This window comes from Poecilia mexicana, unplaced genomic scaffold (genome assembly GCF_051168715.1).
Source record: "Poecilia mexicana isolate PSO_F unplaced genomic scaffold, ASM5116871v1 scaffold_10, whole genome shotgun sequence".
NCBI classification, from domain to species: domain Eukaryota; kingdom Metazoa; phylum Chordata; class Actinopteri; order Cyprinodontiformes; family Poeciliidae; genus Poecilia; species Poecilia mexicana.
The window spans coordinates 29,730,455-29,874,633 of record NW_028263379.1 but is presented as its reverse complement, the minus strand read 5'-3'; the positions used below and the strand labels follow the sequence as shown (position 1 = coordinate 29,874,633).

Sequence of the window (144,179 nt, the reverse complement as noted above, 5' to 3'; positions counted from 1 at the left end):
AAATATTTTAGTACATCTGAAATAAAAAAATAAAAAACCCTCACTTACAAGTAACTTTTCAGCTTGATACGAGAGCTTGTTTTTGGTAAATAATTCCTTAATATTGATGAAAAAGTAACAGTTCGATTGTCAGATTATTTCCCTAATAAGACATTTTTCCCATGTTACAGGTGAAACAATCTGCATGTGGAACTAGTGCTTTTTCATCAATATTAAGGTGTTATTTACCAAACACAAGCTCCATCATGCTGAAAAGTGACTTTTGGCAATTATAGCTTTGCACTAGAAACTCGACTAAAACACTTTGTAGGATTTTGTATTTTTGCAGTGCAGTTATGGTAAAGGTTCGCACTGGATTTAAATTTCGGGAATGAAAAATTCAGAACACAAATTCACACCGCAGTATTCAGATTTTTATTGGTAAAGGATCATCATTTACATTCCGCTTCACAACTTTGCAACATTTTCTGTCATTGGAGGGGAATTTAAAAATTTGGCAATCTCCATGAAGTAAATACTGACTAGATATTACTCATTTTTGTATATTTTTGAAAAAGTGGTTAAATATTTTTACTTTCCTTTTCACCGGTAAAGCCAGTGTTAGCCAGTAAATCCTCAGAAGTCCTTTAAAGATTTTTTTTTTTTTAATAAAAAAAGGAGCTTTTGCTTTGAAAACCTCGGGCAGCAACCATTTAAATTGGCAACTGAAAAGCGACCAGAGGCGTCCGCGTTTGAAGCGGCCAAATTAGAGCCGTGAGCCGCGTGTTCGGCTTCGCGGTCCGTCCTTGAAGCCAGTCGATTCATTCTGTACTCGGCCAGATCTGCCTCTGAAAGTTTCTGCTCGGGAATCATTTAATTCCTGGGCGTCTTTTTTTGACGCGTTCTGTGAGGCAGATTTTTAAAATTTATTTATTTATTTTTCCCCCTCGTTGCTCACCTCACAGTAGCGAGAGGCTCCACGTCACGTTTTAGCTCTTCGGTCCTTAACGGTTTTAAATCTGACTGCGTCTGTCCCCAGCAGCGCTGATTCCCTCTTCCTGGGTGTATTCATGTCCTCGCCACCGGCCCGCCTGCTTCTCGCTTCCCCGTCTCTTCCCGGCCATTATCGTCTCCATCGCGCTCGCTATCGCTCTCTCTCCATCTGTCCGAAATGAAATATGAATCCATTATTCATCCATTCAAACATATCTATCATTGCCCCTTACATAGTGCAGATTTTTTTTTCCCCTCTCTTCCTACTCCTCCTCAATGTGCTTCAGTTTTTTTTATTTTTTTTATTTTTTAGCGTTTCAGGTACTGACAAGAGCGGTTCGTCAGGCAGTAAAAATCCCTTCAGGGGATTCTCCTGTCATAACAATAGCAGCGCCAGCTCAAAATAAAAGGAGCCGGTGTGTGGGTGTTGAGTGGGGGGCGTGTGTGTGAAATGCTGCAGCAACTCGCTGGTCCACATACACACCTGAACCTGTGAGCTAACAAGCAGATGAGGCTAATAGTGAGGGTGTGTTGTGTTTTTTCCTTTCTGAGAGATTAAAACACAAAAAAATAATAATATCAGAAGTAGTGTTGGGACTCGATTCAAATTGTTAATCGAGCTAATTGTAAGATCGCTAATTAATCGCATTTTAATCAAAAACTTTGACGACAAAAGAAGCAATGTTTTAAATTTTAAAAGCCTTTTGTGCTGCCAAATTATTGAATAAATAGACATGTTTATATGGCTTTAAATCTGTTTGGGTAAACAACAGACTGGACTGTCAGCAACTTTAGCAACGTCATTATATTTATTGAATTTTTGTAACACAAAGCAAGTGATACATTTGACGTCAGATTTACATTAAACAACTTAATCCACAAGGTAAACTAATCTAAATAATAACGGAACAACAAAAAGATAACAAAAAAAACAATAAAAGGAAGTCTTAGCCATCTGTTTTGCTCTCTTAGTTCATAGTGTTTCAGAAACTTTGTGAACTTGGTGACCATGTTTCTTCAAAATGTTAGTTACTTTAGTGATGTTAGCAACATTAGCCATGTGGGCCAGGTTAGCATTGGGGACATCTCAATGCTACATGGTTAGCATTGGGATGCTATTTTAGAGCTGAATAGTTTCAGGCATAAACTAACTCCTTGTAGCACATCTTGAACATAACAGGAGCCTTTTCCAACGTACAATCAGATCATGTTTTTGAAGTAAAAATGAACCCCCTGTGGGCTAAGAAAAGCAGCTTTGTCATCCATCACTGTTGTCTGCTGACACTCTGTGCATCAGATTTACGGGCGTACCAGAAACGCGCAAATACAAAGGTTCCGGCTCTGGATTTTTGCGTAAAATAAAAGACAATCACATTAATTGCGTTAAAATGTTCGACACGTAAAAACCTATGTACTTAGTTGAAATGAACGCATTAAAGTCTCAGCCCTAAGTAGAAGTAAATGGGGCGTCCAGATGAAAAACAATCCTCTTTGTGTCTGTTCACTAAAACCTGAACATCTGGTAGGATTTTCCTTCATCCTTCTTCCCCAACATGAGTCACCAGCACCGTTTCAGCAGTGTAATCCATCCGTTAACTGGAAAGAGTCTTCAAAGGGAACAACAGGCAACAAGAGGTGAGACAGACGGTCATGGCTGCGGTAACCCATCTGCCCCTGTGTGTGTGTGTGTGTGTGTGTGTGTGTGTGTGTGTGTGTGCGTGTGTGTGTGTGTGTGTGTGTGTGTGTGTGTGTGTGCAGGATGCTGGAGGATGACCTGAAGATCAGCAGTGATGAAGAAGAAGCTGAACAACAGGTGAGGTCGCTCTGCAGTTTATCTTCAAGTTTTGTCGCTATTATTCACATTACTATTGTGATAACAATAAAAATGACAATAACATTTATTTACAACTTCTCTATTTGTAACTGTGTGACTGTGGCTGTGTGTCACGGCGATAACAGCCCCACAAACACAAATGCTGCTTTTGATAAACATTCCCTTTTGTAATATTCTTCTATAGGACGCCAGTCACATGAAGAAGTGTGATTTGTATCACTACACATATTAGCTATATTTAATCGTATTTTCAAATGTATTGATGTTTATTGATTTTTTTCATCGAACAAACCGTGGAGAAAACATTAAAAATAACAATACGGACAGTTTTGTAGGTCGCGGTTTGCTTATGTAAAGTGATACATCAGCGCACGCTGAACAGCAACGCATGATATACTTTAAAAATAATACACATTAAAAACCACTTACCACTTTCCTTCTGCCTCAGAATTCTGCATTACAGAAACATCTGTCATTAGTTTGCTTTAGTCGAGCTCTGATTCATTTGCCTAGAAGGTTTCAGTTTGTTTGAGGAGGTGTGACCAAAAAACTGAACTCTGGTGCGGTTCAAATGCATATGTGAACACCAAGCGGACCAGAAGTCGCTTTAAAAGCAGGAAGCAGACCACAGCGCAGGGCATTCTGGGTAAATACAACCAATATAAACGTGTGTATCTAGCACTTGTGGGGAGAAATGGATCATGATGCTTTTCCAAAGACAAAAGAGAAATCCTACAACCACTAAAATCTGACGCCGCTCCATCTTTGTTTTCATTTCGTGAAGGAGGAAGTTGCGCTCAGCAGCGTCTTCACATGTTTTCATGTTGTTTCCTTCAATGGTTCTTGATGCAGCGCCACCACAGGCGAGGAGGGGAACAGGTTTTTAGAAGGGTTTGGTCGGTTTGACACAGGTCAGTGTGAGAGAGACACACAGCAGCTGAAAGTGGAACAAATATTGCAACTTTTGTTCCCAACTGAACCGAATCTCCCGGAATACCAGGCGTTAAAACGCCTTTAAAACCCCAACAAGATCCACTGAAGCTTGTGTTTGTACAAGTTCAAGAGACACTAACGCCGTATTCAACGAATCATCAGGTAAATATCTTTTAAAGATGGCAATAAATACACTTTCATAATTATTTACTTATTTTTTTCTGACAAATCGAAATTTGGACTTTTCAAATCAGCCCCGTTCACAACTTAAAGGGTACAGGGTCAAACGGCTGCTCTGCTTCTAACTAAAGTCAACATATAGAGCTGGAGGAAGCGGCCCTGATGCCATCTGAACACGTGACCTCTCTGCTCCGGAGTCGGACGCATTACTGCAGCGCCACGAGGTCGGCCAGGCAGCCTGGCAGGGGAGACGCTCAGATCCTTTACTCAGCTCCCAGTAAAGCCTGGAATCCATCGGAGACCTTTTCTTCTTTTTATTTTTTTAATGAGATCAAACTAGCTGCTGCTGCTGCTGCTGAGATCTCCGCGCACGGCAATCTTCAAATGTCATGTTTGTTTATTGCGTCTCTGCTCTCCAGATCGAATTATAGAAGCATTTCAAGGATCATCGATAAAAGTGCGACTAACAGAAGACTAATTAGGAGTGTCACAGAAAAGTCTGGATTCCTAAATGAATGGGAAGTCTGGAGGACGGCTGTCATGGTGGCAGGCACAAACTCTCCAAGGAGTTTTTTTTTCCTTTTCTTTTTTTGTTCCTTTTTGTGGTTGTTTAGCAACAGCATCATGAGAATGCAAGTGGTAGTCTGTTATACACCAGCTCCAGTAAGGAAACATAGAAAGCGCTCATTACTGTCCAACATGCATGAAGTCATCTGACAATAACTGAGTCACAATTTTCCATACTTTTGATCAGGTGATTAATTGTACATTTCAAATCACGCAAATGAAAATTATTGCTGTCGTTTTAATTCATTTTGTGATTAATTGATTCATTGCTTATGGCGACAGGCCTACTATTACTGAGGCAGGCATCATTTCTGCTCCACTTCTGACCAGCATAGTTAGCCGGATGCACACAGACATCCAGCAGCTTGTTCTTGTGGAAAACAAAGCAGGAGTGAATGGAAGTAGCTAAAAGTCTCACTTTTTCACACTCTATCAGTCACCTTTATTTGTGTCGTAACTTCAGTGCCGTTTTAGTTTAGTTTTGTAAAAAGGCCCCAGCTTTAACGTGTTTGAATCTGGAAGAGTGTGTCCCTGTCCGCTTAGCACTTTGTCGCGTTTTATTTTATTTTTCCCCGTAGAAGCTGTGACGTAATCGTGTTCGGTCCGTGTCTGCTGACTAAAGAATTCAGATTTGTCACTGCGGGGCACGTTGAACATGGACGTTGAACATTGAACGTTGAACGATGTCCTCTTTATTATTATTTTTTTGTCTTTTTTTCTTTCCCATATGAAAATTGGCAGTGTGGCCTTCTCTTTGCTAATCACTGTCATCACACGCTAATGATGCCAGAGATGAGTTCAAAGCAGTCAGTGGGGTCCGTGCTTCGGTTCCCTCCCCCACTGTGCAGACGGATATCAGCGCTCATCAAAGAGTCCGCCAGATATTCTCCGTTAATGAAAAGATACGGATTCCTCTCATCCCCTTTTAACTCCCCGTTTGATTATATAATTACAACCGGGGTAAGACATAATAATTATAAACGATGGCAGGTCATTTATAGTGGTTTTAGTTGTTGTAATTATGCCGAAATGAGATCTTTTAATCACAGATATTTAGTGTGCGTTCAGAAGCACGCCCCGGCGTTGAATTACTCCTGGCGTGGCGAGGAGCCGGGATGAGAAAGGAAGCGCGTTATTAATTTATTGTCTCCATACATATATTCATTTATTTTTGCCGTCTTTAAAGGCACTGCGAGTTCTTCGCCAGTTAAACATGTACTTTATTTAAGTAATACTAAATGTCAGTGTTAATAATGTAAACTTCACGTTGCCGCTTCCAATCAGGCACTTTTTGTCCCCGACGCCAATCTGGGTCATTTCAGAACAGGAAGTTAGAGACGCTAACAAAGTCCATGCCTGATACTTGGACACAGTGCTCTGAATTCACTCACTAAATTTCACCAGTCTATATTAATACTGTGATTCTATTCTATTTACCTCAATTACCAGTTATGTTGCTTAGGCGCTAAAGCATCTATTTAAATCACCCAGAGCATTATTTATCATTTCTTTGGAAAGAAATATGATAAAAACCACATTATATATCCAAAATAATAGTTGTTTAGTTGTTTCCTGTTTTAGGTCAATCAGGATTAACAAAGTTATTTATCTTTTCTAGATGCCATAATAATGTACAAGGTTCATATTTTTGTTCTTTTAGCTGAAATCACAGCTGTTTGTTGGTCACACTATATTGATTTTAGTTGAAAAGTAAAAATCAAAACACTGACAGTGGTGTTTGGTGGTTTTTCAGAGGAAGATTTTCTATTGCTTTATAACAAGATTCTTAGGGAGAAAAGCTTTTTAGCGATTGCATATTTCTTAAAACTTCCACCATGTTGTGACAGTCTGTGAACAGGTCGATCTCCTCCTCCATCTCCTCAACGTGCTAATGAAGGAGAAACAACTCACCGTTACAGGAAAACTGTTTGTCCGGCGTCATCTGTAGCTATGCTAAGGCTACGCTAACTAGCGTTGGCATTCAGTCTCTGAAGAGAGTGACGTCACATCAGAACCTGTTGATTTTCCTTAAAAGATTTTAACATAAAAACACATTTCTTTGTTTTATTTCTAAAATATACATATAGACAGAGAAATGAAAGACTTTACTTCATTATATCTTTTTCAGAAAGTTGAACTTTTTCTTTTTATTTCTCAACTAGAAATAAAGTAGTTTTACCTTTTTTCTTTTTTTTTTTTACCATTGATCTCTGATGAAGACAGGCACAGGGAACGATTTTGGGAAAAGCAGCACAACGTGTGGAAGAAAAAAGAATTATGGGAGCGACAGAGATCTCGAGATAAAGACAGACGAAAGAAAAGCAGCAGGCTGAACGACGGCGATGATGAAAAGCGCCAGGCCCCGAGATGAATTCAGCGCCATTTATCTGTGGACGCCGCTAACAGGCTTATAGCAAATGAGTGCATGGCGTATTATCAAGCCTTTATAGCCCCAAGTAAAAACACAAAAAACACATTCGTAATCAAACACATGGACGGCCATGTATTACACACATGCACCCACAGAGAAGCGCATGCAGCCGTGTAAGGCTCCACTCCCAAGAATTTATGGCAACAAACACATAAACACACTCTGACAGTGTGTCCCTCACACACACACACACACAGATGCACACTATCATTAGTATGCTGTGGCAGAGCGCGGTGAGGGCAGCAGAGGAGGATGATGAATATGTTTTTGGCAAAGAGCAAAAGAGACGGAGGAGAGGAGGGAATTGGAAGACGGCGCGCAGGAAGGAGAGATGGAGGAGAGAGGGAAAAGGCGCGGCGACGGAAAGTGGAAAGCGGCGCCTAATGACTACAGAAACTGACAGGAAACAACAAGCCAATTTACCGGTGCGGCTCTGTCCTTTGTCCCCGACCGATCCCCGTGGTCCGAGCTAAGTCGAGCTCAAAAGGTTCCATCTTCATATGAAAACGTCCAACTCACCCAAATTTGAGCGAGGTTGAGTTTGTCAAGTAAAAACGACAAAAAAATAAAAGGACGTATTCTGAGGTGTTCTCATATTTCTTTTTTTTCTTTTGCAGCGTGTGTGCTGTTTGCCTGACATGTAACATTCAGCAGGAGAGCTAGTCGGGGGAGAGTTTGCTTTGGGAAAGTGTCAGATGAAGGAAGGGTGGTAGAAACATCCGTGGTCTGGTCAGCTTATCTCAGGCTATTTACAAAATACTACATTAAGAGTCACCTGGAGGCCCTTTGCAGAGGGCCGTCTAATTCAGTCAAATCTATTCAGTTTTGGTCCAGTGTGGAATGAGTGATACGACAGGAAGTGAGGACAGCTGCAGACGCAGCAGGGAGTACGCAGCTGGAGCACGGGGGCTTCCAGAGACCGTCTGATCGGAGAAACTCCTCACTCAGCAGAATCTGATCCTGGTAACATTCACAACCGCTTATATTTGAAGCACTGAACGGATGTGAAGTGCCTGCATCAGGATGATGAGCGGATGACATCTACACGTCAGAAACGTTGCTCTGGGGAATACCGGGACTTGTAAGCCACGCCCCTTTTGGTTCCACAGTCAGCTGCATGCTCTGAATGCACACAGGACCCGTCTTTGGAAGTATGGGCCACACAAAGACCACATGGGAACATTTTAAACGTTTGGGCCTCTTATCCAACGATGGATGGATGGATGGATGGATGGATGGATGGATGGATGGATGGATGGATGGATGGATGGATGGATGGATGGATGGATGGATGGATGGATGAGATGTGAAATAACTCTTATAACTTTGTTAGCTAGTTTTTGTTATCCTCACAGTGCTTAGAGATAATCTATATCTTGTCTGTGACCTTTTTCCCTAAATTATATATGAAACATTGCCACAAAAGAAGGAGCATGTAACTTTTATAAAGAAAAAAAAATTGATATATTTGTTAAAATGCCCTGATGGATAAGCCAAGAAAAGATCAGTCTCCTGCGTCTCCTCCCCTACTATAGCCATCTGAAGAAATGTTTCACTTTGGACCAGAAATAACCACTGAGAACCAGGGGGAGGGCCTTAGCCCTGCCAATCAACACAACAGTCATGCTGCTAAACGTGCTTATGGTGGAGAAACAACTTGGCATTCCAGGAAAACCGTTTATCCTCTGTCATCTTTTAGATATGTTCCTTGTCCTACACACCTGAATTAAATGGCTAACCTGCCTCACTAGCAAACAGTCGTACTCTACAGAGCTCTGCTAATGAGCTAACATTGGAGCCAGGTGTGCTGAAGCAGAGAGACATCTAAAAGTTGCAGGACTCCTAACCTTGAGGAATGGAGTTTGAGGCCTCCGACTTAAAGGATCTGCTGCTACCATCTTGGTACCTGATGCCAAGAGTCCAAGCCGCAACCGGTCAGTAATGTTTGGCATCAAAACTGCAAGCAACACACCACCGGCGACGTTCAGTCCAACAAATCACATCGAATCCGGATCGCTGCCACTGAAAATTTCCCTAAATTGTGGCAATATACTAAAGCGAAGATTTGGTCGCTGTTGTACTTTCAGCCAGGGAGCAAGAGTTGCATCAGGAGAACAGATTTCATACTCGGTGTTCAGGTGTTAGCGCCGCTTTATGGAGTCTCTCATGCTGAAACAAACCGTGAGGACAAGCACCGAATTTATTGTCTGGTTTCTGTTTAAGACGTCGTGGGCGTCTTGTTAAGTCTTCACCGCCAGGCCTGCTGTGAAACACCGGGACGTCTGGCACCCACATAAAAATAGGGAATCGTATGGGTCTCATAGCTCTTTAGGCTCTCTTTTAGCTTTTGTTTTTTTTTTTGTTTTTTTCTCCTCTTCATTTTTGTCGGGAACGACACTTCCAGCCGCTCTCCGACGGCAGAGACTCCACGTCTGAACACCGGCTGGGTTGTGCTTTATTTAAATCCAAGCCAAGCCACCAGCCGGGTTAATATATTCACACATAGATCTTCTCTGTGAGCTTCCCTCAAGCCTCCAAAAGCCAAAGATCTGAGGAGGTTTGTTGTTGTAGCCTGCAGCTCTGCATCGATCTCCCAGAAACTTCACTGGTTCAGTTAATCACCTTATTCCTAGAGAGGGCAGGAAACAACAAGACGGAAAGAAGAAAATGTCCTTTTTTTTTTTCTTTTTCTTTTTGGTGTTCAGTAATTCATTTTAATTGCTGAGCAATAGTCCTGGAAGAGAAAACACCGGCTTGACATTTGGAGAAATTGGGTTTTCTCTCGTTCATTTGTTCGTTCGGTTCTGTTTTGTTTGTTTTTTTTTCTTTTGTAATTGATGTACAGAACTGAAGAATGATGAGGAAAAGGAGGAGGGGCTTTCCTGCCAAACACAATCACCCGATTCGTTTCCTGAAAGGGACAAAAGTTGAAAAGGGAGGAATGGAGAGTAAATTAGTTTAATATCTGCAGACTATGCTGAGTCGTCTTAGTTTTATTTGTCTGTATGTTTTTAAATCTGTTTTTATACACATTTCCACAGCACCAAATAAACACAGGTTAGTGTCACTGCATTGCAAGTCATACCAAAATCTTTTGTCAAAATGTCTGTTTTAAACCAGTAATACCCAAATCAACACTATTTGACAGATTCCCTGAGTTTTCTGTACTATGCTACTGCTGTTAGTCTAGCAAGTAGCATCACACAAATGTATAGTTTTAATTACTATAAGCACCAATAACCTCATAGAACAAATAAATATAATTTTACGCATAACTGAAAAGCATACATACATGTTATGTAATAAATAAATTATGAAGTGCACAAATAGATTGAAAATCACATGGTTTAAATGCATCAGTCAGACATATAAACAAAGCCTGAGTGTCTAAATGTCTCTTTCCGTGTCTGTGTCCTTACAGGTGTCTGACAAGACCAAAGCCAGAAGCGCAGCGCTGAGGTAAGACGAGCAGTTCCGCTCCGTGACGGGGGTTGTTTTTCTTTCACCCCTTTAAATGTGTTGCGTTGTGTTTGTTGGCTGAGAGAAATGTTAGTGAAAACCACATTTGGTCTGAATGAGGACAAGCTGTTTCAGCCAAGAAAAGAGGCTATAAATAAATGTTCTCTGGCCCGAAACGCACAGTTGCAGCAGTCGGATCGGTTCTGGATGAATCCCTGGACGTTTCTTTAACGTAGTTGTTTTCCGAAAGCGCCGTTAAGGTCAGAGACGTCACAGTGACCGTAGAGCATCCGACAAGCCGGTCGCAGCGGCGCACGCAGACGTTGAGTTAAATCAGAAAGATGGAGCGGGGTAAGAGTGGTTCATTTTTTAGCGTTTGGAATATTTCAAGGTTATCGCAGCCGCGGTTAAAGCGCCCGAGTTTTAATTGACTGAAGCATCTGTGATGACAGGTGACCACACGATGACCCCAGTCGGCTGCCTGCACTCACTCCTCAGCTCCGCAACGTTCGATTTTTAAGGCTGCACACGTCTGACACGCTCAGTATTTGTGATACCTTTTAATGTTTTTTTTTGGTTTTTTTTTTTTTTTTAAGGTTTTCTGCATGCAGAGATTGTAACTCAAAGGAAAAATTCTTCACACATATACGCTCTGTTTTCTTCTGCTACAACATGGAGTCATTACTTAAATCTAAATCTGAGTTGCTGCAGAAAAGTAATGCAGTCTTAATACTGATGAGAAGACGCCATGTTTATGATATTAAAATCCAACAATCATTGTCATTAAAAAGAAGAAAAAAAACACCTATGTGCTTTACAAGGACAGCTCTAGATCTCCTAATAAAAAATAACTGGGACTTAAAATGTATGTCGATGGAGGAACATGCAGATGCATCCTCTGAGGTTATGAAGGTGAAGACAACACCGCGTTTTGTTTCAGGAAGGGAGCAGGTGTCACAGAAATCAGTGTTTGACAGAGAGAGGGCTATTCTCATGGAGCCAACATGCTATGAATGTAGCTAAGCAGCTTGATTTCCCTCGAGAACTTTCTCCATGACTCTCCAAACTAATTTTTAAGAATTGGAAACAGATTCCCAAGGAGAGATTTTTTTAAAAATAAATCATGGGTTTACTTGTGTTTTGTTGTTTTTTTTTTTTGTTTATTTTTTTTTTTACATCAATGACAAATAGACCCAATAAGCCCAAGCCCACTCTGGGTGTCTGCTTATGGACTACTTCATATCTGTCTGACTTTGTTTCTATTGACTTGATTGGCACACAGCTCAGCTGTTAAAGCATTTTTGATTGAAATTTAACAGAATAGCTGAAGCAGAATCTTATTTCCTGTTTGTAGGAACAATCAAAGTAAATGTGATAGATAGATAGATAGATAGATAGATAGATAGATAGATAGATAGATAGATAGATAGATAGATAGATAGATAGATAGATAGATAGATAGATAGATAGATAGCCTTGTTGTTAGCTAGCTAAACAGACATATAGCCTTATAGATAGCTAGCTGGTTAGATAACCAGATAAATAGATACTTTTGTTCTGACTTTAACTGTTCAGGGTAAAAGTCACCGTATTGGTGGAAGAACGTTGACGATGATCTGACTGGGTCTATTTGTGTTGGACTTTTAGGAGCCGCTGTGCAAAAGTCAATGCGTTGTGTGTGTTACAAGTGGTAACCAGAAGTGACTGCAGCTCACAGGCGACAGCAGAAGTTACAGTGTCATCATTAACGACTTCTCTGCTGGTGCTGAAAGCCTTCATGTTAAGCATTCAGCTCTGTGTGGGCAGCTCATGATTATCTGCTGGTTAGGTGTTAATATCTGGAAGGAAACATCGCCCGCTTTATCATCGCCCAGGATCTCACTTTTAAATAAAACAACAACTGTGGATGAATTCTGCAGATGACTTGGTTGAGTTTTTTTATTGTCTCTTTTTCCTTAGACATTTTCTAAAGCCCTGACTGATTAAAGTATCCAGATTTTTATTTATTTATTTTTTTTAAATAAACGAGGCGATCTGTGTTTACGGTCTGAATGCATTAGTATGCCAGTCTGGAGTGTGTCTGAATGTGAGTATTGGGGAAAAGAGGGAGTTTGGGGGGGTTATAGGGAGAAAGTGAGTGTGCTCTGTGTCTGTGTGTGCCCCGGGCCATGTGTTACTCTGCTACCGCTAATGAGCCCATTCACTCTGCAGCCCAATCTACTGAGCAGCACACACACACACACACACACACACACACACAGACTGCAGGGACTCTGGGACTGGAGACGCTGCGAGCGATCCACTGGCTTTATCCCCCACGGACGGCAGCGCTCGCTGTTTAACCCACAATTCTCACACCGCCCTTACAAACACACATCCTTATTTTAACCCGGCGCTGACAGCCAGCCTCATCCATATACCAACAGACTCACACATACATGTTATCACACCGCCATGATCTTTTGTCGAGGGAAAGTGCCCGCATTGACGGGGATTTGTCTCTTTTAGACTTCTTGTTACTACGCTGAGAGCTCCGCCTAGCTCCCGGGGTTTCTTTGGATTTTCATAGCTGACGTAAGCGGTGACGCAAACCTGCTCAGACATGAGCGGATCGATGCGCTCCGACGAAGTAAAGCTCATCAAAGATGAATGCGCTCGCGTTCGGGATGGATCAGACGTGGAAACAGGTTGCCGAGGAAGGGCCGTCAGGTCTGCACTCTGTGGTCGCAGAGGGGGAATCCACGGATAGTTAGGGGGGGAAAAGATGCATTTTTTCCCCCACTGCTAATAACTACTCTGCTCTCTTTCTCAACTCTGACGCTCTCATATAAGATTCACTCTGCGGTCAGAGCAAATCCTTCATGGTTGAACAGAAGGCAGCTATATTTCTTTTCTCTTTTTTTTGGCTTTTTGAAAGTATGTCAATACACTGAAAGGCATTTCTCAGAGCGAATCGTTTCTGACTGGCCGAGGTAAACCAGACGGCCTGAGTGGATTTACAGAGCCTCGCAAAAGTATTCAGAACTCTTCAGCATTTCTTTTTTTCATTTCATGCCCAACACAATTTTATATTGATCTTTTTAAACAATAAAGACAAAGTAGTGCATTGAAGACAAGTGGAATAAAAGGTGTTGTAGTAACAAAGCCAGACGGGAAGTTTTTCATCTGAGAATAGTGTGAGACTTTTTAGTAAATTTATTGAATTTGGACTAAACTCTCAAAATGGGAATTAAGATTGTTATCTTTAAGAGCCTCCTTTCTAAGAATGTGGAAATTGTGTGTGGGAATTGTCATGAAATTCTTGCTCTAGAAATATTTTGGGAATTTTTGTAGAAACTTTAGATTTTTATATGAATTTTTAAATGCGTATTTTATGGTGTCATGCAGCCGTAACTCATATAAGCTCCTGCAAGCAAGTTAAAATCAGAAAAATGATTTAACATTAAACGGTGCTAACCCATCATCATTACATGTTGGGTCTGTGGGGGGCCTGAAGTGGCATATTGGGAGGGCTTGGAACCTTTTTATAACTTTTATGACCTTTTTATAGTACAGTGAATATAACTGTAAGTAGACAATTTAAGAATTTTAAGTAAAAACTATTTATTTCATTAAGTTTGTGTGGTGCAATTCCTTGGGCAGAAATATATGTCAATTAAAGCCCAGGAGTTCCCACTGGGTAGAAATGATTGGTTATTCAGTATGATTACTGGTAAAAAGAATTACATTCTACTTTATCATTTTGAGTTGACAGTATACAGAAATAAGTCTAATACAATTGAAAAATAATTGAAATGTTCTAAAAATAAAAAAAAATCAACATACTAATATGCAAAACTACACAGTCTTTTTTTTTAGTGTGTGTTTTGACGTGTGTGTGTCACTTCATGTTTACACTGAGAGACAACAGAAACGTACGGACAACCAAAGTTCCTACAAAACTCCAACTTTTAAAGAGTATAGTAAGGTTTACATCACAAAATATGTGTGTGGGAGGTTTAGCAATTCAATAAGTGTCACTGATGTAGTTTTAAGAAAAGCTGACTGTGAACACAAAAATACAATCACTTCAGTTTTCAGATCACAGCAGATGAAAGAAGCCTTCCTGTTCCGTCAGACTGAACTAAATCATTTCTTAAATCCAGATGCCGCTCCATTGAGGCTATCCACATGTAGCGACCGTGACGATGCTACAACATGGCACATGTCATGAGGAATTCTCTTTAAGTCATACATCTTTGGTCTGCTGAAGTGAAAACCAACCCAGCCAGTCAGAATGTAACCGTATTCCCACTTCTGCCGTTCCTTGAATTAGGAATCCTCTGGATCCAGTCGTACTCTAATCTGGCTTGTTATGAATTCCCTGTCTGCCGGAAGGGAAAACAAACAGTTTCGATAGCAGGATCTAGTTTTCCTCACAGCTATTTAAAGTAGATGTGGCAAAAACATCCAGTTCTGTCTGTTCTGGGAGCTGAGTCAGAGACGGGAAAGAAGATGACACACCAAACAAGAACCGAGCCCAGCTGGGCTAACCAAACCCAGACCCAAATTCATTTGGCATATTCTTTGATCTCAGATCCACAGTCACTTTAATTTGGTAAATCAACATCACAAAAAAACAAAAACAGAACAAAATACATCTTTACAGACCAATAATTTACCAAAAACAAGTCTGAAGCCGTCCTGGACTCAGCAGCCAGCAGGAATGAAAGATATCTACTGTTCATGAACAGATTTATATGTAAATATGCATCTACATATATATAATGACATTCACAAATGGCTGCGCAATACACATATATCTACATACCAGTAGCTTTTGTAATTTTAAAGCTCACCGGAAATAAAATAACTTGCAATCATCATTCAATTATTCCACAGTTTTACACCAATAACTTAGTTTTCTCTTTCTTTCAAATATTAACAAACCTTGGAAGTTATATTTACACTCTCAGATAATTTCTGAATTGCAGAAGGAAAGCTTTTGTTCAAAGCTTAATGCACTATTGCCAGTTTTTTTATACATACAATGTCTTTGAATTTTAAAATCTTATTTTAAATAAAATGTTTACTAATGAGCCTAATAGTTATTTTCTTTTTGGTAACTTAAATAATATGTCAATAGTTGTTTTATTTGCATTTCCATCTTCACTACACTGGGATATTTTTGTTTTCTGACCAGGGGCGGAGCTAAGATAGTCGGGGGGCTGTGGCCCCTTCTGATTGACACAAATATGGGAAGAAGAAAAAGAAATGTAAATGTGACGGATGTGCATAAATAAAAGTATAAAGCAAGATTAAAATTATCTATCAATCAGTAATTTAAATCTCGTGTGTTTTGTCATTCTCATGCGCCTCCTCTTTCTCCAAAATAGTTTTGGACCCCCCCCTCCTGCCCCTCACAATAAAACTCCAGCTCCGCCAGCCATTTGATGTTTTTCCCACTCAATTCTTTAAAATTAAGGAGTCTTTTTTTTTTTTTTTGAGCAAAATTTATTTTAAGGCCTTTACATGTTTATCAGCAGTGGAAACAAACATGTAGGGTGCTGTGTTCGGCACATTATTTTTCATAAAACTGTTTCAGAAAATTAATAAATAAATAAGTTGTTTGTTTTTTTATCTCATCAGAGTCGAGCGATTTCACATCTGTGATCAGTGACAGAGGTGTGCTGGCAGCTCACTAACAGACGGGATGAGACGTGGGGAGGGGGAAGCAGCTCGGTTTCAACGTGACAGAAGTTGAAATGTGAGACGGCTCGTCAAGCCGAGTCGCTCCTGCCGACGCCAGGAAGCGTTACGGTACACATGTAGGGATGGGAACCTATTATAGCCTTCCCCATAGTCCTGCCCCAGGCAAACGCCTCAAAACAAACACGCCGCAGTCCAAAGCTCAGCCTGCTTCCACCACTTTATAAAGGCTGAGCGGTTCTTCATTAATAATCAAACTACTGTGATAACCACAGATTGACAATAAGAGATGTTTATCAGGTCTGTTTTAGGTAACTGTATGTCTGTGACTGTAAATATTGCTGCACAAACACGATCAGTTCCCATTACAAATGTGGGCAACACTTTCTTGATATTCAGCTAATGTTGATAAAACACAATAATAATCAAAAAGTCATAAAAAAAAACACGCCATGCCATCGTCCTCCTCCTACTTCCTGTCATCTTCTTCATGGTTCATTCACCAGAAACATCCGGTTGTTGATCATGTGACGCCAAAAAAAACCTTAGTAAAAATAAACTAATTTCAATTCAGCCAAAAAAAAAAAAAACAACTCAAACTAGTGCAAAAACTTTTTATTGAAAAACAAGATTTTTTTGTTTTGATTGCCGTGTTTCCATGAAGCAAATTTATTTTCTAAATGTAAAATTGCTCAGTTATGCGGTTAATGGAAATGTGGCTCGTAATCCTGCTCTTGATAAAAAAAATAGTGATTTGCTTTAGGACACCAGTCACATAATGAAGTGATTCATATCACTGTACTGCTTTATTGATATTTATTAATATCAATAAAGTAGCTAATACTAATAATGGGGAAAAATAGTACTAGTAAAAATAACAATCCAAACAATATGGACTTTTTTTGGGTGGATTTCGAACATCATGAATTAAAATGTATCAAGACAATAAATCGAAATTATTATCATGAGGAGAAATGTATCGCGATACATGATAAATGATACAATAAATGCCCACCCCTTTTTTTTATATCGTCACCTTCCTAAAATAGAAGCCCAAGTCATTTTTTTGCCATAAATGACACGTTTTTAGGACATGTGAGCAGAATTAAAGATGTAACCTCAGCTGACTGATCTGGTTTGTATAGATGTTTTTTTCCTGACTGAAAGGTGCACACCCTGTAAATAGGTGTGTAAACACGCCCGTCCACACACTGGGTGTAGTGAGGAAGTGAGGCGGGGGCCGGGGTGGGGGTGAGGGCCCAGCTGTGCAGCAGGAAGCTCTGCCAAGCGGAGAGCAGACCCAGAGAGCTGGAGGCAGACGACAGATGAACCGGGCCCAGATGGTCCTCACCCCTTTACTTCGCTGCCCGCTTTGCATATTTTCACTCCCCTCCGCGTTTGTTTCCGAGGAGGTACATTTACCTTCTTGCCTCCATCCCGCTTCTGTTTCACCTTAAACCCCGTCCACTGTTCACCCCATCTAGTCTAACAGAGGCTGATCTGTACGATTTCAGAGCCAAAGAACTATTTAAGAAATTTGTCCTGAATAAAACTTGCTTTGATATTTTGGTAAAAGGAAAAACAAAAAAGTTCCATCTGTTGAATTATGTCTGGAGGAAATGTCATCTGGAAAGAATGTGGTTCTCATCAGCAAACAAGTTGAACTGATTCAGATATTTAGATAAGTAAGACTCAGCAACCCTTCCCACAATACATTGATCCCTCTGAAGAAGGTTTGATCCACAGGAAAAGAGTCACTTTTGGGAATGTTCTTGTTCATTAATGCTGCTTTGGTTTCCTCTTTCTAATTTTTTATGGTCAAGTGAGGAAAAAGAGGACAAGACAGTGTTGTTGATGCATTGATTTTCTCCTCAATAAAACTGTTGAAATTTAACATTTTGTCATATTACAACCACAAACCTTAATAATTCTTTAGGATTTTATAAGTAGGACAAAGTAGCGTATTTTATTGAAGTTCCTTTCTTTGTGCAATCAAATTGGATGCCAGGTACATATATATATATATGCATATATATATATATATATATATATATATATATATATATATATATATATATATATATATATATATATATATATATATATATATATATTTATTTATTTATTTATATACAATTGGTTTTGTGTCTGGACTTTGACTGGACCATTCCTGTGCATCATTACATTGTGAACCTCAACCTTGATTTCAGTTTTTTTGTCTTTGTTTTTTTTTGGGGGTTTTTTACCAAAAAGAATCTATTTTGCTGTTTATCTTCATGGTCTTCCCTGTCCAACTCCTCTGCTGAAGAAAGGCTGTCCCCATATCACGATGCTGCCACTGCCATGTTTCAAAGATAAGTCAAGTCAGGGCGGTGTGCAGTGATGGATGGATGGATGTGTTTTTCTTGGTTTGCAGCCGTGCCAGCCTCTTTCCACAGCGCAGTGAACTTCCACCTAATCTATTTTTCCTCATAATGAACTGTTCATTAGATTCAGGTTTTCCGAACTAATGGAAAATACTTGGTAGGTTTCCAAGACGTAAAAACACTACAGAGCAAATTAAACCCGTTAAAGTTCCTTCTCTTATTTTGCCAAAACAAAACAAAAAACGAAGGCTTTTGGCAAAATATTTTGGACTGACGAGACAAAAGTGGAACCTTTTTGAAGGCGCGTGTTTCCATTACACACCTGGCAAAAAACTACCACAGCGTTTGGGAAAAAGAGCAGTTATCCTTCATTTCTTTAATGATTTACTCTTTGGTCTCTCTTTCCCACGTCTTCCTTGGATTAATTAAAACATGGAATGTCAAAAAAAGGAAAAACAAAAAAATCAGGAAATAACTACCAAGCAGAAGAGAAACACAATATCGTAACCCATATATGTTTAACAACTTTATTTTAGTTGTGTAGCTCAATACCTCCGTTTGATAGTCTGTACTGTTGGTTTTGTATGCACTAATCAGTGAATAGTGATATAAAAAAAGGGAAAACGAACTGTCAAAAGTGTTGGCGATGGTGTGATGGTCTGTAGTCGCCCAGGACTGGACGACTTCTTGCCGTAATTGATGGAACCATGAAGAAGAAAGTTGATCCATCGATTCACAGCTGGAATCCATGAAACATACCAGCAGTAACAGCCTGGAAAATAAAAACGACAAAAAAAATAAGGTCTTGTTTGGCTTAGTCAAAGTCCAAACTTAAATCCGATTTTTTGACCTGAAACAAGAGGTTAATGTTTGAAAGGGGAACTATTGAGTAAAATTTACTTTTTTGCACTTTACATCATGTCGTAATGTTATTCCCTCATCAGAAACATACATGGAGTGTTGCCTTGATTCTTTCATGCATGTCTGAGAAATCCTTTAATCTCCATGGCAACCATTCAGCTGTGCAAAACACCTGGTTGGACCTAGCTCCACCATCGAGGATGAAGCTCCTCGTCTGAGGAGGAGCTTCACAGGGCAACCTTCCCCTGAAACTCCCCCACTCAGCTCCTTCAGACTAGCCAGCAGCAATTAGCAAACACCTGGTGAAACTGAGCATCTGATGAGCTCATTATAGGAGCTACTTCTAAGTGAAACGCTGGTAAAAACTTTTCTAAAGTCTTAATAGAGGAGCCATGTTGTGGTGACTTCCTGAAGGCGGAGTTTCAGAAAGGGCAGGAGCTTCTTAAAGAGACGGACACCCAATTTCAAGGTGTTAAATTAGGAAATCAAATTTATTTTAAAATATTTGATATATATACTATCTATATAAAAACTGAAGGCAACATAGTTACTAATTTGTGACATAAACATGTACTATGTGCCTGACAAACACAAAATACTGCTCCTTTAAAACAAGATTCCTCTAGGGACTGAAAAAAAATTATCTGCTCTTATTGCAAACTCATTTATGTGACAATCAATCAATCAATCAACCAGTTTATTCACTCAGTTTTACAAAATTCATCATTAAATCACAATCACATTCTCTTACAACATTATCTACAAACACTACTAATTCGCCCTACTTTAAAATAAAAATGTAAATGTAATAATTTAAATGACTTCAACAGCCATCATTTCCCTCCTACAACTATAAACAACATAAAGTAGGCAGAGGATGTTAATTGATCACTGATTTGAATGTTAAAATGTTATATTACTGAAGTTGGATTCTTTACTGAGGAGTAATCTGAATACAAAACATAATAGTAAAATGTGAATCCCCTTGTGGATAGGTTCGCCGTCCATTTAAGCCGTTTAAGCTAGCAAACGGAGTCAGTGTCAGGTGGATCCTGTGAGGCCCACTGGACGTATCAAACCAAAGAATCCTCCTTCTTTCTCTTTAACGGCTTTCATTTCCCCTGTTGTTGCCTGTGATCTTATCACACTGGTAAACAGACAGAGCCTCTGCTGGAGCGTGAGGATCTGACAAAGACTGCACTGTAAGCCTTATCTGTGTTGCTCATGCTACGTTGACACCAGCACGCGCTGAAAGATAGACTGAAGCCTCTGGGGTCTCAATAAGGGCCGCCATGTTTTGGGGTTTTTTTCCCAAATTTTTTTTTAGAAAATTTCTTGGCTTAATCTCAAAATTTCTGAGACTTTTGACAGAAATGTACATCTCATTCTCATACATACATACAATAACATATTGTTATTTAATTGGCTTTATTTTGCTGAAATCAGTTATCAGTTTGACATTAAATGGTCTTTTTGCATTTCTTTTTTTTGTCACATTTTGATGATCATGACTGAACTGCAAAAGTAATAAAAGGATCAAACATAAGAGGATGGACCCTTTTCATAGTTACTCTGTGTGTCACATCTCATGTTTTAGTTTCAGTGACTGCAGCCGCAGTATTGGAAATGACAAAAACCTCCATCAAGTCTTTGCTCCCTGCTGGTCAGATATCTTAACTTGAGCCGAAGCGTCCCGTTAAGAGCCGCTCTGTCCGTCGGCGCCAGCCGGCCGTGCATCTTCATTTGGCGCCGGCTGCGGCGTCAAATCATATCTGACGGCCGATTCCTGGGAAGGGAGGAGGAGAGCGATCCGGCCAGATGTGAGGCTTTCCCTCGCGCCCCGTGCGGACGCCGTCTCCTTTTATCTCGCTCCTCTGACGCAGACTGTTTACGCTGCCAGAAGAAAACGACACTGAGACACTCAGCTGAGGATCCCTCCGAGGACGAGAGACGCTCTCGCTTTCTTTGCCTTGTCTTTTTTTTTAAATACAGAAGGAGAAGCATATCAGGGAGGGACGCATAAACTCAAACGTTAAATCGGTTTTATGTTCTGGAAGCTGATAAGTGATAAGGAAACGCATTTAATTTATGAATACTTTTCCTGCTCTTGGAGAGGGTTTTTTTTTTCTTGTCGAAAAGCAGAAACATTTCACATTTTAAATGAAACGGATAATGTATGTGAAGATAACGTTATGCAGGCGGACCTTTGGAGATGGAAGCTGTGGAGAGACTCGTTAAGTCCCGCTCCCTCAACTCCTCTCATATCCGAGTCCGACGATAAGTGAAGAAGGCCGAGGTGATATTTTATCAACAAAGAGGCGGAGCCCGCGAGAGGGGAAGCGCTTTGTTTCCCAGGCAACATCAATCCACAGCTGATAAAAAACATAAATAAAATAACAAAGGTTATCTGGAAATCTGGAGCCATTAGGCATTTTCCCCCTTCTAGATAAACGGATTACGTAAAGGAGGATCTCAGATATTGACTTTTTACTCTGCAGGATGGAGTTTGTCAGCAGCTTCCTGGGATTTCCTCTGTAATGTATCCACAGGGAAAACCAAACGAAACCAGAAGCGGCGAGCAACCAAGAGGAAAACATGAAATGAATCACAACAGCAACACAAAATCCTCTGTGACGACTTGAATACTTTCTTTGCTTGTCCTATTTTTAAAACGTTAGAACATTTGGCATTGAAGCGGTCGGTTGATGTAACGCTGAACACTGATGAAAGTCTTTTTTTTAATTATTTCTTACATTTTTTTAATGCAGCCCTTTTTCGGATACACTGTAAAAAAAAAAAAAAAATCAAGTGCAACCAATTTCCTCCAGAAATCCCCAATTAGTAAATACAACTCATTTTACCTGCATGTATAATTTAATTATATAGCTGTTCTTACCATACATGAAAAATGCCATTTGTCGCAAAAAGAGTGTAGCATGATGGTGGCAGCATCATGCTGTGGGTCAGCTTTTCTACAATTGGGCCCCTGACAGTTGAAGCAAAAAGAGATAAATACAATTCTACAAGGAGATCTGTAGATTTTAGATCAGTGGTGTTTAGCGTTAGTCTTAAAGGGCCAGCGTCCCGATGAGTTTCACAAAGAACAGGAGTTTCTTAAAGAGACAGAGACCAAATTTCAAGATGTTAAATCAGGAAGTCTAGATTCTTTTAAGTCATATTTGATATGTGCAGCATTTTTATAACAACTGAAGGTAAGATAGTTGTTGTTTGTGCTACAAAATGGCTCCATGTGCCTGGAAAACAATAATACTGCCAGTTTAAGTTAATTAGAGCATCTAAAATTCACCAAAGTAATTCTATCATTTCCAAATACAAAAAGTAAGACAGATTTCAGTTCCAGACCATCTCAAGAAAATAACTGTATAAAAAACCCTGAATGGATGGATATTATTATTCACAAAAATTCTACATAAATGGCCACAACATGTGATTTACACGTTTCCTCATCTCAACACACCTGAATTAAAAATAAAATATTCTTTAACAAACCTCAGTAAAGCCTTAGCAAAGCTGAAGGATACGTCAAACGGCTTTAATTTGAGCAGAAGGTGCTTTTACAAAATACACATGGACACTGAATATAAATGCATGCCACACTTTTCAGATTTTTTCTTCAAAAAATGCTTGAAAAAAATAACAATCAGCTTTTTTGTGTGTTAGACTGTTACATAAGATCCCAGTAAAACGCGCTGAAGTTTCTGGTTTTGAACACGGTAAAATTGTGAAAAAGTTACTTACAGCAGCATCAACTCTTTTTCAAAGGAGCCCATTTTTCCCCCTTAAAGAGTAATGGTGGATGTGCTGCACAGTCTGCTGTTTCAGGTTTGAATCAATAATCCTAATGAGTCTGCTCAGAAAGAGAGAGAGAGCTGCCCTGCTGATTTACGCACACACACACACACAACTTTAGCTTCTCTTTAGTCGCACATCAAACGATCCTTTCAAGGCAACGAGGGACGGAGACGTCCAGGATGTGTCCGCTGCCACCATCTGCCTGCCGTCTCCAGTAAATCGTTGCATAACCAAGCTGTTTGCCGTCCATAAAAATGCCATTTTTCACATATTTTAGCTCAACATTTTACTCATCGCGTCTCAGACGATAAGATAGGAATGAGCAGTCGTTGGCATTCTGACATAAATAGAAACTGTTCTTTAAAAAAAATAATAATAATGATCGTCAAGCAGAAATATAAAAAATTTGACACAGATAAAAAAAATAAGCTCATTCCTTGCTGAATGGACCTTCAGGCTCTAGTAACAATATCCTGCTACTGATATCCCATAATAAACCTGGATGATGTTCTGACGTACCTGTGAGTACTGAGGCCATTCTAAGTAAAAATAAAAAACAGTGAGATAATCGTAATATCACAAAAACAAAATAGTAATGTTATGAGAATAAAGTCATAATATTCCCAGAATAAAGTTGTAATATTCTAACTTTTTTGGCTTTCGAGTTTATTCTGGTAATTTTATATACTTTTTACTTGTTTAGAGTGACCTTAATACTCCGTCACACTTAAGACTCAGCATGTGGAGACCTGACAAAGTAATGAGTTATCAGTAAATGTGAATGTTATTAAGCCTGGAAAACCGATTTCAACGTTATCTGAACGTCTCCTGTCAGACCAACAGGTAAAATGTCTCTGAAATGCCTGCATCATGTTTAGGTTTGTAGACTGAAATCTGTTTATGTCGTCCTCCTCTGTATTATGGGATTCCTCTAAGCTCCTCTTCCAGCTCATTGTTTTGCTCTTCTGTCACTGAGTGTTTTCATAGCAGCTGCTATCATAACTTTCAGTGTTTTCCATAAAGCCAAATCCCTGCACCAAAATTTCTGGCAGAAACAGTAATCTGGTGGACAAACGCAAACATTCGTACCAAGATTCTTCCTTCCTACTCCTTCATGTGGAAGTTGTGAGATAGAACAATCGTTTGTCGTATTTCGGTTTGTGAAGAGCTCCTTATGCAGCTACCAGGTGCCTGATTAAAAAAAAATCCTCTTATATAAAGTTGAAGGCCGATATTTCCATACACTCAACAAAAAGATTCAATGCCATTTTTTCCCCCTTGTCTGTCATGAATTCAGATCAAATTTCAATTAATTTAACCACATCTCATGGATATTCGTGAGACGAAACTGTTTTCTTGTGCTACCTTATCAGAAAACCAAAAGACTAAATATCTGGAGTATTCTTGAAAGTATGAATGGGAGGAGAATGTAGAGATGTTTTGTTGTTTAGGAAAGAAACGGAGGGTTTTATCCCAACGATCAAGTGTTCATATCAGCCCCAGAATCCAAGCCAAACATCGTGTGGAAACACAAGGATCGTGTCATCATCCACAACCAAACCTGGAGTTTTGAATTCTGCCATCTTGGAAATTTCCTCAAAATCAACAAATCCCAACATTTCTTCGCTACAGCGTAAATACCTGTGTTTGCGGCTGAACAATGTCATATTTATTATCGGAGACATTCAATGTTTCGTTGTTATGATGTCATTCTTGATTTAGTACAACGCCGCAAAAGGGCCATTCAGGGAAAAGTAGAGTAAATATCCACCATTTTGAAATTAATCTCAGAAATTTTCTAGAAATAAAGGGAATTTCTGAGTTTGAAAAGTCAAAAATTTGCTTCAAGAAAAAAAAATTGAGACAGATTTGGGAAATTTTCTAGGAAAAAAAAGGACATTTCTGAGTTTTCTTTTAAGATTACTAGATTTTCTAGTAAATCTAAGATCCTCATCAAATCCTCCAACATTTTGAGATCAATCTCAATAATTTCTAATTTCTTTCTAAAAATTTCTAAATTTCAAAAGTAAAAATTTTTTCACTTTTGAAACTCAGATACTTCTTAGTTTTAAAAGTTGAAAATTTTCCACTTTTCGAACTCAGAACTCAGTGCATTAGGTGACCAAACACACACACACACACACGTTTGTACTTTTGGGTTTTGACTTGTTGCTGTTTCAATCAGAATATTAATAGAGCAAAGTGAGGAGAAAATTTAATTGGAATTGAGAGATGGAGGGAAAGGGCTTCTGCGAATAGATGAGTAATGATAGAAGAAACACAGGGCATACACTGCATTCATACAGTATCCGTCACTCTGTGCGTGCGTGTTTGCGTGCGTGTGCGTGCTTGTGTGTGTGTGTGTGCGTGTGTGTGTGTTGCCGGAGGAACAGTTGATGGATTTGCTGCTTCACTGCTCACACAGATTGGTGCCTGCTGTGATGGCAGCCTTGAACTGAAATTACGTGCGCTCTCACACAAAGAGAGCTACACATAATTGCAGGCGCGCTGCGTGCGTTCCTGCGTGTGCGTGCGTGTGTGTGTTGTCAGGGTCGGGACGAGCAGGTCGCCTCCAGGAGGCCATTTAAGGCGGCGCAGAGGGATGGATGAACACAAGGGCGGGCGAAACGCCACAGAGGGTAACGCAACCCAACAGGCTGGGAGCGCCGTGTTTATGTGTGTTAATAGAGCTTTTATTAGACCCTTTATCACTCGCTAAACATTTTGTGGATTAGCAGCAAAGACTTTGCCGTCTTTGATCACCGGCTCTTTTTGAAATGCAATAAAAACACGACTGGCCGCTGAAAAAACTGATCTTTAATCCTTTTTTTTCCCTGCTAATGGCCATGTTTAGGGTTATTTACATCTTCATCACAACACCGCTTACATCTAGCGCTCAAATCTTGGTGAAGTGATATTTAGTAAGTTTGAATTGACATCATATTGAGTCTTGTTTGTCACATTAAAGTCACCTTTTCAAAGTAACCTTTAAGCATGTATTAAACACACTTCATATTCTAGTTATAAATGCTGTGTTTCCATTGGCTGTTAGCAGAAAATCATCATAATTAACAGAAATAAAGTATTTCAAACATCCATTTGTGTGGAATTAATAGACATTATGTGTTTCATTCATTGATATAATTTCTGACTTTTTAATAATTTTCTAATTTACTGAATGTGTCTGTTGATCAAGATATAATCAGTTCAAGCAGAGACAGTCTAAATATGTGGCTCATATGGAAATCATTTAAATAAAACTATAATAAACACAGTGAGGTTATAGAGAATTTATGACAATTGTAAGTTAGACATGTATTGTTTGTCTTTCTTGTAAGAAACTGTGTTATTTTGCTGTTTTATGTATTTATCCTAAGATTCTCACTCATCTTAAAATCTCTACACAATGATTTCCAGAGCAGAGAATTCATTCTCAAATACTGATTGTTTTTAAAGCTTTAAATTATCTGGCTGCTATATTAAAGTTTAATCCAGACAAGCTTTTTAAACTCCAGTATTTATGCTCATTAAATCTCTATTCAGCTCATTTCTCTGGGCTCATTACCGTTAGTAAGGTGATGCCATGTTCATTTGTTTTAGTTTCTTTATTCTTGTACTCTGTCCTTTGAGTATTTGAATTGGTTTCTCTTTGGTCTCTTTCTCGTTAGTCTCTTCCTCTTGGTTTGTCGTTCCTTTGAGACTCTTCGTTCATGTCCCTCAGTGTTAATTAGCCCCTCCCCTTTTTTGTGGTTTCTGGAAATTAGGGTTGACAAGACAACCCCGTCGCTTCTCCGTTGTCCGACTGTGACACCTAGCTGCCTCACTGAGCTAAGAGTGCGGTTAAAGAAACTCTGGGGCGCAGCGTTGACGTTAGGCTTCCGTCCTCGAAGCGGCCGAAGCCACGGGTTCGAGTCGCTTGTCCTTGCCACTTTCTTGACAGAAACGGTCAAATAGAGGGCACTGGGGCTCATAAAACCTTTAACAAATTCTGCTCTGCCGTCTCAACCCGTCTTCTAATAAACCACAACAGGACATGACGTCATCACGGTCCTGTTTAGCTTTCGCCAGTACCTTGTTTACAACAGCTTATTTGGACTTTTTTAATCTATGTATTATTTCCTTTTAAGCATATTGAGTTGACATTCACTGTATGAACTCAACTTAACTTCCCTCCTCAGTTGAAGGTTTATTAACCCCCTGGCTTTAGTTTTAGATTTAGAAGTAACTACAGCTTGCCTTGCTTGATTTCAGATTGATTCAAACCAATATCCAGCCTTCCAGTACATCATGTTTAAGCCTATTCCCATTCTTTATTCCCCGTCCCTCTGGTACAATTGGATCACTGCACTACTCTCTTCCAGGTCTTTTCTGGCTTTTAAAAATGTTTCATAAAGTCTGAACTGATGTTGAGATTTATATAGCTGACAGGGGGAAGGTGTGTGTGTGTGCGTGTGTGTGTGGGACAAAATGCTTTCATGCTGGTAAAATCTTCTTTTTATAGCAGTCTAACAATAATATTCCTCTCTTTATGGTATAAAGAGATTATTCTGTCTTGTGTTGCCTTCCAGGACATTTTATGTTGCCAAGCACAAAATTACATTCTTTTCCTAGAAAGGTATGAGGACTTTTGATTTGGCTTCTCTTAATGTTCCTGCTATCTCTCGCTTTCTGATGGATTTGTTTTGTTTTCACAGCCTGAGGATAAAATGGCTTTACAATATGGCACAGTTAGTCATGTGGAGCTCCTAAAAAATAATGCCTCCGCACTGTAAAGTTTGGATGTAAAGTGAATGCCCCTGCAGGAAGGCTTCATCATAAAGCTGTCATGTTCGTATCTTAGATATTAGTGTTGCTGGTACATGTGATGCAGCACATATCTCACAGATGTGACTTAAGAGCCTTTGGTATACAGACTGTAATTCACTGGCAGGATGAATAAAAAAAGACAGCTGGGTTTTATTTTACAGCAGTAAAGAAAATGTGTTGGCTACATTAGTGAGATTTTCATGTTTTAAACAGACTTTTTTTTTTAGTCTAATGGAAAAGGAGCTTTACTTTGAATGGTTTGAATCAATAAACACGGACACACAAAAAAAGAACCTAGGCTGAAAAACTGAACCATTTTCCAACTTTGGATTTTTTCAAGCCGTCAAACACTTTAAAACTTTCCTACGATTCATTTTAGGAGTCTGAAACTTCATTCTGGAGCTTGTCTGACACGCACCTCGTTACCAGCGCCGGTGTCCATCATTATGCCTCATCGCCGTCTTTTTACAACGGTTTTGGTTTGTTGCCGTTGTGACATGTTGTCGTCTTTTTTTTCCTCCTTCCTTTCCTGGCCTGTAGCGGTGCGTCGGGGAGCAGCAGCGAATCAGAGAGCAGCTCCGAGTCTGACACGGATGAGTCGGAGAGCAGCTCCAGTGACAGCGACTACAACCAGGCTTCCCGTACAAACACTCCAGAGGTAAAGTCTGACGTTCACAGTGAGAGCCGAAAGGGGCCGTATCATGTGAGACTCGCTTTTTTGAGCTTTATGTCATGTTTTAATGTTATCCCCTCATCAAAAACATACATGGATTGCTGCCTTGATTCTTTGATGCATGTTTGAGGAATCCTTTCATCTCCATGGCAACCATTAAGCTGGCACCCAGCACCGCCTTTGAGACGCTGCTCTTCCTCGGAGTTGCAGTTTCTAAGCTTACGCGACTCCCCCACTCAGCTCCTGCAGACTAGCCAGCAGCAATTAGCAAACACCTGGTGGAACAGCTGAGCTCATCATACCAGCTACTTCTCAGAGCAACGCTGGTAAAAACATTGGGTTAATAGAGCAGCCATGTTGTGATGACTTCCTGAAGGCAGAGTTCCAGAAAGAGCAGGAGCTTCTTAAAGGGACAGAGGCCCAATTTCAAGGCGTTAAATCACAAAGTCATATTTCTTTTAAGTCATACTTAGTATATGTAGCGTATTTATGGCTATGTCTTAGTGCAACCAGGGTAGCATAGTTTCATAGGTTGTCCTATGAAATGGCACGATGTGCCTGGAAAATGTGTGATACTGCTCCTTTAAAGTGTGTCCTGGTATCCATGATATTTCAAATATTCAGTCAGATTTATGAAGAACTGGTCATAGTCCACTTCTGTCTGAGTTTTGGTTCTCTCTTGTGTTTACATTTTAATTATTTCAGTGTCTCTCCACATTAGTTCATTCCATGATATTGAATGTTTCGGTATCCTGCTGTGTGTATTCAGGTTTAGTCTCTGAAGTGGTTTAGCTTAGATTAGTTGGATCCTCATCGTTTCCATTCAGTTTCTCTGTTGCCCATTATTAATCTTCTCAGTTCTCTGCCCAGATTGTCCCCAGCTGCTCTTCTTTCTGTTGATTGCACCTGTTTTCCATGTTACTCATCAGGTCTCCATAGTATTTAAGCTCCTTGGTTTCTCTCTCACTGTTGCACTTCCCCTGGTTCTCATGTTGATTCTCCTCGTGTCTTTCTTTACGTTTCTGCCATTTTTAAATCCCAAACTGCATTATGTCTTTTCCATTTGGGTTCTCATAAAAAAAAAACAGCAAACATAACAGTGCAAGTGTGTACAGAGTGCATTGTTATAATATTATTGTGTGTGATTTGCACAGGAAATTTTGGATAATAAAAAAGTAAACTTACTGTTTACGCTTACTGCTGGCTACAAAAAGTGGATGGTTTCTCTGCAACTTGTTGACGAGCATTTATCAAAATGTATAGATTTGAGTCTGTATTTTATGTACTTTGTGTGGATTAGAGAAAATCCATGATAAACTAAAACTTGTGCTCTCAATGCTTATTAGTTTGTAACAAGAAAATTGTATTTATAATCATTACATTCTCAAATAAGTGTTTAGCATCTAAAATGTCATGGGGTGAATGATAAAGATTATTAAACATTCAGCATGAACGGTTTGTGTTAATATACTTACAGTAAATATAAAATGTTTAAGTAAAGTTTAATTAAAGGCTCTTAAGTGAGCAAAGAAAAGATTTTCTTATTTTCCCAAATTATTTTTTTTACGTTTTTTTGGGGGGGGGTTTCTCTTCAGCAATTAAAAAACAACAAAAAATGTTCTAAAAGATTATTGTTGGGTGTTTGGTGGGGTTGTCAGTATATATATATTTTAAAATCAATTCGCTGTAGTGCAAATTTATCAATGTTATCACTACAGCACAGCTATATGCAACAGAAAGTTAGAAAAAGGAGCAGCTGAATACCCCCATAAGCTAATAATTCAAAAATGAGGCAAAAACTTATGATTGTTCTTGTTTGTTTGCATACTGTGCAGGCTGCTGCTGTTGTTGTTTTTCATTGTGTCTGCTGCTACTCATACGCTACCAATTTAAGCTAACTGAGGCGATCTATGAGAAACTAATAGAAAATAATAAGTTACCCCTCATGTTGGCTGCTGTATTCACACAGGTAGATAAATACATGAGCTGCTCTGCAGATTCAGGTGGAAAAGTTGTGTTCCCAGATTGCCTTTTCCAACAACTTCAGCTCATGAGGCACAACTATGACTCAAAAAATAAAAATACAAGTCAAGTGTCCAAAACTTGGCTTACATTTTAAAGAGTAAGTTGGACTTTAGGGTTTTATTCTCCCTGATCCACTGGCTGTTTGCTTCGCTCCAACCCAGACCGTTGCTAAGCCGCCTCGTCCCGCGGAGCAAAAAAAGCTTTATGCTCCGAAAGCCATAAAGATCCCAACCGCAGAGGAGCGAGTCATGCCATTAGTTATCACATTATTTTAATGGCTCGATGCTGCCTGCTTTTATAGGCTTATGCGGTCTAACACACTTGGAGAAACGCAGAAACGCGGGGGGAGAAAACGACGGCAGCGCCGCAGCTTCCACATTTGCAATAAAGAGCTTCCAGCACGGCGTGATACAATAACCACAAGAAACGCAATACTTTTACATTCCTCTGTAAAGATTCTTCATCCGGAGACGGTTTCATTATTTTTAGAGGCGCGCAGAGTTTCTCACTTGTTTATGACCGAAGGAAATTTAGTTATGATTCCTCTCTGATAAAGTGCAGGAGCTGCAGAGAGCGCCTGCTGAAATATTAATAAAGTTGTGTTTTTTGTTTGTTTTGTTTTTTTTGTCCTCTCTGCAGCCGGAGCCCCCTTCCACTAACAAATGGCAACTGGACAGCTGGCTGAACAAAGTCCAGGCTCAGACCAAACCGCTGGTCCCCGCACAGCAGGAGCATCATGGTGCAGGTTAGTGGAGAGCAAAACTCAAAGCGCATTCTGGTTTGATCAAAAGAACAGAACAACTAATCCTGGGTAAATCTGTTAAGGCTCCATCAGCCAGGATCCGCAGACATTTTCTCCCCGGAATGAAGCACCAGGAGTGGGCACCGCTGCCAAGACCAAGCCCTGTGGGTCCGGCGGCACACCTGTCCCTGCTGCCCCCGCTGCGGAGCACAAAGACAGCAGGACCGGCTTCTGGTTCGTGTGTTTTCTTTATAAAGGAATGCTAGCCGGCCGCTCAGCAAAGTGTCAGTAGAGGTGAACTGTTGTTTCTGCTCCGTTCAGCCCGGGCAGGGAGAAGGCCAAAGCCAAGCTGGGCCAGAAGGCCGCCGGGGAGGGTCAGAGGTCAAAGATGAGGCTGTCGCCAGGCCTGCTGTCGGGGCAGGAGGTCCCGGCCCCGAGGAGGAACACCACCGGGAAGAAGCAGCCGCGCCGGGCTGAGAGGTCCAGCAGCGTGGAGGAGAACCAGAACCAGGCATGGAGCCGGTCCAACCAGCACAGGTAACGGAGGAGAGGACGGAGCCGGCTGCTTTACACCTCTCAGAACCAGCAGGAGTCCGGACAAAAACACGAGTCGCATGGGGAATTTTCACTGCTTGAGGCTAAAACAGTTCACACGATCCAACCAGGCAGCTAACACACAGTTAAAACAAAGACTTTTAAGGTTTTCAGGTGTTTTTAATTCCCAAAGAGAGGAAAGAAAGAACAGATGATGATCATCAACAGGAGGGTTCCTGGAATATTTTGATGAGTAGTACTGTGTTGTTCTGATATTATCAAAACACAAATCACCACATAAAGAATGTTTCACCACTAAGATCAGAGGACAAAGAGCTGTGGCTGGACATTTAACCCCGACTGCACTGCAAAAACACAAAATCCTACCAAGTGTTTTTGGTCTGGTGCAAATATCTTAGTAAATTTGAAATAAGACAAGTAAGAAGCTTGTTGTAAGACAATAACGCCTTATTGATGAAAAAGTATTTGTTTTAAGTGAAATAATCTGAGATGTCTGTGTGAGTGTGTGCGACTCAAACTTTTTGCTTGACAAAAGTTTGAGTCGCACACACTCAAATATAGAATATAGAATATTAAATAATCAAGCCACAACAAAATGTCCATTTGAGTCGCATGCAGACATCTTCTTTCCGTCCTGTGAGTGAGGCTACTGCTAACTAGCTGCTAAGTTGCGTTTGCTAGCTTTATATGTGTCTGTTGGTAAATGATCGCTGGTTGGCTGGACGATGTTTGTCTTCTCCACTTCTGTTGTACGATGCCATGTGCTTTCTGACCTCTATACAAAATGTGATTTTCTTTTGTACATTTCTGTCATGACACGGATCTTAAATTTCACTCATAACCGTCTTTTAGAAACATCTTACATTTGAGTTGGTGAAACCTGTAGAGTTAGCAGCTTCCTTTCATCTGAAACAGAAAGTTTAGTCAAAATGGTTGAAACTCGGACACAAGTGTGTGTATCAACAAGACAATAATCCCAAACACACACACATCCTCTCAAGCTACACATCCAAGCCGGTTTTGGAGTGGATAAATCAGGCTAACATTAACCTTCAGGAATGGCTCTGGCCTTTTCAGGTTTATGGGTTGTAGTAAAAGCCCAGATCAGGAAACTATTCAACCGTTATCAGTTTTACCATTTCTGACTAGAAGACGGGTCAAATATTCACCCAGAGCTGGAAGCTTTGGCTACTTAGAGCGTTTGGTCAGTGTAGATCCCCGATGGGTTTAGGGGAAAAACGTCACACGCTTCTTGTTTTTTAAACTCTGTGAAGTTTTATGTTGCATAAGCATCACAAAGCAGCTCAAATGCATTATAAAAAGCTCAAAAATCCAAGGAAATGATTGCAGATGATGAGTGTGTGTAAAGCGTGATGTAGTGGATTAATATTTAGTCTGAGGTTTTCAGGACTGTGATTTCCCACAGTGGATTTAGTGGAACCGACGTTGAACTCGTTGCTCAGCTTGACTTCAGGCCAATTAGCAGAACAAAACCACCTTCCTGTTTTCTTTCTCATTTCTCTCTCCCTCACTCACTTATTCCTCTCCTCTCTTGCATCCTAAACTCATGCTGTTTTCAATTATTTCACCCCGTTGCATTTATTTATTTATTTATCTAGTTTTCCATTTTGAACACCCATTCACCCCCCGGAGTTAGCCCAGGCAAACATTCTGCTCAGCTGTTTGGCAGCGATCAGTAACCGGGGTCGCCGCGCCTCGCTGCTGGCTTGATCTTAACTCGGAGCGCCGTGCTTCCTGTTGTTTGTGTCTCCTCTAACTAGCCCTGCGGCGAGAGAGAAGGACCTGTTGCCCCCGCCTCCCCTGGAGCACCAGAACCCCCCCAGGCCGCGGGGGAAGCCTCTCAGCGGGAAGACGGCCCCGAGGAAAGAGCCTCGCAGCGCCACCAGCTCAGCCACTCCACCAGCAGCGCTGCAGCAGAACCCCGTGCCTCTTCCTGCTGTCACCGTGAACCAGGTCAGCGTCGGCTCTCCACTCAAAACGCCTCACCGCCTCTTTCCAACATCTGGAAAACTCAGCACCGGGTCCGGCATGTGTAGCGGATTGTTCACGCATTCTGACGGAAACGCTTTGGTTTCCAGCATGAAAATGGCATTTTCAAATGAGAATCGTGGATCATAGCTTTAGTTTTGTGGCTCAACCAGGATTTATGCAGATGAAGAAACAGAAAAAATGTTTTGATGGATTGTCACCAAAAAAATTCATCATGATAAATCAGGATTCATTAGCTGCATTTCCATGACAAATTTGTACAAAACTTTGTCAATATTCCACTAAACTCAAAAACAATTTTGCAATTGCAACGTTTCCATTAAATAAGAAACATAATTAAAATCTGTGAATAAACCTGATCATGTGATAAGTCATAAACACTCTGCACCATCATCTTCCTACCACTTCCTGTTGTCTCTTCATGTTTTCCTCCAGTAGTAACATCCTGTTGTTGGTCATGCAACCTGTTTGACGCAATGAAAAGATTTTCCACTGCAGCTTTGCAAAATACTCTAATTTTGATACGGCTGAAGAACCAACTCATCCTAAAAACTCTTTATCCAAAGAGTTCTTTCTAAATTGCTGTGTTTCCATTAAGCAAATTTATTTTTGTAATACCAGCTGCGCAATTTTATGGTGAGTATAAAAGCAGCTGTGTTGAGGTTTTTGGTGATTAAACACTGACGTGTTAAACATGTTGCACCACTTTTGTTTTCAACAACTTGGATGTGTTCATAAAGAAAAATGAACACACGCCTAAATCTTCAATCATTTTAGATAAAAGTTTTTTTTTGTTTGTTTTGTTTTTTTAATAAAAAATAACTTTTTGAGGCTTCATTTCTACTATAAAAATGATGATGCAAGATTCAACTACGTACAGATAAAACTTGCATTTGAATTTCTTCAGTCAGGACAGGAAAGCTGCCAAAAAGTTAGAAAATAATTTTTGCAATACTTCACAACAACTCGTCTATGATACAAACCCCCCAATAAAATACACAGATGTTTGCGGTTCTAAAGTGACAAAACCTGCACATATCCAAAGTTTGAACACTTTTAACACATTAAAAGCAGCAAAGTTTTACATCTTTGTCAGAAAAGTACTGCTTATGTTTGCTTTGTTGCGTTCACAGGAGACAAAAATCTCAACTCAAAGCATCGAGGATTCACAAACCAGCTCTGCTTCTCAACAAAAGCAAACTCATCTATGAAGGAACTGGTAGATAAGAAACATTAGACGCATCTTTTCATTTGCATGTGCCGAGCAGACGGCCGTCCGCTCGGCTGTGTGACTCGTGCGCGCTGAACGCTGGTGACATCCGGAGTCACACAGCCAAAGCATGTTTCTTTTCACTTCACAGATTAGTAGAACAAGCTGGCAACTTGTGCCGCATAATTTGCATGATATTATCGCGTTTGGTGATCCAGTTACAGGCTTTGTTTTTGATTATAATGTTTGTCTACAGCAGATCTCTTTTGTTGGGGAGTTTAGGAGTGCATCAATTCGTGGTAAATAAGCCGGATTGTTTCAGCAGGTTGATTGCTGAGGCTGGGCTCTTTTCTAAGGCAGTCAGGATTTTTTCTTTTTCCTCTGGACTCCAGAGGGACATATAAAATACAACCGTCAAGATAACTAATATTATTGTATTGATAAAAGCTTTTTTATCTGTGAACTTCCAAATTACATCAATGGGTTTCTCATGCAAAATTAACAGATCACCTCACTTTTCCCCGCTAATGTACAGTTGTGAATTTATTGGAAATTTTCTGCAAATATAATCTAAAGCTTTACTAATGCCTGCATGCAGGTGGCAGTGTTCCTTTCTTCTGCTGTCTCAGCCCAACTTGATCACAAACTATAACTTGACATCGATATGTTGGGTTAAAAAATGTCTTGCAAATATTTCTAAATTAGCTCCACAAAACCAGTGATTTTTAATTGTAAAAAAATAAAATAAAATCTCAAGATATTCAATATTTTTTTTATTTTAAAGCCCAGTATTGTATGTTTTCCAGGTACATTGAGCCACTTATTCATTTATATTACCTTCAGTTGTTAAAATGCTGCATACATCAAATTTGACAGAGCAAGGTCCAACTAGGCGTTTTGGATGGCTGAATGGTTGCCATGGAGATTAAAGGATTTCTCAAACATGCATGAAAGACTCAATAAAACACACTTCAGGTATGTTTTTGATGACGGAATAACTTTATAATATGAAGTAAAGATAAAAAACTTTAACTTTACATGTTACTGCCCCTTTAAGAAGTGCTAAAGGCAGGTACAGCTGTTTATTAATATTTTAACAGTTTAATGAGTTTTATCAGTAAATTCTGACACAACCGTCCCTCTGAGAACATTCATGATCCTGATGTGACTCAAACCATGTGGAATTTAATATGACTGACTAAACGTCCCTCTGCTTCTTTTTTTTTGTTTGTTTTCTTTTTGCTGTTGATCCATGTAACAGGATAAGAGGAAACACAGAGGTCCCAGCACCAAAATCACACCGAAGTCCAGGGAATTCATCGAAACAGATTCCTCCTCCTCCTCGTCGGAATGCCAGTCGGATGGCGAGGAAGCCACCAAGATCCCGTCCATGCCAGCCCCGTCCATCAGCGCCCAGATGCTGGCCACCGCGCACAGCCACGCGCCTCTGCTCCCATGCCTCGGCTCTGCTGCAGGGGCGGGAAGTCTGGGCACGTTCGCCGCAACTGGACTCCGAGTCAAAGACGGCGTCGGCACAGTCGGCAGCGGAGGTGGTGGCGTCGGCAACGGCAACCTGCTGAGCATCGGCAACATAAGTGCTTCCTTTGGGAACTCGGTTCCCGATCCCGGAGGGTCCGGAGGGCAGGGGAAGGATGCGGAGCCCGCGTCACCGCCATCAAACGCGGGACACGATGTGGCTCTGTCCCCTCTGAGGGATTATCACGAGGTTCAGAGTTTGTGGGTGAAAATCGACTTGAGCTTCCTCAGCAGGGTGCCGGGGCAGACGGCGGGGGAAAGAGCCAGGATCGGAGTTGTAGAACGGGAAGGGAACGCGGGGAGGGACAGGGAGAGGCAGAAGCTGACAAAGGGGGAGAGACAAGAAGAAGAAAATGAACGTTTAGTGAAGGACAAAGAAAGGCAAGGAGAGAGGGAGAGGCAGACGGACAGAGAGGACAGGGAGAGGTTTGGATTTGGGGAAAGGGAGAGGAGTGTGGCAAGGGACAGAGAGAAGATTAGTCAGGGTATGGGGGTACTGGATAACCCCCCTGGGCAGGAGCAGGGTAATCCCAGGCTGGCTGGGCGGACGGAGAGGCTGGAGAGCGGAGGTAAACACAGAAGGCAGGCGGCCGCAAACATGGTGGCTCCCACAGAAAAACACACCAGCAAGAGCAAGAGGAAACACAAGGTGCTGATTAAACTACGGCCATGTTGATCCCCAAACCGTCCGGTCGCTCCTCAGCTAACCCACTGCCCCTGTCCTCTGTTCCCAGCTGGACCACGGAGAATCACCGGTCAAGTGTAACAAGAAGCTGCGCCTGGACAAAGACTGCCTGCTCCTCCCACCATGCATCTCTCCAATACACAACCACAAGAGCAGCTCTGCAGAGTAAGTTCTGATGTGGGAACACCAGACATGCATCAATCAATCAATCAATCAATCAATCAATCAATCAATCAATCAATCAATCAGGAGCACCTATCTACTACTGCTGGCCCTCAGGTTTGGGCCCCCAGCTTACAGACAAGCTGACATTTATTAGAGAAGATAATAACTCACACAGAAAGCAAAACTGATGTAAAGCTGTGAGGTGTGATGATTAAAAGTGCTAAAAGTTAAGAGATGCTCATGTTAACTACAATAACTATGACATTTATAAAAAAGATTGTGGCAAATTTTAATCTAACTTAAGTAGATAAAGGCAAATTCAGACACAAACAGTGGTCAAATAAACTCTGCAAATCTAAACCACACTACATCGACATTAACAATGATATCGGCCTGTTTTCTTAACATATCAGAACTGGTCTGATGAGTCAAACTGAGTCGATATTAACAAGCCATGTTTATTTCCATCTTGCTGCTGTTTGTGTTTCTGGAGGTAGATGGTCATGAGCTTTTTGTTTGGTCACCATGACAGAGAAGTAATAACGATGATGAGGTCGTTGTTTCACGGTTTAGAAAGGGCAGGAAAATGTATCCAACGCATAGAATATCTATGATATTGGTAAATATCGGTTAGCAGTCATAACAGAAATGTTAACATCGGTAGATCTGTCACGATAACAAATATTACTGCTTGATAAATTGTCCCAGAAGTTATTGCGATAAACGATAATGTAGTTATTTTGAAACCATTTTCAATTAATATAATGGAAATGGCAAAATAATTCAAGAACACATTCTCAAAGGTGAATAAACTTTAAATTGTAATGAACATTTAACACATTTAAATATCAAACGAGAGTATTATGTCGTCTTAGAAACACCAGACTGAAGACTTTTAGTAATAAGTTAGTTGGTAGAGAGAACGAAGAAAAAACAATAAATCATGCAAATTAAAATGATTGAGGTCATTTTAATTTATCATGTGATTAATTGATTTATCACTTGTTACAGGCCTAAACATCGGATATCAGCATCGCCCCAAGTCCATATCTGTGCATCTCTAGTTCTCTACTCTGTTGTTCTAATCCATTTCTTCTCAAATCAGCTTCTTAAAGTTTTTTAAAAGCCTTTTGCCACGTTCAGTTGGATGAGAATAAACAACATTCAGGGTTTTTTCTTTTTGTTTTATGTTTTTGTTCTTTTGGGCTTCACTTTTACTTCCCTCCAGAAAACAAAAAACAGCCCAAGGTTCTCATCGTACTTCAGCTCCTGTTCCCTGGTTCTGAGATCAGGTCCTCGGCTCCTTGTTTTTACTGCTCTTGTGGTGTAAAGAGGCTTCGCCACAGATGACACCTTCTGTCATAGGTGTCATCTGTGGTGTGTTAGAGATTCGTGTGAACTGGAAGACGGCGTTCCCGGTCTGTTCCCCGTACTGAGCAAGCCGTCCCCAGGGGAGGGAGAGGTTATCCGATGACTGCGATGCTGAGCGGGTCTTTTTGGCAGCGCTTCATATTTTTCACTGCACCAATGAAGCTGCCACACAAGGCGACTTTCATTCACAATGTGACACAGGAATGACAAAGCGTGAATTTCAGCTCTCCGTGTGAATTATTTAAAAACAGACTAGGCCGCCTGTCGCTGTAAATAAGCTCCTGTGTGACAGCTACAGAGGAAATATTTTTATAGCATCTGGGGCTTCTTAAAGAGGCGCGGGGGAGGAGGACGGGGTGACCGGGGGTTGAACCTGTGACACTGTGTGATTGTCACCTCGCTCTGTTTATCATCCGGGAGGCTTTTCGGCGGAAAGCTGCGAACGGGGCGATGAGATCATCAGACTCAGTCAGCAGCTTCCTGCGACGTTTGGCAGGTGTTTCCCTGGCTGGACTGATGACTCTGATGCTCAGGAAGAATTCAGATCTACCTCAGGAAAACAACGCGGCATGGTTTTACAACTGAAGATGAAATGTGAAGAAATTAAAAGCCTCCTCTTGATCACACTTAAATGGTTCAGATTATCACCTTTCCAAGTCGGGCAGAATGCACAGAGCAGTTCAGTTAAATAGTTATATACATTTTAACGTGTTAAAAGTTTTTAATGTGATTAATCGCATGTTAGTGTGTTTTTTGTTGTTTGTTTTTTTTACATGCAAATGTTCCTAGCGGAACCTTTGTATTTGCGCGTTTTTGGTACACCCGTAAATCTGGCGCACAGACGACATCCACTAACAACGATGGACGACAAGGCTGCTTCTCTCGGCCCATTAGGGGTTAATTTTTTAAGAAATCGTCTGATGAGATGCTGGATAACACTGCTGATGTGCTAAAAGGAGTTAGCCTGTTAGCAAAGTTATTCAAACCTAAGATAGCATCTCAATGCTAACCATGAAGCATCAGCTAGTGATGTAAACCACAGCCTTTTTGAGTAAGTTACATCCTGTAGCTTGTTGTAAATGGGGATATTTTTCAAGAACAATATTTGGATTTGTGGCACTGTAATTGCTTTGCCATAAAGTCACAACCATACAGTTGTCTAAAAAATGATAGATTTTTTTTTATATAATAATCTTTAGCTTTATCACAATAGTACCACAAAATATTGCGATAAAATTTTAAGTCCATCTCGCCCTGTGAGCTTTCAGTGGGTTTTCCTCTCCCATGAAGCTTCTCTTTGCCTACTTCATGTTGGGTTCAGGTCCAGTTCAAGCAGTTTCTACATTTTTAAGTCTTAAAATAGTCAGCCTGGGTGTGGTGAATAAAACTGAACTGACTAGTCACAGTTAATTATTTAACACGGGCCAGAATTATATTCTCACTGAAGGCAAAGTTGGTTTGAACCTCCCCACACTCGCCCATATATAAAAATGAAGCAGCTTTATCTCTTTTCGTATTAGATTTGTCTCAGTGTTGGGAACACAAGAGCAATAAAAGAGCTTGTTGATCATAAAGCCATATATTACTGTGAGTATATAACTCAACAAGATATACAGAGAGAAAAAAATATCCTGTTAGGGAGGAGAAAACTTAACACCTTACGCATGCAAATTAGAATATCCAAAACACACATCAGTTATGCTGCACGCAGGCACAAAGGCATACACACACCCTCAAATATCCACACACACATGCACACACACTCTCTCTCTCTCTATACTGCAAGTAATTAGTCTTTGTCTGCCTTATTTTGTATATCATCTCTAATGTCGGTGCCTGGGGCCCTGTTCTGTGAGCTCAGCAACTTTCTAGCTGCATCAAACCCCCCAGAGTTTCCAGGGAGAGGAAAAACATAAAAATATTATCACTTGTGTTGCAAACAATATGAGTCACCGGAGCTCCAACAAGGCGGCCGAGGGAATAATCACGAATGTGCAGCAAGGAGACGAAAAGTACAGTTTTAGAAGCCGTGAAATGGTTTTCCAAATGTGATATTTAAATCTCTGGACGACTCCGATTGGTCCAGTGAGGAGACGTCAGACTGATGATGAGAGAAGTTTTGTCTGGTTGTTTTAAGCTCCTCCAGGAGTTTTTCCACTCTGGGTTTTATCCTCAAGGTTCGTTTAAGCTGCTGTTGTTCCACATTATGTTCCCCCAAACAGCTTTGGCTTCCAGCTGTACAACGCCTTTACAAACCCACAGGCAAAGCTAGAAAATATGTAAAGACACATCGACTTTTAGAATGTTTTTGTTCGTTCACTATCCAATAATTGCTACATTATTTTAGCATAATTTCTATCTCATGTCTCATTATTTTCAGTTCGTTTCTTGTCAGAAACGTTTCAGTTTCGTGCTATGCTAGCTATGCTAGCTATGCTAAACTTCACAATCACATGTATTTAGTTTCTCACTCTGGGCTTGAAATGGATCTGGGGTGTAAAGTTTTTTCACACTCATAAAGCTGTTTTTTTTTTTAACATAAGTAAACCAGTAATAAGAACATATGAATTAATCTTCTCTGTCGCCCTTGTTGTTGGCGTTCAGCGGCTCTCTGAACAGGAAGCAGATCCGGCGGCGTGACGACAAGCTGCTGCCCCCACTGCTGTCGCCGCTGTCCGACGAGCCAATACGCAAGCGGGCCTGCGACGGTGGCCCCTCCCTCACCGAGGAGGCCGGTGCGATGGGGATGCTGCCCTGCTCGGCATCCTCTGCTGCTGCCGCCGCCTCGTCGCACAGACACCGGCGGGGCGAAGGGAAGGCGACGGCGCACGCTAGAAACGGCGGGGTAAGTGTTCTCCTGGAGGTCAGCGAATATGAAATGGCCTGGATTTATTCACATTCTGGTAATGCAGGACCTGTAAGTTTAATGGCACACTCAGAGAGCAGGAATGTGGCCGTTAAAACTAAGTGGAAGGACAACGGTTGCGTTTAAGTGGCCATCTAATTGTCATGCAGATTTTTATTGTCGAAACTATGAATATCAATGGCCTCTCCACGTCAGGACATGGACTCCCACTGCGATAAACCTGGCGGAGACGGTTACCATGCCAACGGCCACTCGGACTCCGAGGTGTGGTCCGAGGCGATGATGGGCCAGTCCGAACCGCGAAGGCCGAGACTGTCGTTCACCGACACGTAAGTAGACGCTCACGCAAATATGAGAGTTCAGCGACTTGCAGCTCATTAGCTGCTCTCCTATGAAGACGGTTTCATCTGGAAAACCGAGGCAGAGCGGAAAACTGTCTGCTGGACAGAAGGAAGCAGGTTTTCCATGTGCAGAGCCTCACAAAGGCAGCTGCAAAAACTCAACATGTCATGTTTCAACATCTTGGTACACTTAAAGTAAGACTAAACCCAACTTACAAGTAACTTTTCAGCAAGATCTAGGACCTTAAGTCAATAATTTAGTAATATTGATAATAAATTACTAGTTTCACTGGTAGATTATTTGATTTGTAACAGTGGAAACTAAACCAAAACCAAGATTTTGTGTTTTTTGTTGTTGTTTTTTTCAGTGTAGATCTTGGATTTTTTTTCTCATTATGTCACTTTAAAACCACAAACTACTATTTAATTTATTGGAATTTTATAAAACAAGCATAAAGCAGCACATTTCAGACCCCTGAACATTCATCCCCCCAAAATAAAACCCAGAGCAACTCAGATTTACCCTGGCTGCTAAGTGTGGCCCAATGGTGTACAGCAATGGTCCCCAACCCCCGGTCCGTGGACCGGTACCAGTCCGTGGACCAATTGGTACCATGCCGGGCAAGAAATAATTAAATATTTCCGTTTTATGTATTATTTGAGTCTGGAGGATCTTTTATTTTGAAAATCCTTTCACCGGATTCTCTCAGTTACTTGCGCACCAACACTGAGCCCACAAGCAGCAAAATGAGTAAGAAACGGATCAGATGTCTTTGGAAAGTTTCTTTTCAAAGGGGAAAAGGCCCAGAGAAGAGACAGGAGGATGGATTTATCCCGGACCGGTAGGTGAGTCAAACATTACAAGCCGCTCTGAGTAACATGTGGCGACCAGCTGCTAATGAGGCAATGAAGCTTCAAACTGCTTCGCCACGTAGAGACCAAACAGGCTGTGGATATAAGCAACACTTCGGGTGTCATTGTCTCCCATCACTCCCAGATGGGACCGTCTCCTTGCAGAGAAACAAGCTCAGGACTCCCGTTAGTCATTATCGTGAGTTAAAATTTTCACGAAAGTAAAATGTTCGTTTTTGTTGTGCATCTGTATCTTATTTTGAAGGGATATGTAAACGTTACCATAGCGACCAGAGTCAGAGAGTGTTTGGGCAGTGGTCAAGAGGAGATGAGTAGAGCTTGTGAGTCTTAAGTCTGGTTTAGACGGCAAGATTTAAGGATTGTCGGCCGATTCTCCAAACCTCTGTGACCACAGAGCTGATAAAAGTCCAACAGGTTCGATCAGTTCGTGTTTCCAGCCACAAGGCAGGAGCAACACACCACACGAACCGATTCCAGTCACAAACATCGCGAAGAAAATCCACAAAACCCCTAACATAGCATACGGGAATTTAGAATAACCAAACACGGATGACGATGTAGAAGCAATAGTGACAGTTTGTGGACTCATTTTAAGAGATAAAAGACGTAACAAAAAGAAAAGGCGGTGGTTAAAAGACGACGGGAGCAGCTGCTCTATTTGCTGCACTATGATTTGGAGGTGAATAAACATAAACATATATAATTATGACCTTTACATATAATAATAATAAACATTTCCACATATCATCTCCGATATCCACCAGACTCTCAGTTATGCGATCTGTCAGCTGTTTGGGATTCCCCTCTGTTCTTACATCACCGCGCTTTCTGATTGGCTACCTGTCATATTCAGCAGGTTGGATTCTCGTTCCCAATCAGGGTAAACCCCACAGGCTGCGATAAAAAGACCAAGACAACCCAAATTGGGTATATTGAGGATTTAGCGGGAACACCAACATGCAGAAGCCTTATATGACGGTGCAACTCCCCTTCCTCTCCCCCCCCACCCCCCCTCCAGTCCGCAGCAAAATTTTTCAAGTCTTGACTGGTCCGTGGTAATAAAAAGGTTGGGGACCACTGGTGTACAGGTTAGAAGCATCTGTTCCGTGAAAACCTCAGGGAGAAAAACGGGTCAGGAGGAAAGTTAGGCAACATCCTAATGAACATCTCATTCAACACATCTTAAACCGTCTCCACTATTAAGTAAAGACACATTTTCCATTGTCAGGTCTCACTGTAGCCCAGGGGTTTACAACCTGCCGCCTGGGGCTGCAAGTGGCGCTTTGGAGATGATCAACCATCATCCTAAGCTGTGGTGTGACCCAACGTCTAAATCCCAAAATATCGATACCAAGTCAATACCGGTATCGATCAATACCAGTGTGGTAAAATGGATACTTCAGTTTCAGATTCCATTATGAAATTTTATTTTATCTCTGTGATGTGTTCGACCACCAAGATTTCATTTTTGATTTTCTTTCATCAGATAATTTTTTGCGTTTTGTTTATTTTGGAAAAAATGTACACATTTGCTTTGCTGTCCTGTTTCTGTTTATCTTAAGATGTTGAAGTGTTTTGCAGACATGGGTCAAAATTCTTTCTAAAGTTTTAACGATATAATTCAAAGGAACCTAAGGAAACTTAACCTAAATGTTAAGTTTGACCTTTCAAACTTGAATAATGGAAAGTATTGGAGTCGGCAATACTGACCATGAAAATATTAGGTATTGGATCAAAACCAAAATATCATCACATTTAAGCCTTTTTTTCCCGAAAGGATTTTTTTTTTGTCTAAATCAATTTTGACAATAAAAACAGTGTGATGTTTTTGTCAACATCGCTTTAGGTCATTATTTTATTAAAGTGAGTATTGTTCTCCTCTGCTAGTTGGACAAAACGAGCCTCATTCCAACCTTCACCCTCGGTAGTGAGTGAGATTTCCTTCTTTCTCTCCTGAACAAGAGCCAGAAGGTGGCCAGTTGATATCATGTAGCAGCGTTAACTACATCAACGCTGGTCCAGCTCTGTTCAAATCTGGACAGACGATACATCTCCACACTTATTTTCTTGCCTCTGCATTATTCATGAAGCGTGTTTTGCTGTCGTTCTAAGGTTACACCGAGCCTGAGGTGTGTTTACACAAGCAGGCTTCTGTGGAGCCGGTGGTTATGTAAATCACTCCATCATCCTGGAGGATTCCAGCCTTTCTGTTTGGACGCTGGTCGGTGCAGACACGAGTTGTGTTCTTGTTTTTGTTGTTTTCCAGAGTCCACACTGCAGAGTACTACATGCAGGAGGCAAAGAGGCTGAAGCACAAGGCCGACGCTTTGGTAAGACGCTGCACGGCTCCACACTTTGCTGAAATCAATCAGGGAATGATCCACAATCAGGCTCAGACAGTGTTGGATGGGTTTCAAAGCACACAGCATTTACTATACTGTAATCATATACAGGCTTCTAGTCTCTGCACAATGCAAATCTATTTAGCATCGAGGCCTGCACGCTGTAATTTGTGTTATTTATTACAGCGTTTGTCTCCGAGGGGGGGGTCGTGCTCAGAGAGTGATGATGTCTGCAGGATTAAACAATATCAAAAAAATTATCGGATCCTCCCCAAACAATGAAGTCAGATTTATTGAACTTGTTATTTATGCTACGTGTACGCATCGTTTCCTCAGATTTATCGGGGGATTTGCATCTTAGTGGGAGATTATTCAAAGCGAAGGCCGCGGTTCCGCCGTCATTCCGACTCTTGCCTGTTCTGTCTTCTCTGGCATTTCATCTCTGTCACCTTCTTCCTCCTTCGTGCTCCGCAGACGGACAAATTTGGGAAAGCGGTGAACTACGCGGACGGCGCCCTCTCCTTCATAGAGTGTGGGAACGCCATGGAGCGCGATCCGCTGGAGGCCAAATCGCCGTACACCATGTACTCAGAGACGGTGGAGCTCATCAGGTACGGATCAACGGCAGAAAGAAGCCAACGGGAGTCAGGAAACGTTTTTACAAAACTGCACAACATCCACAGCAACAGCAACATTTCCAATACTGCAATCAGGATTTCCTCTTTGGGTCCAGGAGCTACAGGGGTTTTATCTTTAAAGTCGTATCTTTGGCCAGTTGGATGGACTTTTACTGTCCACACTTTATTCTCCATCCCTTTTATTGGGATTCACTTCGTTTTATGGTTTAATAACTAGTTCACCGATCTTTAAAAAGCCTGACCTGCCGATTCTGATTTTGACTGATACCAAATGTTTTGTCTGAAAAGTTGCAAAATTTAATGACGTCGCTAAGAAGACAACAGGGGATAATTATTGCTAACTTAGCAAAGTACAATGGCTGATTTCCCAGTTAAGGGCCGATTTACAATAATTGGTCTGTTTACATGAAACATTTGAACATTGTAGTTTCTAAAGCAGTAAGCAGGAAATAAAATGAAGTACTGCTTGAGTATCCAGTGGTACAGTTGTAATCTGTTTTTTTTTTTGTATTGCAAAATGAATACATATAATTTATAGCAACAGGTGATCCTTCCCTACCTGATGAAACGGCTCTCATAAAGTCCTGTGGCCGTGTAAATTTGCACCCGTTCCACCACAAATGACAAATTAAAGCAATGCCTTTTTAATGAGCTCTAATTTAGCATGCATGCCCACATGTCTTTTTTGTTGTGTTCCAGCCCTTCAGACACCTACAAGGTTGCTAATCTGTGTAAATTAGCCAGATCTCAGGGTTCGATCCTTTGAGCGCTGCCAGCATGCGAAGCCACCGAGTGCAACTCGGAGAGAGCAAACGGTGAATAATAAACGAGCGGCTCGGTCTGAGAGGCGCTCGTGAAGAGGGAGACGGCCATTTAGCTCGAGAGCTGGGGTTCAAGATCCGCTCATCTGCACTCATCTGTCGCGCTGAAGTGTCCTCGAGCAAGACCCGGGCTTCAGATCGGTGGCTTCACCTTTGGATGCTTGTTAAGGAGGATGATTGTGGAAATGATGAGAATTTGTCTTTAAAGATCAATAAAGAGCAAAGAAGTGACTTCTTAGATGTCCTTCTCAGATGAAAAATCATGTTTTTGCTTGATGTTTTGCTACAAATCATTCTGGAAAAACTCTTTTATTCTCAGTTTTTGTGCATCTGCACTTTCCTGAAGTGAATCGGTAAACACCAGAGGAGTGACGAGCTTCTCTGTCCTGCAGGTACGCCATGAGGTTGAAGAACTTCACCAGCCACTCGGCCACCGTCTTGGAGAAGAGGCTAGCTGTTCTGTGGTACGATCCACCTCCTCAAGTCTGTTCTTATCACTTCTCAAACCAGCACACAGCCAGTGTGATGAACATATACCATGAGTGCCTGTTGAAGTAAATTCAACACGTTTCAGGTTCATATTTAGATGATTTTTGTCGCCATCTAGTGGTCGCAGTTCTGCCAAATTATGACTGTCGATAATTTGCAAAACATATACTTGAATTTGACTAAATTAAACAAAGTAGAATCTAAGAGCAAAAAAAAACTAATATTTTATCCTTCACATATTTGTGATCATATTTATGTTTTGGCTAATAAGACAAAGGTCCAGCACACACAAATTACAGAAGCTTTTATTCTGTTAATACTGCTCACTCTTGTCCATCATGTCTTCCACTGTACTTGGCAGCAGGCAGGAGCTGCTTTTACATGAATCAGCCTGTTTATTTTATTTTTTTACAAAAACACACCTGAAGCGTTAATTGCTAAGATGAACTTATCTGACCAAAGTGAACAGTTCCAGTTGGAATACTGAAGAAACATGCAGCGTTATGAGAGCCGCTTTACAGATCAAACTGTAACAAAAATATAATATAAAAACACATATGTGCTTTTACTTTTAAAAGTTACAAAAAAATAACATTATGGTAACTAATGTGCTGTTATTGTACCTTTAATTTGACTCGGCAATCGCCCTGGTCTTATCAGCCAAAAACGAAAAGATTATTTTTTTTTTTTAGCATTTTATTTTTGGTCTATGATGCTCTAACTGCATATATGAGACATGTTAACATGAATACAGCTCTAAAACAAGCTTACCTATTACTAAATAGATTTCCTTACACAGAAGTAGTGAAACGTCACCTCTAAACAGAAACGTTTAAATATTTAGACATTTATTGATGCGTTCATGGAACCAAATTGAGGAAGGAAATCACACATCAGGAAAAGTAACAATCAAACCAGTCAGTCAGTTTTGGAGGTTTGATAATATTAGTTTATTATCACAATGAAACCTAGATTTTAATCATATAAAATATATATGTCTGTGTGTGTGTGTGTGTGTGTGTGTGTGTGTGTGTGTGTTTATTTCCTTATAATGAAGAAAATGAAATAATTCCCCAGCGCCCTGTATTTGTGATTGTAGAAGAAAAACCAGCCAGCATAATCTAACGGCTGTAGTGTGTCGACTGTTTGACCCCAAGGTTTAAAATAAACTCTGTGTCACATCATATAATGCAGTAGGGAAACGTTGACAAGCTGTGAGTTTCTAATTAAAGTTCCCAGACCTTCTGAACTTCAAACTGATGAATCTGTTAAGAGCAATTATTTCACTGCAAAAACACAAAATGTTACTTAGTACGCTTCCAATAAGACAGAACAAACGTACAAGTAACACAGACAACATATCAGTGGAGTTAATCGTACGTTTACGCGTCTTTAAATGATTATCCAGGGTTAAACTGACTAACACCAAGCAGAAAGTTTGACTGGGGGAGTCTGTACGGCCAACTCATCCGCCTCCCAACACTTGTGTTCCCATAGCAACCGCTGTCTATCTCTGCTGTACCTGAGGATGTTCCATCTGAAGAAAGACCACGCTGTCAAGTACTCACGCTCGCTCATGGAGTACTTCAAGGTAACAACTCAACACACACAATTGGACACAGAGTTGATTTCCTTCCCCGTCTCTCACCGTCTGCCTCCGTGACAGACTGTGTGAAGCCCACCGCGCGCACGCACACACACACACACACACGCACACACACGCACACACACGCACACACACACACACACACACACGTCTCGGATCCATTTCCACGCTGCCTGTGCATTAATTTTGCATGGCGTTGTAAAATTCCGTTCCTTTTTCTTTTAATATTAACGCATTAATTAGCTCCATCCATCATCGCAGTGGATTGTTGCGGTTTAATGTGCTTGTTTTGATTAATTGCGTTTAGTTTAATTAATTACTGAGGATGTCATTAACACAGTTCTGCGTTTCTCACTGATGGGATTGGATTTCTGGGAAGGGAGTGACGGGGCGCTCAGCGGCGCAGCCTGTTTGCAGACGGGGACGTGTTGACAGAGGCAGAGCGCTTCACTCTGCAGAACAACACAGCAGATCTGTAACTCGTTTAGTCGGCTAATGGTCCTCAGAGGTTCCAGGACGTCAGGAAACCAGAGCTGAAATACAGAATATGGATGGTTTCCAAACACATCCTGGTTACAGAATATCTTACTTGTTGAAACTGGGAAGAACTTCTGTTTTTATGGTTGAATTTTAGGAATTTCACTGCAAGAAAACAAAATCTTACCAATTATTTTTGGTCTAATTTCAATTATAAATATCATGATGCATTTCAAATAAGACAAAACTAACTTGAAAGCAAATTATCAGCAAGACATGAGAGCTTATTGCACGTAAATAATTCCTTGATATTGATTAAAAAGTATTAGTTCTATTGGCAGATTGTTTTATTTATAACAAGATATTTTTCCCATGTTATAAATGAAATAATCTGCCACTGGAACTCACACTTTCTGATAAATAGTAAGGAATTATTGACTTAAAACAAACTTTTTTGCAAGCTATATAAGTTTATTATAAGTTAGTTTTGTTTTGTTTCAAGTGAACTGAGATATTTTCAATGGAAATTAAACCAAAACTACTTGGTAAGACTTTGTGTTTTTCAGTTTTGTCTTTTAAACTTGACTTTATCAGACAAAGAAAAACTTTTTTGTAAAAAAACATGATTTTGTGTTTTCCATAAAGCTTTTTTTGTTTTGTAATTCCAACTTGCATAGTTTGATGATCGATGGAAAAGCAGCTACTGTCTCTGGGTGAACCAGCTGTTTGTCTTTGTTTTGTTTCTAAGAGTCCAACTTGAGTTTTTTCCACTACTGCTCAGCTGTAAACGACCTCTAATAATGAAATTGTCTCTTTGTATTTTTTTTATTTTTTTTGTCATCCAGAATTCAGCAAAGAGTTCCCATCAGGCCCCGTCTCCTTGGAGGAGCAACGGAAAGTGAGTAACCACGCACAGCGACGGGCCTCGGCCCCACTCCGGTTCAACGCCATAATTGAGAATTTCTAATTCAGCGGCGCTCTGCTGCGGCTTCCTGAACCGGCCCGTGACAGCCACTTGCTCAAACAAACCCCTCAGGAAGCAAATAAAGGGATTGATTTGTTGTAGATGTGAGAAGGAGAGGACCGGAGGGGCCGCCGAGCGCTCGGCGAGGAGGAGTGATGGAGGCGGCGATGATGGATGGAGGAGGAGAGGCGTGGAGGAGTCGCGGATGTGAAACTAATGAGTTTGGACAGTTCTGATGCTGCGCAGCAGCAGGACCGGAGCTGGCTGTGTGTGTGTGTGTGTGTGTGTGTGTGTGTGTGTGTGTGTGTGTGTGTGTGTGTGTGTGTTAGGGCGGGGGAGGTGCTGAGTTAGACACAAGTTGTGGGTCAGTGGGGGTCAAGGCCACATCACAGACATTACATCACTGCCACAGACCTGCTGCCTGCTGCGCGACACAGGAGGAGCCGACATGTTTCTGTTTTACTGAGGCTGCCACCTTCTTCTTCTTCTGCTTCTTCTTCTGTTATAAGGGTGCATTCACACCTGCCCTGTTCAGTACGGTGGCCCTGAAGTACAAACCACTTCAACTAATCACTAAACACAACTACATATTCAAAAACACATTAAGCACAACTACAAGTTAAGACACGACTAACGAAACTGAAGAGGCAGATCTCAGTGGGAAACCCAAGACTTCACTGATTGGACTACACCACTTTGGTTTTAGAGTCGAAAGTTTTTCTGGCTTTAGCACATCTGTTGAGAATTTGTTACCAATGTAAATGTAGCTAAGATACCCAAGAATAATTTGAGTCAGGACAAACTACAGAGCTCAGCTTTTCTTTGACCATCTAAACAGAGACAGCAAATGCCAGAAGAACTGGTGGAGGTCGAAGGTCAAAAGTGGAATCATCCACTAAACGATTCTTCTGTTTTATGTTTTCTTAATTTGTAGTTATGTTTAGTTAATGTCCTTGTGGTTTTGAATATGTTGTGCTTTTCAATTTATAGCTGTATGTAGCAATTTGTTGAAGTGGTTTAACTTGAGGGCAGCTGGAGTTCAGTTTGTGTGGAAAGTTCAGTTCATTTGTGAATGTACCATCAAGCCCAGGCCACATTCAGGTCGAAGTGAACTCTAGTGCAGTTTGAAAGCAAATATGAACACCAAGTGGACCGCAGAGCGCTCCAAAAGCAGGAGGCGGACCATAGCGCAGGGCATTCTGGGTAAATGCAACCAAAACAAACACATTAGTGTCTTGCTAGCAGGAGAAATAGTTTGTGGTCTTTTGCCAAAGAGAAATCTTACAACCACTAAAATCTGATGGCACTTCGTTTAGTTTACATGACATGAAGAAGGAAGTCGTCTTCAGAGGTTTTTGTCGTTTCCCTTTGTGGTTCTTGGTGCAGCGCCACCACAGGTGAGGAGGTGAACAGGTTTTTCAAAGTGTGTTCAGGCAGTACTTTCTACCAAACCTTTGTGTTTCTCATAGTAAAACACCGAGGCTCCCTGCTGGGTTCCCATCATGCCTCTGGGATTCACCGCCTGTCTGTGTGTTTTCCAGGGTCAACGGGACGCCGTCGCCCCTCTCACTCAGCCCGTCTCCTGCCAGCAGTGGAGGAGCGCCGGCGGCAGCAACAGGAGGGGGAGGGACATCAGGGTCGTCCGGTAGCGTGGCGATCCCCCAGCGGATCCACCACATGGCCGCCAGCCACGTCAACATCACCAACAACATCCTGAGGAGCTACGAGCAGTGGGAGACGGCCGACAGGCTGGCCGCCGACAGCAGAGGTGAGCAACGCAGCAATGCAACGCAGCAACGCAACGCAGCAACGCAACGCTTCTGACATCCACCAATAACTAACTTAGCCAGCTGCCTTGTTTATAAGTAAAACGTTTCAGCAGCAGGAGAGGAGAGGCTGGAGAAATGCAGAAAAGTTTAAATAACATGATTTTAAACAAACAGACACATTTATGTTTGAGGTAAAGACAAACTGCTTTCTGTTTACTACGTTTTTCAGGAATAGCAACATTTGTGTCAATTTTATTAGGATTCTGTTTGTTTTTGGAAATAATGTCAAAACTTATCAAAGTTCCCACTTAACTACTTTTATAATCTTGCATTTATTACCTGTATAATCAACTCATGCAGCAACTAAAAATGTATTTAGTAGCTAACCCATTAGCATAGTGTCTATTTAATTTTAACTGCAGTTTGCAAATATAACGTGTCAGGATTTGTAGACAGTTTCTGTTGGTTGTGGCGATGTGCAGCAGTGACCTGCTCTCTCCCTGCTGCGTCCTGCAGACTTCTTCCAGGACCTGGACTCGGCCATGGGGGGGGCTCTGAGTCAGCAGAGCAGCATGGTGGAGCTGGTGCGCTACATCCGGCAGGGACTGCACTGGCTGCGCTCCGAGGCGCAGCTGCTCTAGAGACGGGAGCAGAGCAGCGGGAGCTAGAGCTGTGACATGAGACCCAACCCACTGCGACCCAAACCACACACACACACACGCACACACACACAGACCGAGGATGATGACTGGGCCCGAATTCCCCCGCAGTGATCCAGGTGAAACACCTGAGGAGACGCAGAACACGTCCAAACCCTCCGTTAAGAAAACCAACAGAAAGAAGCTAAAAGTGATTTTTTTTTTTAAGACGGATCATTTTCTGGAAGATAAGTGAGAGTCTGATGTGATTAAGGCGGCTAAATGTGGCCAGAGAGCTGAGCGGAGGAGCAGCCAGGAGTCAGTGATCGGGTCTGGATCTAAAGCCTCAGGCTGACATCGATCCGGCTGGAGGAGAAGCCGTTCAATCCATCAGATAAGGACCACAGGGTGAGGGGATAGAGGCCGACCTATGACCCCCCCACACACCCCTGAGGCAGAATCAAAGCAGACCCGACTCGGTACCTCAACTGGAGCCAAAACCTGCCGCCATTGAGTCCAGACGTTTCTGATTGGATTTGTGTTACAACGGTGTCAAACAACGTTTCTGATTGGATTTGTGTTACAACGGTGTCAAACACAGATATTCTTAATATTTAAAGTGAAAAATCCCACTTATTCCAAAGTTCATATTTAGCACTTATGGGACATGTGTCAAACTCACGGCCTGAGGGCCAAATCCGGCCCGCTGGAGTCTTTTATGTGGCCCTCTAGACCCCAGAGGGACGCGTCAACACAACCTTTAACATAAATATTCATCAATCATTATCAAAGCAGTTTTTCTGCGTCCCTCCAGGTTTTTGCGATGTCATGAAAATTCACAAAAAATTGATTCACAAAAAATTATTACAAGTTTATTACAAATTTTACCCAAAACGTTCAAAAACGAGACAGAGACAAAGTAAGAGACAAACTCCCACCTACAGGTGGCAGTGTTTCTTACTTTTACTACACCGCTGCCTCAAATGTACTTGATGTTACAAGTCATATGGTGAATTAAAAAAAAAAATACCATCAGATATGAACTCAAATATTTCTAAATTAGCTCAGATTTTGATAGTAAAAAAAATCATAAACAATCTCAGAATCCTGGATGGACTGATCAGAGTGAAAAGACATTCAGTATGGTTACATAAGAAGAAGAACACAGAGACAGCTGTTTAATATTTGAACAATTAGCAGGCATCATCAGTCCGTTCTGGCCTGGTTCTTTGAGGACATTCATGATCTTGATGCCCTCCGAAAGGAAAATGAGTTTGACCTCCCTGATTAGCCGACAAATCTTAGTTACATTAGAAAAGGAAGGAAGTAAGTGACACTGTCTCTTTAATTAAAGCTGCTGGCCTAATGCAGTAACATCTCCGTTTGCTTTACATTTAGTTTGACTCCTACACACCAACATGCCCTGATTTCCTTTCCTTTTTTTTATTTACGTATTTTAAGTGAAATAAAAGTAGGTTCCTCCGATGACATCACGTCAGGCACAGAGCAACTTATGAGTTATCAAGTTTTCTTGTTGCTATTCTTTCTTATTCTGACATTTTTAATCAAATCATAAATTTGAGCCGCGTCGATGCGTTTGAATGATTCTGCCACAAACCAGTCAGATGGAAAACATTAAAGTTAAACATTAAACGTTAAAGTTCCCATGATTCTCATCTTCTTCTTCTTCACAGTTTGCTTTGGTTTGCATCCATAAACTGAGCAAATGGGAATTACAAAATAAATTAGCTTAATGGAAACACCACGATTGCGAAATTGAGTTTTTTCAACATTAGCAGAATATCAACAAAGTTTTATACACATTTGTAATGGAAAAACGTCAAAGAAGCCAAACCACTTGCACCTTACATGCTTCATTTCACGTCCATATGTGTAGAGTCACTGCTTTGCCATAACATTAGCACTAAGACAAGCTGACTACTGTGCCTTTTGTGATGTCATCAACAAAAATAAAGTTAAATTGGCAGAGGTTTGTTCTTCAGTGGAATTTTTAAAAATGATGCATTTTGTGAAATTATGACTTAATTACATAATTGTAGTTTTGTTTGTGAATTTAAAAAAAATGCATCAGATGGTATCTTTAATGTTGTTACCTGGTAACACAGAAGGAAAAACAGACAAAATGGCACCATACGGATGCTATGAAATGAAATTAGCTTTCTGGTGAAACAAGGTGTAAAATGTGACGTACGTCACTGCTGCTGCACTTTTTTTTAGCTGTAGCTACAGGATTTACTCTCACATTATTGGTCAAGAGAGTAGCATATTTTTAATGATACAAGTGGATACTGAGATGTAAAGCCTTTTAGCCTGTTGGTCATGAAGTGCCAACAGTGTCATTTATTTCCAGGGGCCTCCAAAACAAAACTCTAATGCCTTCCATTTGCCTTGTTATCATGACATAAAGCTACGCCAAAATTAAATTCTTAAATTAAGACCAGAAATATTCAGTATTTTACCATTTCACCTTAAATATGGCTCATGTGAGTAGTAAACAAGATAATTGTAAGTAGACAGCTAGGCTAACTTAGGAGCTAGCTAACCTTTGTTAGCTGCTAAGTTAGCTAGGTTTTAAGCAGACAACTTGGCTAACTTAGCAGCCAGATAATCTTAGGTAGCTGGGAACTAAGCTTAGCTTAGTCCTCACTTGGCTAACTTAGCTATTTGCTAAGTTAGCAATTAGTTGCTAAGTTAGCCAAGTTGTAAGTTGTAAGCAGACAACTTAGCTAACTTGGCTAGCTGCCTAGTTTAAAAGTCAAACAAGATGGCTCTGGGAAAAAAATTAAGTAAACGCCACCAAAACAAGTTTCCTCTTTATTTCTCAGACAACTTCTCTCACTTACTCTTTCTGACTATGCTAAGCTTAGCTAGCTGCTAACTTATCTGCTTACAAATGGCTAACTTAACTAGCTGCCTTATTTTTACGTCACATGAGCTTTGAGAGTAAAATTTGAAGGTTAGGGAGTAAACGGCAACAGAACAGGTTCCCTGTTTACTTCTCTGAATGAAGGCTTCTTCCATCAAACACAACAACATGTCTTTTGCTGATCATGGACTTTTTGTCAAATTTCTGCTCAGTTCTAGTTCCCATAGTAACCCACCCACTAAGGTGTCAAACACTTACAAAAAAGGGAGAGAAAAAAAAACAAAACTACTAAACTCGGTATGATTGGGTTCCAATTAAGCCCCCCACCCTACTTCCCTCCTACATGCAGAGCGGGTGAACGAGGAAGATCTCCCGTCTGCTCCTCTTCCTCCCCCCCGTTGTCAAAGCGAATCTGCGAGTTTGTACAGCACTAGATGAGATCGGATCATCTGCTGGATCCTCTTCTAGACGTTTCCCAACATTCGTCGTGTTGTTGTTGTTGGTGTGTATACGTGTACAGCTGATTGTCGAGTCTATCTAAATCGTTGCTGAACAATAATGATGTTTGTGTAACATACTGTACAGATTGTGACACCTAGAAGCCGTGTACTTGGGTGTTTGTTATTTTTTGTGTCTTAAGTCAATGTGAAAGAATGGATAGGAGCGTGGGTCGTGTGTGTGTGTGCGTGTGTGCGCGTGTGTGTCCATGCACAGGCTACAGCTGTATTTACACAGCACAAAAGCTGAAGTGATTTTTAACCCTTTGTGGTACATTCAAAAGACGAGTCCCCACTGTTTCTGTGTTGCTTATTGTGCTACAAAAGCTTAAAATCTACTTTTTTCCCCCCGTGCGCTTTCTGTAAATCCAGCACATCCAGCATGAGTTTCATAAGTTCTGGATCATTTCACCATGGCTGAATGTGTATGAGAGGACGACGTGGATGTGGGAAGTAATTTTCACTTTAACATGGAAAAAAAGAAAGAAACTCAAGTGCCTCTATTTGTGTCCAGTTGGAATTGCTCTATTTATTTAAAAAACAAAGAATGAATCTAAATAATTTTCCATACCATATTGGTATAAATATGAACTTTTTTTTCTTTGTTTTTTTTTTGTATAATCAGATGTCTCCATAAGCTTTTTTACTGGCGTTATGACGCCAGGGGTTTGGCTTTAAGATGAAAAAATAAAAGCGTGTGAATTAAACATGTTGAATTAGCATCCGTTGCTGTATTCTGATTTCTTGATGATTTGATGAAGTTTCAGTTTTGTCTGAAATGCCTGAAACTTTAAAAATCATTGCATGCAATAAATGGTAGCCTCAGACCAACAATTGCTTGTGTTCATTTGGAGAAAGACGAAAAGAAAAACCGTCTGTTTTGTGTTGCGTAGTTCACTGAATGTGTGGATGTTTTATGTCGCCTGCAGCTAGCTGCTTTAAATGTGCATCACTAACGGTGGCTGTTCGGACGTTCAAGAACCTAAAACACTTAAAAAGGCACAGTAATATTATTTCTACCATTCTGAGGTGGTAAAATGACTGACAGAAAATCAATAGGAATGTAAAATGGTTTGCTTAGCTTTGCTAGTTAGCTTAGCTAGCTGCCTGGTCTGGTTCTGGCTAAAAGCTTCCAAATAAACACATCACTGGTGTTTGTTTTGAGCAAAAATCAAACCTACGACAAATTTTTATCGTTTAAAATGAAGTATTTGATTAGTTTTTACTTTTTTAGTATTTGCTACCTTTAACCTAAGCGTTGCCTGAAATGCTAAGGTGTTTTTAAGGTCAACTTAGTCCCATTTTCAACAATGGCATTCTGTCCTCACGGCTTTTTTCTTGATACATCAACTAGTAACTTTTCATTTGCTGCATGTTGAGTGGCTGGTTTCATGGTAATGCTGCAAAGTGTAATTATGTCAACATTTCGCCAGCATCTAAGCTTCTACTGTAGCATGAAATGTCCCATCAGCTCTTAAAATTCAAAGTAAATTCATTTCTTGGTTTTGTAAAAATTATGTCTAAAGACGAGCTGTATGAACGTCCATACTCACTGATTTTACTGAAATATTCTTGAATGGCAACAATTTGAACATGTAGAAAAAACCTGATGGTTACCAGGTGCGGAGCTATAGGGGGCAGCCGCCTGTGTTAGGTTTATATAAAAGTTTTTCAAGATTATAAATTCAATTTTCTGCTCAAAATCATTTAAGTGTGAAATCAGGAGTTCTCAGACAATAAGACATATTTCTGTTAGACATCACATGACATCCATAAATAACCCAGATTGAGTGTAGCTTAATTTTTGGTTTAGTTATGATGAAAACATCACCCTAATATATGTATATTTATATTCATTTTATGTTTTCCATCTGGTTTACTCAGATTTAGAACAAGTTGACCAACTTTGCATTGGGGCTTGAAGGGAACATTACAGCAATTTAGTGTTTGAATTGCAGCACAACTGGTAAATATTGAATTAAAGCAACAAATTATTTTTATGCATCACAATATGACTGTGTGTCTTCATCTAATACGTTTTGGAAACAGACTTGCTCAGCTTGCCCTGTTATACTGCTGGCATCTCATTAAGGATCTCATTAGTTCTTGTTGCATTATCACAGTTGTCAACAAATTTATGAAAGACAGTAGTAAGAAGAAAACATTATTTTTGTAATAATTACAATGGAAAGTTTAATGTGTGTTGCTAGCAGATGGTGTCAAGCCAGTAATACTTTGATAATCTCTCCAGCAGTGACAACTTTTCCCTGATTGTGGTTTGCATTTCATTAAGTCACAGATAAAGCTTATTATTTCTAGAAATAACCCCCAAAGAGGATAAACAGTGTTGTGCTTTTATACACATTCATCTCCATAATTCATCAAATGTTTGATTGTAATGAAAAGTCAGCTGATATGTGATGGCATCCATTTTGAAGTTGGAGTATAAATTGGCAAAGGGTTGAAATGACCTTTAACCCTTAGGAGCAGCTCAACTGTGATGAAATCAGAAATGTAGTTTTAACATTTGTATGCCTAATTTTTATCCCATATGAAGCGTGCATTCTCATTTTGTACCCATATATTGAAAACTGGATATGATTTAATTTTTCTTCATAATTCAGTATTTTGTGATTTGTGGATAAATTAGATAATTGCTCAGATTTAATACAGAGCAGTTTCACTTTTTTTTTTAATGTTGTATATTAATTTCTGCTCTGATCCCTTTTTGGACAGATAAAACCAAAATTGTAAGGAACCTAGCTCTAATTAACATTTAAAGGATTCATGAAACCACATTTCCATGCAATAGACAAACCCGTCATTGTGGGTAAGATGTTTTTCCACCCCAAATAGTATGAAACCCAAATGAGACAAACACAAATAACAAAAGTACGAAACGGCGAAGTAGCTAAATGACCAGCACTCTTGAAGTTATTTAGCTTAGCTAGGTTTGTTGTTTACCTGAAAAGTGCAGCTAGTTTTTAGCTAGCTCAGCAAAGCTCACTAAAAGCAAATAATATGGAATCTAAAACAAAATTAACAAATGTACAAAATAGCAAAGCAGCTAAATTACCAGCACCCTTGAGTAATTTTGTAGCTTGTTAATTATCTGCCTGTTGTTTACCTGATAAAGTGCAGATAGCTTTTAGCTAGCTGAGCAAAGCTAGCGATCATCTTCATACCAAAGTCTGAATATTACTCAACAGAGTATTTTCTCTTTTTTTCACAGAAGTAAATAACTTGTCTCTTTTTATTGTGTAAATTGAATCCTACAAATCCTACATCTGAATTCCAACCAAATTAAACTAAGCTAGCATTTTATTACAGTATGCAACATGTTTCTGTTAAATTGTGCTGACAATTATTTTGACCCATTTTTTTTTTTTGAGTAAAATTTATTTGCAACTGCCTATAATTTAAAAATAAGGTGGCTTTAGGTTTAAAATCTGAGATTTCTGGCTCATGTTAAAATGCTATTAGCCAATCTTCCAGTCCATGGCCATATATTATAAAGTACAGCAAAGTTTATAATGCACTGAAAACCCAGATAGTGACTCTGTACGCAGCTCAAACTCATCATGCCATGCAGTGAATATGGACACAGTTCACATCCAGCTCAACTTGAACGCTCCAGCGCAGCCACCAGTGGTTTTGCGGCAGCAGCATGGTGACTCTGATCTGGTCTGTGAGCGGATCCCATCAGAACCACTGGCTAAACAAAACAAAGATCAGTGCAGAACACGACTGACAGCACATCAGTCCAACGTGGGTTTGTGTCGTATCCTTCAAAATGTGTTGCACAACCTCCACTGTTTTTCTTTTTCTACCAGTGCTATCTTTTGGGCCTTTTTTTCTATGGTTCTCTTTTATAATGAAGTTGTTCTATGTGATGAAGATGATGATCAAAAAGTTGTGATGCAGTTCCATTGTTTTTAAATATTTAATGTCTCTGAAATATGGATTAAAACCTGTTTGAACCAGTGATCCCGCTGCTGTCTTTCATTGAGCTCTTAAGATGCATGTCATGGTTTTGGTTTTTAAGAATGAGGGACGTATGTGAGTCTTAGTAGAGGAATATTTTATGAAAGGACTAAAAAAACACACATGCATGTTCTAATAGCTCTGATTTAACAATCAGAGGTTCTTCCATGAATTAGCCTGAGAGGTTTTTATGTACACAGGAGCCGATCCAGTCGTCTTACTGCCACTAATGAACTCGTATTTCTACATCACAGTAACTATTAGACTACTTCACCATGCATGATTAATTCACTGAATAAAGTTTCACATTAAAATTCAAGAGAGAGAGCAGAGTCTGATGGAGGAGAGAGAAAAGAAAGGAAGACATGACGGCCTAGTTAAAGTTGAATTTAAGCTACTTTGAGGGACATGAATACGTTTGAATTAAGCATTTTGTCATCAAAGTGAGATGATTAAAGTCTGAATCCAGACCTGTAGTCTGCAGGGAAGGCATGTCGTAACTAACTCACATTGTTTTAAAGCTAAAATCACATATTTAAAAGTTGACGGGATAAACCAGAAGCAAAATCCGAAAAGTGCGGTGTGCATTTGTATTCAGCCTCAATAAATCAATACGTTTGAGATCAGCCTTTCACAGCCATAATAGCGTCATGTATGGATTGATCAGCTACACACAAGTGACTAAAGAGTGAAGGAGCCCCGTGTGTATGGAAGCTGTAGGCCCCAATGCAATCAAAGTACATTTCTGCCAAAAAATGCAGAAATGTTCAGACTAATCTCAGAAATTTTCTAAAAATAAAAAAACAGGAAACTTTGTGAGTTTCAAAATGTGAAAAATTTTGACATGGACAATTTCTGAGTTTTTTTTTTCTAGCAAATGTTTTTTTGTTTGTTTATTTTACTTTTCAAACAAAATTTCAATGTTCTTTTTTTTTAATTCTGAAAATAATAAAAATTAATCTGAAAATCTCTAGGGGGGGGTTCTAATAAAATTTCCAAGTTTTTTTCTCACAACTGTTGGAGCTCAGAAATTTCCTAGTTTTTTCAAAATAAAATTTTAAAAAAATTCTGAGATTAATCTCAAAATGTTCAAAGTTTTTTCTAGCAAAATTTCCAAGTTGTTTTTTTTTCCCCAGAAAAGTTTTTGCTTGCAAATTGTCTCCTTTTTGAACTCATACAATTCCTTGTTTGTTTAATGAAAGTTTCTGAGATGTTTTGGCTGAAAGTTGTTCTTTTTTTCCATCTACAACGGCCCTTATATGCCATCATACTTATCGCATGCCACTAGAGCAGAAGAAATTCTTTAAAAATAATTATCATGGCTTCGACAACAATATGGGGTTTTTACTGGAAGTGAACAAAGTTAAAACTGAGTTCATCACAAGGAGAGATCAGGTTGGACATTTTGTTAAAGAATCAAGAATGATGAACACAGAAAACCTGAGTTTAGGTTTAGACGGATCACGGTTACCTCAACGTAACTTTAACAAAGACCAGAGCAGAGCGTCGGTACCAGAGTTCAGCTCTACGGAGCTCCTAAACTCACTCGTCTGGATTAAACTGAATTTATTCTGTGTGATGTTTCTCGGCTCGCTGGGACCCGCCGCTCTTATCGACTGCTGCAGCCCAGATACACAGAGAGAAAAAAAACCTTATCAAACATTTACAAGTTATATTCTTACAGACTTGGTGAGTGAGAAACTCCACTCTGGGCCTGTAAATGAAAAGCTTGTTAGACTTAGTGCAAAAAAAATAAAAAAAGCTCTACAAACAAATCAGTCGTAATTCTGATCTCAGTGACCTTGAAGAGTCGGTTTTCTATGTCCATATTTATTATGCAGCTGTGGGTAGAATATCTTTTGATAAATAGTTAAAAAAGGGGAAAGCTGCATTTATATTTCAAGAGCCATCTGTTAAAATGTAAGAGAAAAAGTTTAAAGCTTGAGATGAAGACCCAGAACTACGAACGCCGTTCTTTCATCTGAACAAAAACGAAGAAATGAATGTCTTCCAGCAGAAGCCAAGTCATCATCTCAGAAAACATGAATAGTGTGGAATGGATATAGCATATTTCAGCAGCTGTTATTTGAAACACTAAAATTATTTACATAAATGTTGTAATTTCTGGTTTTGACCAGTGTTGTTATTCCTGCTGAATTTGGAATCCACAGTAAGGCAGCATTAAAGTATCAAGAATTAGTGTCTGAAATTTAAAATATAAGACAAAAAAATCACTTTATATTTATATGCTAGCTAAAAAAAAAAAGTATGATGGATTGCTTAAATTTTTGTGTACGAGAAAAATAAATACTTTGGAAAAAAATAATTTCTCACAAGTATTTAGTTTTTGTGTCATCATTAGAGCTGAACCGATCCGATACTAACATCTGTATCGGTCTCAATATTGAAAAAATTCTTATCGGGTATTGATGTCGATGTTCCCGATCCATGGAATTAGACTGAATAGGCAGATCTGGTCAGTCTAGTTCTATGGTTTGTGCTCTGAGTGACGTTATCCTTTATTTCTTATTTTACATTGTATTTGAATTAAACACTGAACTTTCTGAACCATCTGAAAGATTTACTGAAGTTTATTTCCTACATGTTTGACCAAAATAGTCAACCTGTTGATATTGTCAGCTTCAGTTTCTTCATGATTTATTTTCCTAATTGCACTGATTGAACAAATTAAAGTTGTTTTTACAAGTTTTAACAGGCTTGTGAAGCTGTTGGTGTATTTCAGTGGCTGTACAGATACAGATTTATCAAATACATTTGTACTTCAGTACATTTGTGACTGTGTTAAAAAAAAATAAACATTTTAAGTCAGTTCAGTCGTTTTTCGGATCACAGTCGGGCGATACTGAACCTCAGGTATCACATCGGTAGTGAAGAAAGTGGATCAGTGAATCTCTGGTATTGATAAAGTCTTAGCTGTCCAGTAAGATTCAGACAGGCTAAAAAGATGATTGTCAAAAACAAAAACACAGCAGCGTTATCGTCAGTGTAAATGCCACATGTGTAGCTGCAGCTGCAAATATTGTGGAAAATGTAAATAAGATAATATGGAGATTTTTATTGAGTGTGTATTAATACACTCATCTAAGATAAGATGTCAGCAATCTCAACAACAAAAAGAAAAACATTAAAAGACTAAATTTACATTTTCAGAGAGAAACTTGCCTCTGTTTTATATTCCTTCCACATCATTTCCATCCCTATAACTGACTGAATCAGACTCATTAGGGAAAGGAACGCACTCAGAAGTTCATTTTCTCTGCTGATGGTCATAGTGGCGGCGTTTAGACGATGCCACTCCCCTCATCCTGAGCTGTGATTGGTTAAAGCGCTGTTTCCTGTTTGGCTGTCGGGTTCACAGCTACGGAGCTCCTAGCAAGACAAGAAGTTGTCTGTTCTGACCGAATGAGTCCTGATTAAACCAGTTTCACGCTGACAGGAAACACATCTCATCATCTCAAGCTTTGTAGAGGCTGAGGCGTCCAAAGTGCCAGTCAGAAAGAAGATGAGGTCGTTTTTTTAGCCTGACACTCAGTGCAAGGCCTTGTTCGCACGTCGCTGGGTCTTTTTAAAAAACAATATCTCTGCCACGTCATTCAATAATATCACACAGAAAAGTTTTTGTCCTTTCAACATTTTTAAATCCGCCTAAAAGCGCCATTTTAAACCTGCCAAACCCATAGGGGGCAGTGTAGCGCAAAAACTAAAACCTACGTCAGCCAATCAGATGGCTTCAAAAAAAGCATGACTTCCTGTTAGGAATTAAAGATGGCGCCAGGAGGTTCATTTATGTGGACAGATATAAAGGTTGAACTACTTTTAAATTGCGTGTTAGAATATAAGGTTAATAAGGTTTGGCTCCTGAGTCTGATTTGACCAAAGTACAAGATTACAGTTAAAACTGAATGGATGTTGAGATCATCTCTAAGTAGCTTAGTTCCTATTGTAAAGGTTTAAAGTATTGTCAAGTTAACAGGGAGAAACAATGACGTCACAATCATGAGGCAGCAGTTTCTCTCGATACCAGGTTATAGAAACAAAACGTTTACCTTTACCAGTAGATGAAGCCTTGCCCACTGTCTGACCCCCCCACTGTATAAATGTCACATTCCAACAGTTCAAGATCTTATTTATCGTTTTTCAATAAATTGCTAGTTCCACCTCATTGTAAATGACTCCACCTCATATTAGGGGAACTGGAATGATCCAAAGTCTGAGTTCTGGTTTGGAAACCTCTCGGTTCCGACCACAAGCATCCAATTCCAATTGGCGGACAGCAAAAATGAAGACTGGATACAATTTTGGGAAGAAATGATTCAAATATTCAGGAACAAATACAGCCGGGTCGGATGGACAGCCTTGGCCGTAGTAGGACTGCTTCCTTCAGATTTGTTGGCTGAAATAACTAGAAAGTCCACTGGAGAATATTCTCTTCGTTGTGAGAAATTACTTTTGCTGTCGGTGCCTAAAGTCTGAACTGAATGTGGGAAATATTTTCAGTTTTCTGTTCTGTTTTCTTGGAACTAGTTGTAGAAACACATGAACCCAGAGTTGCTGTAATGTCTAAATGTTTTTTAACGCTGCTCTCACTGATTTTGAGAAAGAATCGTTGGTCTGTAAATGTTTTAACTGAGGAATATTTTAAAGGGGCGGGATTTTTTGAGCTTTACATCATGTTATGATGTTATCCCCTCATCAAGTTACTTCGATTCTTTCATGCATGTTTGAGAAACCCTTTTAATCTCCATGGTAACCATTCAGCTGTGCCAAACACCCAGATGGATCTAGCTCCGCCTTTAATGCATAGCTCCTCCAATAAGCTGCAGTTTCCAAAACTCCAAGCTTCTGCCTTCCCCTTGACTCCTCCACTCAGCTCCTTCAGACTAGCCAGAAGAAATTAGCAAACATCTGGTGAAACTGCACATCTGCTGAGCTCATTACAGGAGCTACTTCTCAGAGAAACACTGGTGAAAGCGTTGTTAAAGGGTTAATAGAGGAGCCATGTTGTGATGACTTCCTGTAGGTGGAGTTTTTAAAGAGACAGAAGCCTAATTTCAATTTCTTTAAATAGGAACTGAAAAAAATTGTAAGACATATTTGATATCTAATAAATGATGGTAGTTGTTACTTGATTGTGCTATAAAATTATACTATGAATCTGGAAAAGTCAGGACACTGCCCCTTTAATTTATGATGGCGTTAACTTTTTAACTGTTTTGCTGTGAATGTTCTGTGATTTTTAATCTCTGGGATTTTCCTGGTGAAATAAAGACTATTAATAATAATAATAATAATAATAATAATAATAATAATAATAATAATAATAATAATAATAGCAGATTCCCGTCACCCCTGAGCAAACTGTAGCAAGAACGTCCTGGTTTGACACGACGAAGTGTGAAATCCTCCTTCATGTCCAACTGATAGGAAAAAAGTGTTAAACAGCAAGAAAGAAGATTGAGTATGTTTAATAAAGTTCCTCGCTATGAGCAACTTCCACATGCTGCTTAATGTGTGGCACTGGAGCATCTAATTAGCTGACTGGTCTGTAGCTCCAGCCGCGAAGAAGAAGAAGAAAAAGCTCCTCTGTGACAAACTACTCTTCAAATCCACTTCTTTAAGTCCTTGGGAGGCTGTTTACTATTCCTGGATTTTTCCACACGCCGTAAACACACACACCTCCGAGACGAGGCCCGGTCTCAGCGCAGCTGAGCTAAGCGCTTTCCACACACACACACACACACACACACACACACACACACACACACACACACACACACACACACATTATCTCTAATGTGATTGTATGTCGCCGCCGTTAACAGAAAGTCAGTGTGACCTGCCAGAGTACGAGCCCACAGCGGTAATGCAATTACCAGTGTATAAAACATAATGATAGATGATGAGCATGAGACAAAGACGGAGCGGATCGGAGAAAGAAGCGGATCGGTCGCTGGGAATGATGGAGTGAAGAAGAGGAGGAGAAATGGCGGAGGGAGGGACGGAGGACGGCAGGTGAGCGGTAATGTAATTGCAATTAGATCAATTCGACTGCGGTCAGAGATCGGCGCTTGCGATGATAAATATTGATCTGATGAAAGCAGGGGAGCAGAAATGTGAGCCGACAGGAATGCAGGTGGCAGGACGAAGAAGATCCAGCGGTACCGACCCGGACGTTTCCACCGCCTCACAAAGCACGAGTGAGTGACACCAAACATTTACACACCGCTGTGACCTCTGTAAACTGAAAAACTGATTCATTAGCGATATTTATTGATTAAATTAAACTATACCTTCTGACGAGGCTCGTCCGTCGCATTGGAAGTGTTTTTTTTTAAGCTAACCTTTCAGCAGGTATTAAACTGAAGGACGTTTTCTAATTCCTTCAGCTGCAAGAAAACTAATTTTCTCAAACGCACCTTTACTCACAGAGCAGTAACTCCGATTAAAGCTGGACAGAAGTCAGGTGTTAAAGAGAAGCTGAAAAGCTTTTAGCAGTCACACACTTATCATTGAAATGGTTAATTAGTTGTAGATTTTATTAATTTAACATTTTGTATGTATTGTAGTTAATATTTTTACCCGAGATATAGTTGAATGATTTCTAGGACCCCTAGAAATAATTTTCTATGGACCCCCAGCTAACTGGGATCCTAAACAAACAGTTCATTAAGTCCATGTTTCTGTACTAAAAAATGTTTTGTTGAATGTAACTCTGTTTGCTCCAACTGCATCCCAAAGGATCTAATAAGAAATTGGACAGCAGGAAAAGATGCTTGTTAGTTTTAAAATTTAAACCTCAAAAACACTGATGTTTTACTGAAGCAAACGCACAAGATGAGCCAAAAGGCTGAGATGCTCAGAGGCAAAAGGAATCTAAAAATCTGAAATAAAGGAAAAAGAAAAACAAACTGAGAATGATATTTGGAAGTGGTGAAACTGGCAGGGAATAGATATAAAGTGCTGCCATGTTTTTTTGTGTTTTTTTTATCTTTTCATCTTTAACACGTACTTCATTTCAGGCAAATGGTTCTGCATGAGTGCCAGGAGATTTTAAAAAGGCGTGAGACGAGACTCACACCATGTTTTTAGATGAAATTACAATGTTTTTAATAGTTGGTTATAAAAAGTCAGAGAAACAGAAAAAAAAAACCCTGCCAGTTCCAGAAAGTGGTATTTTCCTTCCCAGAGGCTCTTTAACACAGACAAACATGATGTTTTTGAGGTGTTCAATATGAAATCAAAATATAAAACCACACAACAGTACTTCAGGGTTTTTTGGGGGGTTTTTCTCACCCCGTCAGAATCCGACCTGTGATCCAGAATTCACTCAGATCCCTCTAAGAGAAGCCGGTGCTGCAGACTGCAAGAAGCTGACTGAGTAAATCCTCTTCATTCATCATCAGACCCCAAATTAAAGCTGAAATTGCTTTCTTCTAAATGGCCATAGCAAAAAATCGTCAGGCGCTGCAGCAGCAGCAGTAAAAACGCAGCTACACTCCGTTTCATTTGCATTACGGTTTTATGGCGGTGGCTTTTTGCTCGGTTCATTCCAGGTCCCGAATTAAATCTGAACCAACTGTGGGGGAAACAGCCATAAGTGAAAGCGAAAATGTCAAAGTGTATGGCGACAGTACAGGATGTGCAAGTCGCCCTCAGCTGTTGTGGCAGAAAGGAAAAGACTTTATTTAAAAGGTTACCTGAGGAGGACTGGGTGCTATAAAAGGAAAAAAACTGTTGGGATTTTTTTTTTCAGAGGGAAATTTATTTAAATCTGAAATCCTTCATGAGGAAACGTCAAGCCCAGTTTGTTACCAAGGTTCCCTACTTCCCGTTTCAAGAGCTTAATACAAATAAGAGACATCACCACCAGAACCAGTCAACTAAAAACAGTTGATACTGGGAGTCTACTGGTTCAGTCTGGTTTACACCATTACATTAATCTCCATCTTTCTCCATGAAGTTGGCTCAAAACAAAAGCTGTGTTTCCATTGACCACACAACTAAGCAAATTGGAATTTTGAAAATTCCAAAAACAGCAATTTAAAAAAATCTCATGTTTGGTTAAGTTTTGGCACAAGGATGAGGGGTTTTTTTCAGCTGTATCTAAATTAGTGCATTTCATAAAACTGCAACGGAAACACTTTTTCACATCATATGATCAACAACCGGATGTTTCTACGGCCAAAAACCACGAAGACGATGACAGGATGATGCCGTGGTATATAATTAATGACTCATCACATGAACAAGCTTAGTCACGTGTAATTTTAACAGAGTTACTTAATGGAAACACCGCTATTGCAAAATTGAGATTTTTCGACATTAGTGGAATATCAACCCAGTTTTGCACTCAAGACAGAAAAACCCTGATGTTGATATTCTCACCTAAGGAGAAGCGCCTCATGATGGCCACAGCCTCCCGTCTCCTGTTTGTTTTTTGGATGGGCTACACTGAAACCAGTATATGATGCTACTGTATGATGACGAAGACTGATTTGAATTTGCAATGGAAAAATGCAGATTACTCAAAGCCTGAACTTATTAGCAGCTGAAAACCAGAGATTTTTTTTACAATATTCACCTCCATAATGATTTTACCAAAAAACATTTACTGGTGGTCCCATTTAGAGTAGAAACCATCAACAGCAGTTGGGATTGTGACTGAATCTTGTTTCTAAAACACTTTTAGTGCCATTTTAACATTTATAACCTGCCACATGTGAAGTTAATGGTAAGTATCCAACCCACTTCTGTTTTAATTGGTAATCCCATTACCTTTATTTTTATTGATTTCCATGTTATTAAAGTCAATTTGCATGCGTTCCATAAAGCAGCCAGTGATTGTGCAAGGCGGTTTGTGCAGCAGCAGCTGTTAATCCGTCATGTTGTGTGATGTGAGGATTCCAGTGGCACCAAATAAGATAAAACATGTTGGTATGTCAGTAAAGTTTCAGCATCCTGGGCGACGCAGGCAGAGGAAAGGCTTTAGCCGCTCAGACTCACACTGCCAGCTAAGAAAGGCTGGTGGCATCAACTCACTCACTCAGTGGTTACCTAGCAACAACCTGCTGAGAAACTGGCGCAGCAGCAGTTTCACGTTTTTCCATCATGCCTCAAAAACTGCTTAAAAATAAAAATGAAAATAAAATGGCGAGGAGTGAAAAATGTGGCTAAAACAGAAAAGGTCATGCTGCCAGTCTATCATATTAAAACAAAACCCTGATCAATAATCGATAAACTGATATGTAACCTTTATATCTCAATACATTTTTTCAGCCACATCATCCAGTCATGATGGAGTCTTGTCGTGAAAGGTGATTATTTTGTGGAATAGTAATTACTTTGTGAAAAGTAAAGTTTTAACATTTTTAATTAGGAACATAAACCAAACAAAGTAAAAAAAAAAAGAAACATAGTGCAAGATTTTAATATATATATAAACACAGTATTTATCCCTTTCAGGCAGCTATATTCCCTTTGAGCTTGTCCCAGTGAGTCCATCTGTTGTGTTTAATGCTCGTCACACCTTCCCTCTGTCCGTCTTCAGTCCTGCTGTGTGGTAATGGAGCTGGAGCCTCATTCTTGTCTGCAGACTCGTGTCCTGAAAAATAAGTAGAGTAACTAAAAACTATTCAGAAAACCCCCCAAAAGATTAGTTACTGAAGCCAATTAAAACGTACAGGAGGAAGGCTGGCCATCTTCTTCGTCACCATATTGTGGTTCAGTTTCTTGTAGACATTCTCATCCTCCTCGGGGTCGACTGACAATATGTACAGCTCCCCTGCATGAACATCCGTCAGGTTCACCTAGATTGAGAGACGAATGAGCAATAAAGACAAACATAAGCCACTTTTTGACACGGGATAAGTCTGAGACGCACAAGATGGACGGATCCATCGCGTTCAACTCCCCAGGCAGAACCCAACCCGTTTAGAAGAGAAGACAAGAGGCAGATAGGAGAAAGCTGTCATGGCGCGAGTCTTGGATGCGACGCACCCACCTGGAAGCTTCTGGGATCAAAGCCAAGCCACAGGGTGTATCTGTAGATCCAGTTACGCATCGAGTAACCCATCACCTTGATGTCTTTGAGATCAGGAAGGTCAGAGTTGTTCTAAAAGAAGAATTTAGAGCAATGATGCGTTTTTTTTATTTATCTGAGGACATTTCTCTGCACAGCTGCCAAGTCATTGTATCAAGGAACAGGCTGTTGCATCTTCACGGCTCTGGAGAGAACAGAGGAAGCAGCCCGGGTACAAACAGAGGGTAAAGGTCAGGGGCGAGATTAGAACTATACCGCCATATTTTGTGACACTGTTGTGATAACGATTATTTTGAACAAATCACACTTTACACTATTCTTTTTATACTTTAAACTATTTTTCAATATATCAAAATACATGTGACAGTATACATTATATTAACAATTTTACACTATTTATATCTCTACATCTTTTTTTAGATTAACTAATTTCACCATCGTGATGAAACTTTACGTGGCGTTTTGTAAATGCCCTACCTGCGGGGTGTCAGCGGGACGAGGGTATTGGCTGAAAGCTATGCGCTCAGGGATCATCCCTCGTTCTGTCTGGTAAAAAGTGTCTACCAGGTTCCTTCCTGCTGTGCACAGCTCCACCTGAAACAGAGCAGAGGGCAGTAAAACATTCGGCCTGCAGCTGTAACTGATTATACTGGACGATAAAATGTCCCAGTAATTATCGTGATAAACCATGAGGTTGTTTTTGAGTCTATTTTCAAGTAATATCTTGATAACAGCATAATAATGTAGCTTCACCCTCTCAAGGACCAAGAAACTTTTAGTAAAAAAATACTTTACACAGGATCTGTAAAATATTTTAAATCCATAAATGGAAATAAAAACCACACACAACCAAAGCCATAAATAAGCTGTGTATGTTGGAGCCACAACAGCGGATTTTCCAGATTATCTGCCAGCTCTTTGTTTTCTTTTATTAAAATCATTCAGTAGCTGGAAATAAAAGCTATTTTCAGAGATTCCCAAAATTTCTGGAAAACTTATTTCTACTGTCATGTCAAACAGTCCAAAACAATTAGGCCTAAGGCAAAACCTATAGCAACTGTTAGCATGAACCGAGCATGAAATTTCAGGTCATCATGCCAATATTATTAACGAAGGAAAAAGTAGAACTCAACTATAAAAAAAAAAAGTGTTTTCAATTTTAAAATATTTAAAAACAAAAAAGTCAGTTCCAGCTTTATGGTCTGAGTTAATTCAGCTGTGATTAGCAGCATTTACATCAAGCAGGGTTGGGCTACAGTAGCCTTCCTTTTTCTAAAGCCTTTCTCCCACGAATGTCAATTTTCTTGCAATATTTCAAATCAGAACAAGGTTGGGGGCTTTTTGAAAAATGGATCAACTATATTGCAGATGTTCCATGTCAGTAAATGCACTGACTGTACATCATCAGTTTTGGCACAGGAAAAGCCACCCGTTACTTTTCTTAACATTTTTTTCCAGAACATTTCCTTCTCAGTAGCAAGAAAAGTGCATCAATGACACATTTATGCTCAACATTTAACTGCCTGCTATATGTGATTGATTAAAAAAAGTTACCATCCAGATGAACCTAAAAGAATCTGTGTTGTGCAATAGTTTGGCTTAAAATTACTTAATGTATAATATTAAGCTAGGTAAAAACATCCATAATTAAAAAGCTCAATCTCCAATCTGAGCTGTTAAATCTATAGTATGAAACCTCAAACCTGATACCTGGATACTCTGAGCTCATCTTGTGTTGGATAAATTTACTTATTTGGGTTTTTATACCTGGAAAGAAACATCAGGACATTCCTCAAGTGCTGGGAGGCCGGCCATGCAAGAAACTGTAGGAAAAATATCCACCAGCTCCACCGTGGTTTGGATAACTCTGGCATCTGGGAGCAAAAAAACATTAAAATACAAAGTCATACAGTTGAAGTTTTAACCATCCACAGCCAGCAAAGACAGCGAAGGTACCCCGAAAATGTGTTATTTAATGTACTTGAATTTCATCACCATTGCACCACTTTTACTTGCAGAAAAAAAACTATCCTTAGGCAAAATATCTAAGAGTATCCATGTCTAAATGCGTTTCTTTCAAGCCCCCTGTGTACATTGACGACTTCATTAAAAGTTTAATGGCTACATTAGAAAATGTTTTAACAAGCTTTATGAGAGCACTTAAAACCCCACAAGTTTTCTGTTTAAATATGCACTAAGGCTGTGGAAAGCAGATACTTTTATAGGCATTAAAAAGGTTTTGCAGTAGACGGTTCTTACTTGTGAAGCTGTACTCTGGTTGGGTTAAAACATCAATGAAGGGGAAGGTAGACTCTCCTGGAGAGCTGTAGGAGGCTGTGACCCCAGGGACAAACATGATGAGGGGAACACGCGTCACCACGTCAAAATTGGAGTATTTAGCCCACTCGCCGTGTTCGCCTAACGACCAACCTGTTTTAAGAAGAGGGGGAACAATTTGAGATTTTGGATTAAAAAGCGCTGATGTGACAGAGATGAAGATGAAACATAGCACAAATAAAAGAACTAATTATATTTGTACAACTTTTTCCACGTCATCCGCCACATAAATGTTCACATTAATTTAGGTTTGTCAAAAGAAAAAAAAGGACAACAGCTGTTAAAGATGGGAGGTAATGCGAACAAAGAGCAGCAGTTTTATATGACAAGATATTTGCTGTCACAACACTGCCATCTGGTGGTCAAAAGGAACTGCAGCAAGTCATTGTTGAGTGGAACATCTTAAAAGTGTTCAGGGAGGAAACGATTTACTGACACTGCTTATGAAGATGTGTAGAAGATCTTAAAATACATTTATTTCATTGTAGCATATCCTCAGAAAAATCCAGCTTTATTTCTAGTAGAAAAAATGTTGCATTAAAAAATCATTTTAAACTAAATCTTCCATGACTTCTAGTTAAATAAATGCAACTGTTCTTTTGTTTATTTATTACCCGTTAATAGCCTCCGTGAACTTTAAATAGTAAATCAATGACCTTATATTTACCTGGGGTATAAACGTATCTTGACAAGTGCGTGCCTTTAGGAGGGAATCGTTTCTCAATAGAGCCTAGACCCTCTGGACGAAGCGAAGGGAGCAACAAGGTTTTGGTTTATACCGTCCTAATTCCAACCCAGCTGGATCAAATGAGTGAATTACCTGTTCACCATGCCATAACGTTTAGCAAAGGCCTGGTAACAAGTTCATTTTATGCAGGTGTGTTTGGAGGAGGGTTGCATCCGAAACCTGTAGGATAGCAGATCTCCAGAACTAAAAGTGCCAAGAGAAATATCCATAGATCCCTTTCTTCATCTGATCCAACCTTGTGAAAAATCACAGGTGAAGACCAGAAAAGAGGTAAAAGATCACTTTTACAGTTTCTACACATCTTCACTAGGGTGTGCAAGTAAACCTGCTACATCTGTATGAGAGATGCCTGTTAAGCTCCAGATAATAAGAAAACACAAATTTTGGGGCATAAAAGTCTAACCATGATCAGATGTGAAAACCACCATTGTGCTGTCAGTCAACCCAAGAGCATCAAGAGTGCTGAGAAGCCTCCCAACTTGAGCGTCCATGTAAGACACAGCGGCGTAGTAGTGCTGACGGATACGCCGCTGGAAGACATGGCAGAGCAACACTGTTGTACTTCCTCATTGATGAAGAAGGAGCACACCATCGTTAGAGGATGAAAGGTTTGTGTTTTTTTACCTGGAAGTCTTTAGGAATTGGTCCGTATGGAAAGCTGACATTTAGTTTCTGAACATCCTCCCTCTTTCTCACATCGGTCCAGGGGTTGTAGGCTACAGGAGGAAGGAGCTTGGGAACATCTGGGTCAGGGGCCAAAGGCATTTCATCTAAGGGGTACAGGCTCAGGTACTCCTGGAACATTGAAGGGCATTCAAGAGTTAAACATGGATAAAACCACCACAAAGAGACAGTCTGTCAAAAGATGGAAATATCTACTTCCAATGTTTGCCATTAAATTATTCACTACCACTAATCTAAAAATGAATACTACCAACTAGCACCAACAAAACGCCTCCATGAAGCCGTTTGGAGATTTCTAAATAAAACATACCAAAGATTTCCAAGAATCAATGCTGTCAACTCCTGACCAGTACCTCTCGTTTTCTCGACTTTCTTTTTCTTTCCTTGTTTGGACTCAGTGGTTATCTCAAAATGCTATTTTTCCATGCTTATTCTCTTTTTCCTATGAGCCATTATTTCTCCTCATTTCCCCAACACCATTTACAAAGGCTTTGTGTCTGCTTTTGTCTAGGATTTGGGAGCATTTGTCCAAAACATACTTAAGCAAAACTGCCTCCTCTCACAGGACAATAACCTCCCCCCACCTCTCCCACTCAGCCGTATTTGTGCCAACAACAGCCTGCTCATTTAGGGGCTGGGGGACCGACTGAATTGTTTATAATGAATCCGATTCAGAGCGACTGAATCGCTGTCCTTCTGCCATGCATTACACAGACTGGACCAGAACGACGACTGCAGCCAGTCAAACACAGTGAGATCTCATTAAAACTGAGATTTAATTGATCATTTTGCAAAATGCATGAATGATTAATACAGGCTGAGCTGATACCGATCAGAACCACCTTTCACTTCAGTTGCCGCTTAAAGTCTCTTCACATGTAGAGACTGAAATTTTTATGAAAACAAGCTCAGATTCAGAGATGGAGCTAGGTCTGGACTTTGATTAGGCCACTTAGACATCAATTTTTTCATGTGTAGTTCCAAACATTTTCTTATCCCCAATAAACTTTTTTTGACCCTTCTGAAGAAAAAGCATCCCTATAGCAAATTCCTCTGTTTTAATTAGTTTGAAAAACCTCGAAACCAACATTTTACTTCAAGTTTCATAAATATTACACACTATGGTATATAAAATCCCAATAAATGCATATAAATTGTGGCAGCAGTGCAACAAGTATAAATAGGGATATGAAACACTGTTTAATCTCATAGCATTACGAACTAAAACCAAACAATCTGTAAGCTCTTCTTTCACAAGCAAATTCAACACCAGATCAATTCCATTTTTACTTTACACAGTTTCAGCTTTGACACAAGGAGGATCAGACAGGACAAGCCATATCTTTGATATGCAGCTGCATTCAGCCAACATCTGACAATGCACAGCTAAAATGTTTAATTTGCCACAGACTGTCGTTTTACACAATCCGCTGCATAAAACTAAATTTGCAAATGTTCCTGTTTAGCATGTTATCACATCAGTCTCTCCCAGCTGCTCAACATGATCAAAATCAATAACAGCAGCATGTGTTGGGAGATGTTTATGTGAGGACGTGAAGTCGGTGAATGCATCAGAAGCTGCTCAATTAAAACCAATTCATCAGGAAGCTTGCTGCTGGGTTGAGTCTGATTAATGAGGTACGTTTCCACTCTGATGAATTCCATGTTTTACAGAAGTCGTGTTGCATAGGCTGTGCCATAAATAAAAACTTGTGTACCTGTGGGATCCTGAAAGGTATGTGTGGTTTGTGAAAGCCCACAGCCAGGAAGAAAGGCGCTCCGTCGCTGGCCCGACTCTTCAGTAGCCTCACTGCTTCGTCGGTGCTCTCCAGGTCCGGCAGGGTTCCCCCGGGCTGCTCCGTCACATTAACCGCACACAGCAGGTTGGCGTGGAGCTGACCGTCCTCGCCTTTACACATCTGAAGAAGAGATGTTCACTTTATTCGCTTTTAGAGATAATTTTGATTGTGTGTCCTCTTCCTGTCCACTCCAGGTCCAAAAGTCATTCTGTGACCGTCATGATTTACAAATTTTGCTGGATGATAAATTGCCCCAGTAATTGTTGTGATAAATAATATTGTTGTTTTGAGATCATTTTCAAGTAATATAATTGATAATGGCATAACTAACTTTTGTAAAGAACACCAACACTGGAGTGGAAGATTTTAAATAAAGCAAGGTTATACAATAAAATAAAAAATAGAAATAAAAAACTTCATAAAACCAAAGCCATAAATGAAATGGATTATGAAGTCTTTGTAAACAAAACTGCCCTTCAATCAACAGAATGGGAATTATGGAGCTCATTTTAATTAATACTGTTAATTGATGAATCGTTTATTGTGGCAGGCTTAGCTGGATAATATCTGGGTGTACAGCAGTTTTACACCATTCACTCCTTCACACACTGGAACCCCATTTCATACCCACATGTTGTCATGACAACCATTTCAAACACTCGTGGCAGCCTTTTAGCCCAGTTATTTTTATTTGTCTTATTTTGAACAACCGTCATAGAATCTACTTTTTCTGGTCTGTACATGTAAACTTGTGACAAATAAAGCTTGATTAAGTTACCCTTTTTCAATTTTTAAATGTAAAAGTGCGTTATAAACAGTGCAAAAGAAACATGATTTACAGTATTAGCTGCAGGTACAAACATCCACTAGGCACACACAAAAGTGAGGCGTGGTCAGGATTAGACATTTTTTTAGCAGATGGCACCATTTTGTATCGCAACACTTCATTTAACCTTTTACATTGCAGGTTAAAACAATCCAAAGCACCTCTAGCAGACTCCAAGTTCCAGTCTGCCATCAACGTCCTCACCATATGTTTGTTTTGAAATTGCCACATTCAAATCAGTACTGGAGTACCACAAGGTTGTGTTATTGTGTCCCCATCTAATCCAAATCCAACCTATTGACAGAAAGTCTAAACTGGAGATTCAAAATTTTGAAGATGAAACTGTGGGTATGGAAATAATAGAGGCTTAGTTTTGGAGTAATTGGACAGAGTATTGTGACAAACTGCCACATGTTGACCCTAAGGACTATTGAGACAAACGTTTGGGAAATTCAGACTCCCGACTATAAGGGGAAGGTGGTGGGGTGAGGGGGGAATAAGTTCAAAATGCTCTTGAGGCAGGTACAAAATGCTTGGTCTGGACAAGATGTCTTTAGATAGACGGCAAAATTTGTTGTAAAATCTGAGGATAAAATGAGGGGAAAAAGTAAACGTAGAAACAAGAGGCTAAATGAACACCTGTGAGATTTGAAAGCAGAAAGAAAACCTTTGTTTTCCTGGATACAACAAAAAACTAAATGTACAGTAAGAAAAACTGTAAATACTAAAAGCAAAAAAAAAAAAAGTCACTTCCAATGTTGGGCACCATCAGCACCTAAATAGACTCCTTACAGATTACAGTGTAGATATGCTGTGCAGAATAGCCTACAACAGTAAGACGTTTCTCTTCAGTCTAATATTTTCCCTTCCTCTCCCCTCATGCTTTGTCCCATTGAAGAAAAAACATGGTTGCGTTTGGTCATCTTGCTTCATCAGAGCATCTTAATATAGCATTCAGATATACAGTGGAGCAGAAAGAAATCTGACATTTAATCTTAAGGTAGAATTGTATCATCAGTGAGTTTGTGTGGTTCCCATTTCCTTTTATACTTTCCTCTCTTACAGACTGGTTTAGTGAAGATTTGCTGTGTATCATCATCAATAAAATGTTCGTCTTAAATATTCTGTTTTCTGTGTGACATGTTAAAATGTTGAGTTTATCCAGGTTTCAAGAAACAAATACACAATACACATTGCATGAAGGTTTTATTAAGTGCAACTTTCCCAACAACTCAAAAACACTTTTACAAACATATTCAGCTGCTTCTGTATGTCAGTTTTCAGTTTTAGGAGGAACAGGTTTCATTGAGTTTTACTTCTTTGGAAGCTTCCACTGAAATCAAAAGTGAAACTGGGACTTTGAGGATCCCACTTTTGAACACTGGAGTTGATTGGCAGCATACTACAAACTTTTTCTGAATTATTTATGGACAATGTGGGAAGGAGGAGAAAAGAAAGATGCAACTGTTGGGAAGTCCCACGCAGAAAGGGCACACCCTATCTGCGATACCTCTGGTGGTAAATGGTTCGTTTATGTCGTCTTCTGTGACGAGAGATTGGTGTAGGAGGAGGTGCGGCTGTAGGAGGAGGCGTGACTTTAGGGGGAGGAGACATTTTGAGGACAGGTGTGGCTATAAGAGGAGGTGCAACTTTGGGATGAGGTGCAGCATCTAGAAGTGGAGCTGCGGCATTAGAAGGAGGTACCACTTTGGAAAGAGCTGCCACTGTATTAAGAGGTGGGGCTTTAGGAGGAGGTGCAGCATTAGGAGGTGCAGATATATGAAGAAGTGTGGCTTTAAGATGAGGCAGAACTTTAGAAGGTGCGACTTTAGCAGGTGTGGTTTTAGGATGAGGTGCTGCTTTGGGAAGAGGTGCAGCTGTAGGAGGTGCGGCGGCATTTGAAGAAGGTGCAACTATCTGAAAAACTACAACTTCAGGAGGCGGTGCAGATTTAGGATAAGGTGCCGCTTTGCGAAGAAGTGCAGCTGTAAAAGGAGGAATGATGTTAGGAGGTGCTGTTTTAGGAGGTATGGTTTTAGGAGAAGGTGCAGATTTAGGATGAGGTGCAGCATTTGAAGGAGGCTCAGCTATATGAAGAATTGTGACTTTAGGATGAGGTGCAGATTTAGGATGAGGTGCCACTTTGGGAAGAGGTGCAGCTGTAAAAGAAGGAACGATTTTGGGAGGAGGTGCAGCTATATGAAGAGGTGCCGCTTTATGAGGTGCAGATTTAAGATGAGGTGCCGCTTTGGGAAGGGGTGCAGCTGTAAAAGAAGGAACGATTTTGGGAGGAGGTGCAGCTATATGAAGAGGTGCCGCTTTATGAGGTGCAGATTTAAGATGAGGTGCCGCTTTGGGAAGGGGTGCATCTCTAGAAGGAAGTGTATCTTTACGAGGAGGTGCGAATTTATGAGGTGCAGCTTTAGAAGGAGGAGGTGCTGCTTTAAGAAGCAATTCAACTTCTGGCAGAGGTGCAAGAGGAGGTGCAATTTTAGGAGTCAGTGCAGAAACTTTAAGAGTCTCTGCAAGAGGAGCTGAAGCTTTAGATGGGAGTTGGTGGATAAGTAGGAACCGATTCCCTCTTTCCATCATCTGCTCCACGTTGGCTGAAACTGAACGCTGTTTGCATCCGGATACATTCTGGTCTGGTTCTGTCAAAAGCAAAAACAGTCTGTTAGCTCAGCTGGATACATTTCAGGGGTTTTAACATCTTAGCCTGCTGTTATAGGTAAAGTTTGCTGGTCGACTTTATAACTAACCGGCTCGTTTGATTTTCACCGGGATTCGAGATGCTCCATTTGCTGAGGTTGGAGGAAGACGAGGAAGAGGAGGCAGCCTCAATGGCAGATATGGGTTCAGTGAAATGGAGGTGAGTTCACTGGGAATGTGGGGGTCCATGGTGCTCAGTGTGTCCACAGATCCAACCAAAGCTTTGAGGCGTGGCTTTCCGGCTCGGCCCAGAGTTTCAGTCATCTCACAGGCCAGATTATCCAGGGCCTTGTTTGGGCTGCTTCTCTGTTTCCCATTTATAGGAGGAAAGTAGCAGGTTTTCCTGATGCTCGCGCGTCTCCAGGGGGAGTCGGATGGCTTTGGCCGGAAGGCCAGGAGTGAGGGAGAGGGTTTCTGCCGGATGGAGCGACCCAGTCTCTTCAGAACAGCGCTGTTCCTGGTCGTCACAGAGTCGCACAGCCTTTCTATGCGCTCAATGAGGGCAACGCTGTCGGCATGCTGAACTCTCTGCATCGCCAGCATCCGGGAGTTGTAGCTGCAGCCGTCTGCGGTCTGCAAAACAAATTTTTACCGATCCAGCTCACAACAATCACTTGCAACAATTAGAACTACTCAATTTAAATAATTCATAACACCATAAATAACTGAACTAGTTAAATGCAATTCTACATTCAACAATTCTACATTTAACAAAAATCTCTTAATTTGAAAAAGCTCTTAAAATTGTAAATTCTCGTAAACTAGGCAGCATTTACACTTTGGTTTTAAGCTTTCAAATTACATCAGCCATCTAAATAAAATATTTATATCTAAATAAAACAGTCAACAACAAAGTTTCAAATGGAGTGGAAATTTGTTACTTACATTACTGTGAATCCCACGCCTCTCGTTTCCATGCCACTGCATGAAGGAGTTTGTTCTCTTGGGAGAAGCCATGAGGCTAACAAAACCTTGACCAGATCGATTGTGATAATCGCAGGGGGGAAAAAGTGCAGTTTCTCTCAAAGGTTCAGAGTTTGTCTGACAGTAAAAAAAGAATTCTGCAGCTTGGGTTTTGATTTGTGACACGTCGTCAGAATGTTACACTGCCTTCAACATTCTGGTGACGCCATGGAGACGTGCAATTGAAATGTTTGCTCAGAATTTGGTTTTACATTTCAAATATTTTTCATGAATTGTACATGAATGTTTGTGGGACAAACTAAATGTTTTGTAAGAAAGAAAAATTGCAATACTAAATCCAGAAGTTTGAACTTCAATAACTGGCTGCAGAAACACTTTGTATCTTAAATCGATAATATAGGTGCATCACAAGTATGGAGTCAGATGGTAGACTCTTAGGATTTATTTAAATCAAATCAAGAAAGGGTTATGTTCGTAGAAATTAGAGGTATGCCGATCGATCGGCCACCGATCATAATCGGCCGATTTCCGTGAAAAAGTGTATGATCGGTGATCACGGTCTCTTGTTGCCGATCACACAAACCGATCACCCGCTTCTCATTTCGCAGCCTGCCTGTGCAGCTGGTCTCCTCTTTCCTTCACACTGCGCAAACGCGTAGCAACAAATCCTAAGCGATATGGAACTATAACGCGCTGAGTGAATGGGGAAGTTTGCGTGTTGCGGTGGAAAACTGAAGCATGTGGGGTGAAGCACGTCAAAATGCATCAACACGATGAATCTAATATGGCATAAAAACAATGCCATACTTGACGGAGTTTGGCTACATTGAGGCTCACTGCAGTAAGAAAAGACATATGGAGGATCAGATAGGTGAAGCAGCGCACAGCTACATAATGTAACCGGTAGTGCTTATGATTAAAAAAATAATTATGTGATCGGTATCAGTGATCGGCCTTCACGGGTGATCGGAATTGGCAAGAAAAAACCCTGATCGACATTTCTAGTAGAAATCCTTTATATCCAGTTTAGCAAGCTTTCACCTGAAGGCTTAATTGGAGTTTTTTTATTCAGTCTGCAACCATCCAACTCGAAAATGTTTGAAAAAGTTCGCTATCCATCCAAAAGCATTGGCTTGACCAGCTAGAATCAGTCCTCAGACATTATAATCACATCTCTGAATGGCAACTCGTACCAACTGTCAGTCAGTGATGGAGGACTGGTTATATTTTTGAGAACCTGGGCCCTTTGGAGTCACTGAGTCAACCATAAACTCCTCTGTATGCCATAGTACGTAGAGTCAAATGTGAAGCCATGTGTCAGAGAGATTAATGTGAAATGAAAAGGGACAATGGTCCCAAACAGAAGAAAATCCACAACAGCATGGCTCAGTCTGAATTCCTCCACAATGATGGTAAACACTGATAGAATCACACAAAGGACCACAACATCATCTTATACTAATTAAGTCCACATGGAACTGGGTTTATTTTGATTTCAATTTTGTTTCAAGGAAACCTACAAAAAATGTTTAATTTCTAAATTACTTATTTGAATGTCTAAATCCCTCCATTAATCATGACAAATATAAGGCGGAAACAATATCACAGCTCAGTGGTCAGCAGTGCTTTTACAGTGCATTCTTCTACTGAGAAGTCAGTCAATTCAATTGATCCTTATGCCTACAATGTGTGCTAATCAATTTACCTTGTTGAAAGAGTTTGTCATACAGACCACAGGAGAGTACTGTCAGATGTTAGTCAGGGATAAGTTGTCCTTGTGAAGGACCAGCTGTTATACTACCATGCAAGGCAATAACCACATTTCAAACATGCAACTCGTACCTTTTGCTTCTCAAATCTAAAGGAAAATGGGTGATATGCAGGAACAGACCAGCTGTAGGGGTAGTCATCAGTGTGGTTTGAAGCAATTCCTATGGAAAGAAACAGGACATATAAGCACAAGGGGCTAAACTTGTGATCAACCATTTCAAATTGTTTTTAGGATTTTCTTCCAGTAAAACACACTGTTCATACCTGGATGAAACACCTTTCCCACTGACATGGTGTAGTAGCCTTTAGATTTAAAGTGCTGTGGCAGAGTCGTGTAGTTCCCAGCGTGGACTCTCCAGTAGGAGTTGAAGTCATAGAGTCTGGTCGTGTCCGGTCTGCGACTGGTCAACATGGATGTGCGACTGGGAGCACACACGGCTTGCTGGAGTAAGGGGGGGGGAAATGGCTCTAAAACACATCAGTGAGGCCTAACCTGTCCCAACTGGGCATGGACCAGTATAATTCACACAGTATGAGCAACTGGAGTAAAAAATAAAAACAAAATGCATTTCATAAGCTAATGACTTAACACTGAAATGAAACAATTACTCCTGTGGTTGCTGGTAAAATGTTGTATATAGCCACAATACAACAACACTTTTGCATTTTCACTTTGATCCAAAGAATCAAGGAAACGTACACAACACCCATAACATTTAGTATTAGTTTTCAGGGGTGTCAAACTCCAGTCCTTAAGGGCCGCTGTCCTGCAGTTTTTAGATGTGCCAAAGGTGCAAAACACTGGAATGAAATGGCTTGATTACCTCCTCCTTGTGTAAATCAGTTCTCCAGAGTCCTGCTAATGACCCAATTATTCTATTCAGGTGTGGTGCAGCAGAGGCACATCTAAAAGTTGCAGGGTAGCGGCCCTCCAGAACTGGAGTTTGACACCTGTGGTTTAAGTGTTTAATATTGAACAGAATTGGATATTTTTTGAGTTCTGTTTTTTTATAGAAAAACAGTTAATTGCTCCTTGTAGCTTGCAATCAATTTTTATTAAAAGCTTACAATTTTACCCTAATAAAGTGGAAATAAAAAGCACACACATTCTTGTTTAAAAGCTGTAAGTCATTTCAAATTTTTACTAAATCTTGCTCTGACCTGGGCAAACGCATTGAGGAAGACTTGGCTTTTGGATGCCAGCTGGTCAATGTTGGGAGACTTCGCAAGTGTGTCTCCATAGCAACCCAGGGATGTCCGCAGATCATCCGACATGATGAAGAGGACATTACTCTTCTCTGAAAACAAGCAGACCTTAGAGGTTTAACTCTAGAAACACTTTAACACACCAATACCAGGTGACAGGAGAAGAAGCTTGAAAAAAAGCAGAGTATTTAGTTTGAAACAAACAGATAAAAGCCAATTTCACTTCAGCTAATGTCCAGTTTATACCTCATAAAAAAGACCCACTGAGTCTTTTTATGAGGTATAAACCTCATATTAAGAGCAAATATGAAGAGTTAACGTTAGCGTGTGAGACAAAAATGACAATACTTAATGAGTCTTGATTAAGACTCATTAAGTTACAACAAACAACGCCAACACAATCACAGAAATGACTGACAAATTATTCAGTAAAAGAGAACAAAGCTCATTTTAGAGTTACTTCCTCCTGGTATAGAGTTATCTACCTGCTGTGGCCGCAGCAAGTGTCCGTGAACGAAGCCACAGTAGGAAAAGCCACGTAAAAACTCCCGGGTTCATTTCTGCGCTGCTCAGAGGACTTCACGTAGGATGCCTTCCACATGCTTAGTGAAACAACAACATAAACTTAGCGGCTAGGTCCTGCTGCTTAAATAACTTCCTGTTAATGAGTCAGCGAGGTCCTGCGCGCTCATTGGTCCATTCAGCTTTCCATTTTGGCACGAGCGAAGGCGTTCACTAGTTAAAGTTCCCGTCAATCATTTTATTGGACACAGGGGTGTCAAACTCTATTCCTCAAGGGCCGCTGTCCTGCAGTTTTTAGATCTAGCAGGTACAAAACACCGGAGTCAAGTGGCTTAATTGCCTCCTTATAGAGTAGATAAGTTCTCCAGAGTCCTGCTAATGACCCAGTTATTCTAATCAGGTGTGGTGCAGCAGGTTCACATCTAAACGGTGCAGGACAGTGGAAGTCTAGGACTGGAGTTTGACACCTCTGGGTTAGAACGTTCCTGTTTGGCGTGGACAAAGTATTGTTTATTAGTATTGTTTACTATGGTAGTATTATTAACTAGTTGTCTTTATGGACTCCATTTATTTAAAAAAAATTAACAATTAAAATAATAAGGTCGTATTGTGGTGTAGATGCCATTAGACAGGACAATAGCTCTCCATATTATTACATTTAACTTACATAAAACCTTTTATGTTTTTTAAACATAATAAGAGGCTTGTTATCGTAGTAATCTCATTACCATCTCTCGTCGGCTCAGATGGGGTTACCGTGTGTTTTTGTTTTGCCTTCTAAACTGTCTTTTCAAATTCAAACCCACAGGGTAACTATCTCATAATGAAATTTTAAGCTGCAAACACAACATAGGCGACTGTTTTGTTTCTGATTACGTCTAACTTGACTATATAAAAGGCAACCTAATGAGGTCTCACTCTGTGAAAAATTGCTACAATGTATATGTCAGCGAATGTGTACATTGATTATGTGAATACAGAAAAAGACTCTGTAAATTCTTGTCTTTTTACGGTATAAGACCGAAACTTTAAGTTCACTTAGTATCCTTGCCCTTTTGTTTATGGAATGACACAACAATTATGATTATTGTACTGGTTAAAAATTAATTCTTGCAAAATTATTTTTTAAATAATCAAATAATTTAAACAATGAAGACAAATGCATTTCATTTATCAGCAAAATATTCAGTTAACAGTTAAAACACAACCAAAGCTTTTTTTTTTCAAAATGAAATTATTTGTAAAATTTTTTCTTATTGTGGTTTTACTTGCAATCTGTTGTGATTTTTATATTTTTTTTAATTACAAAAATGAAATATTTTTCCTTTATTGTTGGGGGACTAATTATTTTTCTGATGTATTTAATTTATTTGTTTGTTTAGCCAATCTTTAATTATGTGGGTTAGTTTTCTCCATCATTCATTCTTTATTTTCTACTGAAAAGCTTATATGTTCCTTTAAATCACACATAAACATATTTGAGTTACTTGCTAGTCTAAAAAGCAAATAATAAGTACTGATTTATTATTATTATTATTATTATTATTATTATTATTGTTGTTGTTGTTGATCATTTTGGAAGGTGTTTTACTTAAATAAAAAGCAGATGCAGATACTCTGAGTTTCCTGCATTTGATTTGAAAAATTTGCTTAGTCTTCTTGTGCAGAGTGTGCCCTGCTTTCAGACGGAGACGATCTTTGATCGCAGCAGCGGCAGCGGCTCGAACATGGCGAACGTCGCGGCTAAACGTGAAATTTCCAGCGCTGAAGGCGAAGAGTTGTCTCGTGAAGCCAAGAGGGCGAAAGGTGACGACAAAAATGGAGAGGAGAGCGGAAATGAACCTGAATGGGAAAACATTCTCTCTACGTTCACAACAACCAGCGTGCTGAGTGATTCTGCCCGGGAGAAAATCATGTTTCTCCACGGAAAGGTGTTTTTCCTTTTAATTTAACCGAACTTCACTTTATTTATATTACATAAAATAGGCTTATTTTGCTCAGTGAAAGAGTTTACGATCATCTCATTGGCTGGAAGTATGCCTTTACCTCTGATATTTGTTGAAAGCTGTGTGATGAAGTTGTAAGAAGGCGGTGCGTTATTCACTTCCGGTTTATTACTTCAAAATAGTAGTCCTACATTCTTAGGTCTTGCACTGATTTATTTCAAAGTGAGTGCGATAGATAATGTTGCAGAAACAGAGGTGCTGAGCATGTCCTCTTCAGATGGCTGGTGATGAGGCCGTGGTGGTCCTGGAGAAGACCCCCGTCAGAGAAGACTCCCTGGCTGAGCTCTTCAGGGACTCCAAGCTCAGGCTGGACATGAGAAACGACATCTACAGCTCCTACCGCCTCCAGGCGCCCCCTCACCTCAATGGTAAATACAGGACAGCAAGCAAAAGCATTCATAAACATATTAAGTGGTATGAAATTATGTAGATTTGAACTGGGTCCTGATTTTGGCTGCACTATTCTTTTTTTGTTTTGAAAAAGGCAGTATCATGTAAGATCACCTTTTTTTTTTTTAGCTTTAATGTTTTTCCCTCATCAAAAACATACCTGGAGTGTTGCTTTGATGGATGTTTGAGAAATCCTTTAATCTTCATGGCAACCATTCAGTTGTCCAAAACTCCTAGGTGGACCTAGCTCTGCCTTCGAGGATAAAGTTCCTCCTCAGAGCTGCAGTTTCCAAGTTTCTAAGCTTCTGCCTCACAGATCAGTCTACCTCCACGACTCTCCCACTCAGCTCCTTCAGACTAGCCAGCAGCAATTGGAAAACACCTAATTGCTGAGCATCGGCTGAACTGAGCATCAGCTGAGCTCATTATAGGAGCTACTTCTAAGCACAACGCTGGTAAAAACGTTAAAGGGTTAATAGAGGAGCCATGCTGTAATGACTTCCTGAAGGTGGAGTTTCAAAAAGAAAAGGAGCTTCTTAAAGAGACAGAGGCTTAATTTTAAGGTGTTTAATTACAAAGTCATATATATATATATATATATATATATATATATATATACCTTTTTATAATAACTGAAGGTAACATAGTTATTTGATTGTTCTATAAAATGGCACATATTATGAGAAATACATAGTACCATCCCTTTAATTTGTAAACTGTGCATCATTTTCCTTCCACTTCACAATTTTCCACAACTTTCTGTTGATTTACTGCATAAAATCCTGACAGTACACAAACATTTAGAGGTCAAGAACGCTTTCTCCAGGGCTCTGCTTCGTTTCGCAGAGATCAAGACCACGGTGGTGTGTCCAGCCACAGAGAAACACGTGAAGAAGTACAGGCGGCAGGAGAGTTTCCTGGTGGAAGAGACCGGGGACGACTACCGCTCCGTCACGCTGCCCTACATTCAGGAGCAGAGTTTGAGCCTGCAGGTGAGGAAGCTACACAAAATCCGCCGACTTTCTTGGTTACAGTTTCACGTCTCGGGGCGAGCTGTGATTGTTTGCTTCCTTCTTCCTCGTCCAGTGGGTCTACAACATCCTGGAGAAGAAGGCCGAGGCAGAGCGGGTGGTTTACGACGATCCGGACCCTGAGGTCGGCTTTGTCCTGCTTCCTGACCTAAAGTGGGACCAAAAACAGGTGAAAGACCAGAACCTTCCTGGCAATTTTGCTATTTCACACGAAAAAAAAAAAAATCCCAACAAGTATCCAAAACAGATGTGTGCAATAGAAACCTAGTCTGTCATTCACTGCCATCTATTCATGGGTGACAAAAACACGTTTGATGACAGAAGACAGATTTTTTTGTGAATTTCTCTGAGAATTCAGTCAAGAGCTAACCGTCTCTTTACAGCTTTTGGTTGAATGTTCGGACAATTATCCCCTTTGGTTCTGGATGCTGCACAACTGGAAGGATCTTTGCTCTTCCTTTTTTTTTTTTAATTTTCAGACGGTTGTTATGGTGCGTGTGCCATGGCAACCGGGTGCCTTGGGGTGCCAAAGCGCAGAGAGAGAAGGAGGGAAAGCTAGCGCTGCAAACAAAATCTTACCATGTAATTTTTTTTTGTCTAGTTTCTAGTGCAAAAATATTCATACACTTGAAGTAAGACAAAACTAAATTACAAGTAACTTTTCAGGAAGATATAGAATCTTGTTTTAAGTCAGTAATTCCTTAGCATTGAATAATCACTAGTAGGAGATTATTTAATTTATAAGATCACTGTGGAGGTAATTTACCCCACTTTCAGTCACGCCTTCCTCTGTCAAGTCTCACAGGATCATTTTTCACTCTTTCAGGTGGACGACCTCTACCTGATCGCCATCGCTCGTCAGAAAGACATCAAGAGTCTTCGAGACTTGTCGTCGGAGCATCTGCCACTGCTGCACAACATCTTCCACAAGGGAAAGGTGAGACCCCAGGCCTAGACAAACATGAAAAAGTTTAGCTTTTTAGTTGGATATGTTGGAGAAAATAACCTTACAAGACCTGAGGTTTTGTAAGGTTATATGAAAATGTTTAATATTTTTTACAACGTCATCTGTTTTGAATTTTTCCGCAAGCTTTTCACCCAATTTGCACGTCTTAGATATTGTAACGATCACTTAAAACGTCTGAAGATATTTTTCTTTCTGTTTTGATTAATCTGGTGCAGTGAATCACAAGGTTCTTGCTAAGCCAAAGTTTTTCCAAGTAGAGGCCGTTTGGGAGGAGCTTATATGCGAATTTCCTATCCAATAGCACTCTGAAGCTGAACAATGTGGTCCAATCTCTGAGTAAAACAGGAAAAAAGTCAACATTTGCACATTTTTATTGTTTGAAAGCACCGATTTGAGATTGATATTTGTATCAGGTCCGATATCGAAAAAAATTCTAGATGTTGTATTATGACAACAAGCCCAGTCTGTAAATGCAGATTTATGTATGTCATGTTTTATTTATTTTTACATCATATTTAGAATTCCTCGTTTCCCTTTCTGAACCATTAGACAGAAGGTTTGTTGCTGTTTACGATTTTTTTTTTTACATGTTTTGACCAAGGTAATCAACCTATTGTTCTTGTTATCAAATAAATTTGTAATTTAGGTTGAGCTTAAAATTATGTTTAATAAATTCCCTCCTCACCCTCCGCGGGTGGTCTTTTTCATCCTCTGAGCTCGGGTCCTCTACCAGAGGCCTGGGAGCTTGAGGGTTCCTCCAGTATCGTGGCTGTGCCTAGAACTGCACATTTCTGGACTGAGATGTCTGATGTTGTCCCTGGGATCTGTTGTAGCCACTGCTCCAGTTTGGGGGTGACTGCCCCGAGGGCCCCGATGACCACAGGCACCACTGTGGTCTTCACCTTCCAGGCCTTCTCTAGTTCCTCTCTGAGGCCCTGGTATTTCTCCAGTTTCTCGTGCTCCTTTTTCCTGATGTTGTGGTCACTTGGTATTGCTACATCCACCACAACGGCTTTCCTCTGTTCTTTATCCACCACCACAATGTCCGGTTGGTTCGCCATTACCATCTTGTCTGTCTGGATCTGGAAGTCCCACAGGATCTTAGCTCGGTGTATCTCAAATAACACATCCTAGATCTGAATGAATGAAATATCCTCATTGAATACTTTGTTCTGTACAAAGTTGAATGTGCTGGCAGCAAAATCACACAAAAATCATCAATGGAAATCAAATTTATTAACCAATGGAGGCCACACACATTTTTTTATATATAATTTTTTTTTTGTCACTACTAAACCTCAGATATCTGTATCTGGAGTGAAAAAAGTGAATCGGTGCGTTCCTAGTTTGAAACAGTGATATTGTAACATAACAGTGGGTTTTAGAGGATTAAGTATTCTTTGGCTCCCCCTAGTGGAGAAAAAAATTAAAATAAGAGATTTGTAACAATTTAAGACGCTAACGATGGTAATATCTGCGGTCCAGGCAGCCATCTTGGAGCGCTATAACCTTCCGGCCAGCAAACTGAGAGTCTACCTGCACTACCAGCCCTCCTACTACCACCTCCACGTCCACTTCACCAAGCTGGGCCATGACGCCCCGGGCTGCGGCGTGGAGCGGGCTCACCTCCTGTCCGACGTCATCCAGAACCTGCAGACTGACCCGCAGTACTACAGAACCAGGACGCTGTGGTTCCCCCTAAGGGCGGACGACGGGCTGCTGGGCCGGTTCAAGGAAGCCGGGAGGCTCTAACTGAGTCCACGCTCTCGAATTCAGATGGGTTTAAATAGTGACCTTCTTATGATTCCTCTAAGGTTGTTGTTTTGTTTTTTTTTACAGTTTTTTTTGTGTGTATTTTAATACATTTTACATATTGTTTGGCTGAATTAAAGTATTTTTCTACTGAACTTTCCCTTCAAATGTTAAGAAACCTCTCTAAGACCGAAATGAATTTAGAAACTAGTTTCCCTTTTGCTTTTCAACAGACTGAGGCTTTTATAAGTTTGAATTATTTTATTTGAATTTTAGGTTTTTTTGTTGTTTGTTTTAAAAGAAAATAAACATAATAGAAAATTTCTGTTGCCTCCCGTTTCTTTTGCTTATTTTGCTGTTTCTGTGTTTTAAAGGAGCAGTATTATGTGTTTCCCTGCCACAAAGTGCTATTTTTAGCACAACCAAATATGTTTTAATGTTATAAAAATTCTATATATGAAATATGGCTTAAAAGAAATTTGACTTTGAAATTTATAGCTCAGTAGATGTGCAGATCCACCAGGTGTTTGCTAATTGCTTCTGGCTAGTCTGAAGGAGCTGAGTGGAGTCTGCTCTGTGAGGTGGAAGCTCAGAAGCATGAAAACTGTAGTTCTGAGGAGGAGCTTCGTCCTTGAAGGCGGAGCTAGGTCCAGCTAGGTGTTATACACAGCTGAATGGTTGCCATGGTGATTAAAGAATATCTCAAACATGCATGAAAGATTGAAAGCGACTCTCCATGTATGTTTTTGATGAGAGAATAATGCTATAACATGATGTAAAGCTCAAAAACATCAGTTTTACATAATACTGCCCCTTTAAGGAAATGGCTCTGGCTAAAGAAACATCAGTGGCTTGGAAAAACATCGAAAGGATTTTCAGACCTTTGGGGGAGTTGAATGACATGATGAAACCATCTTTGAACTGTTTGGCTGCAGTTTGACACTTTACATCTGGAGAAAATCAACAGACTCACCTGGTCAGAGCCTGAAAGTGTCTCCCTATTGCCTGCCCCATCCACCCTGACTGAGTTTGAGATGATTTTCAAAGAATATTGGCAGGAAATCCTCGAGGGTTCAAACTGTGCAGAACTGTTGCATCACAGCCACAGAGATCCATGACCAGCTTCTGCTGAAGGTGTTTGGACTTAGTGTGATGTAAAGGGCCTGAAACAAAATCCCTCAGAGAAACAACATTCTGTTTACGCTTTCTCGTTCTGGGTTCACAGGGTGGAGGTTACTGAGCATATCAAAGACTGGAAATGACCAGAATCAGGCTAAAATTACAAAAGTGAGAGGAATTGGTGTTATGGGTGCACCAATAGTAATTTTCTCACCAATTGCTGATTTTTACAAAGTCCTATCTGCCAATTCAGATTTTTTTATTTTATTTTTTGTCTGAAAAGTTGCTCAAAGTAGCAACAAAGTCACTCAGACCATTTGGTGGTAAATAAGATTGCAGGTCTCCTAAAATGAAGGAAATTGGGGCTGATTTATCAGCACCTTCTAGAACATCTGTGCAGATCCAACTCAATAAAATGTAAGTATTATTGAGAAGCTTCAATACGTCAGTGAGTTCAGTGCGCTGTGATACTGTGGGTATTAAAGCAGGTACGTTTGGCTGTGTGGGTATAAAGTCCACCTGGAAAATGAAATCAGCTTCTCCTTAAACCATCACTACTCATGGAAAACGTCGCTGGATTTCAAGCAAGTTGCGTTTTGAGGCTCTCCAATCATTTTCCATCCTCTTTGACCTTGACTTCCAAACGAAATGCAACATTTGCTTCAACCTGAAATATGAACCAAACCACTGAGGAACAGACAAGTCCATGTCTGGTGTTACATTTGGTTCAGGAATGGGTTGACATGAGGAATCCCAGAGCTATGTAGCGCAGTATAGCCAGCTTTAAAGAACATCTAAAGTTACCAAAATGTATACAAACTATGCAACTTTTTTTTTTTTAAAGTTTGCAACATGATGAAGTTTATGTGATTTTATATTCGAACCTTTTCAACCGAAGTCCTGAAAGAAAGACGAAAACAACACTAGGTGTCAGTGTTGAGCCATTTTATTGCAGCTCAAACGTTAAACTCTGAGTTCGGGGTTTTCTTTTTTTTTCTTCAGAACAGAGAGCAAATATTAAAAGGTCGTGACAACAAAAGCTTTCTGATCCACACCCAGACATGTGTAATACACAGATGATCAATTCTGGACATACTTTGTCTACTTCTTATAAACATGTCTGCTAGTCCTCCTCTCTTAAAAAGCAAAGAGTCTGTGAGTCACAGCAGGCCAGCAGGCTTGTTGCTGCTGCTCAGACCTGATTCCGTTCCTAGATGTTTGTTGTTAGACCGCTTACAGAGGACATTGCTCCCTTATCTCATCTAAAGTCTGATGGGTGGGTGGCGTTCTCTGCTTTGGGTTTTTACGGTGCGTTCACGTGCCGTCTCGGAAAAACGGCAACTGAGGAGCCAAGGAAACATACCCCGCAGGTATTTTGTTCTGGATGCGCTCAAATGAGCTCGGACTGTTGAGTAAAGCAGGAAAAGGTTTGACCTATGAAGCTTTTTGAACACATTAATAAAGAAATCACTAACATATTCTGTCTCTCTCTCTCCCTTCTCTCCGTATCTCTGTCTCTCATTATTGTGTCATTTGGCAAATAGAAATAATTATGGTAATTCTAGTTAAAACAAGAGATGTTTGGTCTGATTTAACTTCAGACAGAAAAAAAATGTGTATGTCTTTTTATTCAGTTTACATTATGAAATCGTTGCACAAATTCATCATTTATACTCAAAAAGTTCTCAAAACAAACAGTTTAAGAACTTATTGGAAAAATGATTATGAGATATGTTTTTTAACCCTTCATACATAGTCTGGTTGTAATCTAAATAAGGAAAGTGACGGTAAATGACTGACGTACATTTGTTTTACAGTGGTGGTTCTCTTATGACTCGCCCTTCCTTCTGCATCCACTTCCCTATTTCTTGTACTTTAATGAAAAAAAAAAAAAAACACTTCCAAAGCTTTAGACTGATGTCTCATTAATTGTCACACCGGCCATCAGCCCACGCATTGTCCACAAATATCTGCTGATCTGTGGGATGGAGGTGAGGAGGAGTGAGTGAGGGGGAGGAAACGCAAATAAACAATAGAAAACTAATTCTGGTTGCTAATGGGAGTTTTAAAAAAAATTTCCTCCTCCTCGTCGTCTCTTCTGACAGCCTTGTTTAGAACGGAGTTAGGGTTATCGGTCATTTAGTAAAATACCACCAGGGTTGACCTGAGGCTACACAAAGTCGAGTCCAACTTCCATATAAGGTCATAGGTCAGAATTTGGACCACAGCTCTGTAAATGATGTCTCGCCCACGGAAACAGGTGGGGTTTGCTAATTGCTGTGGCGCAACTGTCTTAGTCCATTTGAAGTAAGACAAAATCAACTTGCAAGTTACTTTTCACAAGTTAGCTTGTTTTAAGTCAATATTTCCTAATTAATATTGATGAAAAAGTACCGTCTCCACTGGCAGATTATTTCACTAACAAGACATTTTTCACATGATTGAAATAATCTTCTAATGGAACTGGGACTTTTTCATGAATATTCAGAAATTATTGACTTTATTCAAGCTCTTTTCCTAAGTCGCGACTTGTAACTTAGTTTTCTCTTATTTCAAGCATATATTTACACCAGAAAAATACTTGGTAAGACTTTGTGTTTTTGCAGTGTATCTCTCTATTTTACATGTTTGTACATTAAGCATTTACGTGAATAATTAGAGGCTGTAACAGCACTCTGTGTGACCCTGGCTTGATGAGATACAAACCATCAGAATTGCTGGTAAACAGTGCAACATTTTAATACTGCGACTTTTACTATGTGTCAAATGTGCTGGAAAAACATCAGATACTCAATTTGAAGTTGCTTGGTGACGTTCTTAAATGGAGTTCAGACTTGTTGCGTTTTACGGTTTCTTTATAATATACTTTGGAAAGATGGGAAAGATGGTTAACATTTAATATTTTGATCACAAGTAACAAGTAAAAAGGGTCAATCAAATCAATCAACTTTATTTATACTGCTAAGTAGATTTTGTCACATTGAGCTGAGTCAGCTTTCTTGCCAGACAGGAAACTTTACACTCAATAAAAAATACATGATTAAAAATGTCCCCCATGCTCAGTACTTTAAAAATATTAAAAACCTTTAAAAAAAAAAAAAAAAACACTTATTCAAATAAGGACAGGGTTTTTTTTAAAAAAAGTAAAACTGTTTTAAACTACAAAAATTGTCATTTTTGTTGTGTGTTTTTTTTCTTAGCAAATTTGAGTAGCCTATTTCTAAGTTAGCTGACTCAGCCTTCACGATAAAGTGTTTCTCTATCACGCTAACTAACGTCAAAAGTCCCGACAGCCGTTTCCTTCAACGACAACAACAGAAACTTCTCTTATGTCCGAAGTAACACAGAGATTGAGGGATTTCCGGGGCGGCCCTGAACGCAGCAGCACGGAGCGGAGGGACGCCAGCGCAGGACCGAGCCAAATAATCCAATCATCGGCCCACTAACCGCGCTGATGTCTTGGTTCCAGTCTCTGCGGGATGACTTCACTCTGAGGCCGTTTGAGATTCACCACACACCGTGAGTATCCGCGCTTTTCAGCCCCGTTTGGTGTTCACCGAGCGGACTGCTGGCTGGCTGGGTGACGGTTGATTGGAAATAAATCGATCCATGTGTTTGATAAAAATCCATCGCCGTCATCTTGCTGTTGTCTGTGGACTCTGGTTGGATGGGGAGACGCTTGTTTTTGCTGTTTGGCTCAAACTTTTAGCAACATTCAAACATGTAGTAGGATCCTTATTTAAAAAAAATCTTTTGAGAAATGTTGCAAGTTATTTCCATATGTTTTATATTATTTCACCTTGTAAAAGTTATCATGTCTCACTGAACTTTTTTCAGGATTTTACCTCGTTATGAATACGAACTGGTTTTGTTTTTGTTAGGGTTTCGGCTCAACAAAAAGTAAATGTGTATGAAAATGGAAAGTTGGAGATTTTAAAATCACATTTTGCTGCAGTTCCAGCTGTTTCGCCGTAGCCTAGCTCGTGTCTGCTTTTGCATTTGTAGACGATTAAAGTTCTGCCCAAGTCTCTTTGCAGGAAAAGCTCAGGCTCAGTCACATTTAATGGGTAGAATCTGTGCCAGAGATTCTTTTAATTGCTTTTCGCTGTTTTGGGTGTGTATCTCAAGTTTCTGGCAGCTGTAGCAGGTTTTTCTTTTTCAGCACTTGGCTCCCTCCATGTTCCCATCAGGTCTGAGAGCTTCAGCTGTCCTCGCTGAAGAACAAACGCCCCACAGGATGATTCAGCCACCACCTTGTTTCACGAACGTCACACATTGTAGGCGAAGAGGCTTCCTCTTCTCCCCGATTCGGGTTGTGGCGAAACGTAAACGGGCTTCTTGTCTGCTGCGTTCCTTAGTTTTCATGATGCCATTTGTCCTCTGACAAACTTCACAGATTTATCTTTAGAATAATTTACAAACAGGTGGACTCCATTTATGAGTTAGTTGACCTGAGGGCAGCTTTGCTGGACTGGATTTTGTTTTGGCGTGTCGCAAAGAGTAAACGACTTGTGTTCATGCAGGTAAAAAACCAAAACATGTGTTAGACGATCTTAAAAACATAAATGCTAAGCATATCTAAAGCCATGAACATACAGCGTGCATTAAAGGCTGAGCTGAATCAACGCAACACATCATGCAACCCGGTTGGTGTGGAACAAATATAAACACAGGTTTCAGCTTGTTAAGTGTAGAAAAAGAAGCTTATTTTTGATGAACCTGCTCTAAAATGTGATGTCACTAATTGGTTAAAACTGTCAGGTATGAAAACCTGTCTCTCCTCTTTTCTGCTCCACTTTTACCAACTTTTGAGGTTTGGCTAGCTTAGAAATACAAACCCATTCCATAAGGTAGAATATTATTGAAAAGTCTATTTATTTAGGCGACTCATTCACCAACTGAAACACATTATATAGATTCATTAGGAAAAAACTGATGTCTGACTCTGAACACTTTAATTCCTCTTAAACATGATGATCTTCTTATAACGACTAATGAAAATGAAAATTACAATATTACAATGAGAAAACCTATATTTTTAAAAACAAAACTGTTGGCTCAATGAAAAGTGTGCTTAATACCTGCTTAAAGGTTGTTGTTTTTAAAACTTACTTTTAATCTGACCAACAAGACTCATACAGAGCGATATTCTCACTTATATGACTGTATATTTCTGTCAACATTTGACTGAAAAATTAACCAACTTTCTCCTCTTTTAAACCTTGTTTGTCCGTCACATGATTAAATAAATAAATGGTATGTTTAATAACTGTAACATGATCGTTTAATTGAATGAACACGTCTATCCTCGGTGGTCGGGCCTCATACTGCTGTGCTGTGATGTCAGACCTGTGAGATCACGCAGTCGCTCACTCTCCAGCATGACTCTGTGCGCGCGTGCGTGTGTATTTGAGGTCTGTGTTTGCTGGAGGCGGGTCAAGGACGGTTCAGATTAAACAGTTATCTTTCACAGTGTGAGAACCGTTGTAATCCCGAGCGGAGACACCGGCTGGTTCAGGACAACGTCACGCTGTCTGTGTGATGGTGGGACTGGGGGAAAATGGCCGATGACCTCATCATGTACGATGTGATCACTGGGCTTCTTTGTGCTGTAAGTAAGAGGGACGGGCTGGTAAATAATTATGCACTGTTAGTCGTTGGGAAGGGATGACTTTTGACTGGTTTCAGTGGGGTCAGGGGTGCTTAGAGGCCTGATCAGGTCATGTGTCAGCAGTGAGTCTGCAGTCTGTGCCTCAGTCAGGAACTGACTCAGTGATAACTCCTTAATAATAGACATCCTTTCACTTGTCCCTGCTTCCTTGATGGTCTGTAAAGCTAGTTATCTCTTACCAATGACTGTCCAAACAGAGCTTCTTATGTTTCCATGCTGTTGTTGGTTTTATGGCAGAGGAAGACAGACCATTAGCTCAGCATTGTTTCAATTTGAGACGATGTAGAATCCAACCTGAAAGAGGGTAGATGACCAACTGAAGAATGGAGTATCTCTCAAATCTTGTGTCATGTCTTTTTGAAGATTTTCAAAGTCTGTTTAGCTGCTTTAGATGGTGGTGGACATGTTTGATTCCCCCATAACACCTTGTCTCCTACGTGTTTATGGTATTCATGGACAGGCGCTCAGGGTATTGTTATTCAGAAGAGGGTGTCTGATTCGATAACCTCAAGAGTTTCATCTTTGGTTCTGTTGGGTTCTTCAAGCCAAGACCGTCAGCAGGTACTGTAGTGGTTCTCAACAGGGCTTGATGTCTGAGGTTGTGGTTCTCAACCAGGACAAAGGTGGATTCTTCAGGTTGAAGAGCATCAAGAAGGAGGAATTCAAGTTACTAGAGTCTCTTTCAAACAAGCTGCCCCGATTATCATCTCCCTCAAAGATGTAAGTTTCTAGAAATGACGTGAGCAGTGTGGGACAACAAGAGACGTAGTGCAGCTTTGACTTCAGAGCTATGTAGATCGTCTATGTTGGAAGTCTCCATACGCCTTTCTCTTCAAGATGACAACGGACAAACTCAGTGTAGCTGTCCTGTTTTCGGCCAAGCAAATGCTTCAGATTTCCATCCTATATCTTAGCTTCTTTCTCTTGTCATTGGAAATTATTTCTGAGTCTTGTTTGTGCTTTGAATCCTATGGCTGGTTGGTCACAGAAACAATAGTTTGCATGTTTTCCCCATGCATACGTGGGTAGTCACCAGGTACTTTGGCTTCCCGCTGTCCGAAAACACGGCTGTTGGGTTAATTAGTCTCTCTTAATTGTTCTTGTGTAGGTCTGTTTGCTTAGAAAATGATCAGATTGCCTCCTCAATGGCTCCATTTGTGGAGGGGAGATTTTTGAGCTCATTCCACAAAAAGGAGACCCCGGGGCAGACCCAGAACTTGCTGGATGGAATATATTTCCCATCTAACATGGAAACAACTTAGGAATACCCAGAATGAGCTGGAAATGTCACTGCGGAGAGGGATGTTGAGGTTGACCTTCTGGAACTAGTTCTACGGCGACATGATCACACAAAAGATGATGGATGCTAGCCCATCTTGTAGGTGTTATTTGAAAGGTTGAAAGACTTATTCCACACAATGCTGACATATGCAAGGATTCAACTAATGTTAGTATTATGCTGTTGCCATTTTTGTAGCTTTATTAAAAGTAACGGCTGTAAATCTTGGTTGCTGGTAACAAAGTTCTTTAGATTCAGTTTAAAATAGTTTTTTTTTTTGCTAAGTTGTCTGTGATGTAGACTCAACCCGTTGTATTCCTGGGTGATTCATGAGTCAGACATTTGCAACCATCAAACATTTGTTTTGAATATTCTCGAGTGATGCATGAAAGATGAGTAAAAAGCGATGTTAGTCAGTAAACTGCGATTGTGTCGCAATTTGTGACCCCGACGTTTATGTTCAGGAAGTGATTATGAGGCTGTGTGTCGAACTGAGACACGAGTTCTGACAGCGCCGGCAGAGATCGCGCTGGAGCAGGTAACACTGGCTTTAATCTGCCTGCTGTGTTGGGCTCTGTCTGCTGTTTCATCATTGATTCTGAAATTTGAGACAAACACAGTTTACTTTTTTGCTCATCAATATTTAGACTGATTGTCTATTTTATCACAGACGTAGCCTTCGGTTGGACTAATTCTCATTCAGCATATTGTCCAGAGACCTCAAGTAAAAATGTCCAGTGTCTTGAAAAAGTATTCATACCCTCTGAACTTTTTCTATTATTTCAGATTAAAATCACAAACTGAATGGTTTTATTGTTTGTTTGTTTTTTTTGCGTAGACTAGCATACATTCTGCAATGTTGTCGCTTTGCAGGACCAAATGTCGCTGCTGATGCTGCTGCGACACGCCTCCATTTTGGACAAATTGTGCAAATTCTTCTCGCAGAATAACTCGATCTCAATCAGATTGGGTTGGAAAGTTTCAGTTGTTACTGTTTTTCCAAGTCTCGCCACAATTTCTTAATTTGGACTTTGACTGGGCCTCCTTTCTTCCTGTTTGTGATTAAACGCTATTTTGTGTTTATCTCACAAAAAAAAGGCAATAAAATAGACTAAAGTACAGTAAATATAAAAACAGCTAAGTGTTGTTGCTAAACGTAAGATTAGAAGGTGTGCTGAGACTTTACAGCCTCGGTCTGAAGGCTCTCACGGGTCATAATTCAGTCACACTCTTTGCATCAATTGCTTGCGGGTCTCCTGTTGCTTTAACACACACGGCGCGGGTTTGAGGTGAAGAGAAGAGTTCGGGTTTTTTTCTTTTCTTTTTTTTTTATCAGCTCATAAAGCTCAGCTGGAATCCAAAAAGGAGGGGAAAGCAGCGTAGATGTTGGCCCGCTCCGTGCGCGGTTCCATCTCTCCCCTCACACGCCACCCAGCGCGCCCGGCTTTTGGGGAGGCAGAGTATGATTACAGGGCTACTTACATTATACAGCGAAGGGCAACAGGGAAGACAGGAGAGAGATTGGCAAATGAACGAGGTGCTAGAGGAGCAGGGCGGGGCGGAGTGGACGGGGGGGAAGAGATGGTTTCCAGATGTGAGGAGGAATTCAGAGCGCTTCGGAGCGACTCCCCGCCTCTTCCTGGACCCGGAGCAGCCTGTAATGGAGCGAGTGGGATCCGCAGAAAAAAGCCACAAAACAGAGGAGAAGGATTTACTCTGTAGGAGGGAACCGGGCAGAAGATTCAGTGACTGGAGGAGAGAGAGGCTGGGTTTCCTGTCTGAAGTTTGCACAAGAAATAAAAACACGGTGCTTTATAGGCCTGTTACAATAAGCAATAGATCAATTAATCGCTCGGCAAGTTAAAACAAGCCCAATGATTTCCATTTGCACTGTTTTGTTCTTTCTACCAAAGCCTGGATGACAGAAGCCTTCAGTCTGGTGTTTTGGTCTCAACTAGACTCCTTTTTTTTTTTCTTTTTTTTTTAAACAACTGTAAACAAAAGGTCAATTTTGTTTACAGAGACTTTGATTTTTGATTGATTTTCATTGTTGTTTTTGTTGTTTTGTTTATTTATGTTGGATGTTTAAAATGTCTTCCACTTCCAGTGTTATATGTTCATTAGAGTTTAAAGTTTACTGATCTTTTTGGATGAGCTTTTGCATTATTACGCCATCAATACATTTCTTGAAAACTGTCTCAAAATAATATTATTATCTTTTATCGCAGTGACTTCTGGGACAATTTATCGTCCAGCAAATTTATCGTGACAGGCCTATAAGTGATGCTGTGATGACTTCCTGTTGAGTTTCAGAGAGAGCAGAAGCTTCTTAAAGAGACAGATGCCCAATTTCAAGGTGCTAAATTATGGAGTCAAATTTCTTTTAAGTCATATTCTTAACTTCTAAAGGTAGCATAGTTACTTGATTGTGCTAAAAATGGCACTTAGCTTCATTAGCTTAGCGTTACAGACATATATCATACCACATCACACCAGTTCCACATTGAAAGCATTTTCTGATTATTGTTACAGATCATGCACATTTTCAGATAATCAATAATTACAGTAAGCTACAGAGATTTAGCAAATTCCACCTGCATTATGTGGATGTGTGGTCGATGACGGCGTTCCAGTTTCATGCATCTTGCAGTTAAAACTTTGGCCTTATGTCGGATAAACTGTGATGGAAAAATGTTGCGTTGTTGGGAGAGATGGGAGGAATGTGTGGGGAATAAACATAATGAAGGCTTTAGAGGAATGTAAACAGAATGCAAACAGTGCATTTATTACCGATGTCGCTCAGAGAAACATTGTGTTTGGTATGTCTGACCTGAAATGTTTAAAAGACTCATTTGTTTGTTATGCGGAGCATACAGTAAAATAAACTTGTTTAAAGTTGTATTACAGACAGCCTGAGATGAATGGCCTCCTGATTGCTGACTGCTCTGCTTGTAACTTTAAATCAAAATCTTTAAAATGAACATATAATCTCCATTCCCACCATATTTAAACAGGCTCTACTTGACTAAGGTTGAGTCCTGGACTTATTTTTTTTGGCTCTAGTGGCCTTTATTCCATAGTTGATTGACAGGAAAGTGGGTAACGAGAGAAGGGAGAAGACATGCAGCAAAGGTCGCCAAGGTTGGGAATCAAACCTGCGACAGCTGCATCGAGGACTAAGGCCTCCATATGGGGGTTGTGCTTAACCCCTGGGCCACCACAGCACACCCTGAGAGTTCTGGACTTTTTCAGAGCTGAACTAATTCTGAATTTGAGCAAGTTAGATTAAAAAAAAAAAAAAAAAAAAAAAAATATATATATATATATATATATATATATATATATATATATATATATATATATATATATATATATGTATAAGAAAAAGCTGTGTGCATAAAGACATTAATAAAATATAACAAACTTTGACTATAGAAGATGAAAAAAAAAAACATGTTTTGCAATGGAAATGTGAGTTTCTATGAACCATTTGTGCATTAAAGAATAGTTCTAATTTAAAATAAAAAAACATTGTTGATATGTAATGTTTGAATTTCCAAGTTTGTAGTATTTATTACCAGAAAAAATATAATAATAATGTAAATTGATATTTTAATCTTGGTAGTTGACTAAAAATGTATAATAGAGATCATTTAATAGCTTATTAATCTAAATAATATATTTTTTGGTAATTTTGATCTTTAATAGTTAAACAATTATGGGTTGGACTTCCTGAGTTTTCACATCATAAACACCAAAGACCAGAATTAATATATATATTTGTATAAAAAAACTCTGGTCAACAAAATGCTTTTTTCAGCATCTAACTTAAAGAAGTTTATTCGTAGCAAAATTCTATTGGAGAAGATGTTTGTGGTTTTGAAGTTTTTAACACGTTTTAAAAAAATAAATCTACTTTGACGTCGTTATGGTAACTACCCCATGCCTTGGGATAAGTGAGTCTGCAGAAAGATCTGCTGTGATTTCTCCATTAGGAACTCATATCACCTGAAAATCTAGCAGCTGCTGCCAGTAGAGGGCATTATTTATTTTTAAAAAAATGTTTTTTTCCAAATTTACTGCAGGGTTATTTTTTTAATGTCTGGGATTATGGCAGCTCTAGTTTAAAATCACGAGAGCCCAAGCTTTGCTTTCTTCTTTTAGCTAAAATAATAAACTATTTTTAAAATTAGTTCTGGGTTTAAATTGAAGCACAGTAATTGTTAGAGACATAGCTTAAGCTCCTTCTCTGTTATCACTTACATTTTTCCTTGGAGTTCAGAGTTAACCCCCCTCCTCATTCCTCCTGATCTTCTGTATTTATGGTTTCTCTCCCTGTGGCTCCAGACTGAGAGCTGTTCCAGGAAATGCCTAGATCCACTTTTTTCTTTCGCTCTGAAGGGAAACTGGCCGACATTCCTCTTGGCTCTGTAAACAGAAAGTCATGGGATTGACATCTGCATATATACATGTGTAAGTGTGCACTGGAGCAGTTGCGTCATGCTTGTGGATCTGTTTCGACTCGCCAGCATTGGGAAATTCATCCAGAGGCATTGGTTAGGTGTTTTTTGTTGTTTGTTTTTTTTAACAGTCTTTCTCCTGTTTGGTAAGAATGGTGGATAGTTCGAAGGCAGGTGGTTCAGGTATTGCTGCAGATGTTGTGAATTTCCTGAAGCGGTGGGTTTACATTCCTGTTTCTGCTTTGGGATAGAGGGATTTTTCCTAAATAGGTTATTATGACCTGCAGAAATATTCATACAGCTTGAAATTTTTTTTTTGACATTTTTCACATTCCGTCCACAAACTTTAATCTTTTTCACTGAGATTTATTTGACAGACTAACATGAAGTAGTTCATAATTATGAAGAGGGAGGCAAAGAGTGCATGGTTTCTCTAATTATTTCCACAAACAAAAATATGAAAGTGTGATGTTGCTAGCATATTCGAGCTTTTCGCTAGCGAAGATCAAGCAGCATGCTGGTGACAACCTTGTCGCTAGCATGTCCAAACTTCTCGCTAGCATATCCAAGTCTGTCACCAGCATGTCTCAGTTTAACACTAACTTCGGAATATATATATAGCCTGTTGCGACAAGGAAGTAGGTATAGCTTAGTGATCAATAGTCTTAATTTTTGCACTAAAACTGAGCCATAATGAAAAGACGGTTAGGGGAAACCTCCATGAAAAGCTAAAGGCTGTAAAAGACTCGAAACCGGGGCAAAGGTTCACCTCCCAGCTGTACCGCATACCTAAATATGCAGCCAAAACTTCAACATAATTGAAGACCTGCGCCTAGAACTGTAGCCAACCGTGTCAACTCAGGGCAGCTAAAAACAAACCCAAGTAGGAACATGTTGATGTAGACGTCAGATTGTGCTGGATGTGTGTATAAGCAGCAGGCCGGCCGTGGACACAAAATCAGGAACATTGATTATCGGGGACACAGCGGCTTCATCCGCGTAGTGCTAAAAGCATTTGATCGATTGGCCTCGATAAGCCACTGCAGAAGTTAAACTTTTCAATGTAAACTGAAATGAACGGTGACAGGTTATTTTTATCAAAAGGTCAACAAAAACTGTGTATTAAAAGTGAATCCACAGTGTTCGACAGGGACGATTAGATTGTCTACTTGGCAGCTGCGAGCTACTTCTTTTGTTATCGAAGCCTCGGGCCCTTCATACTATTTTTAAAATGTCAAGTTCCACTGTTTGTAGGAGAAACACAATCAGTGAGGAGGAATCCTTAGAAACCTGGCTCTTGGTTTTAATCTGCAGTGAAGCCAGAGGTATTCTGACAGTACTGGTGAAGTTATCAACTAACCCATATATTGAAGCCATAAAATCCTCCATCAGTACTGGGCCTGCCTGAGATTATGCTTGATGGTTTATTGGCTTTGTCATCTTGTGAACTCAATAGTGTGTGTGTGTGTGTGTGTGTGTGTGTGTGTGTGTGTGTGTGTGTGTGTGTGTGTGTGTGTGTGTGTGTGTGTGTGTGTGTGTGTGTGTGTGTGTGTGTGTGTGTGTGTGTGTGTGTGTGTGTGTGTGAGAGAGAAAGAGGGAGGAGATTTCTCAATCACAGCGTGCCAAAACTCATCTGAGTGACTGTGTGTTTGTGTATTATGCTGTTGAAATGGAGCTGCAGGGCTCTGGAACTGATACAGACTGTTTCTCTTTATTTACACTGACACACATCCACACACACACACACACACACACATGCACACACAGATTCTCATGATTTGGACAGCTTCTGCTTGTCTGAAGCAAAAGCAAAATCACACTCGGTATTCGGTCTGGACATGTTGGGATTGAGAAATTCATTCCACCGCCACCATTCTTCTCTGAACGGTTTGATGATTCATGAGATTTTTAAATTTTTCCAGTTTTTATTTTTTTTGGGAGCCAGGTTTCATAGTTGTGGCTGGACCAAGATAAAGCTGTGTGTTTATGTAACAGGATTCAGTTCAGAGGTCCAGTTGGATGGTGAAGTGCCGTTTCCCTCACTGAATAAATCAGAATGAAACTTTGACCTCAATCTTTTTGTCAATCACAGTTCAGGAAGATTTGATGTCGCAAATCTTGAAGGTGCAGTATCATGTAAAAACAATTTTGCTGAGCTTTACATCATGTTGTAATACTATTCTCTCATCAAAAACATTCCTGGAGTGTTGCCTTGACTCTTTCATGCATGTTTCAGAAATCCTTTAATCTCCATGGCAACCATTCAGCTGTGCAAAACGCCTGGTTAGACCTAGCTCCGCCTTTGACAACGCAGCTCTTTCTCAGAGCAGCACTTTCCAAGCCTCAGAGCTTCTTCCTTAAAGAGCAGCCCTCGTCCACAACTCCTTCAGAAGAGCCAGCAGCAATTAGCAAACACCTGGTGGAACTGAGCATCTGATGAGCTCATTATAGGAGCTACTTCTCAGTGAAATGCTGGTAAAAATGTTGTTAAAGGGTTAACAGAGGAGCCATGTTGTGTTGACTTCCTGAAGGCGGAGTTTCTGAAAGAGCAAGAGCTTCTTAAAGAGACAGAAGCCCAATTTCAAGGTGTTAAACCAGGAAGTATTTTTTTAAGCCATTTTTGATAAATATAATTTTTACAACAACTGACTTGCCTGCATCTCCAGGCTTATTTTGTTAATAAAATTGTTCTACTGCAGCAGTTCAGCTATGGATGGTGAGTAAAAGAATCGTCCTTTTGCCCTCCAGTGTTACATGCACAAAATTTCTGTATGTGAACAATAGCATGCAACATGTCTATACTGATATTTATTAATAAATGAGCACATTCCCTTCTCCTCTGTCTAGGAAGCGTTCATGTTCTCTGCTGATATGAATGTGTGGAACATGCTGTGGTGGGAACAGACCAGCTTGTAATATAGATGTCCTGCAGTCGCGTCTGTTGACTACAGTCTGGGCTCAAACTCTGAATGGGTCTGTATGTGTGGAAGCAGGAGACCTGGGTTAATTTTAATCAGTTTTAATGATGCCCTCACATGGACTTTGTTAGCTTGGATCAGTTAGCCTCTCTGGCACCGGTTCCAGTCTGGACAGAAGGAGTATCGATTTATTTTTCTTTGCTTTTGTCACAAAGCTGTAATGTCACTCATTTCGGTTGATTTTAAATATTGCCAAAAAAAAATTATGTTATAACCTCTTGCTGCTTTACAGAGAAATAAACTGCTGGAGTCCAAATTGAATTTCATTCACTTTATTTTAGTCAAAACAGTCATTGATATTCAGTCTAAGAGTTCAGCTTGATCCAATAAAAACTGAGTCACATTCAGATTTAGGCAAACGGTAAAAAGTTCCTTCTATTCAGACTTTGACTAGGCTACAGTTGATTTTTTTTTTTTTTTTTTTTTAATCATGTATTTGTTTTTTAAGCTATTCAGAGGTGGACTCACTGGTGTCCTTTCATTGTACCGTCATGTTTTGTTGTGAAAACTCCACCATGATTGTCAGTTTTGCTCCATTTTCTTTCTTATTGTTGCATGACTGTTATGGAGACAATCAACTTGCATCGTTTTACATGTTTGAGGCCCGTGGTGGCGAACTCTTTGAGTAATTTGGGTAGGCTGACCACATCTGGGAAGGTCCACCACTGTTCTCCATGTGTAGATAATATTTCTTGTTCTGGCTCAGTGCTGTCCCAAAGCCTTACAAAAGCCTTTCCAGGTTTATGCCAGCAACTTTCTTCTTTCTTTAAGTTCTTTATAGATAACTGAGATGAAGTGGTGTTTTTTGGCCTACTTCATGTTGCTAAACAAGGTTCCATTTAAGTGATTTGTTGATTCTTCAGGTCAGATTGTGATTCAGGGTACATCTGGCTACTTCACACTGTGGTTCTACTGTAAACACTTTACTGACGTCCTGTGAATTTTCTGGCCGGAGTCCTACCGCGTTCAATTAGGCAAAATCAACCACAGAGTTAGCAATACTAAAAAATGAGCGAAAGATCTATTCCAAAGAATCTCTTCCTGTAACGCAGCCGTACAGTTAAATGTGCAGTAACAAATTTAACCCTGTTGGGGGCGATATACAACATTGACACATGGTAGGTAACAACATGGTTGGGCTTAGCGCTTTAGCTTCTGCTAAATACCGTGTTGATGTAGGACTTAAGCGATAGCTAATGTTTATGATTAGTGCTTTAGGGTTAGCGCAGCTACACTTTTAGCTAAATTTTTAAGATTACAGGCATAATGTATTGTTTTTTGAGATTTTCTTTTAGCCTACTTCATGTTGTCAGGCAGGTTCTACTTTAATGATTTGGGTCAGACAAGTAATCCGGCTTGTGTTACATTGCAGTAGTAATTTAACAAGGGAGTGCCAGGATTATATTTTCAAGTCACTTTATCTGTGTCTTCTGTGAATATTTGTTTGAGTTAAACTTTTAATTTTGACAAAAAAAGAAGGCAAAAACAAGAAAGAACAAATCCTTTTCAAACGACTTCCCTGAACTAAACTTCAAAACATACAGACCATCGCTTCAAGCACTGTTTTAGCCGTTGTGGTTCTCTGGTATCCCCACCAAAGAACTGGGAAGTTTGAGGTGGCTGTATCTTTACAGAGCAGCCAAACAGAAAATATGAAACAATAAGGTGATAAGAGGGCAGTATCTTGTTCACACACGTCTCCTCCCGCCCTCACTCCTCCCTCCCTATTTTCCCTCCACCCCTCTGTGTGCAGCATTGCCAGTCGTGGTGGCTGGGAAGAGAGGACGGAGACATGCAGCAGCCACTCAGTCACATCGTCTATTGTTTTTGACCACTGCACTGAGGGGAGAAGAAGGAATTTGCCGTGGATTTTCCTCAAACTTTCTGACTGCGAGTTCTGTACAATACTTTTCTCTCACCGTTCTGCGGTCCAGACAGTTGGCAGAGTTTCATGGACACATTTCTACGGACAAACCGTCTTGTGAGGGAGGAAGTTGAGAGGACAGTTCGCCTTGGACGACCAGCTGATTTCAAGGAGCAGCATCTCCTGAGCGGAAAGGGGAGAGAGCTCATCTGGCCTTAGGGAAGGCGCCGGACTGCAGACCAGGGGGAAGTAACCTCTCAAAAGACGAGGTGTTCTGATTTCGGGAGGATCATTTCGGACGTTGCAACCATGGCAGGGATGTACGGATGCTTCAAGGGCAGGAAGTAAGTCTGAGATTATAGTTTGTTCAATATCTTCTACTGAACCGTTTACCCGACATCTGAACTGATTCATCCAGAAAGTTCTCATTCACATCTTTGTAACTCCAGACTCAGCTTTGGAGGCAGGAATGTTGGTCAATCCTCTTACTGTGCATTACCAAAAACAGACTAGTCCTGGTCTGTAATGGGAATCTTGATTTCAGCTTTGATTAATTTGAACTCCCTGCGACTGTGGCAGATACAATGGCTTGGTATTAACCTGCATGAGTCAGAGCTGATCTGAGGAACCGATTGAATGTGTCAGGATTTTATGATTAGTCAGAGAGTTTCAGAAGCTTTTGTTGTGTTCAGCTGTCATCCGACAGAATGGGGTGAGTGTGGTTTCCTGTCAATTTTCTTGGCACAGAATCAAGTCCTGTTGCTCAACTAATGGGTTTTGCACTAAACACCAATCAGAGATTTTTTTTTAACCCTTTGGAGCTCATTTCTGCCCTGGCTGATGGAGATCCTCTGTGGGGTTGAGCGCTTTGACTAAATTTAGCGCTCCAGGCTTGGCAGTGCGTCTCAGCCGCAGAGGGTTAGCATAATGACTGCCTTTCAGTTTTCAGCCTCCACTGGAGGATCTTTTTTCGTAGCAAAGTTAGTAGATGTGGTGGCGGTGGCCACAGATGTCCTCTTCCACCGTCTTTGTCTTCATTCCTGCCGGGACGGGGCAACAATGCGTGACTTTTTGTGGCTCGCGCAGCAGCGTCGGCTCAGACGAACATTTTTACTTGTGTGGCACTCAGAAAGTGAAAACCGTGGCTCGGTGGCAGAGTTGCAGTTGGAAAAAGTTGTAGGTTTGGCAACCTTTGACGTTTAATCCCAAGTTGCTCTTGTGAGTGCAAACGGGTCAATGCATCTGTAAAGTAAAGTAAGCCTGGCACCATAAGGAATTAATCAATTAATCGTGTGATAAATTATACTGAGCTCAATCATTTAGATTCTGATGATGAATAATTTTTGAAGGACAATTTGGTTCACAGACATTGTAATTTTGTTTATGGTTTCTGTTGAAAGTGGTTTAAATTTCTTTATTCATTGTTTTTGGTTGTTGTGTTGTATCTTGGTTATTTTAATTATCTTCCTGTTCCAACCCTAAGTTTTCTTTTGAAAATTAAAGTTTATTGGTTTTTGAGATGGTGAAAGTCTGCCACTATACCATTATTGTTATAATTCTTGACAATGGTCTCAAAAACAACAATATTGTCGTTTGTCGCGATAATTACTGGGACAATTTATCGTCCAGCGAAATTTGTTATGGTGGCGGGCGTAGTGCAAAGCGTTTGAAGAGGTTTTATTCAAATGTTCTTAGTAACTCGTAACCTTCAAAATGCATTTAAATCAAACTTCTGTATTTGAAGAGACTTTATTCAATACTTGCCACAAATGTACCTTTGGATTAAACAAAAATTCAGCATCCTGATATCAACTATGTTCTCAAATAATAAACAATATGAACCATATGTTTTGCTCGCATTTCTATTTAAAACAATTGTTTTTTTCTTTTCTAAAATTTTTTGGCGGCCCGTATTGATAAACGAAGTCTCTTTGTGAAGCGCATTTCAACAACAAGGCAGTTAAAAGTGTTTTACATCATAAACAGAGGAACACCAAAAGCATCACCAAAAGCAAACATTACAGGCATCCAAGAATCTCTCCTTCTGCACCGATTCATAAAGGAAACAATTATGTGAGTAGATAGTGTTTTAGTTACAATCATTGATATATCAATAAATACCAATAAATGCAAAAATACAATGAAAATGTGCAGTTTAGAGATACAAATCACTTCTTTACGTGACTATTGTCCTGAAGCAGTGAATTTCAAATGGGAGTGTTTTTAAAAGTTATTTGTGTTAGTGGGGTTATAATTGCTGTGACACGGTCACAGTCACAGTTCCCCAAAAAATAAGCAATAAATAATTCTCATCTCCACTTTTATCGTTATCGTATTAGTACTGCAAAATATCATGATAAAACCTTGAGTCCATATTGCCCACTCCTACGATCCGATCTTTATTTTGACGATAACTCTGATTAGCATTGCAGGTTAACATTTTTCTATATTTTACTTTTAAAGGGTCATAAATATAGTAATATATTTAACGTTCAGTAGTACCAGAGAGCATCACTGTTGCTGTAATGATCATTTTGTTTCAGCAGCCGCTCTGCATGAATAACAAACCGGGTAAGTTGCTGAACGAGCCACAGATTGCCACAGTATCATATCGAATAATCATATTTGGAGAGAAAGTTTCCAATAACCATGTGGATATGTATGCATAAATATTTTGTTTTCAGCATGCCTGGCATGAAGGAGTTTACCAACTGATTAAAAACTGCAACTAAATTCCCGGAGCGGCGTTTAAGTCAGGCTTGATGCAGTTTGCCTTGTTACGAAATCTCTGTTCTTAATTTCTTAGTGCGTCTCCCTGTGCTTCTGCTCGAAGGCTTGTTACGCAAGCGGAGCAGAGGCCTGTCTGGACGGCAGGAACGGTGCTGCAGCCGCAGATGAATGCGTTCTGTCCACAGAGACTGATGGAGGTGTTTTTGTCTGGAGTCCATGTAGGGCTTGTTGCTAAGAGCGGAGCTCGGTTCAGTCAGACGTTCCAGGGGAGGGAGGAACCGCCGAGCTTCACAGGACCGGCTCTGAGCTGCCACCAAAACTCAGGAGTGAAACATAAAATAAATACCATCAGCTGTAAAAAAAAAAAAAAAATATGAGCCTGATTGACTCTCCTGAACAGTTTATTAACCCCTTAACAGCCAGGAGGAAGCGTTGGCCTACATGTTTTAAGAGTGACAGTTAAAGGGTTTTAAAAAAACCAACATGAATTTATTTGAAACGGGACAAAATCTATCAATTTGTTCAGTATTATTGTGTAACAAATGTTGTGGGAGTAGCTCAGAAATCCATTACAGCAACAGTAAAGTTAACCAAGGTTTTAAAAACGACATTTTCTATCATAACATTCCTGCAGTTTGATTTCCTGAGTCAGCTGGCTGAAACAAGGCTAAATTAACTTCTCTATCACTAGCAGAGCTTTCCAGACTATTTGTCAGTGCTTCAAAGTAACATTTTAGTGACCATGCCAGGAAATATTAGGCCCATTGCAGATGGGGGGGAAGGGAAAGATGAGTAGATTTCTGGCATGACATTCAGCAATTTTGACATTAATATCAGAAATTTTCAAGAAAAAACGAGAACATTTCTGAGTTTGAAAAGTCGAAAACTTTCTAGAAAAAAACCTGACATTTTAGATTAATCTAAAAGAATATTCAAGAAAAAAAAAACAGAGATTTATGCGTTTCAAAAGTATAAAATGTTCAACTTTTGAACAGCTGTTGTCCAGGCTTCATTGCTGTCTATAGAGCCAAAGTATAGATAATATTGATACGATAATAATTAAATATTAATAATTAAAACTTATCATATTCTGTGCGGTAACCAAAATTAAGAAAAACTGTCTTTATCCTGTGCTTATGCTTATGTTTTTATGCATCAGAATTAAAAAGTATAATATTAATATGTAGCTGTGACAACACTCTCTTTAGCATATATTACATATTTCACATATATTTATCTTTTTCTGGTTTTATGTAAAAGCAATTAATTTATGTTATGCATTTATATTTTAGTATTAATACTGTTACTTTGACACAGTGAGATTCTGAAACCGGCTAAGGCCTGTATTTTTGTACAGAATCAGGTGCAAATAATGTACTATAATAATAATATTGTGTTACTTTACAATGAGTGGTCTTGTTCCAAAGAGTCCACTAAATTAAATCCAATGTTTCTATTTTAACAACTGAAAAAAAAAAAAAAAAACCCAGTCCGTTCCCCGTTTTCATGTGGTTTGTTTCTACCAACATCCTTCACTTAGGAGCCGCTGAGGTACCGACTGTTTAGTATTTTGGGGCAAAAGTTCAAACTCAAAGCTCGATTTTCCTCTCCATTTTACCCGACAGGCGAGGCCGCCGTGTCTTTCTCAGAGTTCTGACCTCCAACATGTCACGCTCGAACACAAATCATTTGAATTTTCCTCCTCTTCTTTCACTTTCTTTTACAACTTGGCATAAAAGAGAAGATTTTCCTAAATGATCCTGAACTGAACTGTGATCGACCCGCCAGCAGAACTGGTTTAGATTGTTTTGATGGGTTACCAGGATCCAGAATGATGCGGTCGGGAATTCTGGCCTCAGAAGCTGAACGCTTTATTCTGGCTTATCTGAGATTTATCTCAGTTGATGTTCAGAAACACGGTCTCTGCACACGTTAGCTGCCTGCAACGATTCCAAGATCTGATTTAACTTCTGACTTCTGGGCTTTAAAGACTGATCAAAAAGTGTGTTTCATTCATTAATTACATAAAGAGTGACACGTTTCATGGTATTTCTGTCAATTTTGATGATTTTTATCTTTATGACAAAATGAAAACCCAAAATTAATTATATGGTCTGGCATTCCTCAGACATCAAACGTCATCTCGTTAGCTTAGGCCTGACCAATAAATCAATAAAAATGTATATTGCTATAGACGTATGATCGATATGGATAGATAATAATTTCACTGAACTCAGATTCAGAACCACACAGCATTCTGGGTGACGTAGGCCGTGGCAGACCGATCACAATAACAGATGCTTGCTGGGTGATCAATTTTCCCAGAAGTTATTGCAATAAACGATAATATTGTTGCTTTGAGACCATTTTCAAGAAATAATGCATAATAATGCACAAACACATTCTCAAAGACCAATACACTTTAAATTCTAGTTAATATTTAACACTGAAACTGGAACAAACATAAGACGCACTGGAGTCATAGTTGCATTTATTTAGGAATTTTAGGACTGGATAAATGACAATATATCGCGATGGATACGTGACAAATGGATATTAAAGATAATACTTAACATAGAATATTCAGCTTTCAATATATAGAGTTTTCACTTGACTTTACAGATAAATTTAGCCCCGTGTATCATTAATAATTTCATATTTCAAGGGTGTTGAGGAAATACCAAAATCCTAAACATGTTCCTCGTTAGTAATGCACAGCTGGAGAAACACTAGTTTGAAAAAAACAGAACTTATGAAAAACGAGGCAGAAAATCGAGGTGGAGATCCAGAGGTATTAGCTTGGAGCCGTTATCGCTCCACATTCTTCATATAGTTTAATGTCCTTCTACGGCCGTCTGGTTCACATTGAGGATCAGAGACAGGTTTGGGAAAACTTCTGGAAACGCTATTAAAGGAACAGATGCCTACTTTTTAACGTTCAATGTTTTCATAAAAGACATTCAGAGATGTTTGGAAGAAAATGACACATTCACCATCCGAAAAGACTCTGGAAATGAACTGGATTAAAGGACAGTTATTACTTTACTATCAGAGTACTGCAGTATCTGTAGCATTGGTGCTGTTTATTCACCAGATTAAACAGCACCAACTGTTTATTCACCAGATTATTCTTTAATGGATAATTAAGTCATTTTTTTAATCTGTAAAATTGACAAATATCTCTGTGAATGCAGAACCTTTGATGGGTGTTCCTTGTTAGTTTCTACTTTGAGGTATTCCACAACTTCTGTTCTGAAGGAAGCAAAGAATGTTATCATTGCAGCAAGTTTTCTTTTTAGTATGTTTGAACTTTTTTTTTTTTTTTTTTTAGTTTGCCATTCTGGAACATCTACAGCAGGTTTGTGTAACTCCAGTCTTCTGGAGTCTTTAAACATGTGGATGCCTCCCTGTTCCAGCACACCTGGATTAAATGAATGAGTAACGACCTTTGTAAAGCTTAATGACTTCCTAAAGAGGTAAAATCCGTCTGCTGATGAAGGGACGCGCTCAAAAGTTGCAGGACTGGAGTTGCAGACCCAGATCTACAATCAATAGTGCTATACTCCTTGATATGCTTAGACATCTCAGCCATCGTCTCTTACTCTGTGGGCGTCACAAGCAATGATAAGACAGCCAACTGGAAGGATAATGCACATCGCTGCAGTGCAAAGAGTAATATTAATATTGCATAGTGATATGACTCAGTCTAACATGACTACTACAGTTCTAAGTACTGTTCAAAGATGAATCAACACTGACTACTTCCTGGGTGTATCACAGTAAATGTCCATACTCTGGAAGAGACTCCGCTGCTAGGAGGCTATGAATCTCTAATAGATTGATGCAAGCCAAGCCAGGTATTCATTGACTGCATGTGGAATCCACGACAAGACCGTAGTAGTTGGCGATCTGCAAATCAATAGTCCCATGGTCACACTTTGAGGTCCAGACCTTTCTATAAACTGTGGCAGAAGAGTGCATGCAGCGTCAACTGGACAGCAGAGAACAAATGTGCCAAGAGAATTTGGATAAACCGGCTAGCCAAGGGTACATCTGCAAGACGACATCATCGGAGTGTTGACCACTCATCGCCCGCCCACGTTCCTCTCAGGTAGTCAGGAACAGACTTTCTAATGGAGATGGACCCAACTTGACTAGAACCAAGCCAGACATTAACAGGCTAGAGTGAGACTCAACAATGGAGAAGGGGCTGTAGTGACTGACACTTGAAAAATGACAGAGAGTAGTGGAGACATCGTGATGACTGAAATTAAAATCAAATATTGAGTGAAGGTTTTCCTAATGTCTCATTGATATTCTTTGAGTCAACCAGTCAGTTAAAAGATTCAAAGTCAAGAGTTAGATTCAGGTCTTAATAGATACCACATAAGATGATGAATGATTGGAGATGGATGGTTCTGGAGCCGGGCAGGAGAAATGGCCTTATGGTCTCCTCATGACACATTCAGGTGTTTGCGGCCCAATATGAACAAGCAATTACTAAGATGCTACACTTAAGTCCAAGACTTTTCACTCTCTTGGCAGATGTAGGTTGAAAGTAATCTTTTAATTTTATCAACATGTTTCTTCTGGCCAGCGGTGCGTTCTGGAGTGGCCCAGTCACAGTTCTGACTCTAGTTTCTGGAGGTAGTTACATTTTTATCTCAGTATTTTAATGGCAAAGGACAAGTAGCGGTTTTCCAATGTTCCAGTTTGTATGCAACTCTTTTTGTATCAAGGATAAAGAAGATATGAACCATCATGATTCCTATTTGAAACAGACCTAATCATAGATGCACTGTTGTGTTTTCTTCCCAAGCGAGTCAAGTTGACTTGACTTGAAGGTTCAAGTCAAGTCAACCTTGACTTGAACCTTAGTCAAGGTCCTGCTGCCTTGACTAATAATATCTGCGTCACATTTTTAAAAATGAAAGACGGTTAGCTTGTCATCAGCTCACCATGTTACTGGGAACAACTTCCTCTGCTCAGCTTTTCCTCCGACACTAGATTTGTGTCTCCGATTGAGAATAATAATAATAATAATATCCCTTATATCCTTCCTGGCTGGAGAGCTACAAAAAACTCCCAGCATTTCAGATTAGGTTTCTAAAATAGAATCCACATGATGAAATGTGGCGATTTTTTTTTTTTTCCCAGTAACGTTGCATGAAAAGAGCGAAAGTCGCTCCTGTCCGATGAGGAATGTACGACAGACAACAGCTTCTCCGTTCACCAACGCTGTCGGGAAATTCAGCGTTAACAGCCCTCACATGGCTCTGCTTTCAGAATGAACAGCCACACAACCGGAGGCTGTTTTCTGTCCACAGCTGACTGAAAATAGTCAGAGAGCTTTTAATACTGCTGTCTGAGATTTATCTGGTGCTTCACTGGGATTTTTGCCTTTTTCTCCATTTAAAGATTTCTGCAGTATTTAGTTACATTTGTTCTTTATGCAACTTTCCATCTGCTGCTTGGTTTTCTTTTCTGTGCTCTTTAATTATTCTAGTGATTTAAATCGGGTTATACCAAACATGTTTACTGAACTCCGTTTCTGGTATATTACCTGCATTTAATTCAGTTTTATCCTGCTGAAAAACACTTTGACATACAGTGTCTTAAACAAAGTCTAAATTGTCACATTTTGGTATGTTAAAGCCACAAATGTAGGTAGTCTACTCATAATCTGGTGCCTATATTTAGTATTACAATAAACCCAAAGTAGAAAGACAATCAGTGAATCCAATTTTCTGATTTTGAAGATTTAATTTGTGGAAAATCTGGATTTTTTTTTTCTCCTACCAATACACTCCTACCATAGAATTTGACAAGCGTGTCAAATAATATCAAGTCCCTGATATTCAAGGGACTCAAAATGGGAGACTGGTGTACCAATGCTTCACTTCACAAGTACACCGGAAAGTTTTATTTTGTGTTGGTCCATTGCATAGAAAATCAACAAAATTCATTGAAGTTCGACATTGACAAAATGTAAACAAATGCATTAATTAAAGGAATGACGAGATCAACTGGCAGATTATTTCACTTATAACATGAAAAATGTATTGTTATGAGTGAAATAACCTGCCAGTGAACCTTTTTCATCAATATTAAAGAATTATTGATTTAAAACAAACTCATGTGTCTTACAAAAAATTTACATTTCAGAAGTTTTGTCTTATTTCAAGTGTGCTAAGATATTTCCAGCATAAGCTAGACCAAAAATACTTGGTAAGATTTTGTGTTTTTTGCAGTGTATACAGAAACGGTGTGGCTGTAAGCAGGTTTATTCTCCTTGCTTACTGAGTTGCTTTTATAATTGGAGATCAGAACCCTCCATCAGACGTTACGTCAGGTTTTTGTATATCTCTAGTGATTGCAGCAGACAGTCGGCACCGTAAAGCTGCGGTGCCGAGGGTTCAGTAACACTAGCTCCATTGAGGGATTAAGACTCAACAAGACTGGATTTGCTTTACGTCATAAGTACAGAAATCCTGTGGACAAAGTCAAGCTAAAGTCAACGGGGACAGCAAAGTTCACAGTTCACTTCTAAATTCATCCCTCCTTTTCTGTCATTAACCTCGATTTCAACGTTTCTTTGCATGCAGGCGGTCCGTCTTTGGACCACTTTGTGTCTCCCTTGGATGGACGATCCATAAGTGACTGGACGCCGAATCGCAAAACCCTCTTTTGAGTCCTCGTTTTTGCACAGATTTCAACTTACAGGCATATAAAGACATGTTTACATGTGGAGTGTGCAGGTGTTAATGAGGTTTTTACAACCCGCTAATAAAAGAACCTCCCCCTACCCACCCACTACTGCTCCGAATATCTCAGTGTGTTAATCCATGCTTACGTAATGTGACGCGCACACACACACACACACACACACACACACACACAGGCAGTCTCCCGCATGCACATCCTCCTGGATCTCCAAATAAAGCTAATGATGCACTTGGGAGGGTTCGCACCGAGTCCAAACTAATGCTGCTGAAGGATTAGGATCTGAAACAAAACCAAGTTCATAAAAAGCTGCCAGGAAACCGTCGTGGAGAAAAATAAGCTGGGAAAGAAAAAGAAAAGCGTGTGACATTAGAGGTGATATAAAAGTAACACTGTTTACAACAGAACAAATGTTTCTGCTCCCATAAGGCTGGTGTTGCGAGTTGACCGTGGAGTTTGGGTTTGTTGGTAAACGGGTAAAATGTGGGCGTGTTGAGAGAGTCAGCGGCTCTTCCGAGGTCCGTTACGCCCTTTTTTATGTGTCTGCTTGTGAAAGGCTGTTATTGCATACACTGGGCTTAAAATTGGTCACAACGGTAGATGTTTTCATTCATTTCATTAGCTTTAAAGTGCATGATATGAATGCAATGCTTCACTTATCATTCCACAAGATTTTTTTCAATAGGTTGCTGAAGTTTTGGCCCATTCCTCCTGAGCAGAACTGCTCTGAGTTGAAAGGTTTGCGCCTTTCAACTCTGCCCAGATTTTTTTTATATTAAAACTGAAATGGGGATATTTTACATACACTCACAGTATGCTTAGGGTCATGCATGTCATTATGTGCAAAAATCTTGTCAGGCCACCAAATATTCTTAAAGGGACAGTGTTACATTTTTTCCTGTCACATTGTGTCATTTTATTGCACAATCAAGTAAATATGTTAGCTTAAATTGTCATAAAAATGCTATGCATTTCAAATATGACTTTAAATTTGACTTCCTAATTTAATGACTTGAAATTGGGCCTCTGTCTCTTTAAGAAGCTCCTGCTCTTTCTGAAACGCAGCCTTCAGGAAGTCATCACATAATGGCTCCTCTATTAACCCGTTTTACCAGAAGTAGCTCAGCTGATGCTCAGTTCCACCAGGTGTTTGCTAACTGATTGATTAATTGATTGATTGCCCTCTTCCGCTCTGAGTGTCCTTTTAGTCCATACTGGTAAAGGACTCTTGACACTATTGGTACTTGCACTGTCTCACACTGTCTCACCTTTAGCAGTGACGCAGAATGCACTTTATGCGACGCACATGGGTGCTGTGCTTGAGCGGGCGCCACGACGCCGACATAAAAATGATTTCAAATCAGCATTTTTTGTATTTAACAGCTGTCTGTGTGCGCGTAAATGATCTGTTTAATAATGGAGACATGACTATAATGTCTCTACATACACATCAGAAAGCACCCATGACCTTCAGCCAACATCTTCATGGTATTTCTTGCTTTTGCAGTGGAGTTGATTGATACATTTTGCACCCACATTTGTGTCTGTATGTGTGTATGTGTATCATACCTGTCTCCTTCCTGATGGGTAACATCACTGGACATTCCTATGGTGTTTATCCTGGCTTAGAATGGATTAAACAGATGAGGATGGCACATCGGGTATCTGGAGATTGTATCCAAGTATGGATTGGACCACAATTTTCTTCCCATCGGTGTTTGTCAAAGTATCTCTTTCCATGTGGTTTGGGTTTACTGTGTTCTCTAATATTTTTGTCAGACTCTGTGTCAACAGAAAACAATTTGCAAAATACCTTGGGACATGCTAGCATATTAGCTAGCAGATTTAGGTTCGTAACAGAACGGAAAATTTACACACAAGAACAAAACTGACAGCAAAGAAGATCAGATTTTTGTCATAAGCCAAAATGAAAGCAAAAACGTTTATAGCTTTAGTAATCTTATGGTTGAGATAAAAAATAATGTTACAATATCAAACTAGCAGTCCAGCTAGCTAATACAGGAACTTAGAAAACTAGCTGTGTGAAACTAATATGTTAGTTTTTTTGGTAGGTTTTTTTATATTTCATATAACTATTTGAATTAATCAAAAAGGTCAGGTTAGAGTTGGTTTTTATGCACATTTGTAATTGGTCAAATTACTAGATTAAACCCAGTTTTCAGTTTGCTGAGTTAGTAAACCCTGCACTAATACAATGAAGGGGAAAAAAACCTTTTCATAAATAAGAAAGGAAGCTAACAAGAGATTTCAGTGAGCATCTCTTAGCTTGTAAGTTTCACTGCTGGGCTCTGTTAGCAGGTCTGTGTTTACTGTAAGTCTGTTTTTCATTTAGCCTCTCTCTCTCTGTCCAAATATTCTTCTGTTTATCTAACAAACTCTTCTTTCCTTTCACACTGCTTTCCCACAACCCCTCTCTCTGACCCCAGTTACACTCTCTGTCTTGTGTTTGTCTCATTCCTCTCTTTTTTTCCCTCACTCTTTATTAACTAATTTTTCAAATCTGTAACTTTTGTTTCCCCCAGACATTTCAAATCCATCTTTCTTTCTTTCTGTGTTTCTGTTCTCCCTCCTTCTTGTGTGTCCTCTCAGATGAAACGGAGGATGTCACCATTGGGAGCCAGCTTTGGAAGTGGGCACAGGTCAGTCACTTTGACCCCTGACCCCTAATCTTAAATTGAACCCTCATCACCTCATCCGTGAGCAAATAAATTTCCCACACATTTTTCATTTGGACCAATGAAAGTAAAATTTCCCCTTTACTTTCATCTTACATGAATATTCTCAGTTCAGAAAAATAATTCGCTAAATGAAATAAAACACATTTTTAAGTATAGGTTAAGGATATAGATCAGATTTTTGAAAATACGTTTTCCATTGATTATATACAGTCAGTGTCTTATCGATTAAATGTAGACAAGTTCCCACATTAGGGGCACAAACTAGAACAGTGACTAGCCCATATAAAACAACTGCAAAATAGAATATGTGAAACATATTGTCCTGGATTATTTTTCTGAATTGCTGTAGCCATGCTGAAAATATATGAAATGTGTCTTCAAGAATTGGCGCTAAACCTACCACACAGTTGGTACAAGTGTAGTTTAGATGTAACGTTCACTGTTTTAAAAGCTTTTACTGCTTTATACTTTAGGAAGAAAAATTAAAGTCACTTTAACATTCTCTTTAACTTTTAAATTAAAGAAGTAGAAGGCTTTGCTAGCCCTTATTTAACGGATTTTCAAAATGTGATTTTCTTCATAGAACAAAAGTCATTAACTTAATTGTGTATTTATTTATTTATATTTATGTATTTATTTTTAGATTTGTGGATAAGAGAAATGGGTATTTTCTTGTGTCATGCTAACAAAAGCTACAACAGCAACAAGCTAGTCAGATACATGTCTGTCGACCACGTTAGCAGACTTTAGTCGTATAAAAGAAATACAAGAATAATTTTCTGCTTTGTCCAGCTAAACAACTTTTCCTCTATGTGAAGTTAAGTCGGTCGACCCAGAAGGCTGAACTGAATCAATCCACCACATCAGCTACAACTCATCACTCATGATTAGCTTGCTAGCTTGGTGAAAAGCTGACAAGCTCACAGTTATCGATGACATGTCTTTTTTTTTAATGGATAAAGGGTAAAAATTACTTGGTAAAAATTACTTAATGAAACCAAAGTAAGTTGGTGCCAAGGCTTGTTTTTTCTCATAAAGTAAATCTAACCTTAAAACAAGAACAAAAAAAGTCAGAAGTAAAATAAGGCAGGGATTTTATCAACAAAGCAGAGACTTGATCACAAATTTCTGCCTTCATTTAGCAAAATTAAAAATAAAAAAAGCTTTATTTTTTACATTGAAATGACAATGACTATAAAAGGGAGAAACTGCCTTCAGACTTTCGGATCAAGGCTTGTGTTATGGCTGAACTGTTGAGTGTTAACCTCCATAATCTAATTTCCTCTCATTTCTTATCTTTGCTCCTCATCCTTTTATAACACAGAGAACATGTGGCATGAATGTCCGTGTTTGTTTCTGTTCATGGTTCTGTATCTGTTTCCTTGAGACGTTATTAAGTCCCTCCAGTTGTGTGTTATTATGCGTGTGTGAGCTCATAGTGTGTCCCTGTGGCACCAGACAGGAAATGATGAAGCAGCTCACAGCAGCAGCAACAAGGGTATTTGGGATTATTTGATTCAGGTTCATGCCAATGCTACAACATGAGAATAATACTATTAGACCCACTGAAATTCAAAACTAATTTCAGTTTACTTTGTTGTTTGTGAGTGACGAGGTGAAAGTAGAGATCGACGATGCATCTCCTGACTTTAAGATGCTGATTTGTGTAGCTGATATGACTGTCTAATGGTAACACTGACGAAACACCCCCGCTGCCCCCGGCATGTCGGCTAGCCCGCTGGAATGTTCCTCCTGTTTCTATAACACACATCTTACAGTAAACACAGCTGACAAGAAGATTTGCAGAGAGACTCCGGTCCAGCTAAAAACACCAAGAACCAAACACTGTCCTGTCTAAAAGGACTGCACACTCAGTCTTGTACTTTATTTTCATTTTAGCAGAGTAAAAGTTGCATATATTTCTAAAGGTCTGCTTGGATTACTTAAGATTTTAAAAATGTACAATTTCAAAATCACTAAAACGCGTTATCATAGTGTTTCCTACGAAGTCCTTTTACGAGGAAAAAGTGCCGGAATGAACCTTTTTCTTCCACTTTATTGGGCATAAAATAAACTGGCACTAACACTAAAAAATCCAGGTTTATCAATTTGTCGTACCCGACTGTTTAAGCAAAATGTACATGTGCTAAAGTAAAAAAAATTTTTTACCTTTTTGGACTTAACTGTATCCAGAATAATTTCACCAAATGAAACATTAGCTTCTTCCGTGAAGCTAATGTAGCTAATGAATTAACTTCCTGCCAAAACTGTACAGGAAGTGTTGTACAGTACAGTCAGCAATTGATTGGAAACTTAATGTGACTCATTTGAACTTTGTGTTAAACACCCATAATTCAGTTAAAAAACTTTTTTAAAAGCTCACTTTTCAACTCTCCCGACTTTAGCTTATCCACTTTCTTTAGCATCCCAAGGTCCGCGCTATGTGCTGACTACACTGACCAGGTGCATCTAAACAAAGCGATCTCCTGGCCGAGTTTGAGTTTGTGTTGGAGGTTGCTGGGCATTGGCTGTTTGGACGACATAAACATTTTAGCGCGGAGAAACAGACCTCTGGAAGCGGAGCTGAGATTCCTCTGTCGGGATGTTTGGATTGTGGAGAAGAATCGGACGGGAGATCGGGTCGGGGCGGTGATGTCGTATAAACGATCTGGTTTTAAACATCAGTGGAACTTGAAACATTACTTTTTTTAAAAAGTACAAATTTAAACTTTGCTGCCTGAAAAATGAACACAATATTACAGTGCGAATGACTGAGTATTTATTTCAGCTAAGAGGCCCTTCAGCTCTGCTGCTGCTGCTGAACAAACTACAACGGCTTTAATTTTATGACTGCATCATCTTTCAGCTAATGCATCCCATGTTTCCCTGCCTTACCGCGCTCTCCTTTCAGAAAGTCATCAGGGACTTAATGTAATTACATTATAAGGTGATGCTCATCATTTCTGCCTCTGTGTCCCCTCAGCAGTGACAGCGCTGCCATGGCATCAGGATCTCCAGACGTGGCGACCAATCAGGAGCCGGCTGAGGTCCAGGAGGATTGCTCAGGTAGGTATAACTGAGAGTCTGTTTCACGTTTTAATTTATATTCAGTAGAGCCTACAAACATGCAGAGGACCATGATTTTATTTTTAAATTTACTTTTTTCAACTTGAATTAAGGGTTTTCTAGGATAGCTACTTTGAAACTGATCTGAGAGACTGATGTGAGCGCATATGTAAATCTAAGACAACTAATTAGTGGTGTGTGGATTTAAAGCGCTCAACTCTGATAAACTTTTTTTCTGTGGATGCGCTCAACTCTGGCTCTCCTGCTCCTTATGTATAGAAAACCAGGAGGGCCAAAAACATTTGAATTTAGTATTCACAACTAAATGCCAATCATAGACTTGTTTTTCATCTGATCTGAGTATTTGTTGGATGAAAAAGAAGCAATAAACTAAAACAATATGATGATGTGGACTTAAAGTTTTATCACAGTATTTTGTTGTATTATTGTGATAATGATAAAAGTGGCAATAAGGACCATTAAATCATTTTTAGGCAATTGTGTGTCACATCAATTATAGCCCCACAAACACAAATAATGCTGTTGAAAAAACAGCATTTCTTCACATAAAGAAGTGTGACTTGTTTCGTTCTTCTTTTCAAACGTACTGATATTTATTTTGTTGAACAAACGGGGGAGGAAATAGTAAAACTGTCAAACTCAACAACAGGAACAGCTGTGGGAGGTTCACGATCATTTATCGTGACAACGATAAATCTAAATTCTTGGCATGATAAGACATTTATCATGATAAATAATACAATAAATGCCCACCCCTACTATCAGCAAATAAAAATACGGCAATACATATGAGAAATTACAAAACAAATAGCTAAGATTAAAGACAAACAAGTTTAAATATTCAACTTTGTAGCCTAATAATATGTGGTTAAGCATGTAAATATGTTTACTTCTTGCATTTCAGGTGGTATTTAAACATTTCTTGAGCTACTCTGTAACATGTGAAGATATTTGTAGCATTAGCTCAACCCTTTGTCAACTCATCCCCCAAATGTTTGAAGTTTGCTATGCCACTACTGTTCACTTTACCCTTGTTTTGATTTAAAAACTAATAAACTTTGACAAATTCATACTTTGTTGTTGTTGTTCTTCCATGTGTCAACCAATTGTAGGCCAATGGAGACGTTGGGACCACAAATTTAGCCATACATGATTTTATTTTTATTTCTAACTTGTCGTGACCACAGTTATTACCAGAAAGGATAAGCCATTTGTCACGGAGTACAACGAAACAAAGTGCACACTGTAGATCCTCTCTCCTGCTTCAGTCCGCTGCGTGCTTTTCCCCTCAAAGGTCACCACCTTCTCACTGAGTCGGAGTACATCAGCTCCTTCGTTTCTGACCTTAGCGCCCATTGAATTCTCCATGCTGCTATTCTGAGTCCTTCTATTGTTGTTTTAGAAGCTGAATGTTGGCAAATCAAGGTTTACCCAGTTTTACAGCAGCAGAGCTGCAGTGACCTTACACCAGCTTGTTGGCCTTTTTCCTGGTTTAATGCTGTGGAGAATGGCTCAGTAAATGACAAGGTTGGGTGGTGCTTCCCCCCCTGATATTTATTGCTGGCATGCAGAAAGGCTTCTTGTGCTTCACGTAGTAATAAGATATATAACATATATCTTGATTTAGATTTTTAAAAATCTGTTTGAATAGGAAATGATTATTTAGTACTGAAAGCATTATTGGAGTTCAAAATTTGTTCGTGGAAGGTTTCAAAAGAAAAATACATGTAGCGCAATGCCAAATTTTCCTGGATAAAATGAGAAAAGTTCACGATTAAAATTCCATATTTGTGATTTAGATCAGAAACGGAACAAAAATGATGGAGGGTGGGCCTTTATCATATTGTTTATCATTTATCGCGATAAATTTTGATTCATCGATATATTCCAGTTAATGATGTTTTAAATCCCTCAAAACTGTCTGTTGTCAGAATTATTTTTTTTTTTACTATTTTCTCCACCTTTTATCATACAGTTATTATTTATAATATAAATTTGATATAATATATATGCTAAATACATTTGAAAATGTTTGTGTTTACTTTTGAGACACAAATCACAGTATGATTACTGTCCTAAAGAATAATATTACAAATGGGAAAGTATCTGTGTTTGTGAAGCTATCATTACTGTGTCATGCAATTATGACACAGCCAAAAAAAAGCTACCTAAAAATGAAGTTATAAGTAGTTCTTATAGTCACTTTTATCATTTTACCACAAAATATCGTGATTAAAATTTAGTCCATATCGCCCAAACCTAGTCCAAGCCAAAAGAGTTTTCAGAACGCCCTTCTGTTTTTTGGGGGTTTTTTTTTTGGCATTCACAACTAAAATCTACGACTTCCGTCACTAAAGCTTGGCATCAAATCAGAGTGGAAGGAATGACATGGTGCGACGTTTGGCATTTACCTCATTTTAGGAGCAGATGAAGGTTGGGTAATTATTTTTCCTCTCTTTCTCTTCTTTTTCTTTTCAGGAAAGAAGAAATCAAAGTTCCAGACGTTCAAGAAATTGTTTGCTCGGAAGAAAAGGAAAGAGCCGCAGAACGCGGGAGTGGAGGAGGGCCTGAAGGGGAGCCAGTCGAGTGACAACGTCAGCAAAACGTCAGAGAACAACACGCTGACCCGATCCGAGAAGGAGAAGGGTTCTGGGTACAATCACACACATTTACACACTGACACAGTTCTACTCACTAACTTTAAGCCTCCACAGGGTCACGAGAAACATATTCGCCCCCTTAAGGATTTCTACTGGTTTTTGCTTTTTGACACACTTCAATGTTTTAGGTCATGAAATCAACATTGGGTAATGTGTAAATACAAACCAAGTCATTTATTAGGGAAAAAGCTGTCCAATTCAACTTTGCCAGGTATGATTTAAAGGAATTGTTCCCCCTAAACTCTTGGCGGCAACAACCGTCATTAGATATCTGTGATAACTGGCAGGAAACTTTAAACCATTATCCACATTGGCTTAAAGTTACAAACTGTTGACCAGAGACTCTCCTTTAGGTTTCTCTGATAGAGAGTACAATTTATGGTTTCATCAAATGTCCCTGAGCGGCGTAACAGCCCCAGAGCGTCACTCTACCACCACCATGTTGGACTGTGGGATCTAACGGGGCGAATACTTTCTATTACGTTGTAATTTTTAAATGATCAGTCCAAAGAATATTTTCCCAAACGTTTTGTGAAGCAGAGGTGCTTTTGGAAAATGTTACTTTTGTCTTCTTTTAAGTCCTTTAGACGTTGTTCTGGTGTATTTTATGGTCTTCTGGTTCAGTTCCTAAGAACTCCTGTGGCTTTGGTGGGTTTAGCCACTACTGCCCCATGTTCCCTCTGTCTGTGGAGTCCCAAAGACTTAGAAGTGGCTTTGTAACACTTTGCAGACCGATAGATATCAGTAACTGCATTGACCATATAATTACGCAATTTGACTTTTTGACAATATATTTGCTTGGTGGAAACCCAGCAATTTTGAAAAAAACTTTTATATATATATATATATATATATATATATATATAAAGCTTCGGCGTTAGCATGAGGTGTTTTTTATTTTGTTTTTTTTTTCTCCTTTTTGCAAATTGTAAAATTGGTTTATTTTACAAAACTGCAATGGAAACACTTTTTTTTCACATTATACGAGTCACATGATCAACAACCAGATGTTGCCTCTGGCGCAAACCATGAAGCAAGAGAGACAGGAAGTAGTTGGAGGATCATGGGACCACATTCTTTATTGCATGAACAAACTTTTTCATGTGTGATTTTAATCATGTTTCTCATGTAAGGGCAACACCTTTAATTATTAAACTTTGTTTTGCTGACATAACAGAATATTGACAGTTTTGCACGCAGCTAGTGACTTTGTTTCCATTTTGTTCTCGAGTTAGTTTGGAGCGTGATGTGTGGCATGCCTACTTCATGTTGCCAGAAGAGTACTGAAGAGTACTATTTGAGTGATTTATTTATTTATTTATTTTACATTTAAGTATGGGAGTCTGGTCTACTGAAATTGAACCAAATAAATGTGGTTAAAACAGTTAAATCCTAATTTTTCAAGCGAGGCAGCAGTATTTTCATAGGAGCAAACTAATTCAGATTGCTTTTTCACATCCAAGTGTGATTAAAAAAATAAATAAAGTCAAGACAAAGAAATCATTTTATTGGTTTCTTTTAATTAAAAAGGGAACTCACTGCTACAGTTGAGGTCTTGGATATTTACTACTAAATCCTTGTCAGTGTACCCTTGTGTCTGTTGTCTAAAAAAAAAAAACAACAACCTTCATTTCATAAGTTACAATCAGTTTGAAACAATATTGTTGATTTCCCTGTAGATTACTGAAAATCCAAAATGATTTCTTACTGTTGTGTTTCTGCCTCACAGAGTTCTGCTGCCTGATTAGATTTATTTAAACAAAATCACATGTGTAGAGTTGATTTAGGAGAGACTGTGTTTTGAGGTTCATCTCCTCGGCGGAGGCTCAGCGCTTCCTGTTTTTGTCCACCAGGAGTGGAGCGTCTCTTCCTGACGACAGGTTCAGGATTTCTTTGTTTTCGCAAGCCGTGCCCACTTCCTGCCTCCACCGGCCTTGTGTCTGTGTGGCAGGATGTGTCTTGTTAATTTTTTTTTTTCCCCCCCAATGGTCATCATAAGAAGTAGCAGAAAATCGTATTGTTATAATAGTGTTTACAGTTTTTATTTTGTTATTATAAACATTTATGGAAAAAAAATCTTTTTTTTTCTTCTTATCCGTTGTTCCTGAAGGTCTAGGATCAGTCTGGGCAACAAGGCCTTGTCACATGACTCTGTTTTCGTCTCCGACTCATCAGAAGCTAACGAGGGCCTCGGGGCGTCTCAGGACAGCATTCACGGAAAAGTTAAATCCCTACAGGTAAATGTCAACCGCTGAGTTTTACTCTTTGACCCCAGAAGTTCAAGACGTTATCAGGAGCCAGTTCATGTGGCGTGGCAAGATAAGTTTGCAGTGTCTTGCAAATGTGTTCATTCTTTATTTTTTCACATTTTTTTTTCTAGAGGAATTTATTGTCAAAGACGAACTTGAAGTAGTGTATAATTATAACGTGTGATCTGCTTCAGAGCTTCTGCCTCACAGAGCAGCCCTCCCCCACTCAGCTCCTTCAGACTAGCCAGCTGCAATTAGTAAACACCTGGTGGAACTGAGCATCTGATGAGCTCATTATAGGAGCCACTTCTCAGTCAAACACTGGTAAAAACGTTGTGAAAGGGTTAATAGAGGAATAATAATGGGAATGATGACTTCCTGAAAGCAGAGCTTCAGAAAGAGCAGGTGCTTCTTAAAGAGACAGAGGCCCAGTTTCAAGGCGTTAAATTACAAAGTCAAGTTTCTTTTAACTCATATGCAGCAATTTTACAACAAATGAAAGTGACGTAGTTACTTGATTGTGCTATAAAATGGCCCTATGTGGTTGTAAAACACATAATGCTGACCCTTTAATGTCAGGTGACATTTGAAGAAAAAAAACTGTATTTTTTAATAAATATCTATTATAGAAATTTTTTATTGCCGTTTCATTTCAAGTTTGAGATTTCAAAACCGTATGAACTCTAGTAGGAAAACCGTGCATACCAGAGTTTTTCTTGCAGTTACACGTATGCCCTACTTACTTGGTGATCAAAATCATAACAAAATACATTGATAGTTGAGGTTGTGTAGTAAGGAAGTGTGGAAAATTTTTAAGAAGCATTAATACTTTTACGTGGCACTCTGGACGATCCCATTGAGATGTCAGATGTAATGGATGAGGATGATGTTCCTCTACCAAAAAAAACTCTGCTGCTTTTTTTGATATCCAGCCAAACTTATTATAGCAGAGGACAGAGTGTAAGAGACGGGAATAAATCATCACAATTGACTCTAAACTCCAGTGAATTACTAGAATTCAGGTGTTTATGGCAGAAAAGGTAATCAAAGAAAGAGTAACTGGATGACAAAGAGGAGGAGGAGGAGGAACTAAGATGAAGCACATATCCGTCTGTCACAACAGCAGTCTAAAAGGGGAAGACGTGACCTCCAGTGCAACCGCTTTACTAAGCAAAGGAGAGCAGGAATTAAGCTGCTCCTTAAGGGGATTTGCTAAAGAGGAAAACTTTTCCCTGCAGTCGAAATAAAGAGGAAGTGTTTTGGGCCTATTTACGGACAAGGCAGTCTTTAGAAAAAAAATAAAAATACAGACGATGCATCTGGAGCACTCAGATTCAGATATGAAGCCGCTCCAAAGGGTTAGCCGCAGCGATACGTCTGGCAGATGGGAGTTCAGACACAGCCATTAGCATAAACTGAGTTTAGAGAGAAAAATGATCCGATGGAGATATTCCCAGCTTAATTCTCGCTGTCAGCGGGGGCTTCCTGTTTGATGAGTGGAATTAGGTCATTCCAGAGCTAAATATAAGCACGTCATGCAAAGATCAATATCTAATGAGACGCTGCAGGATAAATAGCGCGGCGCTGCCAGGTAATCACATAGACATAATATAAGGATAGACGCCTCATGGACCACTCTCGCCTATGGTCACTGACGAGATTTAGGGCGGCCATCTTGGAGTGGTACACCACTCCACTCAGCGTTATGTGTTTAGCAGGCACAATGACGTATCAGCGGATTTAATCGATCATAACACACTTTTTTGTTATTGGAAACCATATTCAAAACTCTATCAAAGCAACATTTATAAACAATTGTATTTTAAAGTATGTTTTAATACATAGTTCAGCATATTTAAATATGCTTAGTGGCTATAACAATAGAATAGGAATGGAATATTCTGATATTGATGTATGAAGAGCATATTACAAAGCACACACCCGTTCATAATTTATTTAATAAATTATTTAGTAATATCAATACATATTTATATAACTATACAAACACAAATAAATAATGATTAATAATGAGACAAATAATGATTAATACTGAATAATATATATTGGATACATGTATGTATGTATGTATGTATGTATGTATATATATACATACATGTTTTTCAGCCGATGAGTTCTAGCTTCAGAGAGATTCAGCAGCTGAGATTGAGCCCAAAATCCGATGCGAGATTCATCCGTGCTGCAGTGAATCCGTCTCTCTTTATAGATATCTCCCTCTTCTTCCTCACATCGTGTCTTTAGGAAACCTTCCAAACAAAAACGGAAGATTTGGGATGTATCTTACTTTTGACAGAGTGAAAGAATATAAATAATAGTCTTTACCACCTGTGTAAACTTTACTGGTGAATGTTATAACACATAATATAAGTTATATAATATGTGTTATATTGTTTCATTTCTAATATAGGCTCTTGTGTCAGATAATCTAAGCCAATGTTAGAGAATAATTAATTTTTTTTAGATTTACGGAATCTCAGTTAGCCTTCATAGCGGGGCTGAACCCGTATTACACCAAGCACTATAGCTAATATTAGCTGGTATCTTGCCGGTGGACATAAATACAGTAAAGTAATATTCTAATCACAAAATATACACAATAATATCTCCATCTTACTTGTGAAATGTTGTTTGTGGAGCCCTCACATCAATAGTTCATTTATCCGAACAACAATATCCCTCAGTGCTGAGGCATCTTCAGTTGTTTTGGTTGAGCAAAGTAGGAGGGACGACCGCTCCAAGATGGCCGCCGTATTTCTTGCGCCGGAGCAGCCAATGCGGGGTCTACTCTTATATTATGTCTATGGGTAATCATATCACACGTTCACCGACTATTACCGGTGTTCTGTAGTTTTACATTCAGCACATACACAAAACAAGATTAGCATCCGCCAAAAATGTTACCAAATGAATTGTTTTATATCTCTGTCAACTGAAATGTGGCAAATACATAAAACTAAAATATCACTTGATATTATTCAGCGCTGGCAATTTTGTTTAAGCTCTTACCTGAGTGCCAGGAAACTTCTAAAGAAATATGCTAGCAAAGCTGATAGCGTATGTCCGATGCTAATAGCGCGTTAGTATATATCCCTAGGAGTTTGGGACGCTTTTACTAAGAGGATACAGTAAAATATACAAAATGAAAATAGCAAAACACAGAAAATCTACTCATTAAAGATGAACCAAAGAAAAACAACAGACTTTTTTTTAAAAAGCTCAGTCTTGACTAAGGGAAAATTTGTATGCTAATTTAGCCTTAATCCCAGATACAAACTTCTTTCTGCTACTTGGTAAAATTACCTTTTAACAGAATTAGGTATGATGTTTTAGGCATAATTTCACAAGAGACTCAAATCAGTTTTCTGGAATTTTAGCCCATTTATATCAAAATGTGGTTCCAGCTGTTTCCAGTTTTTGATCTTTATTCCTAGCTACCACACGACAAAAACATAAAAATATAAATGTTCAAAACTGAATGTAGCAATGTATTTCAACGTAATAAGTCCAGTCAAACTTGATATTCAATCAACTTTCTGTTTCAAACAACTTTATCTTTCTGAACCCATATAGCTAGACAAAGCAATTCTTTCTGCTAATATTCAATATTCAAGAAGTTGTGGAAGAATATTGATTTCTGAACCTTTTTAATATCTGTATCTATTTCTAATCATTGAAGCAGGCCGACCACTCACTCAACAAAAGCTGTGTTTTCCAATGTTTGCTTTGTGCCCAAGTAAATGAGTCCTTAAGTGCCTGACAGAGGGCAGCATGGAGATAAGATGCCTGTTTGAGTTTCTGTGATACCGAGAGAATGTGCAAGAACTTTCACCCTCCGTTGCCAACGAACCCTCTGCAAAAGTCCAGCGTTGTTAATTATACTCCACTCTGACTCAAAATATAACCTGTGTGTAATTATTAAACGGGAAGTGAAAACTTTGGGCATTCCTATCATCTCTAGAAAGCAAACAAACACATCTTCTATCAAATCTACGCCTATCAAATATTGTAGAATGGAAGGAATTTTTTTTTATCAGAATAGAGTCTGAAAATAGGAACATTAATTTGTATTCAGAACCAACAGTTTGCAAAAGTCCCCAAATTAGTTATTTGAGCCTGTCTGTGTGTAGTTTAAGTTTAGATCCAGGTGTTGCGTGAATAAAAACCAACAAACTGGTTTAGATTAGAGCACATCCTTCTAGAAATCGACTAGTCAAAGTCCAAACCTTAAATCTAAATTAGAATCTGAAGCAGGACTTGAAAGAGGGGAGAAATTAAAGTTTTTAGAAAATTGAGAAAAAGAAGTAATTCCCCAGAGGTTTGATTCAAAGAGATGAATAAAAACGTGGACTACACTTAACAAATAAAAAAAAACGTGTGTGAGGTTTTTTTTTTTAATTCGACTTACAAGCTGCCAAAATGTGATTTAAAAAAAAAAAAAAGAAAGAAGAAAGTAAAAAGTTTTTCCAAGTGGTTTGCAAGCTTCCTTCTTCCTTCGTTCATGACGAACAAGAATCACATCCAGAACTTGGACTGTCTGCCGGGTTACCCAACCGTACGGCCAGAGTGAAATTTACAGGGGAGCGGCAAAAGCAAACGAGTTGGATTAGCAGCGCTTTGCTAATGGTGTCATCTAGAAAATTTCATTGTGAAATATAATTTCTGCTGCCAGAAAATTGAGCTGATGGCGCTTCATGACAGTCACAAGACCGGAACATGGCAACAGGCTTCAGTCAGAAACCTTTTTAGATTTGCTGCTAGCTGACTGCTACAGGAGGCCCACAGCAACGCCGTCCACAATGAGTTTTTGGAGATGCATGACGATATGAATTACAACATTTAATTTTCCTTTGGGATAATAAAAAAGGTACTTTTGAACTTTGCAAAGAGAAATAAAATGTGTGATAGTTAGTGATGATGTTTGGTCTGCAGCTCCAGCTGAAGCAGGCCATCAGACTGGGCTCTCCTCCGTCCTTAATGTGTGTGAAGAAGACCGAAGACGCCGGAGCCACATCTGAGGACGACGGCCTGCCCTGCAGCCCACCCGACTACACACCCCTTCATTCAGTCAAGGTAGCACACACACACGCACGCACACGAACACACCACTGCAATCTGTCTGGAGTTTTTTGCTCCAACGTTTTTATTTTCTTTTTGTGCTTTTCTCAGAGTAAAGCTGAGAGGTCCAGCTCCAACAGCCTGCATGGAGTAGACGGCGACGAGCAGGTAAAGAAACATGTTAATGTTTATTAGTGTAAGACATTGTAAATGTGTAAAAAGTGTAGAGATGCCTCTTGTTTTTTTCCAGCTGTGTAAAATGTTATTCAAGTAAAAGTAACAAGTTCCTCACATGAAAATGTTCTATAGGTGAAAGTTGGAAGGAAGAAAGTTTTGTGAATTTCTCAAAAGAAATGAGAAAATGTTCGTTTCTAATTGTTTTTAGTTAGTTTTTTTTTTTTTTGATAAGTAAAAATGCAATACAAAATAAACCGAGCAGCCACTACGACATCATGAATATCATTTATTTCAGTCGTTTTGAACCTTTCCACCTGGAAAGAAAAAAGGAAAAAAGCACACTGCTGAAAAAAATGAAACGAAACTAAAAAAGCAAACGTAAAGACAATAAAATGAGACAAAAAAGGAGCGATGCAGTTTTTCTTGTGTATTTTTAAAAATATATATTTTTACTCCAATAAAAATACTTATACGAGTGAAATACTTTACCCAAAACATACCCAAGTAAAAATTCAAAATTTTAATTAATTATTTTTTTAAAATCTTTCCATACATAAGGCAAAGCTGGAAAAAAGCAAGAGAAAAGAACAAGACAAACCTAGTTCAAGAATAGAAAAAAACACACCAGAAAAATAAAATCAGTTTTTTATGGTGCTATTTTTTATTTTTAGTCATTAAAAGATATGATTTCAAATGTAACGGAGTGAAATACTGAAGTAAAAGCAAAAGTTCAGGTTTTGTGAACTACTTAAGAGTAAAACAGTACAGAGAGGTTGTTACTTACTTAGTTACATAAATGCTGGTAACCAGTTTACTAGCTTCCCATCACGTTTTGAAGTCGTTCACATGTTTCTGAACTGCTGCTAAAGTAAAGAACTGCAGGAAGAGTCTCTGTACTGTGTGAGTGTTTCTGCTCATGTGATCACGGTGATGAGCATCTCATGATCCGAGTCTACACGTTAAACTCCTGGATCTAGATAAAAGCATTCTTCATGTAAAACGAACCCTGCTCTCTCTCGCTCTCTCTCTTTCTGTCGCTTTTTCTACTTGTTTTTTCTCTGTTCCTGCCGCTCAGTTCTTCCCTCGATGCTTTACGACTTTGCACTCCCGGACGCTGGATGCGGCGAGAAGCGGCTGTCTTTCTCAGCCTTCCTGACTCCGGCGGCGGCTGGAGGCTCCGCAGGCAAAACGGGACAAATGAGCTTTTAATGACAGTGAAGTTCTGGTCGTTTCGGAAGCATTTCGGCCCGATGGCGCATTCCCAACTGGAAAGAGTGACAAATGACTGGCTGAAAAAACGTGCTCACAAAAAATGTAAAACTAGCCCTTTAAAGGAGATTCCTCTCTTAGTAGTGAAGCTCAGGATTCCAGTTAACGTTGAGTTTATGTTGCCAGTTTGAGTTACACCGCCTTGAAAAAGTTTTCTTTTTAAAACATTTTGTCTAATTTCCATGTGTCTAATTGGGATTCTAGTGCCAGATTCTGTTTACTGCATCAGCCAATAGAATAATAGATGCTTCAGTGATGTCACTTCCTCTTGTTTTGGCCCACATGATGGAAGACTTTAGTTAAAAGCTGCAAAAAGGAAGAGATTTTTTTTGTGCAATCCCAAACAAACAAATTTAATCCCAAACAAACTTAGTCCCTCAAAAGGGATCAAGTTTGAAACTGATCAAAATATTCAAACTCCTAATTTTGAATATTTCCCACCAATTTTCTATTTGTGAAAAAGTAGAAAACAATTAAATAGATTGAGATTTGCAGTTGTAAAGTGTTTGTCTTGACCGACTAGTTCCAGATCTGTGTAATGTGTATTGATCACGTTAATATCAGTGTCTGCATGTTTATCCCTCACCGACCCGAGATTAAAAACATGCAAAATCAATTACTGGACCATTAATCAATGTGTTTGATGTTTATATGCTTGATGACTTTAATGATGGCATTGGACAAAATCTAATGTTTGTTGCTTGTTTCATATTGGCACTTTGAACTGCCTTGTTGCTGAAATGTGCTCTACAAACAAACTGGACTATTGTGATTGTTTGCCTAGAGCACGATGGTTAAAATATATATATATATATTTAGATGATCTTTCCAGGTAAAAGCAGACTCCTGGAAAAAAGTTTGGAACAAGTTAAATACACAAACCAGGCCATTCTGAAGCCCCAAACGTCCAGCTAAGTGTTGCTTAGCGTTAGCCATTTGCAGCGTTAGCTGCTGGAGGAGGAGAGGAACTTTCTGCATGCGTTGAGCTTTAAAAAAAAATCTCCAAAAAGCAGAGTTCAAACTGATTTGATCCATATTGTGGGTTCTCCATGATCCCTGTGCGAGATGTTTCTGTGTTTTCTCCCCGTCGTGCGCAAGTTCTGTTTGGATTCCTCCTGCAGCACAGAAATATGCACGCTACGCTAACTGGTTCCTTTCAAAAACTATTAAGGGTGTGAGTGTGCCAGCGCCGCTGTTTGTGCTGTTTCTGTCTGTGTGGCGGGTGTAGACAATACATGAACATATGATCCATATTTTTATGTTTGTACTATGTAAAAAAATATATATAAATAGAATGGCTGAGTTATTTATGATTACCAATTACAATTTACATTTAACAGCATTTATGTGTATCTTTAGCTGTTTATTTGCACTTTAACATAAATCATTGGATCTGATGTTTCTGAAATGCATAAACTCTTGTTTAATAATTGTATTTGTTTCAGTTCATGCGTTCCTAAAGAGCACAGCCTCCCATCTGCAGCGCCATGTGCTGACAGGACGATGCTACTTATTGTGTTCACATACGTTTCTGTTCAAAGTGATCCTCTTCTGACCTTAAATGGAAGTATGCAGGTTGACCTCTTCTTTCTCTGCATGTCACTTTTCTCTCTCTGTCTTTTTTCCCCTACTTCTGACCCTTTTTCTCTCGCTTCCAGCCGCACTGACCTACTGTATGCGTGTCTGTGTGTTCAGGGTGCATTCCGATGGTTAGCTCTGCAGCCAGCGCGTCTGCTTTTAGTTACAGCGCTCCAATTCAACGCGCCTCCCCGCCGTCATGTTTCTGTCGAGACGAAGTTCTGCTGCTTTACATTTAACCTCAATGCTAACTGCAGCTTAGAGCCCCCAAAGTACCTCTGATTGTGTTAGTGTGGCCTGATTTTGGCTAAACCAACATTTTTTTACATTATTCTGAAGGTTTTTTTTTGTTTTTGTTTTTTTTTTTTGGGTGACTTTGTGGATGGAGTCATCTGAGCTCAGCAGGATGAAGGGGTTTCCCCCTGAAGTGTAGTCCAAAAAAACATCAAGCAGTTTCCTTTCTCTTACGCCGATAAGTGCTGGGAAAGTGAAGCTTCTGTCAATAAGTTATGTGGGAAACACTTTGCCGAAACCTTCTGTCTCCTTCCCCCGCCAGCTGTCCAGCAGAGCCTTGAGCCCCCCTGCGGTTCCCGGGGACTTCAGCCAGCCGGCCAGTCCCTTCGTCTGCCTGGACAACTCTGCTGCCAAGCACAAGCTGGGCCTGAGAAACAAGGCCTGCAACAGGAGGAAACCCGCCCGCGTAAGACAGCCACACACATCCTCCAGTTACATGGCCCAGAAGGCTCTAGGTTTGGAATATATATATATATATATATATATATATATATATATATATATAATTTTTTTTTTTTTTTTCCCTGTTTGTGGTAACAAGCAGGGCCTCATTCCTGGGCTGGAGTCAGTTTTGGTGCCCTGTCCAGCTTAGAAAAATTATAAAATTATTTTACTAATGAAAATTATGGTACGTTAACATGCAGTCCTTCATCTCGGCGCTTATGAGCCGATGCATGGCGGGTGAAACGCGTCCCCTGGTCAGCAGCTCCATCATGTTTCCCAGGAAATCTACTATAACATCAGAATTTTCAAATACTTGAGTATTGTTTGGGTCATAAATACCTTAAAATCTTAATTCAACTTGTCTAATATTGAGTTGGGAGTTTTAGAATACAAACACACATAAGAAAAAGAAAAAAAAAGAAAGAAAAGTCTTTTCTGGCCCCCCAAACAATCGGGGCCCTGGGCTCCAGCCCCTGAAAGCTCTGTCTGTCTGTACCAGGTGACAAACATGGAATCGCTGCAATACTTGAAGTGAAGGTTTTGACAAAAACGTTATGATTATTTAAACAAGGCATCCTTAAAAACGGTTAATTAAGATCAAATCAATGTCTTAAATTCATAAGAAACAATGTAAGTTGGCCTGAGATACATTAACCACAGGTCTTAAATTTTGATGTGGCAGAATGTTTGAGTCGTATTCAGACATCATTCTGTTCTGTGACTGGGGGCAGTTGAAGCTACCGCTAACTAGCTGCTAATACACACTTGTTCTACTAGTCACTGAAACACAAATGTGTAAAATTAAGTTGTGTTTGTTTATCATGCAAGTATAAAGATACACACAAGACAAGAGAATATGCACCTGGATCATCTGAACATGACAAGACTGTATTTTAGCAAATATTTTTTTACTTCTCTCACACTTTTATAAAACTGCTCAGGTCTATCATGCTAATGCTAGGATGGATGTGGACATTTAGCTATAGCTGATTTACTTTGATTTCTGTCCTCCTAGCAATACTGTTATATTTCTTTTACCTGTTATTTCTGCTGCTTTACATTTTTTTAATGCTGGTACTTTTTATTTTAGGTGTAAAATGTATGTAGCGTTAAGATGCTAACCGTCCTTTCCCCGTTCAGGTTTTAGTTAACTTGGAGGCTAGCTTTTTGTTTTCTTGTGATTAGGAGTCTTGCTAGCAAACTGTTGATTTTTTCCAGTCATAATTGTGGGAACCAATCAGTCCTATAAAAAAAAAGCAGATTGTGCAGAAGGATTTATTGTATACAAATATTTAAGTAATCTCACTGTGTCTGCAGCACACAGTTAGAAGTTACACTCCCAGAACGTACACCTGACCTGGCCTAAATCTTGAGTCTTGTTCTTCTGAGGATATTTTTGTTGACGTCCTCACCCCGTTGTACAGTAAGTAGCAGCTGATGATGACGCGTCATGTCTGTGCAGCGCCTGGAGTTGAAAGCAGAAGGCGAATCTACGGCGGAGGAGGAGGAGCTGACGGTGTCTCTGACAGCAGCAGACGTTACGGAGGAGCAGCAGAAGGCAGAAGGTCAGCGCCGTTTATCCATCACTCAACACATTTCATTAAGACACACAGGAGTTTCTGAAGGCCAATAGCAAATTATAATTCACTTTTTTTTATTTATTTGTTTTTTTTTCTTTACATATCTGAAGTAAAACCTGAAGGGAACTGGAGTTAATGATGGTGTTTTTGTTTTTATTTTTGTTTTGTTTTGATTATTAGTTGTTGTTTTTTTTACTCGTCAGTGTGTTTTCCTATTTCAAGTTAACCATGACTCTTAGGAACTCTTGTTTCTGTCTGTGACTCAGTCGAAAGTCGGGATCAGCTGAAAGCAGAAACCGAAGAGGAGGAGGACGAAGAGGACAAACCCCAAAAAGATTCTGCCGCGTTCCCACTCGGGGGTAGCGATGGAGAAGATGATGCGGAAGCGGAACAGGATGTTTCTCACGCCCCGGACGCTTCCTGTCCTCCAGAGTCCGGTTTCTCTGAGGAGGAGGAGGAGGAGGAGGAGGATGAGGAAGAGCAGGACGCCTCGGTTGATCGGCGCGCTCCCTCCTCCAGCTCCGGCTCCACATCCTCCTCCTTGGACAGTCCCAGGTGCTCCCACATCATTTCCTCCTTCTTCTCCTCCTTTCTGTGTTGTTTTTTTAACCCCCTCCACTCAAATAAAACCTGTTGATTTTCTAGCGTCTCACCAGAGCCCCCTGCTGGTCAGACGGAGCACCTGACCAGCCCTGCAGGATTTTGCTGCGCCGTCCACTCTGAGAGTGACTCTTTGACGGGAGAAGAAGAAAACGTCGATGAGGGGAGCTCTCTCTTGGAGGAGGTGCTGAGCTCCTTGAAGACCTCTCATTCGCCCGATGTGGAGGTCAGTGGCGTTGTCATGGAGACGGAGGAGACGGAGGATGAGGCGGTGGAAGTTGACGAGAGGAAGGAAGAGGAGGATCCCACTGGTTGTGAGGGTCCTGCCTTGAGTCCTGACACGTCTGATCGGACTGCCCAGGAGGAAGAGGAGGTTCTTCCTCAGTCACTACAGGAGGAAGAGGTCACTGTAGAAGAAGAAGAAGAAGCAAAAAGCATAGAGGAAGAACCGGAGGAGAACAAAGTTTCGGAGCAATTCATTCAGCACATTCAACACACTGTATGTCTTTATGTCCTTTTGAAAACTGTCAATAATAGATTTCCAATTATTTTATTGCTTAATTTTCAGCTTCACACTTGAATAAGTTATCGAAATAAAAAACAAACACTTTAAAAAACCAGAAAGTTTTATGTTTCACAGATACATGGTGCTTCTTGCTTTTAATGGACTACAGGAACAAGATAAATCTGAAAGAAATTAATGAAAAAGATGTACTTGTAAACATATACAAGAAGATTAGCATATCATTAATAAACAAGAAATCCTCTGAAACAAAGCTGTTTACAAAATCTGATGAAAACTTGGAGGAAGATTGGCTGTTGGTTCTACCCAAACTCCACTGAGCAATTAGTCAAAGCCCAAGATGTTGTTATGGCTACAAGTTGTTTTTTAAAGCTGCGGTATGTAACTTTTATTAAATAATAACAATAAAAAAATTAACATATTGGAGATATGAGAGATGATCTGTGAAAAAAAACAAACTCCTCCACTTCTTCCCAGTTCCAGTATTTCTATCTGTAAAAACACAGCAGTCCTAGTCAGAAACAACCAATCAGAGCATGGAGGTGGGTCCTGGCGCTGTCAATCACGCTTGTGTACACATTTCTCAATGTGCTTCTGGTGGAGAAACAACTTGCCATTACAGGAAAACTGTCTATCCATCGTCATTGGTGGCTGTGCTGACTAGCATTACTATCCATGACAGGCTAGCTGTAGCGTAGCAGTTAGCGCTGAGAGAAGGCAGAGGGTTTTTTCACTGATTGCCTGTCTCATATGCACGGCATAGTGACAGTTTTGATAAATATGCATTATAAAAGTTACATACTGTAGCTTTATATGCTAACCTTTCTATATTTGTGGGCTTTAACCAGTACCTGACTCTGTCATCACCAAATGTGTTAAACAAACTAAAGATTCAGGAAGAAATAGCACCGTTAGAAAACTCCTAAATTCCTCCAACAATGTTCAACAACGTCCATCATTTTTACACTCGTATTTTCCAGGCTGAGGAGGAAGAGGAAGTTGAATCCGAGGAAGAAAACCAAACTATCAACCAGGAAGAAGTGGAGGGAGAACGGGACAGCGGCGAGGAGGAGGAAGAGGAGGAGGCGGTAGAGGTAAAGGAGGAGCCAGAAGCTGTCGATGAAAAATGCCAGAACGAGGTGGAAGAAAGGGAGGAAGGAAGCTGTGTCGAGGTGGAGGAGGTGAGAGATGAAGAAGAGGCAGAGGAGGAAGCTGAAGCTGAGGATGAAGAGGAAATGACAGAGGGGATCCCTGACGCTGAAGACGAGGAGGATCCGACTGCTTCATCGATTTTAGAGGAAGGCGAAGGAGATGATGATGCTACCCTAGAGACGGATGATCAAATACTTCCCGAAGGGAACGAAGAGCAGGAAGTTTTAAATGAGAACTCTGGAGCTGAGGAAGAGGAAGAGGTAGAGCTTCAGGATCGTAAATCAGAAGACGTGGAAAGAAGTCCTGATGGAAATCAGAGTGGAGACGACGTGGAATTGGGAAAAGACGGAACAAGTCCCCTCATAGAGGAGAAGGAAGCTGAAGCTGAGGAAGAAGGTTGTGTTTCCTCCAGACTTCCTCCGCTGCTCCTGCCGGAGTCACGCTCTGTTTCCTGTTCAGATCAGAGTCCCACCAGTTCCCCCAGTAAGACCAGCACCTTACACATCCATCTGGCCTCCCCCACCTCAGAGAAACCCAGCTCTCTGCTCCAGCTCACTGCCGTAACAGAGTCACTTTCCCCCGCCGAGAAACCCACAGAGTTTAACGTGACAGAACGGATAGAGGGTGTGAAAAAAACAGAAGAAGAGGAGGAAGAAGAAGAAGAAGAGAAGCAATCAGCACCAGAACCAGGTGATTCCTCCGGACAGGAATCGCCATCAACACCGACGGATCAAAGCAAAGTCCGCTTCACCGTCGCCCCGGCGTGGCAGCGGCTGCAGAGCCACCCCACCTCCCCGTCCGCCGCTCCGGCGCTCTGGGACAGCAGAGCCGAGGTGGAGACAGCGGACCGGAAGGAACGGAACGTGAAAGCAGAACCCGGCAGCCCGGCCGAGGGGGAGGCGGCACCGAGTCCGCTCAGAGGGAGGAGTTCAGGGAGCTTCACCTCCAAACCGCAGAGCTACGCAGCGTCCGCTCCGGCTGAGGCCCAGACTGCACCGCTGGGGAGAACACCAGGTGAGAACACCGGGGCTCTAACGGGCGTCAGGGTTTGACACATTGAGTAGTTGTCATGGTACCTACACAACAAAATACAAACTTCTGAAATATGTATAAAGTTACAGCCTAAGCAGGGATGACCAAACTTTTTGCCATTAGGGTCTTAACTCCAGGGCCACATTTAGTTTCTATTAAAAGCACAAAGCTGAGCCAGACCTTTTTTTGTTTTGTTTAGTTTCTGAACAGGGCACCAAAACTGGTTCTAGCCCAAGGCCCCTTATGTGGTTTTATCTCAATAATGCACTAAGTAGACAATATTTTTAATAGTCTAAATGTTGTAGAAAAGGAATCTGTCAATTATTGTTGAGCCACAATACAAACAGGGTCTTTCACAGTCGCTGTATTAAATGACAAGTAAAAATTTTCTAGGACTTTGGGGTGTTTTACTCTTTGTTGCTTCTTTCTTCTTTTTTTATAATACTTGACAATAATGGTTGCGTAGAATTTGCTCATTTTAACAAAGTGTAATGAGTGAAAACAGAAACATCACTTTGTCTTGTACCTAATGAAAACCCAGAATTCAGTTACTCAGAAAATTAGGATGTTGTATAACATAAATTCAAATAAGTATTATATATATATATATATATATATATATATATATATATATATATATATATATATATATATATATATATATATATATATGAGGCCCAGGGACCAAATGTGTCCCTCTCTAGCTTTTTATGAGCTCCACATAGAAAGTACCTTAAAAAAAATCAGTTGTGCGCTTAAATATTATTTTATCAGTCAAATCGAAGCAGTTTTTATCTGAATAGTTCCAAACTACATCAGTTTGAAAATCATAAGAAGTGCTCTTTGAATACACAGGTAGCTGTTTGTTCATATTTTAACGTGTTTTATCATTACATTTGTTCACATGGACATTCATAATCTTATGAAATGAGTTTGACACCCCTATGTATAGGAATCTTGACTCAGCACCATTAACTGAAGTTATTGAAAAGTTTGGTGGAAGGAAAAAGTATGGTCGAGTTGTCATCTGCCACGCATTTTACCACCTGCACGCTCTAAAGCTACAGAAAGGCAGAGCTAGTTTCTCCAACTCCTGTTTGCTGGAAGTGACTCTAACCTGTTCACGCCACTGCCTGTAGAGAGCGCTGCGGTGGCGGAGGCCAACCCAGACAGTCCATTTGGGGTCCGGCTGAGGAAGACGTCGGCTCTGCTCCGGCTCGGCTCAGAAGAGGTAGAATCAGAGGTAGGCAAACACAAAGCAGGAAGTAGAATCCAAGGCAAACGTTCCATTTTAAGCTCGTCGTTGTTTGTCATCCAGCCTCAAGTCGAGTCGCCGACGCATCCGCCCTCCGCTAAAGTTGAGTCACCCCAGCCAATCAGCAGCAAGCCCCCCGCGAGCCATCCAATCGGCAACAAACCCGCTCTGCCCAGGAAACCGGAGGTCCACGGAGACGCTGGAGTCAAACCGAGACGCATCTCAGGTCTGTGCCGCCGTCCCGTCCCGCACCGTCCGCACGAGTCGGAGTCGGTGATCTGACGCCATCAACCTGCTGTGTCGTGTCCCTTCAGAGCCGCCCCCAGCCCGAAGTGCGCCCGGCGGGTCCGATTCCCCCAGCTGGATCTCTGTGGCCAAACAGAAGCAGAAGGTTTACAAAGAAACGCCACTCAATGAAATTACAGTCAAGAAGGTAATCATTTTATTTTCTGTACAGTATTAATACATGTAGCACATTTACAATGTGTTACTGTTTCATCAGGAGGAACAGGAGAAGAAGCCGGCGCTGCCTCCAAGCAGGGAGCAGAGCAGCAGCAGCAGCAAACCGCTTGAACCCACCAGCAGAGGTCAGCACCTGCAAAACGCTGGAATATACAGGAAGCATCACAATAGAGCTCAAGTAAACAAAAGTTGTTCTTATGGAAGTGGATTCTCATTGGAGCAACACTGCCCCCACGTGGCCAAAGTCAGCTACTGGAAAACAGACCAAAGACTAGCCATATTCAAGATGATTATGTTTAAGTTGAAATCTACAAACAAGTACAGTATTTTCTGGACTACATGTTGCTCCAGAGTTTAAAAAATGCAACAGAAAGAGGGGAAAAAAACATATTTAAGAAGCACTGGAGTAAATGTCACTTTTAGGTTTTTCATAACTTCATTGTGCGCAACTGTGGTCAGTGGAAACGCAGCTAGTGTCACCTGCAAACATAATAATTGAGTCTAAATTCTCTATTTGATTGTGTGTGTCTGTGTTTTTTTTCCTTCAGTGTCGGTAGAAAAGGAGACCAGAAGGACTTTCTCTGTTCCAACTCCGGTGCCGCCTCAGCCCCCGAAGCCCCTGCTCCAAAAGCCTCAGGCGCCCCCCACTCCAGCGAAACCCTCGCCCCGACCGGACTCGCCCCGCTCCTCCCCCGCAAAGCCCCCGCCCGTTCTCTCCAAAACACCGCCGGTCGCCTCGCCAAGAACTGTCCCTGAAAAGCCTGCCTCCCCGCAGTGGGGCTCGCCTCCCGCCACTCTGCCCCAGAATGAGCCCCCCTGGATGGCGCTCGCCAAGAAGAAGGCCAAAGCCTGGAGCGAGATGCCGCAGATCGTCCAGTGACGGCTCTCGGTGCTCACGACCCAAAGAAAGTTTTTGCGGGCCAAAACGTAAAAACTCTAAAGCACCGCACTGCGTTTCCACGTTGTATCGCCGGCTTCGGGCTTTCTGATTGGTCTCTAACCTGCAGCCCTGTAGCTACAAACAGCTTTTTTTTTTTGCTCTTCCTCCACATGTTCTACAGTCACGTCTGTCTGAATCGCAGAAGTAAATGTATCCATTTTTCTCTCAGTCTCTATTATTATGAAATAAGGTGCCTAAATCAGACAAATTTTCAGAAAACTACAACTGTAACTTTTATCTAAATTAAGAGTCAAACATCAGCTAATAACACAGGATCGTGGCAGAAGCCACAAACAGTTTGTAGAAGAGAATCAGTCTGTTTCATTCTACAGCGAGCGGACATGTTCTGCATTTCCCTTTCCTTGTGTGAGGTGGGGTTTTTTATCTCGGTGATGAAGCAAGTCCTTCAGGAAGTTGCCTAACATTTTCTCCAGAGACTAAACTAATCACTGATTTCTGCCTCAGCAGGTGTGCAG

At 40.0% G+C, this 144,179-nt stretch overlaps 5 protein-coding genes and 1 long non-coding RNA gene across 8 annotated transcripts; 4 read left to right on the top strand and 2 right to left on the bottom strand.

Moving 5' to 3' along the window:
• Positions 1–47,155: 47,155 nt before the first annotated feature.
• LOC148157174 (uncharacterized) lies at positions 47,156–50,822 on the top strand. Its single transcript, XR_015764513.1, has 3 exons — positions 47,156–47,227; positions 48,750–48,843; positions 50,181–50,822. It is a non-coding gene; the product is annotated as an uncharacterized LOC148157174 (long non-coding RNA).
• A 324-nt stretch (positions 50,823–51,146) lies between these two features.
• LOC148157173 (AF4/FMR2 family member 3-like) lies at positions 51,147–60,075 on the top strand. The gene is made up of 3 exons (XM_088009204.1): positions 51,147–51,181; positions 51,841–52,067; positions 52,585–60,075. Exons 1-3 carry the CDS (start codon positions 51,147–51,149, stop codon positions 52,707–52,709), a joined length of 387 nt encoding a protein of 128 aa, XP_087865330.1. The 3' UTR covers positions 52,710–60,075.
• Positions 60,076–69,447: 9,372 nt separating this feature from the next.
• On the bottom strand, positions 69,448–83,917 carry ids (iduronate 2-sulfatase). Its single transcript, XM_015005537.2, has 13 exons — positions 83,623–83,917; positions 83,093–83,229; positions 82,196–82,373; positions 82,004–82,092; positions 75,622–75,822; positions 73,844–74,014; positions 73,623–73,749; positions 72,394–72,564; positions 71,902–72,008; positions 70,612–70,728; positions 70,096–70,206; positions 69,776–69,901; positions 69,448–69,696 (listed from the first exon to the last, which is right to left on the bottom strand). Exons 1-13 carry the CDS (start codon positions 83,693–83,695, stop codon positions 69,616–69,618), a joined length of 1,689 nt encoding a protein of 562 aa, XP_014861023.1. The 5' UTR covers positions 83,696–83,917; the 3' UTR covers positions 69,448–69,615.
• Positions 77,718–81,962, bottom strand: LOC148157172 (uncharacterized). Its single transcript, XM_088009792.1, has 3 exons — positions 80,123–81,962; positions 79,288–79,810; positions 77,718–79,179 (listed from the first exon to the last, which is right to left on the bottom strand). Exons 1-3 carry the CDS (start codon positions 80,192–80,194, stop codon positions 78,026–78,028), a joined length of 1,749 nt encoding a protein of 582 aa, XP_087865918.1. The 5' UTR covers positions 80,195–81,962; the 3' UTR covers positions 77,718–78,025.
• Positions 83,918–85,333: 1,416 nt separating the features above from the next.
• On the top strand, positions 85,334–90,130 carry dcps (decapping enzyme, scavenger). Its single transcript, XM_015005539.2, has 6 exons — positions 85,334–85,590; positions 85,883–86,033; positions 86,902–87,047; positions 87,142–87,255; positions 87,913–88,023; positions 89,539–90,130. Exons 1-6 carry the CDS (start codon positions 85,387–85,389, stop codon positions 89,803–89,805), a joined length of 993 nt encoding a protein of 330 aa, XP_014861025.1. The 5' UTR covers positions 85,334–85,386; the 3' UTR covers positions 89,806–90,130.
• Positions 90,131–94,133: 4,003 nt separating this feature from the next.
• Positions 94,134–143,866, top strand: LOC106928926 (uncharacterized). Of its 3 annotated transcripts, none has more exons than XM_015005530.2 (16): positions 94,134–94,443; positions 122,315–122,394; positions 124,894–125,068; positions 127,186–127,312; positions 132,272–132,412; positions 132,509–132,565; positions 135,978–136,121; positions 137,622–137,724; positions 138,006–138,294; positions 138,385–138,838; positions 139,843–141,028; positions 142,186–142,289; positions 142,365–142,527; positions 142,616–142,734; positions 142,804–142,888; positions 143,312–143,866. In XM_015005530.2, exons 1-16 carry the CDS (start codon positions 94,379–94,381, stop codon positions 143,641–143,643), a joined length of 3,624 nt encoding a protein of 1,207 aa, XP_014861016.2. In that variant the 5' UTR covers positions 94,134–94,378; the 3' UTR covers positions 143,644–143,866. The 3 variants fall into 3 exon arrangements, with proteins under 3 accessions (XP_014861016.2, XP_014861015.2, XP_014861019.2); XM_015005529.2 differs by having other exon boundaries at positions 122,312–122,394; XM_015005533.2 differs by lacking the exon at positions 94,134–94,443 and adding an exon at positions 107,066–107,520 and having other exon boundaries at positions 122,312–122,394.
• Positions 143,867–144,179: the final 313 nt, after the last annotated feature.

What these genes read in the sequence shown, in the direction of transcription:
- LOC148157173 (XM_088009204.1), top strand. Translation starts at nt 51,147, where the DNA reads ATGCCAGAAGAACTGGTGGAGGTCGAAGGTCAAAA. An exon ending in GTGGAGGTCGAAGGTCAAAA is followed by an intron (nt 51,182 to 51,840) that starts GTGGAATCATCC and finishes TGTGTTTTCCAG; the next exon opens with GGTCAACGGGACGCCGTCGC. An exon ending in GCTGGCCGCCGACAGCAGAG is followed by an intron (nt 52,068 to 52,584) that starts GTGAGCAACGCA and finishes TGCGTCCTGCAG; the next exon opens with ACTTCTTCCAGGACCTGGAC.
- LOC148157172 (XM_088009792.1), bottom strand. Translation starts at nt 80,194, where the DNA reads ATGGCTTCTCCCAAGAGAACAAACTCCTTCATGCAGTGGCATGGAAAC. An exon ending in GGCGTGGGATTCACAGTAAT is followed by an intron (nt 79,811 to 80,122) that starts GTAAGTAACAAA and finishes TTTGTTTTGCAG; the next exon opens with ACCGCAGACGGCTGCAGCTA. An exon ending in GGTGAAAATCAAACGAGCCG is followed by an intron (nt 79,180 to 79,287) that starts GTTAGTTATAAA and finishes TGCTTTTGACAG; the next exon opens with AACCAGACCAGAATGTATCC.
- ids (XM_015005537.2), bottom strand. Translation starts at nt 83,695, where the DNA reads ATGAACCCGGGAGTTTTTACGTGGCTTTTCCTACTGTGGCTTCGTTCA. An exon ending in GGGAAAGGTGTTTCATCCAG is followed by an intron (nt 82,093 to 82,195) that starts GTATGAACAGTG and finishes TTCTTTCCATAG; the next exon opens with GAATTGCTTCAAACCACACT. An exon ending in TACCTTTCAGGATCCCACAG is followed by an intron (nt 74,015 to 75,621) that starts GTACACAAGTTT and finishes TCAATGTTCCAG; the next exon opens with GAGTACCTGAGCCTGTACCC.
- dcps (XM_015005539.2), top strand. Translation starts at nt 85,387, where the DNA reads ATGGCGAACGTCGCGGCTAAACGTGAAATTTCCAGCGCTGAAGGCGAA. An exon ending in AGCAGAGTTTGAGCCTGCAG is followed by an intron (nt 87,048 to 87,141) that starts GTGAGGAAGCTA and finishes TTCCTCGTCCAG; the next exon opens with TGGGTCTACAACATCCTGGA. An exon ending in ACATCTTCCACAAGGGAAAG is followed by an intron (nt 88,024 to 89,538) that starts GTGAGACCCCAG and finishes TCTGCGGTCCAG; the next exon opens with GCAGCCATCTTGGAGCGCTA.
- LOC106928926 (XM_015005529.2), top strand. Translation starts at nt 94,379, where the DNA reads ATGTCTTGGTTCCAGTCTCTGCGGGATGACTTCACTCTGAGGCCGTTT. An exon ending in TTTGAGATTCACCACACACC is followed by an intron (nt 94,444 to 122,311) that starts GTGAGTATCCGC and finishes GTGTCCCCTCAG; the next exon opens with CAGTGACAGCGCTGCCATGG. An exon ending in ATGAAATTACAGTCAAGAAG is followed by an intron (nt 142,735 to 142,803) that starts GTAATCATTTTA and finishes CTGTTTCATCAG; the next exon opens with GAGGAACAGGAGAAGAAGCC.